Genomic DNA, 144,179 nt, shown 5'->3' on the forward strand with positions numbered 1-144,179 from the left:
ATGGACGCTGGATGCTTTACTTCACCCAATCCTCCTTTCCTAAGTCTGCATTCCTAACTCTAAATTATGGGGTGTCACTGACCCTCAAAGGGTGTAAAGTCAAAGTTTGTTTAGCAGGGAGCGTAGTAGGAGGGGGGGAGGAAAGAAAACAGTTCAGTATTTCACAAAACCGGCACTTCTGTGTTTCTTAAGCAGTTAGAAAGTTGGGCAATATGCAGATTGCTTGGCTGCGTGCAGATGTGGTGGACTGGCAGCTAGCCGCCTTTGGTATAATGCTGAAAATATAACATTTGTGTTTTAAAGGGTTAGTTCACCTTTACCAAAAAATGCAGCTTTGACTAAAGTTAACCACTTCCCGATCGCCGCAGTCGCAGTTATACGTCGGTTGCGTGCCTGCAGCCATACTTACCAACTGTCCCGTTTTTGCCGGGACAGTCCTGACAAATAGGAGCCTGTCCCGGGTAATTTACGCTGTCCCAGCAATGTATTTATTTACACTTTGCACTTTATTTATATTTACATATTACATTTGTTGTATGGTCACACCTGAGCACATTTGACATTTTAGAATTGCAGGAAATTGTGATGAGAATTTTAAACTTTAGGCAGAAGTAGTGCAGCTGAATGGGAGAATTATTCCAACTCAAGTTTAAAATTCCCTTTTCAATTTCCTGTAATTCTCTCTTTGAGTAGACCCTTTATCTGATGATAAGTAGGCGGAGATTAATTATGTGGAGAGGGTGGAGCTTCAGGGAAGTGGGCGTGGTAAGTAATTGATAGCTGTGCTGCAAAGTGTCCCTGCAAATTTTTTTCAAATGTTGGCAACTGTGCTGCAGCTAGGGGTCGAGCGCGTGCCGCCGCCGGCGCGCTCCTGCCCCCAGTCGGCAGTGGGGAAGCCGATGCAAGGGGCAGGCAGCTCCGATTGCCGCCTGACACCCGCGATCGTTCCCCGCTGAGAGAAAAGAACAGTCAGCTGTTGTATAAACAGCCGACCGTTCTTCTCTCTGGGATGATCACAGAGTGCCTGTGATCCTTCTATATAGGAACATATGTCTCTGTGATCATTTCAGAAGCCCAACCCCCATACAGCTAGAATCACTCCCCTAGGCTCACATTTAACCCCTTGATCACTCACAGTGTTAACCCCTTCCCTGCCAGTGTCATTATTGCAGTAACAGTGCAAATTTTTTAGCACTGATTACTGTAGTAATGTCACTGGTCCCCCCAAAAGTGTCAAAAATGTCAGTTAGGGGTCCGATCTGTCCGCCGCAATGTCGCAGTCCTGCTAAAAATTTGCAGATCGCCGCTATTACTAGTAAAAAAATATATATATAAATATATACAAATCCAAATCCCAAAAAGTTGGGACACTGTACAAATTGTGAGTAAAAAGGAATGGACTAATTTACAAATCTCATAAACTTATATTTTATTCACAATATAATATAGATAACATATTAAATGTTGAAAGTGAGACATTTTGACATGCCAAATATTGCCTCATTTTGGATTTCATGAGAGCTACACATTCCAGAAAAGTTGGGACAGGTGGCAAAAAGAGGCCGGAAAAGTTAAATGTACATATAACGAACAGCTGGAGGACCAATTTGCAACTTATTAGGTCAACTGGCAACATGATTGGGTATAGAAAGAGCCTCTCAGAGTGGCAGTGTCTCTCAGAAGTCAAGATGGGCAGAGGATCACCAATTCCCCCAATGCTGCAGTGAAAAATAGTGGAGCAATATCAGAAAGGAGTTTCTCAGAGAAAAATTTGAAAGAGTTTGGAGTTATCGTCATCTACAGTGCATAATATCATCCAAAGATTCAGAGAATCTGGAACAATCTCTGTGCGTAAGGGTCAAGGCCGGAAAACCATACTGGATGCCCCGTGATCTTCGGGCCCTTAGACAGCACTGCATCACATACAGGAATGTTACTGTAATGGAAATCACAACATGGGCTCAGGAATACTTCCAGAAAACATTGTCGGTGAACACAATCCACCGTGCCATTTGCTGTTGCCGGCTAAAACTCGATAGGCCAAAAAGTCATGTCTAAACATGATCCAGAAGCGCAGGCATTTTCTCTGGGCCAAGGCTCATTTAAAATGGACTGTGGCAAAGTGGCAAACTGTTCTGTGGTCAGACGAATCAAAATTTGAAGTTTTTGGACTTTTTGAACTTTTTGGAAAACTGGGACGCCATGTCATCCGGACTAAAGAGGACAAGGACAACCCAAGTTGTTCTCAGTGCTCAGTTCAGAAGCCTGCATCTCTGATGGTATGGGGTTGCATGAGTGCGTGTGACATGGGCAGCTTACACATCTGGAAAGGCACCATCAATGCTGAAAGGTCTATCCAAGTTCTAGAACAACATATGCTCCCATCCAGACGTCGTCTCTTTCAGGGAAGACCTTCCATTTTCCAACATGACAATGCCAGACCACATACTGCATCAATTACAACATTATGGCTGCGTAGAAGAAGGATCCGGGTACTGAAATGGCCAGCCTGCAGTCCAGATCTTTCACCCATAGAAAACATTTGGCGCATCATAAAGAGGAAGATGCGACAAAGAAGACCTAAGTCAGTTGAGCAACTAGAAGCCTGAATTAGAGAAGAATGGGACCCCATTCCTATTCCTAAACTTGAACAACTTGTCTCCTCAGTCCCCAGACGTTTGCAGACTGTTATAAAAAGAAGAGGGGATGCCACACAGTGGTAAACATGGCCTTGTCCCAACTTTTTTGAGATGTGTTAATGCCATGAAATTTAAAATCAACTTATTTTTCCCTTAAAATGATACATTTCCTCAGTTTAAACATTTGATATGTCATCTATGTTGTATTCTGAAAAAAAAATATTGAAATTTGAAACTTCCAGATCATTGCATTCTGTTTTTATTCACAGTTTGTACAGTGTCCCAACTTTTTTGGAATCGGGTTTGTATATAAAAATGACATAAATCTTTCCCCTAGTTTGTAGACGATAACTTTTGCGCAAACCAATAAATATACATTTATTGGGATTTTTACCTAAAATATGTAGCAGAATACAAATTGCCCTAAAATGCTGAAAAAATTAGATTTTTCAATTTTTTTTTTTATTGGGAATGTTATATAGCAGAAAGTAAAATATAGAGTTTTTTTTTTTTTTTCAGAATTGTTGCTCTTTTGTAGTTGTAGCGCAAAAAATGTCAAAGTCCTGCAAAAAATCGCAGATTACTGCCATTACTAGAAAAAACAAAAAAAACCACAATAAAAATGACATAAATCTTTAGTAATCTTAGTTAGTAAACGCGATAACGTTTGCACAAACCAATCAAAATATGCTTATTGCAACTTTTTTAACCAAAAACATGTAGCAGGAAACAAATTGGCCTAAAATGTTAAAAAAAAATTGATTTTTAATTTTTTTTGGGAATGTTATATAGCAGAATGTGAAAAATATTGTTTTTTTTTTTTTTTTAGAATTGTCGCATTTTTTTGTTTATAGCGCAAAAAATAAAAATCGCAGAGGTGATCAAATACCACCGAAAGAAAGCTCTATTTGTTGGGAAAAAAGGACATCCATTTTATTTTGGTACAGCGTTGCACGACCGCGCAATTGTCCGTTAAATTAGCGCAGTGCCGAATCGCAAAATATGGCCTGGTCATTAAGGGGGAAAATCTTCCGGTCCAGAAGTGGTTAAATAATGCCCTTGAAATAGGTGTAGGTCATTTACATACCTCGCGAAGCCTGGCCAAAAAACCCCCAGAGATGGCGTTGTCCCACCCTGCCATGTTGCTAGGACCAGGGCTATTTTTCAGCAGTAACATGGGGGTGGGGGGGCGCACTACACATATATATACATCTTTGCCATTTCCAATAAACCACAGAAAACAGCTTACATTTGAAATGGGACCATTTAGTATGAATGTATCCACAGGTCGAGAGACCTCCCAGCCGTGATCAAAACGCTGCAAAAGAGGTGCTGAAATGCGCTAGATGGTCTATTGATGTTTGCTGCTGGGAGATCCTTTGTTGCTGATGGGGGAATCTATTGTTGCTGGTAAGGGATCTGTTGTAACTGGGGGGGGGGATTTTTGCTAAGAGGGATCTACTGTTGATGGCTACTGGAGGGTCTATTAATGCTAGCAGCTGATCTATTATTGCTGGTGGACAAATCCTCTTGGCGGTGTATTTTTGCTGGGGAGAATTTGTTGCAGGGGGGTTCTATTGTTGCTGGAGGTTTTTTATTGCAGGTGGTTTTATTGTTGTTGGAGTGGATCTATTGCTGCTGGCGGACAATTCTCTCGGGGGGGTATTTTTGCTGGAGTGGATCTATTGTTTCTGGGGGATCTATTGTGCGTGAGGAATCTATTGTTGCTGGAGGTATTTAGTTGCAGGGGGTGGGATGATGTTGCTGGGGGGGGGAGGGGGTGGGGGGCTACTGTTGTTGGCTACAGGGGATCTATTTTACTGCTTTTCTTGTTATCATTAACAAATTCAAAACAAAGCACCCCAAAAGGATACCTGATTCTGTATTCTCCAAAAGGGTTGATACTGGGAGGTGGATAGGAGGAGGGACCAAGGAAGGGTGCTCGGAGGTGGGTAGGGGGTGGAGACAAGGGGTGACTCAGAAGGAGAGGGAACTTTCACCTATTCCCTGAGAAAAAAAGCTCTGGCTAGGACGTTGCTAAGACACTTCCAGTCGTTACTGCTCACCATCACATGCAGGGCTACTGTTAGAGATCACGGGGCCCCATACAGCCTACCTGATAGGGCACCCTCCCCTGCTTTCTGCTCATTCACAAACTGAAGTATAGAAAACACAGTTTACTATGCTTCAGTGATGATTGGACACAGAAGTGATTGGTAGCAATTGCTCACTGTGTTCATTAAGTAAAAGAAGGGGCCAGTAAATTACATGTTTACCGTTCCCTTCCCTTCCCCCGCTCCCCATCCTGAAACATCCTCCTGTGTGCTTGCAGCTGCTGGCGGGAGAAGAGAGGAAGGAAGCCGGCAGTGCAGTGGGGGAAAGGGGTACAAGGTGGTCTGGACATAAAATAGACATGTGCCAGGACCAATCCCCCTGCAGTGCAGCCGGAGGGAGGGAGAGGTAGAGAAGCTGGCAGCACAGCAGGGGAATGCAGAAGAGGATTGGTGTCTTCAATAAGACAGTACAGCCGGCACTCCTGCTCAGCAGGTGCCTAGGCCCCCCTTTTAAATTGATGGTACCCGGGCCTAGTACAGGAGGGCTGGCTGCTGTGGCGGCCCATCCATTAGGGGCGCAGGGGCGCCGCCCCCCATCCATGCATCTGGCCCCCTAATTTACCCCCCAACGCCGGACGCATGGATTCCAATGTTTTTTTTTTTTTGTAAGCACGTGATTAGAGCCAGAGGCTCTAATTGGCTTCAAAAAAGAGTAGGCTCAGGGCGCGGAGCCCACCCAGTTGTGTGACAATAGCGAATGAATATGAATACATTATGTAGATAAGCCTGCATCCAATGAGACCCAGAACAGCCAAAAATAAACACACACCTCTGTTTACAGAGGAGCCAAAGAACTACATTTACCAGAGCCTCTCTAGCAACCTATTCTAAGAGGGTGATACATAGGTATACTGTAGGTAATGTAGTATAGAAACTATATGTAGCACTACTCCCTTGGGAGGTGCTGGTTTCAGGGTTCCCCTGGGTTACCATTAGCAACAACAGGACAGTTCAACATTCCTCAAGTGATTTTGGCTCAGTCAGGAAACAGTCCAGTAGCTTTGGTTTTTGTTTTTATTGAGAACTTGGATGGGAGAAGGGAATGAGTGGGATACTCCAACTTTATACACTATGCACTATTAGCTGGGATGACTAATTAATGCTGATTATCGCTGAGTAGCACTGTATAATAGTCACGGCTAGGCCGCTGCTTCACCTTCTCATAAGCAGTGAAGTAGAATTGAGTGAACTTCCTGAGGTAAACTGTACTGTACTGCAGAACAATATTCAGGGCCCTTCCTGGCACCCCCTTTGTTTCTATTCTTCAGGGCCAACTACACGGCACCCCTTTTACTGTTACACTTCCTGTGTGAGCTGGCTCCTTGATCCCCTGACTTCTCTGGAGTGGTCCCCCATCCTGGGCAGACCCTGTGGCAAATCCCTAAGCACTCACGGCACTGTTTATTCTGAGAGACTCTGCCACCAATTCCACCGTCAGCACTCTGGATCCTCTGAAGCTCAGCTCAACACCCGGTTCACTAGGCCGACTGCCTGAACCACTTTCCTCACACCTGCAGGAGGAGAGACAGCCATCCACCTTCTCCTGGGACTCTGCTTCCCGCCAAAGATGCCCTGTCACATGTCCCCTCCATATATATGGTCAATCCCAGGATGCATTGCAGGAATGCCCTCCCACTGGGACTGTCATAAAACATGATGTGTCACTGGCTGGGTTTCCTCCACTGTCCAACAGGCCCCCTCATTGGATACAGTGTGGACACTCCCTCAGACCCAGTGAATCACACCTGGAAACATGTGACAGGCAAACTAATAGATCAGGCTCCCCTGATAAGCAGCAGGAGCAACGGATTCTTTTACCTAGCACCTACCTAACTAGGAGGGTGCTACATATGCATTAACACAAGGTTTTCAAAATCCAAGTACACACAGTAATAATATACCTTAAAGTGATATTAAAACTTCATCTTTTTTTTTTTTTTCATAAGAAACATGTTATACTTACCTGCTCTGTGCAATGGTCTGCACAGAGCAGCACCAATCCTATTCTTCCCCTGTCCCCCACCAACGCTCCAGGCTTTACCCCCTTGACCAGTGGCCCCAAAAGCATTGTATGGGAAAAGAAGTGGCTGCCCACCGGAATGCCAAAAGTCTATTTATTGCTTGATCCCAAAAAAAGTGCATGACATACACCACAGGACAGTAGCCAATACAGAGGTTGACGCGTTTCACACAATTACATTGTGCTTACTCATCGTTATAGGTTAAGAGTAAGCACAATGTAATTGTGTGAAATGCATCAACCTCTGTATTGGCTACTATTCTGTGGTGTATGTCATGCATTTTATTTGGGATGATTCAATAAATAGACTTTCAGCATTCCGGTGGGCAGCCACTTCTTTTCTCATACATGTTCTACAACTGGCGAGCCGAGATGTGCACCCGTGAGAAGAGTTCCACCCATTTAATGTATTTACCTAGATCCACTCACCTGGAGTGGCGTCTCCCTTGTACTTATTGCCCCATAGCAAGCTGCTTGCCTATTGGGGCACTGGTGCGTGCTTGCTCCCGAGCCCCGCTCTATGCATCTCTAAGATACATAGAGCCGCAGCTAGATCCCGCCCCCTGCTCTCTCATTGCATTGGCTCACTGGCTGTGAGTGCCAATGGCTCCCGCTGCTGTTTCAGCCAATGAGGAGAGAGAGACCAGGGACAACCGAGGCTCCCGTGCACATCGCTAGATCAAGAGGGGTCTCAGGTGAGTATAAGAAGGGCTGTGGGGGGAGCAGCACACAGAAGATTTTTTACCTTTATGCATAGAATGCATGAAGGTAAAAAAAAAAAAAAACCTTCAGCCTTTACAACTGATCTCTTTATGTGTATATCTTGAAAATGAATGAAAAGTTTACACGTTCCCTTTAAACAGCCCTAGCCTGTGTACATTCCCATGTGCACATGTGTTCCCAATACATGATACATTTCTGTGAACAGGTCACAGCATAGCCAAGTCATAATTTATCAAGATCTCTCCCATTTGTGGGCCAAAATATTGCGAAGCCAGAAAAGATAGATTGGAGCAAATTTCTTTCATTTTACAGCTGATGCAGTACTAAAAACATGCTAGGATTATCCATTGATATTCAGACCACACAGGATCTAGGCTCCAAGCCAGATTCTATTAGGCAACTGTAGTGTATTTTCCACCAAGATTGCACATAGCAGCTAAGGCTCATAACCCCCGTCTGAAACAAGTAAAACAGAAAGCATGCAATTATATTGGATAAATAATATTATTTTATGGGGCTCGGGGAAAAGTCTCAGATTTTGCGGTATTCCATTTCTTTAATCCCATGCCACTCTTTTCCTGTTGCCTTAATTTTGGCATGCACAAAAGCTCGCTGTTAGCCAGATAGAGAGTGTTACATTTCTTTGTAACTTTATTAAGCTTTATTGATGCTTTATTAGTAACAATAGCCAGTGGTACTACACCCTATAAATAAGTCGCCCAGCCAGCAAGGGTGTAGTTATAGCTGCAGCAGACCACGTCAGTACTATGGAGCCCAGCAGAACATGGGCCCGGGGTTGTGTGACTGTTCAATGATTTAACCAAGTGTCAGTGATATCTGGGGATGGGGATAAAATGAGTGAGTGAGTGGTACTTGGGAAAGAGGACAAAATCGTATGGCCATATGTATTTGAGCACTCCCTCAACATATTTAATCCAAGTGCTCAAAGCCAAACCCCGGTACAAGCACTTTCCGAAATATCTGCAATATCGGTAACCTCAGGGGCCGATTCCGATATATCGGGAAAAGTGCATATCGGCCCTCGATATATCAGCTTTGCCGATAATCGGTCGATCCCTAGTTATAACCTTCCCTTGTTCTATCCAAAATGAAAACAAAAAGTTTTGCCCATAGTTCTACTTTAGATGACCACATTTGTAGAGCCTGTAGAGCCTCCTCCCATTGTTTCTCCTTCAATGCCCCCACATCATCTTCCGATATTCCACAATTTAAAGCATAAATGCACCCTAATGCATCTCTCCATATAAAGGAAATATATACATTATACAGTAAAACCTTGGTTTGAGAGCGCTTTGCAAGACAAGCAAATTTTTTAAATAAATTTTGACTTGATATACAAGCGATGTCTTGATATACAAGTAGCGTCATGTATAAAAAAGAAGAGAGGAGCCTCTAAAGTGTACGCAATATGGTTACATTTAATGAAGGTTCAATATTTAGCAACTCACATGGTTGATGATTAAAACAGGCACATCTAAGTATGCAGGCATCCGGGGTAAAGCTGTCCACATAGATCATTCTCTGCACAGCCATCTTCATCATCCCTTCCCCGCTGCGCTCCACAAGTGATTCAAAGCCTCACTTTCAGATCACTCTACTGCAGGCTATTCTTCCCGGTCAGGATTGCAGACTGACAGTGGTGAGAGCCGTTGGTTCAGAAGATGTTCTATGTGGACAGCTTTACCCCGGATGCCTGCATACTTAGATGTGCCTATTTTAATCATCAACCATGTGAGTTGCTAAATGTTGAACCTTCATTAACCGCTTGCCGACCGCCGCACGACTATTTACTACGGCGGTCAGCCCCTCACAGGCAGAGAGCGACGTAGGTCTACGTCGCTAGCCTGTGAGGGTCTAGGGAGCGAGCGCGCACCGCCTAAGGCAAGCTCCCGCTCCCGCGCGGTCACGGACCCCCCCGCGCGTGTGACCGGCGGACCCGATGTCCGCCGGTCGCTCGCCTATCGTCGGTACAGTGGGAGAAAGGCAGGCGGCTAATGTAAACAAGCCGCCTGTCATTCTCCCCTGTGTAGAAACAGTGATCATACGGATCTACTATGTAGGATCGTTGATCATTGTTCCTACACATCAAGCCACAGCCAATCACAGTTAGAATCACGCCCCTAGGGACACACATAGCCCCTCCCTCTCAAAAAAGTTAACCGCTTCACTGCCAGTGTAATTTTACAGTAACAGTGCATATGTATAGCACTGATTACTGTAGAAATGTCACTGGTAACCCCAAAAGTGTCAAAAATGTCAGTCAAGGGTCCGATCTGTCCACCGCAATGTCGCAGTACCGCAAAAAAAAAAACGCAGATCGCCGCCATTACGCGTTAAAAAAAAAAACAACAAAAATGACAAAAATCTTTCCCTTTGTTAGTAAATGCAATAACATTTGCGCAAACCAATCAAAATACGCTTTTTGCAATTTTTTTTACCAAACATATGTAGCATAAAACAAATTGGCCAAAAATGTTAAAAAATTTTGATTTTTAAATTTTTTGGGGGAATTTCATATAAAAAATGTGAAAAATATTGTTATTTTTGCAAAATTGACGCTCTTTTTTTGTTTATAGCGCAAAAAGTAAAAATCGCACAGGTGATCAAATACCACCAAAAGAAAGCTCTGTTTGTGGGAAAAAAAGGACGTCAAATTCGTTAAGGTACAGCGTCGCATGACCGTGCAATTGTCCGTTAAAGTCACGCAGTGCCGAATCGCAAAAAAAAACCCTGGTCGGAATGGGGGTAAAATCTTCCAAGGCTTAAGTGGTTAAATGTAACCATATTGCTACACTCTCATCTCTCTTATATTCTGTAGCTCTGCTAGATTTTGCTTCTAATCCCCTTGGGAAGGCTGCATATTGTGGATGGACATTTTATGGTTACACAACCTATCACATTGCTATAATCTTTGTATATAGACTATAAACTGAAGGACTTGTGGAACGAATCATCTGAGTTTCCATTATTTCTTATGGGGAAATTCACTTTGATATAAGAGTGCTTTGGATTACAAGCATGTTTCCAGAACAAATTATGCTCCCAATCCAAGGTTTTACTGTATTTATTATTCATTCATTAACCACTAATGATTGCTAAGCTGCAATAGATGACATTTTTTTTTTGTAACAATATGTACATTACAAAAACACTTTTGTATTGTTGTAAAACAGCATGGTGTATCCTGGACATAAGTCTTCGCTCACACCGAACGTGGCTTTGAAATCATGCGACTTCACTTGAAACCGCACAATTTTTTATGCCGCATGTTAGTGCAACTTCAGCTGCGACTTGGAAGGCATCTGTGCGACTTCATGGACAGATGTCTATGCAAGTCACACCGAAACTTGCAAAGTGAAGTGCAGGAACTACTTTCAAAATCAATTGCGGACAATAGGGTGCGACTTATCATGCGATTTGATTCACACTGGTGCTTATAGAAACATTATAGAGGAACTATAATGTCTGTACAAACATTCTGTAACTTCCCAGCTGTGAAATGTCTTTAGGTCTCAGAGTGCTTCTGCAGGGCATTGCTGACACTTGTAGTTCCTCAACAGCTGGGGGGCACAGGTTAGCCTTGCCTGGCTTCTAGTAAAGTCTGAGCTGACAGCATGTGCCAAACTGACACTTTGAAGGGCTTATGTTTCACATTAATCATCAGAACAGGTGCAGAACAGCCAGCGGTTATAGACGGTTCTCACGGACTGAGATGCCCATGCGAATGGATGGCATTTCCTGTAAAAGTGCTGCACAGCTGTGCATGGATTTCACGACGTCCCCCCTGCTTACGTAAACAATCGGTGAACTTTCTGCATTGATGTGACATCTACTACACTCTACTATGTCTCCTGCTGTGTTGGCCTTCTAGAAATTGTTTTTCTCCACTTTCGTGGGAAAAAATATAGGAAATTAAAAAAATAATAATATCACACTCTGGTTCATGTTTGTACCCTCCTCTTTGTTTTTGGAGTATTCTTATCTGTTTAACCACTTCTGGACTGGAAGGATTTGCCCCCTTAATGACCAAGCCATTTTTTGGGATTCGGCACTGCGTTACTTTAACCACTTAAGCCCCGGAAGATTTTACCCACTTCCTGACCAGGGGGTATTTTGCAATTCGGCACTGCGTGATTTTAATGGACAATTGCGCGGTCGTGCGACGCTGTACCTAAACGAATTTGACGTCCTTTATTTCCCACAAACAGAGATTTCTTTTGGTGGTATTTGATCACCTGTGCGATTTTTTGATCATGCGCTATAAACAAAAAAAGAGCGTTAATTTTGCAAAAATAACAATATTTTTCAAATTTTTTTATATGAAATTCCCCCCCAAAAAAATGTAAAAATCAAAATTTTTTAACATTTTCGGCCAATTTGTTTTTTGCTACATATGTTTGGTAAAAAAAATCACAAAAAGCGTATTTTGATTGGTTTGCGCAAAAGTTATCGTGTTTACTAACAAAGGGAAAGATTTTTGTCATTTTTGTTGTTTTTTTTTTTAACGCGTAATAACGGCGATCTGCATTTTTTTTGCGGTACTGCGACATTGCGGCGGACAGATCGGACCCTTGACTGACATTTTTGACCCTTTTGGGGTTACCAGTGACATTACTACAGTAATCAGTGCTATAAATATGCACTGTTACTGTAAAATTACACTGGCAGTGAAGGGCTATTTTTGAGAGGGAGGGGTTATGTGTGTCCCTAGGGGCGTGATTCTAACTGTGATTGGCTGTGGCTTGAGGTGTAGGAACAGTGATCAACGGTCCTACATAGTAGAACCGTATTATCACTATTCCTACACAGGGGAGAATGACAGGTGGCTTGCTTACATCAGCCGCCTGCCTTTCTCCCTCTCCACCGACGATCGTGAGTGACCGACGGACGATCGGGTCCACCGGTCACACGCGCAGGGGGGTCCGTGACCGCGCGGGAGCACGCCTCCGGCAGCGCACGCTCGCTCCTGAGACCCTCACAGGCTAGCGACGTAGTACTACGTCGCTTCGCCTGTGAGGGGCTGACCGCCGCAGTAAATAGTCGTGCGGCGGTCGGCAAGCGGTTAACGGAAAATTGCACAGTCGCGCGACACTATACTGAAATAAAATGTATGCCCTTTTTTTTCCCATAAATAGAGCTTTCTTTTGGTGGTATTTGATCGCATCTGCGATTTCTATTTTTTGCACTATAAACAAAAATGTGTGACAGTTCTGAAAAAAAGCAATATTTTTCAGATTCTGCTATATAACATTCCCAAAAAAAAATCAAATTTTTTTATCCTTTTAGGCCAATTTGTATTCTGCTACATATTTTTGGTAAAAAAAATTGCAATAAGCATATTTTGATTGGTTTGCGCAAAAGTTATCGCGTCTACAAACTAGTGGAGAGATTTATGTCATTTTTATTCATTTATTTTTTTTTACTAGTAATGGCGACGATCTGCGATTTTTAGCAGGACTGCGACATTGCGGTGGACAGATCGGACCCTTAACTGACCTTTTTGACACTTTTGGGGGTACCAGTGACATTACTACAGTAATCAGGGCTAAAAATATGCACTGTTACTGTAATAATGACACTGGCAAGGAAGGGGTTAATGTAGTGGGTGATCAAAGAGTTAAGTGTAAGCCTAGCGGAGTGTTTACTAACTGTGGGGGGAGGGGCTTGTAAAATGACCATAGAGACCTGTGATCCTATATAGAAGGATCACAGGCACTCTGTGATCATTTCAGAGAGAACGGTCGGCTATGTTTACAACAGCTGACCGTTCTTCTCACTCAGCGGGGAGCGATCGCGGCCACCGGCTCCGTGCATTGACATCCCCGCTACGCCGGAGGTGCACTCTCACCCCCCAGCACCATGCGGGCAACTGATGTAGTACTATGTCGTTTCACGCAGCCGAGCCAGCCTGCCGCAGTAAAACTGCGGTGGGTGGTCGGCAAGTGGTTAAAGCTCTTGTTAAAACCCAATAAAGATCTATGTAAAATAAAAAAATGATAATGTATCATATACAATACATACACACTTGTATAAAGTACTCGAAACCCATACTTAAAGCGGAGTTCCGGGCACAAAAACAATTTTTTTTTTTGTGCCCCTCCGCTAGGTAGAGCTCACCTGAAAAGGAATTGGATAGTTATTTTTATTTTTTTCGTTTACTCACCTTTTTATTGAAGATCGTAAATACTCACCTATGACTGCTTCCTCCTCCAGCGCAGGGGCTCACCCCGTCACTTCCTGCCTCGCAATGATTCCTGGGAGCTAAACGTCATAGCTCCCAGGAATCAATGCGACGGCACCGGCCCCACTCGTCATTTCCGGGCGACGCCGCATTCCCTGCTAAACAGCTTCTGGGCATGCCCAGAAGCTGTTTAGGAATGCGGCGCCGCACCGGAAGTGACGAGAGGGGCTGGTGCAGTGCATTCTGGGACACGAAGACGCGGAAGAAGACAGAGAAGAGGACCGCGCCGGCTTCAGCTGCCCACAACAGAGATGGAAACGCTGTGGAAGAAATTTTCTAAGTAAGTATTTCTTCTAAAAGGTAAGTGCGAACTGGGACAGATCAGAGGCTAGCCATTGTGGAATGTACTAGCCCTGACTGTCCCGGGGGTATGTTCATCAAAAAACCATTTCTGTGCCCGGAACTCCGCTTTAAGTAAAAGTACAAGTGCTCGATCAAAAAGTGACTTGAGTAGAAGTGGAAGTGCTCGATCAAAAAGTGACTTGAGTAGAAGTACTAAAGTATTCAACATTTTTTGTACTTAAGTATTGCAAGTAGTTTTTTTTTTTAAATTTTGCTACTCAAGTACTGAAAGTAAAAGTACAAGTACTGTGTTATGTAGTTATTAAAGAAAGAAGTCAAAAGTTTGAACATCATATTGTTTTTTATTATTTCAAATGATTAACCTAAAGGACAATCACAATTCCTTTGGCTGTAACTTTTTGTAAACAAAAACAGATAAAGTATGTCCCTCCCTCTCCCCTTTAAAGCATCCCTCCTTCTCTTCCCTGCATGTTTTTTTTCTCCACAGCTTATTGGTGCGCAAAATCATATATAAACCAATGTGATATACAACAATATATTCCAATAATGAAATAAAGGAAGAGTGTATGAAATCAAAGTCAATAAAAAGTCCATATATATATAATGCCATAATACCATATATATGTGACAAAACAAGATGAATATATTTTCAAAGGTGCAGGAATCAAACAGGTGCTATTCCAAATAATAGGTGCAGACTCCCACCACCTTGTGGATTTCCCCCTTACCCGGCGGATGAAGGTAAGTGCAAAATAATATCCAAATAGACTCTTCCAGTGAAACAAAACTGCAAAACCTGTGCTCTCAACTTCCAGGGGAAAAAGCAAAATCAGCCTCTTACCAGAAGAAAGGTCTATGTACGCTTGTGACTCTCCTTGGTTGGGGGAGGTTCTCTTTCCCCTGAACAGCAGATATGTAGAACATTTTATTTATACATACAGTAGCATTTATTTTCGTATGCGCTGATTTACACATGACATTATACACATTTTTTTGAACTTCATGAAACCTGCCATCTACTGTTCTGGCAGTGGTAATTTTTATAATTGTAACGAGTAACTATGCAGCACAAAAAAAAATATTGGAGTAGAAGTATTGAAATCATTGAAAAAATGTAGTGAAGTAAAAGTGGAAGTAGGAGAAAAAAATTCTACTCTAGGAAAGTACAGATACCGACTTTCGGTACTTAAGTACAGTAGTGAAGTAGTTCTACTTAGTTACTATACATCTCTGAATACATACACAAGCCATGTTATTAACCACTTGACAACCTGCCGCCGGGACCGCTAGTGGGTCGCGCACGCGCCGCCAGGGGCGGAGGCATGCGTCGATTGACTGCAGGGGGAGCCAATAAGCCAGTCCAGTGGCCGCAATGTCCGCACAGGAATCCTGTATTCCTCTTATTTAAGAACACAGATCTCGGTGTTCATGAAGCAAGCCCATCCACCACACAATTATGAAAGCCCCCCCCAGGGACATATTTAACCCTTTAATCGCCCCTGGTGTTAACCCCTTCCCTGCCAGTGTCATTATTACAGTAACAGTGCATATTTTTACCACTGATTACTGTAGTAATTTCACTGGTCCCCTCAAAAGTGTAAAAAATGTCAGTTAGGGGTCCGATCTGTCCACAGCAATGTTGCAATCCCGCTAAAAACCGCAGATCGCCGCCATTACTAGTAAAACAATAATAAAATAAATAAAGAAAAATGACATAAATCTTTTCCCTAGTTTGTAGACACGGTGACTTTTGCACAAACCAATAAATATACGCTTATTGGGATTTTTTTTTACCAAAAATATGTGGCAGAATACAAATTGGCCTAAAATGATGAAGAAATTTGATTTTTCATTTTTTTTTATAGGGAATGTTATATAGCAGAAAGTAAAATATATTGTTTTTTTTTTTTTTTTTCAGAATTGTCGCTCTTTTTTTGTTATAGCACAAAAAATAAAAATCACAAAGGTGATCAAATAACATTATATTTTTAATTTAACCACTTTACCACCGGAGGATTTTGCTGTCTTACGTCCAGGCCACTTTTTGCGATTCGGCACTGTGCGAATTTAACTGACAATTGCGCGGTCATGCAACGCTGTACCCAAACAAAATTTACGTCCCTTTTTTCCCACAAACAGAGCTTTCTTTTGGTGGTATTTGATCACCTGTGCGATTTTTACTTTTTGCGCTATAAACAAAAAAATAATTTTGAAAAAATAACAATATTTTTCACATTTTTTTATATGAAATTCTCCCCCAAAAAATTGTAAAAATCAAAATTTTTTATCATTTTAGGCCAATTTGTTTTCTGCTACATATTTTTGGTAAAAAAAAATCGCAATAAGCGTATGTTGATTGGTTTGCGCAAAAGTTATTGCGTTTACTAACTAAGGGAAAGATTTCTGTCGTTTTTGGTGTTTTTTTTTAACAAGTAATGGCAGCGATCTGCGATTTTTTTTTGCGGGACTGCGACATTGCGGCAGACAGATCGGACCCTTGACTGACATTTTTGACACTTTTGTTGGTACCAGTGACATTACTACAGTAATCAGCCACCGAGAGAGGGGATTGGCTGGCGACGTAGGTCTACGTCGCCAGACATTATCGAGCCACTTTGCCGCAGTAGAGCTCTAGTGAGCAGCGGTAAAGTGGTTAAAAATGAAAGTGGTTAAAAAGGGCTGATGGTTTTTTACCTTCATACATTCCATGCATGAAGGTAAAAAACCTTCAGTGTACAGCTGCCCCCTCAGCCCCCCCCCCCCAATACTTACCTAGGCCTGATCTCGATCCATCGATGTTCACAAGACCCAAGACACTTCCAGGTCTCTCTCTCCTGATTGGCTGAGATGCAGCCAATGAGGCAGGAGTGGGGGGTGGAGCTGAGCTGCGCTCTCTGTGCCTTATTGATGCAGAGAGCCGTCTCGGGAGCGAACACGCATTAGTGTCCCCACAGCAAGTGGCTTTCTATGGGGGCAATTGTTTAGAAATATGAAGTGACGTTATGCTTCAGAAACGAAAAGAATATTGAAACTATATAAGGAATTGCAAACAGTAATATTACATGTATCTGATCTCTCAATGTAGATACTGAATAATGTGAATAATAATAATATTTTACAAACAACCGCAGGATCCGTGATGAAAGCGCCGCTATAAAAAGATTCTCCCATTGCCCCATGCAATAAGGTTTTATGGATATACAGTATTTCACAAAAGTGAGTACACCCCTCACATTTTTGAAAATATTTTGTTATATCTTGTCATGTGACAACACTAAAGAAATGACACTTTGCTACAATGTAGTGAGTGTACAGCTTGTATAATAATGTAAAATTTTCTGTCCCCTCAAAATAACTCAACACACAGCCATTAATGTCTAAACCGCTGGCAACAAAAGTGAGTGAACATGTCCAAATTGCTCCCAACGTGTCAATATTTTTTGTGGCCACCATTATTTTCCAGCACTGCCTTAACCCTCTTGGGCATGGAGTTCACCAGAGCTTCACAGGTTGCCACTGGAGTCCTCTTCCACTCCTCCATGACGACATCACGGAGCTGGTGGATGTTAGAAACCTTGCACTCCTCCACCTTATGTTTGAGGATGCCCCACAGATGCTAAATAGGGTTTAGATCTGGAGACATGCTTGGTCAGTCCATCAACTTTACCCTCAGCTTCATTAGTAAGGCACTGGTCATCTTGGAGGTATGTTTGGGGTCGTTATCATGTTGGAAAACTGCCCTGCGGCCCAGTCCAATGAAAGGAGGGGATCATGCTCTGCTTCAGTATGTCAAAGTATATGTTGGCATTCATGGTTCCCTCAATGAACTGTAGCTCCCCAGTGCCGGCGGCACTCATGCAGCTCCAGGCCATGACACTTCCACCACCATGCTTGACTGTGGGCAAGACACACTTGTCTTTGCATTCCCCACCTGGATGCCGCCACACACGCTTGACACCATCTGAACCAAATAAGTTTATCTTGGTATCATCAGACCACAGGACATGGTTCCAATAATTCATGTCCTTAGTCTGCTTGTCTTTAGCAAACTGTTTGCAGGGCTTTCTTGTGCATCATCTTTAGAAGAGGTTTTCTTCTGGGATGACAACCATGCAGACAAATTTGATGCAGTGTGCAGCGTATGGTCTGAGCACTGACAGGCTGACCCCCCTACCCCTTCAACCATTGCAGCAATGCTGGCAGCACTCATATGTCTATTTCCCAAAGACAAACTCTGGATATGACTCTGAGCACGGGCACTCAACCTCTTTGGTTGACTATGGCGAGGCCTGTTCTGAGTGGAACCTGTCCTGTTAAACGGCTGTATGGTCTTGGCCACCATGCTGGAGCTCAGTTTCAGGGTCTTGGCAATCTTCTTATAGCCTAGGCCATCTTCATGTAGAACAACAATTCTTTTTTTTCAGATCCTCAGAGAGTTCTTTGCCATGAGGTGCCATGTTGAACTTCCAGTGACCAGTATAAGAGAATGAGAGCGATAACATCAAATTTAACACACCTGCTCCCCATTCACACATGAGACCTTGTAACACTAACGAGTCACATGACACTGGAAAGGGAAAATTGCTAATTGGGCCCGATTTGGGCATTTTCACTTAGGGGTGTACTCACTTTTGTTGCCAGCTGTAAAATTGACACTGTTATACAAGCTGTACACTAACTACTTTACATAGTAGCAAAGTGTCATTTCTTCAGTGTTGTCACATGAAAAGATATAATAAAATATTTACAAAAATGTGAGGGGTGTACTCACTTTTGTGAGATACTGTAAGTCTGTGAGCAGCTGCCATTTTAGCCTAAAAGAAATGACAACGTATCTACAAAAGTGCAGATAACTTATTAAAGTAGATAGTGGTGCTAAAAATAAATAACCCCCCTGAATAGAGTAAATAAAGTCCAAAAAAGTTCAAAACATTTTAAAATGTCCTTTTTAGAATAACTTAAACAGCATAAATGTCAATGACAAAGTAAGCAGACACCCTCTCTAGGGTTAATGATAGTCCACAACTGGTGTTCAATCCCTAGCGATGATCCATTAAAAGCATGTGTCTAAGAGAAAGAAAATACCGATAGTGCAATAATGTGTGTTAAGCTATATTAAAACCAAACAAATCCACATACAATGCACTCACATTATGCATAATGGGATAGCGCATTAAAAAAGACAGCAGGTATACTGGCATATCTTGGTAGCGGTTGATCGAACATCTATAAATCCGTGTCTCACCCAACCACTCTGTCCCTGGACCCTCACTTCCGGTATTGCGTAATATGTCACTTCCAGTTGCCTTAAAGCCACGTTCCGACGCATTTCATCATACCGACTTCGTCCTGGGATTGGCTTTACGGCACAGCAACCTCCTATATATGCAGTTTAATATGCTAATAAATTACCATCAGCCAATGAAAACTCCTGTGTCTCCTCAACCACGATATGCAGTTTACACTCCGCATACCAAGACAACTCAGGCTAAAAGTTCATAATAAAACAAATTCCTATAAACAAATAAACATCATTATGTAAATGTTACATGCGAAAGCTGTTTATACATGTCATCACCCAACCATGATCAGCCACGTGGTGCTCCCCACAAAAAATGTCAGATATTACAGAATTTATCCTCTATAAAAATGCTTATTAAAGCGGAGTTCCACCCATTTTTAATAGGTTGGAATACATAGCTGTATGTAATCCCCTTTAAAACGGCTTTTACCAATGGAAACTTTTTTTTTTTTTTTTGCTAGTAAATACCTTAATTTCGGCATTATTGCTCCTCTCCTCACTTCCTGGTCTGATCGGCGATGACGTCATTCGGCGATCCGCAGTGTCTGCTGGGATGTATTCAATTCCAGAAATCTCGGAGTAGCTGTATCTGTACTGAGCCGTGCCTGCCCCGCCTCCGCCCCGCCTCCGCCCCGCCTCCTCTCATTGAGTTGCATTGTATGAATGTATTAAGGCCGTTCTCTGCCCCGCCTCCGCCCCGCCTCCTCTTACAAATCAATGAGAGGAGGCGGGGCAGAGGCAGGGCAGAGAACAGCCTTAATACATTCATACAATGCAACTCAATGAGAGGAGGCGGGGCGGAGGCGGGGCAGAGAACAGCCTTAATACATTCATACAATGCAACTCAATTAGAGGAGGCGAGGCGGAGGCGGGGCGGAGGCGGGGCAGGCACGGCTCAGTACAGATACAGCTACTGCGAGATTTCTGGAATAGAATACATCCCAGCAGACACTGCGGATCGCCGAATGACGTCATCGCCAATCGGACCAGGAAGTGAGGAGAGGAGCAATAATGCCGAAATTAAGGTATTTACTAGCAAAAAAAAAAAAAAGTTTCCATTGGTAAAAGCCGTTTTAAAGGGGATTACATAGATCTAAAGTTCCAAAAATGGGTGGAACTCCACTTTAAGCTTTCATTAAGGATACATTTTTGCAAAAAGGTTATAATGAGGAATTCCTAGATAAAAACAATTAATGAAATAGCAAATTTACCCAGGGCTCAATGCCTGGTGAATAGGGACCAGAAACGGAAATCAAAACCAGACCAGCATCAGTGGAGCTTCATCTCTAATTACCATTATCAATATAGGGATTTTGAAAATATTTTAAAAACAATAAATAGCTAATATTAAAAAGGTTTTAGGAAGCATAGTGTCTCTCTTCATTTTAGAAAAGTGGATTTTCCTAATAAAAAGTTTAATGCCAAGGAGGTTGAATATTGAATTGGATCTTAATTGTTTCATCAGCAATTATTAGTTTCTAACATTTATATTTAAATAGCTTAATAAGCATTTTTATAGGTGATACATTCTGTAATATCTGACATTTTATGTGGGGAGCACCATGTGGCTGATCATGGTTGGGTGATGACATGTGTAAACAGCTTCCTCATGTAACATTTACATAATGATGTTTATTTGTTTATCCAAATTTCTTTTATTATGAACTTTTAGCCTCAACTGTCTTGGAATGCGGAGTGTAAACTGTGCATATCGTGGTTGTGGAGACACAGAAGTTTTCATTGGCTGATGGTAATATATTAGCATATTGAACTGCATATTCAGGAGGTTTCTGTGCCATACAGCCAATCCCAGGACAACGTTGGTATGACGAAACGCATTGGTCCATGACTGTGCGGCAACCAGAAGTGACATATTATGCAATACCGGAAGTGACGACATCCAGAGTAGTTGGGTGAGACATGGATTTATAGATGTTCAGCCTGCCGCAACCAAGATATGCCAGTATACCAGTTGTCTTTTTTTAATGCGCTATCCCACTATGCATAATGTGAGTGCATTGTATGTGGATTGGTTTGGTTTTAATAAAGCTTATCATACGTTATTGCACTATCGGTATCAGTATCACTGAGACCTCCTCCCTACTTCTTGAACTTGTTGGAAACTTCCAGAAGAAGGGAGGGTAGGTAAGGGGGAGCTGTCTGGAGTATTCTGAGGGCCCTGACCAATCCTCAACTTAAGTTGGCAGGGGGAAGGCCCCCTCAAATCTTCTGGCTCAGCCCAGCTAGAGGCTGCCGGCCTTTGAGGGAGCTCTCTAGTCTGGGGGGGGGGGGGTGACCTTGGGCCTGGGCTCGGGTGCGGGCGGAACCCTCTAAAGACACAAAGAGGTGTCCTGGCCAGGAGGTATGGGAGCAAGGAGAGGACAGCGGAAGAAGACTGCCAGGCAAGCCTTCAGAAGGAAAAAGGAACTGCCAAGAGGGCTGGTGAGTAAAACACAGTCAGGAGGACTGGGAGGCACACCTGAGAAGACTGGGAGGGAGCAGTCTGGGATGGGTGCAGAGCCAGTCAAGAGGACTGTGGTGGCACCAGCAGTGGAAAGGGGAAGCTGTAGCCAGGAGTGCTGGCAGTGCCTGAAGGAGTGGTATTGGGAGCAGTAGCCACAGATAGGACAGCTAGCAAAAAAGACTTCCATTTTTGCTACACCATAGGGGCCCGCAGTCGCCGCCTGCAAAGGGCATTCGGCCAGACTCAGCTGGGATTGTGCTGAGTGTGAAGCCTGTGCTAGCTGGTCCTTGGAGTGATAGTCTGCAAGCAAATGTGTGCTGGAGGTAGAAGATTAGAGAATGTATATACTGGAGTGTATATAGAGTTTCATTGATCAAATGGGCATCCCATATGCACCCTCCCCCATTCAAGTTCAATTCCCCTTAAATAAAATAATAAAAAAAAACAAATCTACAAAGGATGCCTTCTTGTTTCTTATGCCTCGTACACACGCATCGATAGTTGGCTGTGAATTTTTGGCCAACGTCCGATCGGCCGATTTTCGGCTTGTTAGTATGATGCTTCCGACAACCGACTTTTCGGCCGAACAAAATCTGGTGTGCAGGCTATAACATTTTTTGTTGGCCATCAACAGAACGGCCGATTTTCTGTAAGTCAGTACAGATTTCGGCAGACAAAAGTCAGATGAGCAAGAGAAGAAAAAACACACGGAAAATAAACCAGCACATGACATCACTTCTGAAGTTGATTTTTGTTGGCCGAAAAAATTTGTGTGCAGTCTAGGCACATTCCAACCAACAAAACACAACACTGGAGAAAAGTCGGCCAATCGGTCGGCCGATAATCGTTGCGTGTGTACGAGGCATTAGTGACTGGAAATTTGTGTGCCTGGCTGTGCAGGGTGGGAAATGACCAAGGTCACCAGCGGCTCCTAGGGGGGGTAGCACTACACTTCAAAGCAGGGACTTCTAGAACTCATGTTAAAAAAAAAATCGAATTATATTATATAAGATTACTGATGATTTTGGCATGATTAAGGCATCATTTTAAAATGTGTGGTCCTGAAGTGTAACATATAGGAAAAGTTACCGTCATCCAGCTCTTGGTAGCCAGTGATAGATTTCAAGCTAGACTGTCTCCAACTGCTCCTCGCTATATATCACAGAGTTCTAGATCCCGTGACATGTTGCGTTCAATCCAAACATAATAGTCAGAGTTCCTTATCCTTTTCAGGAAACGTTCACACTTCGGTGAGGCTGCCGCCCACTTGATGGTCTATAAGTGGTTATACAAGTTAAAGCTCACTTCCCAGAAAACAGTAACCCTAGATGACATAATGATGGTTTTGACTGTTGACTCGATGTTTTGGCCTTCAGACGCCGTTTCCATGTGATTCTTAGGAACTATGTCAGGAAAGTGCCATAGGGATTCCTCTTAGTCATGGTGCAATCTGAGGAGCCATTAAGGGCCAGCTTAGGCTCCATCTGACAAGTTCTCAGCTTAGTTGTGGTCACTTAGGACATCACCACATGTTCAGAAAACAATGGTGTCTGAGCCTAATGAAGGTTAAATTGCAGCTTTTGGGGATGTAACTGAAAACTCCCGGGCCAGAACACAGCTGTGTATCAGACTCCGGGATCTTTTGTTACTGAAATAAACCTGTATCAGATTCACTTGGAATATACACAAATAATTCCCAAACATCTTGAGCCCTGTTTTCTAAACTGTGCAAATTGACTTAAAGTCTGTCACAGTTAATTGTTAACGTCGCCCGACTAGTCATTTCAAGTTATACAAATGTAGTATGGGCTAACATGTGTTCTTATTTAAAGGGGCAAAAAACATATGTTATATCATTTCCATTAGCTTTTATTGCCTAAAATATTTCTAATAGCATATACATTTTGGGGTTGATTTACTAAAACTGGACACTCAGAATCTGGTACAGCTGTGCATAGTAGCCAATCCACTTCTAACTTCAGCTTGTTCAATTAAAGAGGAATTCCAGTTAGAATTAAAAATGTGCCCTTTATTTCTTTTCTTTCTTTTTTTCTTTTTTCTTTCTTTCTTTCTTTCTTTCTTTCTTTCTTTCTTTCTTTCTTTCTTTCTTTCTTTCTTTCTTTCTTTCTTTCTTTCTTTCTTTCTTTCTTTCTTTCTTTCTTTCATTTATTTCTTCAATCTTAGATTGTAAACTCTTATGAGCAGGGCCCTCTAAGTGCCGGTTCACACTACCGCGGCACGACTTCGGGGGCGACCTGTGAAGTCCCGTGCACCGCGACTTCGGCGTGACTTGCACGAACTTCATATAATGAATGTCAATGCAAGTCGCTCCGATGTCGCCCCGAAGTAGTACAGGAACTATTTTCTAAGTCGGAGCGACTTGAGTCGCTCCTATTAGAACGGTTCCCGTAGCACTGCATGGACCGCGACATGTCAGGCTGACCAGTCGCCTGACAAATCGCGGTAGTGTGAACAGGCACTTAACCCTCTTGGATTTTATTTTGTTGTATTGTAACTGTTCTGTCTCCCTTTATGTTGTAAAGCGCTGTGTAAACTGTTGGCGCTATATAAATCCTGTATAATAATATTAATAATAATAAACTTTTATATTAAAGTGGTTGTAAAGGCAAAAGGTTTTTTACCTCCATGCATTCTTTAACCACCTCCCACCCGGCCACTGTACATATACGGCCGGGTGGGAGTCTCATCCTTCTGATCGGACGTTCCGGAACGTCCTTCAGCGGCGCGATCTCGATGTGCCTGTGTCCCTCGGACACAGAGCAACAAGATGCGGCAGGAGGGCCCTGTGATTGGCCCTCCTGATCACATGACGGCTGTGTCCAATCACAGCCGTCATGCAATGTAAATACAGCCGTTGTAACGGCTTCGATCTCTCCTCCTCCTGACAGATCCTGTCAGTGAGTAGAAGAAGAGGATCGATACTGCAGCCGGGGGGATCAGTGAGTATTTCTAAGTACTCACTGATCACAGGGGGGGTCTGTGCTGGTAATCAGAACATTGATTACCAGTGCAGCCCTGGGGGGGGTGCCACTAGAGCCACCAGGGATGGCAAAAAGGGCTCAGAGAGCCTGCCAGTGGTGCCCTCCTATCAGTGCTGCCCACCAATGCCATATATCAGTGCTGCCCACCAGTGCCCGTTATTGCCATCTATCAGTGCCGCCCACCAGTGCCCATTATTGCCCACCAGTGCTGCCTATCAGTGCACATCAGTGCCCCCCATCAGTGCCGATCAGTGCCGCCCATCAGTGCCGATCAGTGCTGCCCATCAGTGCCACCTATCAGTGCCCATCAGTGCCGCTGATCAGTGCCCATCAGTGCTGCTAATCAGTGCCCATCAGCGCTGCCTATCAGTGCCCACCAATGCTGCATATCAGTGCTATCTATCAGTGCCACATATCAGTGCCCATCAGTGCTGCATATCAGTGCTACCTATCAGTGCTTATCAGCAGGCCCGTCGGAACAAGGCAGGCAAACCAAGCAATTGCTTGGGGCCCCCAAGCTGGCCTGGGGCCCCAAGACAACGACTGGTCAGTCACTTACTTTCAGGGGTCGGCAAGGTGTCCGCTCACGGACACTGGTGTCCGTGAGCGGTCCTTGCTGTGTCCGCCGTACCGCAACTTTTGGAGACTCACGTCAGGAGTCACAAGTCCAATCCTCGACCCGATGCGATGGCTCGGGGGCGGGGCCTCACCGCCTCTGGTCTCCCTCGGCTTGGCTCTATCTCTGTCTGGCGCCGCCCACAAGTGGATTGGTGGTGGCAAGGGACACCTGCTGCCTGAGCGGCTGCGGAGTGATCTCTCTATCTGAGCCCTGGCTGGGGGAGGGAGGGACTGTCTGTGGGAGTCTCTCTGTGCACTGTGTGCAGTGCGGCCGCCCAGCGCGGGAGAACACTGGGTGTTCAGAATATATTCTTCTTAAAGCAGGGAGGAACTGGAGTTTTGACTGAGGAATGGACTGGAGAGGCTGGAGGACTCGGGACAGTGGCAGCCTAAGGTAGGAAAAGTAATAAGAACTGTATTAAAGTCAAGTGACTCATTAAGAGGATTCTATGGGGGAGGGGCCTGCCCTTCTCAGGGGATCTATAATGGGAGTGGGACCCTGGCCTGGCCTGTTCTAAAGGGGGGGTCTATGGGGACCCTGCTCGAAAGGGGGATTTATGCCAAAGATCCCCCCTTAGAGCAGGCCAAGGTCCCCATAGATCCACTTTAGAGAAGGGGCCTCATAGAACCCCCTTTAGAGCAGGGTCGGACACTTCTCTAAAGGGGGTTCTATGGGGCCCCTTCTCTAAAAGGGGGATCTATGGGGACTTTAGCCTGCTCTATAGGGGGATCTATGGGGACCCTGCTTTAAAGGGGGATCTATGGCATAGATCCCCTTTAGAGCAGGTTCCCCATAGATCCCCCTTTAGAGCAGACTAGGCCAGGGTCCCTATAGATCCCCTTTAGAGAAGGGTCCCGATAGATTCTATGGGGACCCTTCTCTAAAGGGGCATCTATGGGGACCCTGCTCTAATGGGGTAGCTATGGGGACTCTGCTCTAAAGGGGTATCTTTAGAGATCCTTCTCTAAAGGGGGATCTGTGGGGACCCTGACCTGCTCTAAAGGCGGATCTATGGGGGAACCCTGCTCTAAAGGGGGATCTATGAGGACCCTGCTCTAAAGGGGGATCTATGGGGGATCCCACTCTAAAGAGGGATTTATGGGGACCCTGGCCTGCTCTAAATGGGATCTATGGGGACTTTAGAGTAGGGTCCCCAAAGATCCCCCTTTAGAGCAGACCAGGGTCCCCATAGATCCCCCTTTAGAGGGCTTTGCGTGTGTGTGGGGGGTCGGGGGGGCCTCCATGTCCATTTTGCTTGGGGCCACCAAATTCCTTCAAACGGCCCTGCCTATCAGTGCTGCATATCAGTGCCACCCCATCAGTGCCACCCCATCAGTGTCTCCTCATCAGTGTCTCCTCATCAGTGCCTGTCAGTGCGGCGTCATCAGTGCTCATCAGTGCAGGAAAAAACATATCTATTTACAAAATTTTATAACCTAAACAAAAAAACTTTTTTTTTTTTTTCAAATATTTTTTATTTGTGCACCAAAAAAGAAAAAAACCTGGCGGTGATCAAATACCACCAAAAGAAAGCTCTATTTGTGGGGAAAAAATGACACAAATTTGGTTTAGGTACAGTGTTGCATGACCGCGCAATTGTCATTTAAAATGCAACAGTGCTAAAAGCTGAAAATTGGTCTGGGAAGGAAGGGGGTTTAAGTGCCCAGTATTGAGGTAGTTAAAGGAATTGTAAAGTCAAATTTTTTATGTTAATGCATTCTATACATTATGATAAAAAACCTTCTGTGTGCAGCAGCCCTCCTCAGCCCCCCAATACTTACCTGAGCCCCATCTCAATCCAGCGATGTTGCAGGAGAGACTCAGCCATCTGGCTCTTTCTTCTGATTGCCTGAGACACAGCAGTAGCGCCATTGGCTCCCGCTGCTGTCAATTAAAGTCAGTTAGCCAAAGAGGAGAGTCAGGGGGCTGGGCCGAACCAGGGCTCAGTGCCCATAGCAAGCTGCTTGGGGCACTTGTCAGGAAGGAGGGGCCAGAATTCCCGGAGGGGGACCCAAGAAGAGGAGGATCGGGGCTGTTCTGTGCAAAAACCAACTGCACAGAACAGGTAAGTATAACATTTTTGTTCATTTTATATAATCCTATATTAAAAATAAAATGAGTCTTTACAATCACTTTAATACCACTTTAAGAACTAACTAGATTGCTAAATGTCTGATTAGAAACAACGGTCTAATCCAGACATTCACCAACCCCCTTATCTCCTACTGACAACGGTTGCCCTGTGTAGCCCAATGTAGCTGCTCACAGGCATTTCCTATTACCGTTATCGGTGTCCTTTCAAAAAGTCCCGCCCAGCCCTGCCCCTCTCAGCTCAGCTCAGCCCAGCCCAGCCCCACCCTACTTAATTCAGCCCAGCCCCACTCCGCTCAGTTCATCCCTGCCCCGCCCTACTTAACTCAGCCCAGCCCCACTCCGCTCAGTTCATCCCTGCCCCGCCCTACTTAACTCAGCCCAGCCCCACTCCGCTCAGTTCATCCCTGCCCCGCCCTACTTAATTCAGCCCAGCCCCACTCCGCTCAGTTCATCCCTGCCCCGCCCTACTTAACTCAGCCCAGCCCCACTCCGCTCAGTTCATCCCTGCCCCGCCCTACTTAACTCAGCCCAGCCCCACTCCGCTCAGTTCAGCCTAGCCCAGCATAGCTTACCACAGCCCAGTTCAGCCCTGCCTCGCCCCACTCCATCTGTGAAGTCACATTCTTTTCATGAATGAGAACGCACATACGTTCTTATTCATGAGAGAGATCCAAGCGGAAACCTATAAGGCAGCTTTGGGATATTATAAGAAAAAAAAAGATGCGCTGGCCTGTAATCAATCAAAACTGCTGCACCTGAGGCTCCCTGCACACCGGGAGAAAAGTGATTCAAGTATAAATGTCTAAGAATAGAATTCACAAAGGGAAAATACATGTATGTATAAAGTGCAAAAACACTCATGACACATATATCCAAACATCAATATGTGACAATATATATATACAACTAAAGTGCAATAGAGTGCAAATAAATGCACAAAATAAAGTTCAAAAAGATCCAACAAAGTCCAAATAATGTGATTTTGAATGTTGAAATCTTGTTCTTTCTGCATCTTTCAAATCTTGATGCATCTGCATGCATCACCACTGTGCTAGAATAATGAATTGGCTGCGCACCAGACCCAACTGGGTCAATGAGTGAGTAAACTGTAAAGGGATCAATCCATGGACCCCAAACAGACAACGTCTCCAAAGTCACAGATGGATAAGTGAAGCAAAGAAGGAGGACTAATAGTACATTATCTCTTTAAAATCATGGTTTAATATAAAAGAAATCACTGACAAATAGACTTGGAGATTGAGCGCTGAACTTGTGGCGGCACGGCCGCCTGCAGTGCGGTTCGTGCATACTGACGTCACGGCTGTCTCCACCCAACGCGTTTCCCCTCAGAAGGTGTCAACTGGGATTTTAGGTCAAGCTGCGCCGTCATCACCACAGTTTTTATAGCAGAAAAATAGGAAACCGGAACTCTGTGTCACCTGCAACGAAGCCCCTAGAGTAGGAAGAGAACTACTTCCTGTTATTACAGATGAATTAAAACAACTCATACTCATACTGAATAGAGTTGGGAATGTGAAAAAATCTAAATTGCGCAAAGGATGCACCAAGAGAATGTAACCCCCAACAGGGTCCACTTTTGCAAATACAAAAGCTATACCAGATAATATTTTACGTAAAATAATACTTCACGCAAAATAAATAAAAAAATAAAAGAATTAAAAAAGTAAAAAAATGATATCTGATTGGAAAAATGCAAAAAAAGTAAATTTCTTGCAAAGTCACACAAAGGAGGTTTTTACAAGAATATTTCATATCCCCAAAAATTTCAAGAAATTATTGCAAAAATATTTATCTGAACTTACTTAAATAATGATCTATAAAAATCTCAGCGAATATAACATGTATTGAAAATGACTTAAAACATTACTTAATACACAAAAAAGGGTATATTTAACCAGTAGTAACAATGGACTCAAGGGGAATAGAGGTCAAATACCTTCCATTGCAACATATCATATTCAATTCAATAAATCCAACGACAAAACACATTTACTTATTGTTAATGAACGAATTGATATCCCACTCTACATTGAGTCAGTTCTGTATCTTGGCCTAGGCCGACAAGGCCCAGGCCTAGGGCGGCACTTTGTAGGGGGGCAACAAAAAAGCTGCAGCCTGCACCAAAAAAAAATAACAGCCTCCTTCTGGCTCCCGCACGAAAAGGGTCCCTGCTGGCTTGTGCTACACTTTTAGTATAGTGCCAGTCTTATGGGGTGAATTGGGCTGGAGGGCAGGGTCCAGGAGGCAATGCAGTCTGGCACCCCCATAAAGCAGTCACACTGCTGCCTGCCGGTATGATGATACCGGCTGGTCAGGACATTCGGACAGACCGTGGGCCGCCGACAACACCTAATACAATTGGCCCGACGGCCGCCAATGCTAATGAGTGTGGCACTGCATCATGTCAATAATATAATTTAATTTCTTTAAACATCCTTGTCCTTGAGCGAGCATATTGAATTGCATCATTTACAATTAACACTTTTAATTGTATATGATGGCAATAATATTTTGGACCTGCTCACCTCAAATGTGCTATCGCAATATGTCACTGGGTTAGTAAGATTACTCCTATCTTATAAGATATTTGACTTGTGTTTGCTGCTACTGATTATTCCACGTATTTGTATAATGACTATGGACTTCCTAGTCATTATACAAATAAGTGACATAATCCTATGATTACAATCAGTGGCAGCAAACACAAGTCCAAATATCCTAAAAGAAAGGAATAATCTTACTACTCCAGTGACATAAGGCTGTACTAATGGGCACTGATGGCCACTGATAAGCTGCACTGATGGGCACTGATATGATTCACTGATAGGCTGCACTAATGAAAAGTGATAGGTTGCACTGGTGGCCACTGATGGGGCTGCACTGATAGGCTGCACTGATGAGGCCGCACTGATGGGCAGTAAATCATTCCAGGCCAGCCTCCTGAGTTCAAACCCAGGCTAAAACCCCCTAGCAGGAGTCCCTCAAGGGCCTCCAACAGACTCCCCTCAGCACTGCTTTTCCATCTTCCACCCTACTCCCCTCCTAGCATGGTTCATGACTCTTTAAAGGCTTCTTAGTTCCCTGCCAGGCCCCCAACCTGGGGATTGTCTGGGGACCCCTAAATATTCTAGGCAACTCCTCCTAGCTTCCGCCCACTATCTTCCAGATCGTGCTTCAACATTATAGAAACAAGGGGAGGCAGCAGAGAGCTGCCTGGATGAGTCATCCAGCCCTGGCCTCTAATAACCTTGACCCAGTTTCAATGACTCAGGTTTATACCTGGGCCAGACTAAAGTTTGCCTACTCTCGTTCTAGCAGCAACACGCTAGAGGGTGCTACACCTGGAAGACAAGACAGGAAGCCTGTGAGTACTGTATATTCCAGGGGTCCTGGACATACTGGAAGACCCGGCAGGGTTTCTGTGAGTACTGTATATCCATCCTAGGAGTCCTGGAAGACCAGACATTAATTCTTCAGTGCTGTGAGTACAGGAGGTCCTGGAAGATCCAGTAGGGATACTGTGAGTACTGTAACATTCATGAAAACTACAGTAAAGTGGAGCTGTTGCCCACAGCAACTAATCAGTTTTCAGCTTTCATAAACATCAAGGAGGCTGATCAGTTCCTCTGGACCATAAATCCACTATAGCTTTAGTTTCCTTCACCCATGCATCATCCACATCATGAACATAGAGTCAACCCTTCTCATCCTGACTGACAGCCTGATCCTCTCTTTAGTACATTAACCCTGCAGTGGTTTCCAAGACCCCCTGTGGCACTTTCATTACTAATCACGTATATGACATGGGTGTCACTAGCTCACATAAATAATAACTCACTAAATCTTTACTTAAGCTTTTCAAGAGGGGAAGTATAGCTGACCCGCTAATATATCACCCTTTTCATGACTAAATTCTGCTTTTTCTGATTAGGAAGTCTAGTTTGACTAATCCCTTGAGACCAAGCGCAAAGTTGCAAAATATAAAATTTCATAAAAAACATGTGACTGTATCGTGATCAAAATTTTCCATTAATGCTTGAATGAGAAAACTGATGAACATAAGCGGTAGCGAAGTTTGTTCCTATGTGGTGTATGGTGACTGAAATGTAAAATGATGTAATGACATACAAGGCCAAAAAATACTCCCACCAAAACTAATTGTCTGTGATGTCACCGGTAATTTTGTCTGTTGGGCGATGAATCAGTGCAATGCTTAATGCTCTGAGATTGGAGTGTAATTACACCAATTAAACTGTACTGGTCATCCATACACAGTGGAGGCAGACATTTTTGAGCTGAGCAGTATTCAGTTCAATGAAGAAAGAAAGCAATTACAAGGTAGTCCACCCAAGGAACAGGTGGAGTATAGAGCACTGTTAAAAAAGTGTAAAAATTCAAGCAGGAGATGGGACAAGCAGGCAGATGTCTTGAATAACAAAAAAATACAAAAAATGGTTACTTCCCCCACCTATAACTGGTCTTAACAGCAAGGAGCACTAGAAGGGCAAACGCATGTCAGAAAAAGCCAAGGAGTTTCCAGTCACAACTTAGCAACCAGCCTGTGCTCAACCGAATGAACCTGTCTAACAGTATGCGTTAAAAACAGGAGTTTAGTTGCACACATTTGCAAATACATGCGTAAGCTGCAGGCCCCGGCAAGGCACCCTGATATCTGCAGACCCTAACTCTACCTTTAAAGAGTCTCCACAGTGGGTGCGCATGTATTCTATGGATAGATAGAGGCCAGGTGACTGGAGGGAGCCCACCCCTCCTGAAAGGCGCAGGGTCACACTGAACACCCAGCACATTGCACAATGGCAGCAAAGGTGTCAGTGCGTTGCCTGACCAATATAAAAACAATACAAAAAGTGGTCACTTCCCCCACCTATAACTGGTCTTAAAAGCAAGAAGCACTAGAATTGCAAACGCATGTAAAAAAAGCCTAGGAAATTCCAGTCACAACTTACCAACCAGCCTGCGACCAACCAAAATAACCTGTCTAACAGTATGCGTTAAAAACAGGGGCTTAGTTGCACACATTTGCAAATACATGCATAAGCTGCAGGCCCCAATAAGGCACCCTGATATTTTTTGACAGATGTCTTGAATAACACCTCAGCAGCACTCCGTTAAAGGGAAGCTAACTCTGATAAAGCCTTGGTCAGCTTGGCATGGCATGGGAGATGCGAGGCACCCGCTGCAAATGTGTAAAGCACAATTGCTGTACTGCATTGCCAAGCAGGGTGCACATGCATATTGCAGCCCACATGTGAGCAACTACGCAGGAGCAGCATTGGGGAAAAAATTGGTCAAAGCAGTGGAAACTAATTCAATATATCTAAATACAAAATGATGCACTTGTGAAAAAAGAAACCTCTGACAGAGTACAGTATTGGCCAGTGTGATGGTGGCGGGTGTCAGACCCCTGGCCTTCTCATCCAACTCGTGACCAAAGACCAAGCAATCTCACACCCTGCCATCACTTGCGTAACAATGCCACTCTCAGCTGCACCCAGCACACAGATTGTCCAGCTTGCGGGACCACAATCTAGATGCCAGTAGACTGAGAGCGATTGTCACCAGGTTAATTAACCTATTAACCCTTTCTCTGCCACCACCTCTACATGAGCCCAGAGGACGCTCGTGATTTTACAAATATCAATTATGACTTTAGAATAACCGTCTGTAACACACACTGTCACCTCAGACAAGAATGTTTCAGATAGGTTAGCCTAAACTGTAGCGCGCTTTCAGGAGGCAGGTTCTTTTGGGTCAGTTTGCGTTTAAGAGCTTAGAGACAAAGTTAACACTTTTCAAAATAAGGTTTAATTATAAGAAATCACCAGAAGTACTTGGCCAATAGGCTCTGGGGCCATAAACTGCTAAGGGACCTCCCGGTTTGACAGATTATTAAAAGCACTCATATCTTGAAATATGTAACGGTTACATGCTTGAAACCGACATTGGATTGTTCGATATTTAATCTATTTTCTACAGACACTAAACACGGGTTATTTCAGAATAACCTCTGACCTGTAAGGCATCTGATCGCTAGCTTGCCTTTCCTAGGCATGAAGGTGTTAATGTTGGATCTTAATTCGATCAGTATTTTAAGGGGCATCCAAATATCTACTTTTTGTCAATGTGTTATGTTCGGCTAAAAGGGTATGATTTGAGAATGGATTGTGAGATGTAAATTAACAATTTGCCTTGGGGAACATCTGCTCAGACCCCATGCTGTCCTCGGAGACCCAACTCCTGCTAGAAGGGCAGATAAGACTTTACAACCTGCCAGCCAGAATGTGTTTGGAGATAAGGCACTCTTTTGAGTGAGAGAGAGGGGGGAAGGAAATATCTCTGCTGAGTACACATCTGCTGCTACAGCTTCAACTGGAATTCTGCCTGTGTCACTGAACAAGATGGCTGCCCCTGGGGACAAGGATTGTTGCTCGCGACAGCTTTAAGGGTACTCCGGGCACGAAATCATTACAGCCAGGACTACAGAGGAAAATGAGTTGGGGGTACTTATTTCAAATGATTGCAAAATAAGCAGAGTTTGGCCTGGCAGTGGGAAACGCGACTAGAATTCGGGGGTGTATCACTACAGGGATCTCCAGAAAGAGGTCCTGATTCTTGATGTAAATCTGTAGTTATTACCAGAGGAATCACCAACAGGTGGAAGGAGGTCCTGAATCTTCCATATAGATATTTAGATATTACTAGAGGGATCACCAGCAGGAAGAAGGAGCTCCTGATTCCTCTATGAAGATCTTTAGTTTCTTTTTTACTTTACTAAAATATTTGAACGAGAAGATCTTTAGTTATTACTAGAGGGAGAACCAGCATGAACCAGCATTGCGGATCCATTGCAGGTAGGCTGGACCACTATTCCAGCATATCCTTGATATAGCTATACAGTATATTCTATGTACATATTCTAGAATTTTTAGGACAAATTCAACATTTTATATCTGTTTAGATTTCAAGACCTTGTCTGCTAGGCCTCAGTGGCTCTGGTTGTTTGGGCTTGGTACAGTATCCTCACCATTATTGCCAAAAAGGATTTGCAGCTATAACAACATTTACTGTCTGCATGGTTGGGCAAAATAGGCAGAGTTTTTTGAGACTGTGTTTTTATTAATACATGGAACCCCCATTTCTTACACTACATTAATACTTGTAAGTTTGATACTAGGCTATGAACATTTATACACATTGTGAATCTTTGTATGTTTTTGATCTACGCATTTATATTGTAGAAAACTGATACCTCCCACACCCCCTGAGGAAGGAGTTGTAAAACCTCTAAAATGCATCAGGTAGAGGACAACAGTTCCAGGTATCTTTGTATATTGGTGCAATCCTATTTGTGTATTCCATGTATATTTTGTTTAAAATGCTTTTTGTTTTTATAAGATACATTTGTGATATATGCTAAGTGCCTAAAAAGTCCCACTACAGAGGAATTTCCGATTCTTTGTCCAAGTAAGGGATGTGGCACATTATGGAGATCAATCACTGATACCCCTAGAACTTACCAGATATTAGGACCTTATTACAGGGTCTAGCCTTGCTCTAGTGAGAACCCCGTTCACTTTGGGTATCGAACATAGCTTGCATCAGAAAGGCTCATGTGGCAATTGGTCCCTTAGTAAGGATCTTCGGATCTCAAATTATTAATCCCACATATTCATCCCAGTTGTATGCCTTGTTGTGTCCATTTCTTTGTACCCAAAACCCTGATTAAAAGGCATGGCTGTCGGGTCCTCTTGCAATCGTCAATGTCTGGAAAGTCCTGTCCACCTGCGCCGCCTCTGGGCAGGTTGGGGTTATATCCACACACTTGTGGCATCCATCCCGGCGCTCTTTATTGGGAATGATTTGCGCAAACACAATGCAGCCATAACCAGAGAGAGATAAGGAGATCCTTACTAAGGGGCCGATTGCCACATGAACCTTTCTGGCGGGAGCTATGTTCCATATCCAAAGATATTCCATACCCAGAGATATTCCATACCCAGAGATTTCTCACTAAAGCAAGACTAGACCCAGTAATAAGGTCTTAATATCTGGTAAGAGGCTAATTTTACACTTACTAGAGGAGCACAATTAGGTGATCAACAGGAAGTGCCCATGTGGAGCACCATTTTTAATACCATCATTGCATTTGGGACTTTGTCATATATACAATTTTCTGGGATATTGTATATCACTTTTGCATAATAGCATGGACTTTATGAATTTGCACTGTTTTTTTTTTTAACACCTACTTTATATTTGTTATGTAATGTCCCTATTCACACAGCGTACATATTTAAACATTGCTGCATACAATTCTACTTGCCTTTTACTTGCTGAAAAATCTTGCTTAGTATGTAATGTCAGGAAGGGGGCTGGAGACTTATTTTTTTTTTATTTTTTTTTTATTTATTTTTTTTCATATACATTTTATTGAAAGCATGGAAAAAGGAATGCATACAACAATAATATCAAAACAGTGCTTGTACAGAATCCGTAAGTTAGGGTTATATAATATTTGTCTAGCATTGGACAGGTCACGTCCTAATAACAACATAAAACAGAAAGAAAAGAGAAAAATCAGTATAATACGGAAAATCCAAGATTCCATCAATCAGAAGACCTCATACTTTTTCTCTCGCTTTAACAATTCCCCCTTCAAACAATATTGAGTCATACTTCGATGTATTCTGGGGGATGATCGTAGTTATCCTGCCGTGCGAGAACAGAATAAAGGATCTATTAGGAACGCTCAAGATGCGGGATCTTGAATTGGGGGAGCTAGAATGCGAGAGCAAAGCCCAATGGCCTCCAATACTGCCCGCATGTAATCCCAGGCCACCCTGTCAAACACCTTCTCACTCAGTATCCAAAGACAGGAAAAAACCCTGAGTCTTTGAGGTTGTAAGCCAAAGGTGGAGGTTCAGTGCCTGAATGGTATTGTCTCTAGCCTCCCTCCCCGGTGTAAAGCCCACCTGGTCCAACGAAATAAGGTTAGGTAGGAGCGGCAGTAACCTATTGGCTAATATCTTAGCATTTTGTTTAATATCTATATTAAGGATATGGGTCTATAGTTGGCAACCTGTGATGAGTCTTTACCGTCCTTCAATATGATTGTTATATGGGCTTCCAGCATGCGACCCACTGGCGTGTGGGGGTTGGCAAGGGTATTAAAGGTTGAAATCAGCCTAGGGGATAGAACTCCTGAGAAGCATTTGTAATATTGAAGTGTGAAACCATCTGGCCCAGGACTTTTGCCAGGTTTCATTTGTTTTATGGCCATTTGCAGTTCTTCTACAGATATTGGGCTTTCCAATTCCTTAGTTTGTTGTTGAGGATTCGCTTTTGGGCTATATTGGGCTAAAAATTCTTTGATAGCTTCTGACCTGACCTCCAGGGGATAGCCTTGAGGTCCCCGCTTTTAAGTCATAAAGTCCTGTATTAAACAGTTTAAAAGATTTAGCTATGTCTTTATTGCTAAAAATGCTTGTACCCTGACTACCCCATATTTCGTGGATTGTAAGTGAAGATTTAGAAGCCTGTACTACGTGCGCTAAAAGCCTTCCACTCTTGTTACCGTGTTCATAGAACACTTTCTGTCGCAACACATAGCATCTTCTTGTACGTTTCCCCAGTTCCTCCAATAGCAGAGAGCGGATATGAAGTAGGTCTTGTAAAACCCGTTGTGATGAAGAGCGTTTATGTCCTGCTTCCAGGTGCTTAATCTTAACAAGAAGCGTTCTGACTCTCTCCTGACGATCCCTTTTAGCTTTCGTGGCTAAAGCTACGAGTTCTCCCCCGATAACGCTCTTGTGGGCCTCCCATAAAGTAAGATGGGGAGATGTCTGGAGAGGAATTTTCTGTAAAGTAAAGTTTAAGGCAGTTCTCTAATTGTGAGATCGTGGCCAGGTCTTTAGGTATTGATGAGTTCAGTCTCCAGATTTTTGTCCTAGGAATATGTTTCGGTAAGCTCAGGGTGACCGAGATGGGGTAGTGATCTGAGAGAAACATCGGTTCTATCGTTGGTTGTTTAAGGTAAGGTACTGTAAGTCTGACTGAGAAAGAAAGAAGTAATCTATACGTGAATATTTTTGGGTTGGCTGGGGTAGAAGATATAGTCCTCAACTGAAAGGTACAATGTGCACCACGTATCATGTAAGGATAAAGCCTGTAGCTGCAATTTGAGCTGACGTAGAGCACGATATGCCATGGTGGAGATGCCTGTGGAAGTGTCAATGTCAGGTATCAGCGGTACATTGAAATCTCCTCCCAGAAGGACCATGCCCTGCAGGAATGAAAGCAGTAGATCACTTATTTTCCTGAAGGAAACCTGATGTTCATTTGGACTGTAGACGTTAGCAAGTGTGATAGGTTGAGAAGCGTAAAGACTTTTAATAAACACACCCTCTGGGTCCACTAAGGAATCCAACATTTGGAATGGGGCATGTTTGAATATTATTATGGACACTCTAAAAGTTTTTGAAGAAGGATTGGTAGAGTGAATTACTGCTTGATATAGATGGTTCGTAAGTCTAGGAATGGAATTAGAGCGGAAGTGGGTATCCTGGAGAAAAAGGAATTGGGCACCATGCTTGGCGATAGCGGACATACCTGCGTTCTTTTTTCCGTCACATTCCGACCTTTGACATTAAGTGAAACTCTTAAGAAATATAGTGCAGCGCTAATAATGTGTGAGTAAATGTGCACAAAGTAAAATGTGAACAATCAAACGAAGATGCAAAAAAATGCAAAAAATCAAAGTCCAGAATGTCCATAGAGTGTAAACTGTGACTTGAAAAAGGTGTTGACTCCAGCATGTGAAGTAACTGCAACAAACGATAAACCCCACACCAAAGGAATAAAGGAATCAAGATGTGCTCACCAGATGGTATGGACCCAAAGTACTATACAGCAAATGGGTCATACACGCTGTATATGTAGATGTCCTCGGTACCCAATAGGCAGGAACCTCAGCAGCGTCTCTGGATCACAGGTGGTAATGAATATCTTCCAAACCGGTCCGCACAGGAATGCCTAAGAGTCCCCACTCATGGGATTGTGGAGAGGGATAAACCAAAAGGACACCATAGCATAATACCGTATGGGCAATTTATTGGAAGATAAAGGAATACACTTACAATTTCACAGGTGGTAAGAAGCATTCAGAAAAGATAGGCACTCATGATACTTCTAAAGCGTTTCCTTAAAAATAACATCCTCAAAGGAATTAGCCTCTTTAAGGAAACTCCTAGGCATTTCCGTGCGGACCTGTTTGGAAGATATTCATCACCACCTGTGATCCAGAGACGCTGCTGAGGTTCCTACCTATTGGGTACCGAGGACATCTACATATACAGCGTGTATGACCTATTTGCTGTACAGTACTTTGGGTCCATACCATCTGGTGAGCACATCTTGATTCCTTTATTCCTTTGGTGTGGGATTTATCGTTTGTTGCAGTTATTTCACATGCTGGAGTCAACACCTTTTTCAAGTCACAGTTTACACTTTATGGACATTCTGGACTTTGATTTTTTGCATTTTTTTGCATTTTGGTTTGATTGTTCACGTTTTACTTGGTGCACATTTACTCACACATTTTTAGCGCTGCACTATTTTTCTTAATATTTTGATCACCATCACTGTCCGTTGAAGTGTTAGCAGCTTTATATTGTGTTTTACTCTACAGATTAGTTTTAAGTTAGTGCAGCTTATTCACATATTTTCCAATTCACATATTTTCCAACTGAAACTCACCTCAATGAGAGGGGTTCTCTACTTTTAGGAGCTTTCCTCATTATGTAATAAAGCCCTGTCTTATAACTTCCCTTCCCTATCTCCCCTCCAGCAGGGTCAAGTTTTTCGTCTCAGTGAGAAGAAGGGTTTGTGAAGGCCGGAGAGGGAGGGGATATGAGGGAGTGGATTTGGGGAAGGGGTCAAGAGGGCCAGGGAAGAAAAGAAGAAGAAAAGGAAAAAAAAAAGGGGGGAGATTAGAAAGTAGAAAAAGATGGACGTCTAAGTTTTGTGGAGTCGTAAAAAAAGAGGTACCAGAGGTGGCGATAGAGATGCTTTTCCACCTAAAGGAACAGAGGCTGGAGGGTCAGTAGGTACTCCAGAGAGCTGCTGTGTGGGGACGGTGGTGTGGACTAGGTACATTTGCTATTGCAAGCTCGAGAATGGTAGGAGTGCTAATAAGTGGGAGATGTCAAGTAGGAAAAGGGGTCTAGGGGAAACCATGTATGCATAGCTTTCCCAAATAAAAGGGATGTTGTCAACTTACAAGTAATATATTAATAAATTGATCACCGGACACACAACCAGAGGGAAATAGCATCCAGACACTCTGCTAGTGCAGAACAGTGTGTGGGTGTTTACTGGGTCTCTTATACTATTCAACGCTATCCAACCCAAGGTTAGGCTCAGTATTGTGTAGCGAGTCTCAGTATCATAACCACTTACAAACTAAAAAAAAAAAAAAACACAATCAGCGATCATACATAGATTAACCATATCAAATAGAAGATGACCATGGATCCACTGGGAGGAGGGAGTGAATGAGCAACAAATGCCTGATCCGCGAGGAACCCCGAGCAGCCACAGTAACCCACCACCACCCCAAGCCCCCCTGCCTTTCTATATAGTGACTACATCCCCTTGCAGATTGCGAATCCACGGTGATCCTCAACAGGCATGTCTCAGTCAGAAGTGCAAGATGGCCCCACAGCCCACCGCCACAGAACATCTAGTAGTCCAGGCTATGAATTTTAAATAGCCAATATTGATAGTAAAATTCTAAATATAATGATTGTGTGTGGCTCTGAGTAGCTATCACTGAATAGTGTTTGGTAATTATTCATATTAGAAACATTCTCGCACCCCCAGTGGGGGTTTGAGAGCTCTCAATGTCTGTGGCAGTGAGCTGCAGGACTTAACCTTAAAGAATCAAATTGAGAAGTAATTTGCATTACTACTGGTTAATGATAAAATAATATATATATATATATATATATATATATATATATAAAAAAAAAGAGAATGAATGCACATCGGTTTACCAGGGTGCTTAGGAAGGGCAATCTCAAAGCGTCTGACTAAGACATTGTGCGTTGCCTTCTTGTAAAACTAAAGGTGCATAGTAAATTATTCTAGCTGCATGTCACAGTTTCCGCATGGGTTCCTGTCTTGCTATGGAAAAAGCAGAGCAGTATTCCAGTGCATGATCACCTGATTATGTGGGGTGGTTGCCAAAGTTTCCATCTGAGCCATGTGGTGAAGGGTAGCTGTCCATATATCAGGCAGTGGCACTTCTTGCATGTTGACGAGCATCTAAACTTGGGGCGAGAGCAAAAGTAACATAAATGAACCTGTGATGGGACTTGACCAGTCTGTTGGGCTTCCTTGAGCGTTAGGTACTGTTCCCTCAGCTCCCGGGCCAGATGATATGGAGGTCCTTCTATGGCAAATTCCTTGAGGCTACAGCCTTTACTCTATTGTAAGCAATTCCATTTAAAACAACATATTTTTAATTGGGTGTCCATACTACCAGATACATTGTGATTTCCATTTATTCTCCCCTTTATAGTTAATTCATTGCACCAGTTCCTAAGGAAGTGTTACAAATACACGAAACGCGTCGAGCATACATGATGCAATTACTATGGAGTATCTACTACTTTGCTACGGAATGTTTTAGAATCCAATTTATACTTTTATGCTATGTAATTGGTTGTGATATGCTATGTTATTGGGATTCAATGTATGTCATTATTGCATTTATTATGTCACCACTGTGCATGCAAAATAAATCAGATTACATGTGTACCCTTCATGTTTTTTGTTTGGACATGTATGCACATATATTTTTCTATATATACAATCTTTTTGGTCATCTTAACCACACGCCTCATTCAAAGTCCCACACAATCCCCCTTTGTTCCAATTGATATTAGGGATGGAGATACAATAATTTGTAACCTCATTTAAAGTCCCGCCCCTTTTTCCCCCTTTCCTCTTGTATAACTAAAGGTGCATAGTAAATTATTCTAGCTGTATGTCACAGTTTCCGCATGGGTTCCTGTCTTGCTATGGAAAAAGCAGAGCAGTATTCCAGTGCATGATCACCTGATTATGTGGGGTGGTTGCCAAAGTTTCCATCTGAGCCATGTGGTGAAGGGTAGCTGTCCATATATCAGGCAGTGGCACTTCTTGCATGTTGACGAGCATCTAAACTTGGGGTGCGAGCAAAAGTAACATAAATGAACCTTTGATGGGACTTGACCAGTCTGTTGGGCTTCCTTGAGCCTTAGGCCTCCATGCGATTTCTCCGTGGAGTGGCTGGGGAGCCAGGGCTGCGTTGTGCCGAATCTCATCGGGAGTGTCGTGAGCCTGGTGAGGCAGGGTCCAGCCTACGTCTCCTGGAATTTTGCCTTTGCCCTTTTGGAGATGGGTTGTGGAATACAGGGTTCCGCTGGGAAGTAAAAGACATACCATTCCAGCAGATCAATTAAAGGCAAGTCAAGTTGCTCACAGAAGGTTTGAAGGTCTTCTGGTGTCTGAAGTATGGCAGTGCGTAGAGAGAATGGGAATTTCCAGTGATACTGAATATTGCGCAATCTCAGTGCTTCCAGCAGGGGTGCAACGCCTGTCTATTCTGCGAGGTAATTTGGGAGAGGTCCTGAAACAGTTTGATCTCAGAGCCATTATAAAAAATGCGGTCCCTTTCATTTGTCTTGCGAAGTATCTCCTCTTTCAGGGGAAAGTTGACAATACAACATATCACATCCCTCGGGGGTTCAGAGTCTCGTGGTGGGGGTCTCAGAGCCCGATGTAATCTCTCCATTTCAATGGGGGAATTTGCAGGGAGGTCAATCAGGTCATTAAAGATGGTACAGAAGAGCTGCAGTGTCTATTCCCTGGGGCACTCCCCGGATCCTAATATTATGTCTACATCCCCGGTTGTCTAAATCCTCTACATGGCTGTGGAGGTCCAACAAATGTGACAGTTGTGTGTCATAGGTGTGCTGTACTTGCCTGATGGCTGCAGCATGTAGTTGTGATGTCTGTTCCACATCTGTGAGGTGATGGGCAACCGCCTGGATATCTGATCTAAGTTCTAAAATTGCCGCCGAGAGGATGTTCTTGATGTCTAAAGCCACTCTCTGCAAGTCTGGCAGGCACAGGGGTTGGTTGAGGTAGGTTCTGGGTGTCTCTCCCCCCTTCTACCTGTCATTTGGGTCTGCTTCCATTTGAGCCCGGCATTGAGGCCTGTGAAGCCTTGTGGGTCTCCAAGCCCTGTGTTCAGAACAGCTCTGGGATGTTTCGGCCGAGCTGTGTTCAGGTCTCCTTAGCTGCGTGGGGTGCAGACGTGCTTCGATTCGGCTTCTCCATGTTTGGTAAGGGATTTAGATTCCCGAGAATGCAGTTTATAATCCTCGGCTCGCAGGAGCTGTCTTACCAAGCGGCCATTGCGGTTCTCGGCCAGACCACGCCCCCCTGGAGACTTATTTTTTTATTGAAATTAACCCTATCTGTTATGTTCTGGAAGATCTCATTATCAGTTGTAAACTTGATGTGCACACTGTTTGTCCCAACAAAGTCTAAGGGTTCATTCACACTAGCGCGACTTGTCAGGCGACTTGGTCGCCTGACAAGTCGCGGTCGGTCGCTCGCCATTGAATAGTACAGGACCCGTTCTAATAGGAGCGACACAAGTCGCTCCGACTTAGAAAAAGGGTCCTGTACTACTTTGGGGCGACCTGGAGGCGACTTGCATTGACTTCAATTATATGAAGTCCGTGCAAGTCGTGCCGAGGTCGCGGTGCACGCTGTGCACCGTGACTTCACAGGTCGCCCCATAAAGTCGTGTCGCGCCAGTCTGAATGCCGCTTAAAGATCTCAAAGCTTGGGTGGTTCATTGAAAAAAAATAAAATAAAAACTTTTAAAAACAAATAAAACCTGCCCTTACGTCTATCCCCTAATTGCACATTACAAATTATTCTGGACAATATAAGCTGCCTATAGAGTCCTATGGATAAAACTGCTCCAAAAGAAGCAACTAGAAAGATAAGGAATTTTTGTAAAGATCATTTTTAGGTATGCTAAGTGAATGGGAACACATAACAAAAATATAGCAGGGACTTCTCAAATTTGACCACAAAAGTGGAAATACATGGTAAGACTGTTACAGTGTTAGTTATGTTTCTCTTCTTTTTTTGCACTTTTATACATATGATTGACTTTTGTATATGTGGTGATTGATCATGACTCTTTTATCCTTATCTCTAACTTTTTAGATACCCAAATACACAGAGATAAGAAAGGGTGATGAAGGGGAGCTGGACAACTATTTGATTGTTTGAACATTAAATGAAAACAGATCTCAGAGACTTTAGAATAAGTGCAGGAAGAATGCCAGTCACACCATTGACACTTCTTAGGCCTCATGCACACTGGACATTATCTTTGTTTTTTTAGTATTTTTTAGCATTTTTCAGCAGTAGTGTTTTTTAGCTACTTTTAGCAAAACTTTACTCCCACAAAAGCTTATGGCTCAAAAAACATGGATAAATGCCACATTGCATCACATACTAGCACATTAGGTTAAACTTACCTTAAAACGAAGCCCTCCCACGCCGAGATCTGAGAGCTGCAGGGGCTCCCATCTTCACCCATCTTGCTTCTGGGTTTGCGGAGTCATGCTGGCTCAGTGACTGGCTAGAGCCACGATGACGTCACTCCCGCGCATTACGGCACAGGGCTCAGAAGGAACGGCACGGGTGGCTGTAATGTAAATATCATGTTTACACTACCTATAGGTAAGCCTTATTATAGGCTTATTTATAGGTAAAAGTAATGTGTGGAACTTTACTTCCATTTTAAGTCCACCATATGGACTTTGCACTGTCTGTCTGTTCTTTAGGACTACAGTGCCTTGCGAAAGTATTCCGCCCCCTTGAACTTTGCAACCTTTTGTCACATTTCAGGCTTCAAACATAAAGATATAAAACTGTAATTTTCTGTGAAGTATCAACAAGTGGGACACAATCATGAAGGAGAGCAAAATTTATTGGATATTTCAAACTTTGTTAACAAATAAAAAACTGAAAAATTGGGCGTGCAAAATTATTCAGCCCCTTTACTTTCAGTGCAGCAAACTCTCTCCAGAAGTTCAGTGAGGATCTCTGAATGATCCAATGTTGACCTAAATGACTAATGATGATAAATAGAATCCACCTGTGTGTAATCAAGTCTCTGTATAAATGCACCTGCACTGTGATAGTCTCAGAGGTCCGTTTAAAGTGCAGAGAGCATCATGAAGAACAAGGAACACACCAGGTACATCCGAGATACTGTTGTGGAGAAGTTTAAAGCCAAATTTGGATACAAAAAGAATTCCCAAGCTTTAAGCATTGCAAGGAGCACTGTGCAAGCGATAATATTGAAATGGAAGGAGTATCAGACCACTGCAAATCTACGAAGACCTGGCCGTCCCTCTAAACTTTCAGCTCATACAAGGAGAAGACTGATCAGAGATGCAGCCAAGAGGCCCATGATCACTCTGGATGAAGTGCAGAGATCTACAGCTGAGGTGGGGGACTCTGTCCATAGGACAACAATCAGTCGTATACTGCACAAATCTGGCCTTTATGGAAGAGTGGCAAGAAGAAAGCCATTTCTTAAAGATATCCATGAAAAGTGTAGTTTAAAGTTTGCCACAAGCCACCTGGGAGACACACCAAACATGTGGAAGAAGGTGCTCTGGTCAGATGAAACCAAAATCAAACTTTTTGGCAACAATGCAAAACGTTATGTTTGACGTAAAAGCAACACAGCTCATCACCCTGAGCACACCATCCCCACTGTCAAACATGGTGGTGGCAGCATCATGGTTTGGGCCTGCTTTTCTTCAGCAGAGACAGGGAAGATGGTTAAAATTGATGGGAAGATGGATGGAGCCAAATACAGGACCATTCTTGAAGAAAACCTGATGGAGTCTGCAAAAGACCGGGACGGAGATTTGTCTTCCAACATGACAATGATCCAAAACATAAAGCAAAATCTACAATGGAATGGTTCACAAATAAACATATCCAGGTGTTAGAATGGCCAAGTCAAAGCCCAGACCTGAATCCAATCGAGAATCTGTGGAAAGAACTGAAAACTGCTGTTCACAAACATTCTCTATCCAACCTCACTGAGCTTGAGCTGTTTTGCAAGGAGGAATGGGCAAAAACTTCAGTCTCTGGATGTGATAAACTGATAGAGACATACCCCAAGTGACTTACAGCTGTAATCGCAGCAAAAGGTGGCGCTACAAACTATTAACTTAAGGGGGCTGAATAATTTTGCACGCCCAATTTTTCCGTTTTTTTATTTGTTAAAAAAGTTTGAAATATCCAATAAATTTCGTTTCACTTCATGATTGTGTCCCACTTGTTGATTCTTCGCAAAAAAATTACAGTTTTATATCTTTATGTTTGAAGCCTGAAATGTGGCAAAAGGTCGAAAAGTTCAAGGGGGCCGAATACTTTTGCAAGGCACTGTATATACAGAATTCCTAACAATAACAACTAACCCAACTTCAAAGAATCAGCCAGCCCTTTGCTCCTCCTTCAGCCAGGAAACATGATAAATATATCCACTCATTGATTGATTAATTGACTGATTCTCCAATCAGAATTCAGGGCCATATGGATTGACTCATTTTCAATTCCAATCAGAAGGCAGGACCGTATTGCACATTTCTAGCAGGATATATGCTAGACCAGTCATTCTCAACCAGGGTTCTTCAGAACCCAAGGGTTACTGTAGCCAGGGTCGACAACCTGTCGATCACATGAAGCCGACAGGTAGATCTCGAACAGGGCTGTGCCAATGCTTTCCCCCAGCCCTTACCGCTCTCCTTTTTATAGCAGAGTGGAATGAGAGGCAAATCAGTGCTGTATGGAGGCGGGAGCACGAGAGCTGCTATAGTTAACTTTGCAAGTTAACCAGCTGGTGATTGGTTGCTAGGTGGTTCTAGCAACCAATCATCAGCTTGTTACCATAAAAAGGTAATTCTGGCAGCTCCCGCCTTCCATCCATCACTGTGCCTCTGATGTTCAGCCAGTGTAAGGTAGGAGAGAGCAACCTACACATGGCTGTGTGTTGTGAAGGGGCAAATGTCACTACTTGTGGGAGACAGCAAACAATTATCTGGAGGGCACAGTACACTATTGTGGGAGGGCAGAGGAAACAGCTATACAGCTATAGAGGGGCTGAGGACACTATTCTGGTGGTGGGGGTTGCAGAGGACAATGCTATGTGGGGGGCGACAGGACACTGCTATGGGGGGGCAGAGGACATTACCATGTGGGGGGTAGGGGCAGAGGACACTACTGTGTGGGGTGGGGCAGAGGACACTACTGTGTGTGTGTGGGGGGGCAGAGGAACAGTGAGGCAGAGTAAATTACAGTGGGGGGGGGGGGGGTGATGTGAAAGGGGACAGAAGACACCACTGTGGGGGGGGGGGGGGGCAGAGGATACTACCATGGGGGATGGTGTTTGTTTGTCGTGCTTGTTCCAGGGCTTTTACCACTTGTCAGAACCAGCAGAATGACACCAATTACCTTTTTTAGCTGTCTGTAAGGGTCGCATTCTGACCACAACTTTACAGGTTTCTTCCTACTGACCACCAATGTAAGAGGCCTTTTTCACATTTACCATTGATTCATTGTGTTTAGTAAGGGTTCCCTACAATCCTAATATTTTTTTAGGGGTTCCTCTGGAGTAAAAAGGTTGAGAATGCCTGTGCTAGACTGTTGACCTTGGCCTTGCAGGAAAGGACATTCTGAAGAACCTAGCAAGAGATCCAAGACACTTTCCCAGCCTCAGCCTAGCTAACTGAATGGATCAGGAGTCAGTTGTGTCTCGGTGATACACCCATGCTGTAAACGATCACAACAATTGTTTTGTTTCTACACGCAAAACAACCCAACTATAATGTTTTTTGCTAACAAAAACATTTTTTAAAGAGCACTGTGGCTCTAACAAAAACACATATGAGCATAAATGTAAATCAAAGCTCCTGTGTGCTGTAAGCCTCTTCAATCGCAGAGGAGAGCAAGGAAAGTGCCAAAAGCAGAACATAGAAAGTCCAGATTTGATTCAAAATTTTGTATTTTAATAAGCCAACGCGTTTCTGAGGTTCAAATGGCCTCCTTCATCAGGGCTTAGTACTGTAATCCAAGTGTAAACCGTATTAGGAAATTTGAGGGATCCTGAGGGGTAAATCATATGATTGCTCTATATCACTGATCTTTATACTGCTGCTTGTGGGTTGGAAACGGCCTTTTGCGTGCTTTTATCAGGCCTTTGGGGCACTGTTCCTGTCATTGATATGAAGCACTATTCCTCCTACTATAAGTGACGATGAGACACCATTACTGACACCAACAGTAGGATACTATTCCTCCCACTGACACCAATGATGGCACTCTATTTCTTTCACTCACACCAAAGATGGGACACAATTCTTCCCACTGACACCAACATCGGGGCACTATTCCTCTCAATAACACCATGGATGGGACATTATTCCATTCACTGACACCATTGATGCGACATTATTTCTTCCACTTACACCAAAGTTGGGGCACAATTCTTCCCACTGACACCAACAAAAGGCTACTATTCCTCCCTCTGACACCATTGATGGAAAACTATTTCTTCCACTTACACCAAGGTTGGGGCACAATTCTTCCCACTAACACCAACAATGGGCTACTATTCCTCCCACTGACACCATTGATGGGACACTATTTCTTCCACTTACACCAACGTTGGGGCACAATTCTTCCCACTGACACTAACAATGGGGCACGTTTTCTCCCAATGACACCAACAATGGAGCACACTTCCTTCTACTGACACTACAAAGAATCACTACAACTTATTTACTTATGTGATTTGGTATCAACATCCCCTGTCTAGAGCTAATTAGTGCTGTCCTACCTAGAACCTCTCTGTTCTATGTTTAATCAGCCAGTGTTGGTTCTTTGCAGGGATAGGGTTTAGGAAGTCATTGGGGTTGATTTACTAAAGGCAAATAGATGGTGCATTCTGCAAATGCAGTTGCACTCATTTTCTCCAGAGCTTAGTATATGCGGTAAAGCTCTGCCGATTTCCATCATCCAATCATGTGCAAGCAAACATGCCTTTTTCTTCTTCTCATTGCACCTGATTGGATATTCTTTACAAAATGAAAGATTACCACACTTACATTTACTAAGAAAAACTGCACTTGCAAAGTGCACAGTCTATTTTCCTTTAGTAAATCAAGCCCATTGTGTCTAGTGTCTGCTACTCCTCTCTGTCAATCCCTCGACTGGTTTCCACTCACCCAAAAAATTCAATTCAAAATACTAACAACAACTTACAAAGCCATCCACAACTCAGCTCCCAGCTACATCACCAGCCTAGTCTCAAAATATCAACCTAAATGTTCTCTTCGTTCCTCTCAAAAAATCCTACTCTCTAGTTCCCTTGTCACCTCCTCCCTCCTCCTCCAGGACTTTTCCAGAGCCTCTCCAATCCTACGGAACTCCTTACCCAAATCTGTCCGACTATTTCCTACTCTATTAGCTTTTAGACGATCCCTGAAAACCCTCTTCTTCAGAGAAGCCTATCCTACCCACACCTAACAACTGTACTTCCATTTTCCCCATCAGCTCATCCCCCACAGTTATTGCCTTTTGTTTCACTTGTAAGCTCTAACGAGCAGGGCCCTCTGATTCCTCTTGTATTGAATTGTATTGTAACTGTTTTGCTTTCCCTCTTATTCTCAGTCTTTGTTATATTGCAGCCATTTGCTAAAACCATTTAAGTTCATTCTTCTTCCTCATGAATGAACACATAGCACCCTATACTGACAGAAAAACACAGAATTGTTGACATTGTTGCAGATTTATTAAAAAAGAAAAACTGAAATATCACATGGTCCTAAGTATTCAGACACTTTGCTCAGCATTTAGTAGAAGCCCCCTTTTGATCGAATACAGCCAGGAGTCTTTTTGGGAAAGATGCAACAAGTCTTTCACACCTGGATTTGGGGATCCTCTGCCATTCCTCCTTGCAGATCCTCTCCAGTTCTGTCAGGTTGGATGGTAAACATTGGTGGACAGCCATTTTTAGGTCTCTCCAGAGATGCTCAATTGGGTTTAAGTCAGGGCTCTGGCTGGGCCATTCAAGAACAGTCACGGAGTTGTTGTGAAGCCACTCCTTCGTTATTTTAGCTGTGTGCTTAGGGTCATTGTCTTGTTGGAAGGTAAACCGTCGGCCCAGTCTGAGGTCCAGAGCACTCTGGAGAAGGTTTTTGTCCAGGATATCCCTGTACTTGGCCGCATTCATCTTTCCCTCGATTGCAACCAGTCGTCCTGTCCCTGCAGCTGAAAAACACCCCCACAGCATGATGCTGCCACCACCATGCTTCACTGTTGGGACTGTATTGGACAGGTGATGAGCAGTGCCTGGTTTTTTCCACACATACCGCTTAGAATTAAGGCCAAAAAGTTCTATTTTGGTCTCATCAGACCAGAGAATCTTATTTCTCACCATCTTGGAGTCCTTCAGGTGTTTTTTAGCAAGCTCCATGCGGGCTTTCATGTGTCTTACACTGAGGAGAGGCTTCCGTCGGGCCACTCTGCCATAAAGCCCCGACTGGTGGAGGGCTGCAGTGATGGTTGACTTTCTACAACTTTCCCATCTCCTGACTGCATCTCTGGAGCTCAGCCACAGTGATCTTTGGGTTCTTCTTTACCTCTCTCACCAAGGCTCTTCTCCCCCGATAGCTCAGTTTGGCCGGACGGCCAGCTCTAGGAAGGGTTCTGGTCGTCCCAAACGTCTTCCATTTGAGGATTATGGAAGCCACTGTGCTCTTAGGAACCTTAAGTGCAGCAGAAATCTTTTTGTAACCTTGGCCAGATCTGTGCCTTGCAGCAATTCTGTCTCTGAGCTCTTCAGGCAGTTCCTTTGACCTCATGATTCTCATTTGCTCTGACATGCATTGTGATCTGGAAGGTCTTATATAGACAGGTGTGTGGCTTTCCTAATCAAGTCCAATCAGTATAATCAAACACAGCTGGACTCAAATGAAGGTGTAGAACCATCTCAAGGATGCTCAGAAGAAATGGAAAGCACCTGAGTTAAATATATGAGTGTCACAGCAAAGGGTCTGAATACTTAGGACCATGTGATATTTCAGTTTTTCTTTTTTAATAAATCTGCAACAATGTCAACAATTCTGTGTTTTTCTGTCAGTATGGGGTGCTATGTGTACATTCATGAGGAAGAAGAATGAACTTAAATGATTTTAGCAAATGGCTGCAATATAACAAAGAGTGAAAAATTTAAGGGGGTCTGAATACTTTCCGTACCCACTGTATATATATATATATTACAGCCCTCAAAATGTATACTAGCCTGCTCACATTTGGCGAGTGGAAATATGAGGACTGCGAGTATGGACAGGGCTGCGCTGTCTTGGGAATGTATATCCAGTGCCCCCCTAGCCGTGCACAGGCTCGGAGCACAGGCATTTCAATAGGAACTGTACAGTCGCCCTTCTCCACCTCCCTCCTGCTGCACATCCCTGACCCCCCCACACAGACTCGCAGCACGGGCATTTCATTAGGAACCCTACAGCCGTCTGGGACCGCCCTTCTCTACCTCCCTCCTACTGCTCATCCCTGCCCATCCCACACAAGTTCGCAGCGCGGGCATTTCAATAGGCACCGTCAGCTGCCTGGGACCGCCCCGCTTCACCTCCCCCATGCCACATATCCCCCCCCCCCCCCCGAGCACAGGCTCGCAGCATGGGAATTTCAATAGGAACAGCCAGCCGCCTGGGATCGCCCCTCTCCACCTCCCTCCTGTTACACATCTAAGAAATAGGGTGGTGTATGTCTTAAGGCAGTCCCAAGTGACGGGGCTCAAACCCTCTTGGTCCACCATCAGTGTGCATCAATGCCTGACCTCTGTGGCTGCAGGAGAATGGTAACTATGATGACAGTGTGCTGTGACTGGAAGCAGTGTATGTGCTTGAGGGGGGTTGGAGGCATTGAATGGGGGGATTATACAATATGTGTCCTGGGAGGAAAAGGGAGGGGACTAGAGCATAGATGTGCTGGATTGGGGTATGGGGGGGGGGGGTTATTTGAAGGAATAGGTATAATGGAATGGGGGGAGGGTAGAATTGGAAGTATAGGTCTGAATCATACTCATTCCAACCCCCCCCCCCCCCCCCAATCTATTATACTTAAGCCGTCAATTACACTGCATTGCATTGGGTCTGCATTGTTGGGCACTGATGGGGCTGCATTAGTGGGCACTGGGGAAGCTGCATTGTTAGGCACTGGGGAAGCTGCATTGATGGACACTGGTGAGGCTGCATTGATAGGCACTGATCAGGCTGCACTGATGGGCACTGATCAGGCTGCATTGATGGGCAGTGATGAGGCTGCATTGATGAGCACTGATCAGCCTGCATTGGTGGGCACTGGTGATGCTGCATTGGTGGGCACTGGTGAGGCTGCATTGATGGGCACTGGTGAGGCTGTATTGATGGGCAATGGTGAGGCTGAATTGATGGGCACTGATCAGGCTGCATTGATGGGCACTGATCAGGCTGCATTGATGGGCACTGATCAGGCTGCATTGATGAGCACTGATGGGGTGGCACTAATGGGCACTGATAAGCTGCACTCAGATGCCCTGATGGGCACTGATGATGCTGCACTGATGGGCACTGATAAAGTTGTTGTTAATATTTATTTTTTTTAACTTAATTCTGCATAAAACATTTAAAAGTGTAATTTCATGAGATCATTTATGAGGGCGTGTTCAGGGGCAGCAGAGGATAGGGGTTGGGGTGGAGTTAGGGGTGGGACGGGGTAGGGGTTGGGTGGGGCAAGTGGTGGCGATTAACTCTTAAGCCTGGCTAGTAGCTCAGCACTTGAAATTTTGAGCCCTGATATATTATATATATTTGGGGGTTCTAAGTAATTTTCTAGCCCAAAAAAATATGATTATTACATGTAGGAGAGAAGTGTCAGAATTGGTTTAAATGGTAATAAATCCTGAGGGAAAAAAAGAATAATTCTGGGCCCCCTGCAAGGTAATGGCATAGTGTGATAGTATGCATGGGGAGCCATGATCATGGCACAGCACTCAGAATGGCATACTCCCCATGCCCTTATGCCCCTATGCCCCACACATTTTCTTCTATTCCTCTTCTGTAGCATGTAGTAACCCAGTAGGGGTCACCCAAATAAAGATCTTCCCTACCAATGCAATGCTATGGGACTGTAACTGTTCCAGCCAAGTACCAATAGAGCCAAGAGGCCATTGACACATTTGCTAGTATTGGACTGCAGTTTGGCTGTTGTCCTGTTGCAAAGGTAATAGAGTTACGTTGTATAATTTAATGATTTCAGCAACTCATCATTTTTAAATTAAATTTCACCTTCTGAGCGTATAATGCGTTTTATGGCGCAGACTGACCCAATGAACCAAGAACTGGCAGTGTCATCATTGGCCGTACTCTCCACACTACAATTTACATAATCTGTCTTACATCTTCATGCTCTGATTTTTTTTTTGTCTCTTAGTTATAATTGTTCCATTTCTATTTTCGGTGCAGCCTAGTACTGGCAGTTCTGAAAATTCCCCAAAGCACAAATGTTTATTTATAATGGAGTGGAAAGCAGAGCGTTATGGTGCTGCGACTCCGCACTGCACAGCAATATAAATATTACAGCTGAAGTCAATGAACGGCTTACTTCTTACTGACATGTGAATCAGTTCTTTAACCTCTTCTGGACCGCCCCACGCACATATACTGCGGCAGAGCGGCCCTCCTGCTCCAAATCACATACCTGTACGGGATTTCATCCACTGGGTTTGGGGCGCCACTGGCTCCCGCTGTGATTGAACACAACAGGAGCCAATCAGCCGATCTCCCGGCACCCAGCGATCATTCTCAGGAGAGGCAGAACAGCGGCCTGCCTGTGTAAACAATGCAGACCGCCATTCTGTCAGATGGAAATCTTGTGTTTCTGCTAAGCAGGAACATGGATCTCTGTCTTCCCCCAGTTAAAGCACCTCCCCCACAGTTAGCAAGCACTCCCTAGGAACCCAGTTAACCCTTTGATCGCCCCTGATGTTAACCCCTTTCCTGCCAGTGTCATTAGTACAGTTACTGCATTTTTTTTTAGCACTGATCACTGTATTAGTGTCACTGGTCCCCAAAAAAGTGTCAAAAGTGTCAATTAGTATTCTGATTTGTCCTGCTAAAAATCGCTGATTGCCGACATTACTAGTAATAGATAAATAAATAAATAAATAAATAAATAGAAATTCCATAAAAATAAAAATATCCCATAGTTTGTAGACACTATAACGTTTGCATAAACCAATCAATATACACATTTTGATTTTTTTTACCAAAACTATACATTGTAGCACAATACATATTGGTCTAAATTGATGAAGAAATTTGATTTTTTACATTTTTTTTTTGGGTATGTGTTATAAGTAAAAAATATTGTTTTTGTTTTCAAAATTGTCTGTCTTTTTTTGTTTATAGCATAAAAAATAATAACTACAGAGGTGATTTAATACCAACCAAAGAAAGCTCTTTTTGTGGGAAAAAAGGACATCCATTTTATTTGTGTACAGCATCGCACTGCCGCACAATTGTCCGTTAAAGTAATGCAGTGCCAAATCGCAGAAAATAGCCTGGTCATTAAGGGGGAAAATCTTCCGGTCCAGAAGTGGTTAAAGGATATGTAAACTCAAGAACAAAAAATATAAAATATTGTAGCTCACCAGTCCTTGATGCGATAGATCTTCCACTCGCCCTCCATTCATGGATCGCTTTCCATTCATAGAAGCAGTAGTATTGCTTCTATGAATGGAGGAGCTGTACAGAAAGGGCAAGGACCAGGCATAGTAGGAATCTCCTGATAAGAGCCCGTGACAGATCCTAAAGCCTAGTACACACGATGAGATTATCCGACAAACGATCGTCCATTTTTTATTTTTATTTTGCATGCTAGTCTCCATATTGAAAATGAAGAGGTTACTAAAGTATGAAAATTGTCGTATGTAGAAGTTCTGAAGTGATGTAATATATTTGTATTATATTTTCGGATGAAAACTGTACTGAGTAAACGAAAATCGTTCGATCTGGTATCGTACTGAAAAAATGTTTGCGTTTGTCCTTTCAGAAAGTTTCAAACAAAAGCTGTATACTAACGATCAGATTATCATACTATTGCTGGGAAAGTGGTATTTATTGTACAATTTTCTGATTGTGTGTGTGAGCCTTTAGTTGTATTAATCCCCGCTGCACCTGAAGATTGCGGTGTTAGCGTTTGGTTGGTTAATGCATGGAGGAATATTTCTGCTAAAAGAAGGAGAATCAGCACAAGGGACACATCCTACTGACTGTAAGTTATGTCCCTTGTGCTGATTTTTGTGTTTTTTTTGACGCAGAGAGCATCATGAAGAACAAGGAACACACCAGGCAGGTCCGAGATACTGTTGTGGAGAAGTTTAAAGCCGGATTTGGATACAAAAAGATTTCCCAAGCTTTAAACATCCCAAGGAGCACTGTGCAAGTGATAATATTGAAATGGAAGTAGTATCAGACCACTGCAAATCTATGAAGCCGTCCCTCTAAACTTTCAGCTCATACAAGGAGAAGACTGATCAGAGATGCAGCCAAGAGGCCCATGATCACTCTGGATGAACTGCAGAGATCTACAGCTGAGGTGGGAGACTCTGTCAATAGGACAACAATCAGTCGTATACTGCACAAATCTGGCCTTTATGGAAGAGTGGCAAGAAGAAAGCCATTTCTTAAAGATATCCATAAAAAGTGTTGTTTAAAGTTTGCCACAAGCCACCTGGGAGACACACCAAACATGTGGAAGAAGGTGCTCTGGTCAGATGAAACCAAAATCAAACTTTTTGGCAACAATGCAAAACGTTATGTTTGGCGTAAAAGCAACACAGCTCATCACCCTGAACACACCATCCCCACTGTCAAACATGGTGGTGGCAGCATCATGGTTTGGGCCTGCTTTTCTTCAGCAGGGACAGGGAAGATGGTTAAAATTGATGGGAAGATGGATGGAGCCAAATACAGGACCATTCTGGAAGAAAACCTGATGGAGTCTGCAAAAGACCTGAGACTGGGCGGAGATTTGTCTTCCAACAAGACAATGATCCAAAACATAAAGCAAAATCTACAATGGAATGGTTCACAAATAAACATATCCAGGTGTTAGAATGGCCAAGTCAAAGTCCAGAACCTGAATCCAATCGAGAATCTGTGGAAAGAACTGAAAACTGGTGTTCACAAACGCTCTCCATCCAAACTCACTAAGCTCGAGCTGTTTTGCAAGGAGGAATGGGCAAAAATTTCAGTCTCTCGATGTGCAAAACTAATAGAGACATACCCCAAGCGACTTACACGCCCAATTTTTCAGTTTTGTATTTGTTAAAAAAGTTTGAAATATCCAATAAATTTCGTTCCCACTTGTTGATTCTTCACAAAAACTTACAATTTTATATCTTTATGTTTGAAGTCTGAAATGTGGCAAAAGGTCGAAAAGTTCAAGGGGGCCGAATACTTTCGCAATGCACTGTATATAGCAGAAAGTGAAAAATATTGTTTTTTTTTTTCAAAATTGTTGCTCTTTTTTTGTTTATAGTGCAAAAAATAAAAATCGCACAGGTGATCAAATACCACCAAAAGAAAGCTCTATTTGTGGGGAAAAAAGGACGCAAATTCCGTTTGAGTACAGCGTCGCACGACCGCGCAATTGTCCGTTAAAACAACGCAGTCCAGAATCGCAAAATATGGCCTGGTCAGGAAGGGGGTAAAACCTTCCGGTCTGGTTAAAAATACACTCATTGAGAATTTTTTTGTCAAAGACATGTAGCTAAATACATGTTGACCTAAATATATGACAAAAATTTCATACTTTGGATATTTTTTAACTGTCAAAGTAGAAAATGTCAATTTTTCGCAAAGTTTTCGCTATTGTTTTATTTATACCGCAAAAAATAAGAAGCGCAGAGGTGATCAAATACCACCAAAAGAAAGCTTTGTTTGTGGGGAAAAAAGGAAGTAAATTTCGTTTGGGTACAGCATTGCATGACCGCACAATTGTCAGTTAAAGTTACGCAGTGCCAAGTTGAAAAAAGTGGCCTGGTCATTAAGCAGGAAAATCCTCCGGTCTTTAAGTGGTTAATGTTGCAGAGTGCGATCACTAGGTGCAGCGGAGTCCATTCAGATCAGACATTGTGGAGTAAACAGGAACTGGCTTCTTTATTGAAACATAACACAGATTACCTTCTCATGGTGAGAAAAACACAGACAGGAAGAGAGAACCAACAAGTACAGTGCAGTGTACAGGAAATACACATCATAGAAAATGCATAGCATATCACTTAGCATTAGCGACATCTACTGTCCTATTTGTGAACTGCAGTTTATCTGTAATAAGCTAAAAGCTGTTGTATCTCCAACACCCCTTCTCAACAGCTAAGGCTTAGTCTATTAAACCCATCTTCTTTGTAAGCCTTGAGTGTCTTTCAGCGGTCAGAGGCTTTGTAAGGATATCTGCTGTCATATCCTCGGTTGGGCAATAAAGTAACTCAAGAAGACCTTGCTCTTGAAGATCCCTAAGAAAGTGGAACTTCACGTCAATGTGCTTGGTTCTTGAATTAACTCCTTCCATGCGCGCAAGTGCAAGGCATCCTTGATTGTCCTCATAGATTTCTGTTGGTCCCAACTGTGGTTGACCCAAGTCTGTTAATAGCTGTCTCCGCCATATCACTTCTTGACTTGCCTGTGCTGCAGCAACGTATTCTGCTTCAGTAGACGACAGTGAAACAGAGAGTTGCTTTTTACTAGTCCAACTGATGGCACCTCCTGACAGAAAAAATAAGTATCCACTGGTAGATTTCCTGTCGCTGGTGTCTCCTGCCCAGTCAACATCCACATATCCTGTTAAGGTGCTTTCATCACTTGCTGGTAACTTTAACTTGTAGTGCAAAGTCACTTTAAGATAGCGAATGATTCGCTTTACAGCATTCCAGTCCTTTTGACTTGGCTTCAAAACCTTTCTGCATAGGATTCCAACAGTTGCTGCAATGTCCGGCCTTGTAGCAGTGGTAAGATACAGCAATTTCCCTATTGCCTTCCTGTATTGAGTATTAGTAGGTAATGGGTTATCTTGGCAATTCATCTCCTTTAGGTAGTTGGTTTCCATAGGAGATTTACTGGTTTGGCGTCTTCCATTCCAAATGTTTCAATTATTTCTTGTATTTTGTGTCTTTGGTTCAGAAGAAAGCTGCCATCTTCCTCTCTCTCGATCTGGATGCCGAGGGCCAAGATCTTTGGTGTTGAAGTTCTGATTTAATTTTTCTAGGATTTCTTCTTCATCCCCTTCTTGCTCAAAGCAAATCAGGATATCATCCACATAAATAAGCATATAGACGCATCTGTCTCCCAATTTCTTTGTGTATAAGCAGGGGTCTGCTTTACTCCTCAGAAAGTTTTGATGTGTAAGCACTTCATTTATTTTTATATTCCACGCCCTGGCTGCTTGCTTTAGACCATATATACTCCTGCGAAGTTTGCATACTAGGTCTGGCCTTTGATCATCTTTGAACCCTGGTGGCTGTTCCATGTAAATCTCTTCTGTTAGCTCGCCATGTAGAAACGCGGTTTTCACATCAAAATGTTTCACTTTCATTTTCCTTGTGACGGCTACTGTCAGTAAAGTCCTTATTGTAGTTTGCTTGACTACTGGTGCGAATGTCTCGTCATAGTCCTCTCCGTATTTTTGAGAATAGCCCTTGGCTACTAGCCTTGCTTTGTATCGTTCAATTGTGCCATCTGCATTGTATTTCACTTTAAAAGTCCATTTACAGCCTATGGCTTTCCTTCCGGATGGTAGTTCTGTAAGTGTCCATGTTTTAGTGTCATGCATGGATTTTATCTCTTCAACAGCAGCCTTTATCCATTTACTTGCTTCTTGTTCTGAAAGCTGAGATATTTCTTCCCAGGTTGCAGGTTCGTTGATACTGGCAGTACTTGCTTTGTATGAGAGACGTACAGGTTGTTTACCTTTGTTTTCTCTTGTTGAACGTCTCGGTTTTGTGTCTGAGCCTTCTTGTGTCTGCTCTTCAGTACTGGTAGAGTCTGCACTCACTTCAACTGTTTGTTCAGAAGTCACAGAGATGGGCTGGTCAATGTCATTTTTCCCTTCTATTTTTGCTTCTACTGTTGTCATTACATTGTCTCTGAAATCTTCAACAAAAGTTATGCTGTTGCTAATGGTAACCTTGTCTGTTTTGGGATTTAGGATTCTGTAACCTTTGACATTGTCACTGTATCCAACGAAGATACCTTCAAATGCTCTGTTTTGGAGTTTGGTGTGTTTTTCTTCAGGTATGTAGATGAATGCTTTGTATCCAAAAACTCTTAGGTGTTTTACATTTGGCTTCTCATTGTGCCAAAGTTCATATGGAGTTTTCTCTACTGTTCTGGAAAGAAGTCTGTTCTGCAAATATGTAGCTGTCATAGCTGTTTCACCCCAGTATTTTTGTGGTAGTCCAGAGTCTGTCAGCATACATCTGATCATTTCAGTCAGAGTTCTGTTCTTTCTTTCAGCTACTCCATTTTGTTCTGGTGTATATGGGACTGTCTTTTGATGTTCTATTCCATTCTGTTTTAAGTACTCTTGTATCTTATATCCTGTGAATTCACCTCCATTGTCGCTCCGAAGTATGAGAGGCTTCCTCTGAAACTTGTTACTGGTCTTTATTATATAGTCTTGTAATTTGTCAAAAACCTCACTCTTGTGTTGCATTAGGTAGGTGACTGTGTATCTTGAATAGTCGTCTATGAAAGTCACTATGTACCTTTTACCTCCAGGTGTAGGTGGGTTTAGGGGACCACACACGTCACTGTGAACTAAGTCAAGTGGTCTTGAAGCTCTCTTCTGACTGACTTTGGGAAGTGTTGCTCTTGTAGCTTTGGATTTAATGCAACATTCACACTTCACAGTAACTGGACAAGGGGATATTGTTAGATCCCTTGTCAGATTCCTCCTCTGTAGTTCCTGTATGCATTCTGGGTGTCTGTGACCTAGACGTCTGTGCCAAATATGTATACAGTCATTGTGCTTGTGTGTACATAGTCTCACCTTTTCCTTCACTGTGTCGAGGTGATATAGATGATCATCCAGCTTGGCACTTGCTACTGTCTGGTTGCCGTTTAGGATTGAACACTTGTCACCTTGGAATGTTACAGTGAGTCCCCTGGCTGTCAGACGCTTCACAGATAAGAGTCCTCCTTCTAGATTGGGAACATAAAGCACATCTTTCACTGGTAGGGCTAGGTTGTGTCCCGCATCATCAGGGCATACAAGGGTTCCATGCCCATATCCTTCTGCATGTATTTTGCTTCCATCTGCAAGATAAATAGTTTCTTTGTTGTTCAGATCAAGTTCTGTGAAAAAACTTCTATCACTTGTCATGTGACTGGTTGCCCCCGAATCGATGCACCAGCCTTGACATTTATTGTTGCCTGTCGCTTTAAATGTGGCATTCCAGTTTCCTTCCCATGGATCATTGATTATGGCTTTGACCTTTTGTTTAGCATAAGAGGGACGCTGTCTTCTTTGCTCTGCTTTCCATATTGTACAGTCTTTCTTTATGTGTCCCTGTTTGTGACTTCTGAAACACACTCTGGTCTCTTTCCTGTGTAACCTTGCATCTGTAGCTTTAAGAGCGGTTCTGGTGTTGGTTTCTGTGGAGTCATGCACTAATTCCTTTCTTCTCTAAAACTCATCTATGAGCCTGGTTTTTACAAATATAGATAAAGTGTCAGATCTGTCAGATATAGATAAAGATAGTGTCAGATCTGTCTCAGGTCGTGTCTCCAGTGCATTGATCAGTGCAGTATATGTATCGGGCAAACTGCATAACAACATGGCTGCAGCGTGGCTGTCTGTTATATTCTCCCCGATTGATCTGAGTTGCGCAATCACTTCCAGCATTGCGTTTATGTGCGCCTGCATGTCCTGTTCTCTGCTAAGTCTCATTCTGTAAAGTTTCCACAGTAGAAACAGCTTGCTGTTTAAACTGGATATTTAATGCAGTCTTCTTAGTATGTCCCACATGCCTTTCGCTGTGTCCTCATGGAGTATATGTATGAGCTGATCATCCTCCACTAGTAAGCTTATGGTGCCCCGTGCCTGTCTGTTTTTCTTGTCCCAGTCCTGATTATTGTCCTGTGGCCTCTCTGTAGTGGTAACCTCCCACAAGTCATCTCTAGATAATAGCATTTCCACTTTAAACTTCCATAGCTGATAATTGTCATTGTTCAGCTTGGCCACTGAGAGTTTAAGTTCTGAGTTTCCAGACATTTTTCCCTCCTTTATATATGAACAATCTTACTTGTCTTTGGAGATGTCACTGGAAAGCTTCCTTATGTCGATCTCCGCATCAGTCACACTGTCTCCCATTCAAGGCTTTGTTCTGCCTGGGCCGCACCTGGTCATAAGACTTTATCCGGATCCTGGGCCCATAACCTATTGCAGAGTGCGATCACTAGGTGCAGCGGAGTCCATTCAGATCAGACATTGTGGAGTAAACAGGAACTGGCTTCTTTATTGGAACATAACACAGATTACCTTCTCATGGTGAGAAAAACACAGACAGGAAGAAATAACCAACAAGTACAGTGCAGTGTACAGGAAATACACATCATAGATAATGCATAGCATATCACTTAGCATTAGCGACATCTACTGTCCTATTTGTGAACTGCAGTTTATCTGTAATAAGCTAAAAGCTGTTGTATCTCCAACAGTTAAGATCCTTGCTTTTTGGGTGTTTTTTGTAATTTGATGACAGGGTCTCTTTAACAAACAACAATAACCCAATGAGGTTCCTTCAGCAAATACAACTGCATGAAATATAGAAAGTCGACACGGCTTCTGCGGGCGACACAGCGAGACTCCCACCGCATAAAACCCAGATCTCAGATGAGAGAATGAGAGGCAAGTCATCAGAAAATACATTCCATGGAAACAAAACTTTGCAAAAACCGAACTGTAAATAATGTCAAGTCGTTTTCAGCCACTTTCTCCCACTCTCAGCCTTGTACTTGTCTGTGGGTGAAAGTGATAAAACGATGTTTCCGCTCTTAAAAAATCCCCTGAATTGAAGATATGTAAAACATCTGAGCAGAAAAAAAGTTTATATAAATCCAATGTTCTTGTCGTGGTTTGTAAAGACAGTGTAGGGCAACTGGGTCACATATGTATACATCTACATAAAAAAGACATAGTATTTTATATCTATATATATACAGCAGGTAAAATAAGACTATATCCTCCCAGTATTTTACAGGCTTGTCTAAATGCTGTGCAGCAAACCTTTCTTCAGCAATGAAGTCTTGCGTGATTGAGCGTGCATACAGGCCATGGCGGTAGAGTGTATTACTTATTGTTTTCTTTGAAACAATTGTACCTGCTAATTCCAGGTCTTTCTGAAGCTATCCACAAGTGGTCCTTGGCTCTTGGACAACTCTTCTGATAATTCTTTTCAATCCTCTGTCAGAAATCTTGCGAGGAGCACCTGGTCATGACCGGTTCATGGTGAAATTACGTTCTTTCCACTTCCGGATTATAGCCCCAACAGTGCTCACTGGAGCATTCAGAAGTTTAGAAATCCTTCTGTAACCAATGCCATCAGTATGTTTTGCAACAATAAGGTTGCGCAGTCATGTTGGAACAAGAAGGGGCCATCCCAAAACTGTTCCCACAAAGTTGAGAGCATAAAATTGTCCAAATTGTCTTGGTATGCTAACATCTTAAGAGTCAACTGGAATTAAGGGGCCAAGCCCAAGCCCTGAAAAACAACCCCACATCATAATCCCCCCTCCACCAAATGATTTGAACCAGTGCACAAATCAAAGTCCATAAAGACATGGATGAGCAAGTTTGGGGTGGAGGAACTTGACTGGCCTGCACAGACCTGATCTCAACCCGATAGAACACTTTTGGGATGAATTAGAGTGGAGACTGCGAGCCAGGCCTTCTCATCCAACATCAGTGCTTGACCTCACAAATGCGCTTCTGGAAGAATGGTCAAACATTCCCATAGACACACTCCTCAACCTTGTGGACAGCCTTCCCAGAAGAGTTGAAGCTGTTATAGCTGCAAAGGGTGGGACAACTTAATATTTAACCCTACAGACTAAGACTGGGGTGCCATTAATGTTCATGTGCGTGTAAAGGCAGGCGTCCCAATACTTTTGGTAATATAATGTAGATAGGAAGGTATATTATATTCACGTGTTTTAAACTTTTTTTTACATTTCTTTAGTTGGTTTCTGATCTAGGCCAAAATAGTTTCATACATCCCAGGAGTCCTCAGGAAGGGGGGGGGGGGGGGGTGCTCTCAACTCAGCACACCCTTTTGCCAGCATGCTTGAGCTAAGGGCAGATGGATTTCAGGAAGTAAATGCTACCTGCTTCATCTGCCCTTACTCAAGATGGCCGTGGCCAGAAATGTTAGGGGGTTGTTTTTCATAGTGATTTCTAAACAAAATAAAGCATGGAGACATGGATGGATGGGGGAGTTTGCTTTGAATATTAGAAATGAATTAAATAGCATTTTTGCTTTGTGGTGCTCAGACGCAGTGTAGTTGCACTTTAACGTTAACCTTGGTGAGTCATTTGAACATAGATTTGGATGTCTCCTTCCAGGCTTCCGTTTCATTGGCAGTTGTCTGTCCAGGTTGGGACATTGGAGACGTTCCTATTTGTTGACTTGCACCTGAAAGACCTCTGGCATGGCGCGGCCCGTTCCTCGTCCTCCACGTAGTGATCTATAAGAATAAAACAGTTCTGGATCATTTCCAATAGTGTGAATGGAAAACCTTTGCAGGAGCTATGGGGAGGAGATCCGGGCAAGTTGGCCTTCCATTAGGCTCTCGGGATCAAGGTCTGTTTGTCAACAGATTTTCAATAACCTCAGCTTCCAGTGAAACCCGAGAGGGCTGGAAGAAAACATGTCAGGGCTTGGGAGGAAAACATCTGACCAGAAATAACAGGGGAGAGTGCACAGCATTCATAGCTACTCAAGTCGCACGGATAAATTCAGCCATAGGACTCACCCTTGTAAACTGATCTCTTTCCACTGGCATTCCAGAGTCAGGATGAGTTAAAGCTGAACTCCACACACAAAAAAATGTATTTACGTATTTTCCCCAATAGCCACAAAATATATAAATCCACTTGGCACCAAATCCCTTTGCAAACCCAGTTTTTATTTTGTAAAAATAGCAATGACGTCATCAATGTGCTGTACATAGCCTGTGCAGAGATCAGAGCTGTGGGAGGGGGCCAGCAGGCTCCACCCACCATAGGCAGCCTACAGAAAAGTCCAGGAGGGGGCGGAGACCAGACCAGTCAACCTGCACAAGGAGAGAGCGGCAGTGAGCAGTCTTTATTACAGGAAGCTCCTGCACAGAGGATGGAATACTGCACAGATCTGGAAGAAATACACAAAGCACACTAAAGCCCCGTACACACGCACAGATTGTTTAAAAAAAACGTCCGATCTGCCGATTGTAGGCTTGTTAGTATGATGCTTCTGACAACCAACTGCGAATTTTCGGCCGAAAAAAATCTGGTGTGCATGCTATAAAATTTTTGTTGGCCAACAAAAAACGGCCGATTGTTCCTCAGTCAGTACAGATTTTGGCAGACAAAAATCAGATGAGCAAGACAGGGTGCAAGGTTCAGGAATGCGTTGTACAGAGCGCAAGGTTCAGCAGTGCGTTGTACGGAGTGCAAGTTTCAGGAGTGCGTTGTGCATAGTGCAAGGTTCAGGAGTGTGTTGTGCAGAGTGCAATGTTCAGAAAAGTGTTGTACAGAGTGCAAAGTTCAGGTGTGCGTTGCTTGGGGTGCAAGGTTCAGGAGTGCGTTGTATGGGGTGCAAGGTTCAGGAGGGTGTTGTACAGAGTGCAAGGTTCAGGAATGCGTTGTACAGAGAGCAAGGTTCAGGAATGCGTTGTACAGAGAGCAAGGTTCAGGAGTGTATTGTACAGGGTGCAAGGTTCAGGAATGCGTTGTACAGAGTGCAAGATTCAGGAATTAGTTGCACAGAGTGCAAGGTTCAGGAGTGCGTTGTACAGAGTGAAAGGTCCAGGAGTGCGTTGTGCAGAGTGCAAGGTTCAGGAGTGCGTAGTACGGAGTGCAAGTTTCAGGAGTGTGTTGTGCAGAGTGCAAGGTTCAGGAGTGCGTTGTGCAGAGTGTAACGTTCAGAAAAGTGTTGTACAGAGTGCAAGGTTCAGGAGTGCGTTGCATGGGGTGCAAGGTTGAGGAGTGTATTGTACAGGGTGCAAGGTTCAGGAATGCGTTGTACAGAGAGCAAGGTTCAGTAATTTGTTGCACAGAGTGCAAGGTTCAGGAGTGCATTACCTACAGAGTGCAAAGTTCAGGAATGCGTTTTACAAGGTGCAAGGTTCAGGAATGCGCTGTACAGGGTGCAAGGTTTAGGAGTGCGTTGTACAGATTGCAAGGTTCAGGAGTGTGTTTTACAGAGACGAACAAACAATGATTTCTTCAGAATAACAGAAGAGAGGCATCTGCAACAAAGTTTGTTATAATCCTTGTAATGTACAGAGATCACCCAGAGGGGAATGTTTTTTTTCTCAACAAAAGTGAAGTTACGCTTTAACACGGCTGTTTTGGCTTTTCTGAGTCTCCCTGTAACCCCCTGTTGATCCTGCCCTTAAATCTGTTATTTTTCCACTTCCTATAATAGCCAAGCTAACCGACACAGGTGACAGCTACAGTTACAGGAAGGCTCAGCTGCTCTATGGGCAGAGCTGCTGTCATTCAACCAGCAGGGGGCACTGATTACTGCAGATTGGATAATACACCAATGCTTGTAGTTAACACAGTAGGATGACCATTTTCTTGCTGAATTGGGAGCTGGTGGTCACCTTTTAAAGAAAGCAAAATCTTGGGGTATTTATTAAACATTTACTCACACTAACATAAAAAAAACAAAACCTCACACAACTACATTCCAAGGACAAATGCAATGAGGATTTATTTGCACATTACTAGTATATGGGTTTATATCAAGACTGCTCCAGAAGCAATGAGAGTTGATTGATTGCTACAGGACAACTTAAACAACCGTGTTCAATCAAAGCTCGCCATCCAGCCATGCACATATGTGATGGGGCCCTGACTTGTTAATTTTTCATACTTGTGTAAAATATGCGTTGGCACATAATACAACGCACATCAACATGTGTTACAGCCGTGAATTGGTACATGTGGTATTAATGTGCGTTACTTCCTGCTCACAGATGTCAAATAACCCCCATTGTTTCCTCTGACTTTGTCTACAAAATAGGTCCTGTGTGATAATCACTAAAAAGTATAAAAAACTGAAAATAAAATATAAACCAGGGGTCTTCAAACTATGGTCCAAGGGCCGTACCTGGCCTGCTACAAGATTTTATCCATACCCAAGCTAGGGACAGTGACATGTCCTCAAAGTAAACAGATGGAGGATTAGGGTGGCAGAGGCTGCCTATGGCCTCCACTGGTCAACCACCATTCTCAAACCTTCCAGCAGTCTTCAGCACAGGTTCTGCCCTTCTCTGCTGCCATCCTCCCTGTAGTTGGTTGCTAGGACCACCAGTATCCAAGCAATTCACAGAATGGCAGAACTTCCTTCGTCCAGATCTGATCCACCCCCCCCCCCCCCAAGCTCCTGTCCTGGTGCTGTACCCAAGCCTAGAGCTAACAGTTGTAGGGGGGACTGTAATGAGGACACTGATGTAAGGGAGAACTCTGATTGGAACACTGATATACAGGGGACTCTGGTAGGGACACTGATGTAAGAGGGTACTCTCATGGGGACACTGATGTAAGGGGGTACTCTGATGGGAACACATATAAAGGGGACTCTGATGGGGACACTGATATACAGGAGACTCTGATGGGGACACTGATATAAGGGAGAACTCTGATGGGAACACGGATATACAGGGAACACTGATGTAAGGGGGACTCTGATGGGGACACTGAGGTAAGGGGTACTCTGAAGGGGACACTGATGTAAAGGGGTACTCTGATGGGGACACTGATGTAAGAGGGACTCTGAAGGGGACACTGATGTAAGGGGATACTCTGATGAGGACACTGATGTAAAGAGAACTCTGATGGGGACACTGATGTAAGGGGGACGATGATGGGGACACTGATGTAAGAGGGACGATGATGGGGACACTGATGTAAGAGGGACGATGATGGGGACACTGATGTAAGGAAGTACTCTGATTGTGACACTGATGTAAGGGGGTACTCTGATGGAGACACGGATGTAAGAGGTACGCTGATGGGGACACTGATGTAAGAGGGACTCTGATGGGGACACTGATGTAAGGGGGACTCTGACAGGGACACTGATTTAGGAGGGTACTCTATTTGGGACACTGATGTAAGGGGTTACTCTGATGGGGACACTGATGTAAGGGGTACTCTGATGGAGACACTGAAGTAAGAGGGACTCTGATGGGGACACTGATGTAAAGGGGATGCTCATGGGGACACTGATGTAAGAGGGACTCTGATGGGGACACTGATGTAAGGGGAACTCTAATGGGGACACCGATTTAGGAGGGTACTCTATTTGGGACACTGATGTACGGTTTACTCTGATGGGGGCACTGAAGGAGGAGAGACTCTGATGGGGACACTGATGTAAGGGGGATGCTCATGGGGACACTGATGTAAGAGGGACTCTGATGGGGACACTGATGTAAGGGGAACTCTAATGAGGACACCGATTTAGGAGGGTACTCTATTTGGGACACTGATGTACGGTTTACTCTGATGGGGGCACTGAAGGAGGAAGGACTCTGATGGGGACACTGATGTAAGGGGGATGCTCATGGGGACACTGATGTAAGAGGGACTCTGATGGGGACACTGATGTAAGGGGAACTCTAATGAGGACACCGATTTAGGAGGGTACTCTATTTGGGACACTGATGTACGGTTTACTCTGATGGGGGCACTGAAGGAGGAAGGACTCTGATGGGGACATGGATTCAAGGTGGGTACTTTGATGGGTACACTGATATAAGGGGGACTCTGCTGGGTACACTGATGTAAGGGGGTACTCTGATGGTTACACTGATGTAAGATGGACTTGATGGGTAAACTGATGTAAGACATAACTCTAATGTAAAGGGGACTCTGATAGGGACCCTGAGGTGAGGGGATGTTCCGATGAGGATAAAAAGAAAGGAGCAATTATTTATTTATTTTTGTTTATTTACCTTTTTGCTTTCTTTGCCTCCCGGTCTCCATTCTCCCCCAGGCTAGAAGGTGGCTGAAGGAGGCTGAAAATGCATTATCAAACTAAAAATTGATTTAGGGTAGGGTTTTCAAACATGTTAGTAAAAGGGCCAGATCAAACATTTTACAACTGGATATAAGGGGGGAGGGACTCTGATAGAGATTTTCTTTAGCCCATAAAAAGTTGTAAAATGTTTGATCTGGCCCTTTTACTAACATGTTTGAAGACCCTGCCCTTAATAAAATACATTTTTAGTTTGATAATGCATTTTCAGCCTCTTTCAGCCACCTTCTAGCCTGGGGGAGAATGGAGACCAAGAGGCAAAGAAAGCAAAAAGGTAAATAAACAAAAATAAATAAATAATTGCTTCTTTCTTTTTCTGACAAAAGGAGGGAGGTTGGATGGTTGGGTGGGCTGAGAAGGGAAAAATGGGACAAAGCTGTTTCTGGTAGTAAAGTTCCACTTTCGGGTTACAGTTCACAAGTTAACAGCCTATAACATTCATGGAAATGCACTGTGTGCAATGGCTAGTTTGTTATCCAGCATTGGCTGAGATATTATGTTGTCTGAGACAGCTTTTAGCTCCTGCCCTATATCTAAAGATTTACTGCTTCCAGAAAAAAAAAAAAAGTTCACTAGCTTTTCTGTTTGCATATTTATTTCTACATTTTGGGGTGTAGTTATAGAAAATATGCCTGGTGATTCATCCTGCAAAACTGTATACACATTTGTTCTTTGCAAAATCCAATATTACTAGGCTATTTTCTCTTCGGGTCACATGTTGTTCATTCAGAAAAATAGTGTGAATCAGGAAAACACAGCGATGTTTTCTAGATGGAGCTGATGATCATAGCCAATTAATATTATTTACTATGATCATCAGCTCCATCTAGTGGCCATAATGTGGTATTTTCCTGATTCACACTATTCTTATGAAGAATATCCAACCTGGAGAGAAAATAGCCTGGCAACATTTGATTTTACCAGCATTTGAAGAGAATAAATGTACATGCATTTTTTTTTTTTCCAGGGCAAACTGTGTAGTTTTTTTATATATATATATATATATATATATATATATATATATATAAACACAATGTTTTATGTTTTAGCCTTCCACCCAAAGAGCACCTAAGATTAAAGGAGGCAACTGATACTTCACTAATCTCCAACCTCAAGGAGATGATATTGAGCCAGTAGAACAGAATGTAGTACCAGGTTTATCGTCCTTCTAGTACAGCTTAGATAATTTGCCACATTTAAGAGGATTATCTAAAATAGCAACATTAATTTAGTGTTTATATTATCAATTATCCCGCTGCGTAGAATAAGACTTCTCACGTCCCTTGTACAAAGTACAAATCCGAGATTCATCAAAGACTTGATTAAGCGGCTCTCCTAATTTCTGAACAAGTGTTCCGGGTGCTGAGTGACACCAATTTGCCAAACGATTTGCCTCTCTGCAACATGTGCGCTGCTTCCCACGACCTGGCCTTGTTTACCTACCATGGCCGCAGCAGCTGTCGCCGCCGTGAAAACATCTGCAATCCTGGACAATGTCTTTCAGTGTCTGGATCACCCTGCAGAAGATACGCTAAATGATCTCTGCATCATTACCTGCACTGTCTCTGCTCCCGTCTTTGTTGTCCTTGTCAAGCTGAAAGAAATGGAACATGCGTTGAATATGGATTGTATGGGACGAGGAATGAAATCTCTACTCTAGGAACTCTGGGAAATCATTTTTTTTTAAATAATATAGATAAAGAGAAATTAATCTAGAGCAGTATTTCTCATCCTTTTTAAGACAAGGCACCCTATAAAAGTATGCAAAATCTTAAGGCACACCAGTCTAATATAAAAAAATACATAAATGTTACTGATCAATGGGATATCTGAGCCTGGGACAATGCACACATATACCTTGATGAAGTTAACATCACATTGGAGGTCCTCCATCACATAAGAAGCCCCCTTTCACATTAGAGGTCCCCCATTACAGCAGAAACCTCCTTTCACATCAGAGGTCCCCCATCACATCAGAAGCCCCCTTTCACATAAGAGATCCCCCATTACATCAATGTACAAATACTGTACTGGCGACCCTAGCATAAGGAGCAAACTTTTCAGAGAAAGGCAATACAATAAGACACGTGGCCACTCACTAAAACTAGAGGAAAACCGGTTTAACCTTAAAATATGTAGGGGGTTCTCCACTGTCAGAGCAGTAAGGATGTGGCATTCTCTTCCACAAGCAGTGGTATCAGCAGGGAGCATTGATAGTTTCAAAAAACTATTAGATGGGCACCTTAAAGACCACAACATACAGGGGTATACAATTTACGGTTAACAGCAAACACAAACACATCATAGGTTGAACTGGATGGACTGGTGTCTTTTTTCAACCTCACAAACTATGTAACTATATGTAACATCAGAAGCCCCCTTTCATATCAAAGGTCCCCCCATCACATCAGAGACAACCTTCACATCAGAGGTTTCTCATCATATCATAGGTTCTACATCACATCAGAAACCCCCTTCACATCAGAGGTCCCCCATCACATCAGGAGCCCTTTTCATATCAAAGGTCCCCCCATCACATCAGAAACCCTCTTCACATCAGAGGTCCCTCATCATATCAGAGAACCCCCTTCACATCAGAGGTCCCCCTTCGCAAAAGAAACCACCTTCATTACAGAGGTCCCCTTCACATCAGAGGTCCCTCTTCGCTTTAGAGGTCCCCCATAACATCAGAATCCCCTTTTTACATCAGAGATCCTCCATCACATCAGAGGTCCCCCTTTTACTACATTACTACAGAGCTCCCCCTAGCAGTCCTCACATCCATCTCTGATCCAGGGCCACCTGGGTCTCATGTTCATCCTGGTTGAGAAACACTGATCTAGACATTCACATTGGTTATACAATAAGTTGCGTTGTCTTAGCATAGAAATCCAGGCATTTTTCCCTGCTTCTCTCCCACCCATATACTCCCCTCCTTCACTTATCCCCCATAGACAGAGCACCCCTCTCCTGGCCATGCCCCCCCCCCCAATCAGAACACTCCTCTACTGGCTATGTGCCCTGCATTCAGAGTACTTCTCCCCTGGCCATGTCCTCCACAGTCAGAAAAAGTCAGAGAACTCCTCTTCTGACCATGTCCCCCACAGTCAGAGCACTCCTCTACTGGCCATGCCCCCCACAGTCAGAGCACTCCTCTACTGGCCATGTCCCCCACAGTCAGAGCACCCCTCTTCTGGCCATGTCCCCAGTAGTCAGAGCAGTCCTCCCCTGACCATGTCCCCCTATAGTCAGAACACTCCTCTCTTGGCCATTTCCTCCACAGTCAAAATACTGGCCATGCCCCCTGAAATCAGACCACTTCTCTCCTGGCCTTGTCCCCCATAGTCAGAACACTTCTCTCTTCTGGCCATGTTCCCCAAAGTAAGAGCACTCCTCTCCAGGCCATGTCCCCACAGTCAGAGCACTCCTCTCCTGGCCATGTCCCCCGCAGTCACAGCACTCCTCTTCTGACCATGTCCCTACAGTCAGAGCACTCCTCTCCAGGCCATGTCACCCGCAGTCCCAGAACTTCTATCCTGGACATATCCCCCACAGTCAGAAAATTCCTCTTCTGCCCACATCCCCTGCAGTCAGAGCACTCCTCTTCTAGCCATGTCCTCACAGTTAGAGCACTCCACTCCTGGCTATGTCCCCCCTGCAGATAGAGCACTCCTCTTCTGGCCATGTCCTCACAGTTAGAGCACTCCACTCAAGGCCATGTCCCCTGCAGCTAGAGCACTTGACTCCTGGCCATGTCCCCTGCAGTCAGAGCACTCCACTCCTGGCCATGTCCCCCACAGTCAGAGCACTCCTCTTCTGGCCATCTCCCCTGCAGTCAGAGCACTCCTCCCCTGACCATGTCCCCCTATAGTCAGAACCTCTATAGTCAGTCCCCCTATAGTCAGAACCTCTCTTGGCCATTTCCTCCACAGTCAAAATACTGGCAATGCCCCCTGAAATCAGACCACTTCTCTCCTGGCCTTGTCCCCCACAGTCAGAACACTTCTTTCTTCTGGCCATGTCCCCTGTAGTCAGAGCACTCCTCACCAGGCCATGTCCCCACAGTCAGAGCACTCCTCTCCTGGCCATGTCCCCCCTGCAGTCACAGCACTCCTCTTCTGACCATGTCCCCACAGTCAGAACACTTCTCTCCAGGCCATGTCCCCACAGTCAGCGCACTCCTGTCCTGGCCATGTCCCCCGCAGTCCCAGCACTTCTATCCTGGCCATATCCCCCACAGTCAGAAAATTCCTCTTCTGACCACATCCCCGAAGTCAGAGCACTCCTCTTCTGGCCATGTCCTCACAGTTAGAGCACTCCACTCCTAGCCATGTCCCCCGCAGCTAGAGCACTCTACTCCTGGCCATGTCCCCTGCAGTCAGAACACTCCTCTCCTGGCCATGTCCCCCACAGACAAGACCCCCCTCTCCTGGCCATGTCCCCTGCAGTTAGAACCCTCCTCTCCTGGCCATGTCCCCCACAGTCAGAAAACTTCTCTCCTGGCCATTTCCTCCACAGTCAAAACACTGGCCATGCCCCCTAATGTCAGACCACTCTTCTCCCAGCCTTGTCCCCCACAGTCAGAACACTCCTCTCCTGGCCATGTCCCCCGCAGTCAGAACACTCCTCTCCTGGTCATGCCCCCCTCATTCAGAACTCTCCTCTCCTGGCCATGTCCCCCACAGTCAGAACACTCCATCTGTATAATGGCACGGTGCTATCTACTGGAGGGAGGAAAACCTGCACCTGCCTACACATTCCCTTCACGCTTAGTACATTCCGCACCCGATTGTGTCCACATATTCAGAAGACTCCTCTCCCAGGTGTTTCCCCACATGGTCAGAATGCTGCCAGCCATGTCCCCCACAGTCAGAACGTTCTTCTCTCTAAGCTGGTCAGAATGCTTCTCCCCTAGCTGTGTCTCCCGTGGTCAGAATGTTCCTCTCCTAGCCATCCCAAAGAATGCTCCTTAGTAGAATTTCAGCAGAACTTTTATATACCATTCAATGATATACAGACTCAAAGAATCTGACCTCCACTCCGCTGGAATGGCACAGTCACATCAATCACTACAACTTTACATGATATGTGGGACTTTTGGGGCACCTTTCCTCTATGACAGAACCTGATAAAGAATCACCACTGAAATTGTAAATTATGCCTCGTACACACGCAACGATTGTTGGCCGTGAATTTTCGGCTTGTTAGTATGATGCTTTCGACAACCGACTGCGACTTTTCGGCCGAATAAAATCTGGTGTGCAGGCTATAAAATTTTTGTTGGCCGTCAACAGAACGGCCGATTTTCCATCAGTCAATACAGATTTCGGCAGACAAAAATTTGATGAGCAAGATTGGGCATGCTCAGAGATGAAAAAACACACGGAAAGTAAACCAGCACATGACATCACTTCTGAAGTTGGTTGTTGTTGGCCGACAAAATTTGTGTGCAGTCTAGAGCACATTTCAACCAACACAACAACACTGGACAAAAGACGGCCGATCGGTCGGCCAATAATCGTTGCGTGTGTACGAGGCATTAGTCACACTTTACAACTGAATATTGCATTGTTTCTGTTTACTGAACTCAAGGGATGTGAGCAGAATGATATGATGGGGTGAAAAAAGAAAGAAAATAGATGAAGGCATGTCATTATTATGGTATATATGAATGTGAACACATCAACCTGTCTAGTAGGTTAAAGTAGAACTATAGGTAAAACTTTTTTTTTTTTTTTTCATTTTGGATAGAGTAAAGATGGGTTATAACCCAAGTAAGGCTTATTTTTGCTGTCTTCGCCTCATTGGGGAGATTTCCCCTAAATTTCTGTCCCATAGCCAAACAGGAAGTGATAGGAAATCCCTACAAAATAAGAAAATTTCTTGAGGGCCCCCATGTCACCGGAACTAGTGTCCCTACTGGAATATATTTCCTCTATTACTTTTCTGGGAACAACCCAAAATCTGGGATTTTCTTTTACTTTCACTTTCAATAATAATGATAAACAGGACAAATAGAGAGAATGAATCTCCCTAATGGGGACACAGACAGCAATAAAAAACTAATAGGTGTTCAAATCCCTCTCCACTCTATCCAAAACTAAAAACAAAAGTTTTGCCTTTAGTTATACTTTAAGAAAGAAGTGTTTCAAGTGGTTCAAGGATTGTGAATGTCAGTTTCAAGCTTCATGAGACTAATTGTAGGTTCCTATTTGTCTTATTTAAGGATGCTATGGCATACCATTGTGTGTAAAAGAATGTTTGCATTAATGGATGAATTTTTTGTTTATCACAAAAATGTTTGAAAAGGGTGCGTTCACACCAGCAGCATTGGGTTGCATTAGGCAAAACTGCGACAATAATGCAAATTGCCTTATGTCCAATGTTTTCAGTTCATACAGTATTGAAAAAGTAGGATTTTGCATCACAATGGGTTGCACTGCATAGGAAGCACATAGAAAAAGTATGCAATGCATTAAATAATACATTGCAGCACATACCGGTAGCAGCATGCATTCACAGTGTATGCGCAATAGGTGCACAATAATGTACTCTGGGTGATGTGAATAAGCCTTACAAAGATTTTCATCTCTTAAGAAGAGGCTAGTTTGTGTATTTGTGTAGTTTTGCATCTAGTTCTTCCTGATAAAATTGCTGCTTCAGCTCTTTTTTTCCCTGTGATAGATTTGGTGGCTGTGGATGATAGCCAGCTCCTCATTATCACCATTAGGATGTATATGTCAGCCAGATCATTTTTAAAGCCTTTTGTTACTGTTAGCATTTAACTGACAACAAGATTGCACATTCTCTACAATTTTATTCTTTTTTTAAAGAGCAAAACCAGACAGTAGCAAATGTCATCCAGTTACCTGCTAATCACAGCTATACTAAAGACAGCCTGTTAAAAGTGCATGTAAACCCTGACAATGAATTTCCCAGTTCTGGTTCTTTTTGGTCTGTTAAAGCTGGACTCCAGGTATAATCTGTATTTTATACTTACATTGGTCCAGCTTGACTCAATGTATGTATGCATAGTTCATACCACTGTGGATGCTGACAATGACTAGTAGTCGCTTGTAGGCGAATGTAGGTTGACTTCCCTACACAGCTGGCAATGTTGCAAGAGTGGAGGACAAGGGGAATGCACATTCCTCTTAGGCCTCCATACATGTCATCTGATGGGCTGCAGTCCAAATGGACCTCTGTGGTCATCTTTGGTAAGGGCAGTGCTTATAAAAAGCACTGGCTCGCTGCTGTTGGCATGTATTTTGCGTGTGGGTAGGTGAGGGACAGGAATCCGCTGGATATGGAGAATGTGCCTAACGGTAGGGAGAGGTTCCAGATCAAGAGGAGGAGGGACAGCATAGGGACTGTCGTCAGAGCTGCTTTGGGAAACCTTTCTGCTATCAATTCCTTGCTGCCTACTGCTTCTTAGCCATCCCCTGGGCAAGGTGCTGTTGGTCTCCATGTATCGCTCTCTTTGCAAGTACTGTACAACTTTTTGTGTGTGTTGCTGCCAGTTCTGAGCCACTGCATAGACTCTTGTGTGATGGAGATCTTGACAATATATTTCCTGCATTTCAACCACAGTGTTTGCTGTTTATTTCCCCTGGGGTGCTTGCTATCTGCTATCTGCCCCTTCCCCCCTTCTCCCACAGCCTATGTTCTGCTACTACAGTCATAGCCACAAACCTCCAGGTCATGAGTGAGCTGCTTCCCCTACAACAAGGGATCGCTACCACATGTCATAGAACTCAAATGTATGACCTCCTTTCTAGAATATGCTCTGCCTGGCTCAATGACATACGTGGCAGGCTCTACCACCCCCCTGAAAAGCGATCTGTGGAAGTTGCCTTTTTTTTTTTTTTTACAATCTTGGTGGGGATTTTACTTTGATTTACCACCTAAGCTGTATTTGGCACATGGTTGTGGTACAGTTCAATTGACTTGGTGTTGCCTGTCAAACTCAACAGTTAAAATTGCCATATTCCAATGTAAACAGACCCAAGTGGCCGCCACGTCCATTTGTAGGTGGGAAGTAAAAGCATGGATCAACTACCTGTCTTTAGCCTTCTACCACCCAGTTTGCCAAATTGAACTAAGCCTTACACTTAAATCCACTCTTATATTGCTCAGGGGCTCCATTGGTTAGATCTTTGTGCTGCACTTCTGAGGCTGCACATCCCCTGTGCCCATTACCAAAGGACTTTCTCATTCCCTTTTATTTATTCATTGAATTATTCATTTATTTTTTTATTATTATAGAAACTATAACATATTGGACTAGGTGGGACTTTAAATGAGACCCAAGCTGGTGTTGCCCGGCGTCTCCATCCCTATAACAAGAAAAAAAATGAGGTTGAAGGATTGTAAGAGGTGCATGAAAGTCAGCCAGCCCCCAGTCTGATGTACTCACCCTCCAGTCTGTCACCAACCAAACAAAACCTGTCTCTTGGTACAAAGAACAGGGGTTTAGTTGACACACATTTGCAAACGCATGTGAAAGCTGCAGAGCCACTTCACGGCACCCTGTTATATCTGCAGTCCTACACTCTTAATTTAGTGTCCTCACACTGGAGGCACATGGCCGCTAATGGGTGGATGGGGGAACAGGTGAGAGGGAGACAGCCCAACCTCCCCCAACCCACCCTCATCCACGACTGGCTGTTGTTTCAAAGACTCAAATATTTAGGTTATAACCATGGTGCAAACTGGAAAAGACCAGCTGAAAAGCATTACACCTCCATCCCCTTGGTGGATGCAGTATATAGATAGGAAGGGATTTTATGTATGGGGCATGGCCTGTAAAGCACACTGCCTTTGAAATCCCTAATTTCCTCCTTGGGACTTTATGTGAGACAAGCAGGTCATGCTATTGGTCTCCATCCCTGTATACGGAAAACACTAAGGTCAAATCAAAACTGCATCCACCAAAAACGCACAAAAATCGCACGGTGGGACTTTATATGAGGCACCAAGCTGTAAGCAAGGCGTCTCCATCCCTGGTTGCTTAAACATATTGGACTAGGTGGGACTTTAAATGAGACCCAAGCTGGTGTTGCCCGGCGTCTCCATCCCTATAACAAGAAAAAAAATGAGGTTGATTTATTTGGTTGGTGACAGACTGGAGGGTGAGTACATCAGACTGGGGGCTGGCTGACTTTCATGCACCTCTTACAATCCTTCAACCTCATTTTTTTTTTATTATAGAAACTATAACAGGGGATACCAGAACATGCAAAGGGCAAGGGGAACACCCAAAACACCTAAGTGGACGGAACAAAGCTGTGAAACAAGGCAAGGGGGTCTGGCTAGAGTATCCAAGACATAAACGCAGCCAAGAATGACTCAAGGGATAGTTTTAGCCCATCAGGGTCCACCCAAAGAGTTAAGTCATCACTTTTAAGTGGACTAGAAGGGTTTATAATTTGTGTGTGTGTATATATATATATATATATATATATATATATATGCACACACACACACACACTATATAATCAAAAATATTGGGACGCCTGCCTTTACACACACATGAACTTTAATGCCATTCCAGTCTCAGTCCGTAGGGTTCAGTATGGAGTTGGCTCACCCTTTGCAGCTTCAACTCTTCTGGGAAGGCTGTCCACATAGTTTAGGAGTGTGTCTATGGGAATGTTTAACCATTCTTCCAGAAGCGCATTTGTGAGGTCCGGCACTGATGTTAACGAGAAGGCCTGGCTCGCAGTCTCCGCTCTAATTCATCCCAAAGGTGTTCTATCGGGTTGAGGTCAGGAGGACTCTGTGCAGCCAGTCAAGTTCTTCCACCCCAAACTAACTCATCCATGTCTTTATGGACCTTGCTTTGTGTACTGGTGCACAGTCATGTTGGAACAGGAAGGGGCCATCCCCAAACTGTTCCCACAAAGTTAGGAACATGAAGTTGTCCAAAATGTCTTTGGACTGGTCTGTTATGCTGAGGCCTTATAAGTTCCCTTCACTGGAACTAAGGGGCCAAGCCTAACCCCTGAAAAACAACCCCACACCATAATCCCCCCTCCACTATATGATTTGTACCAATGCACAAGCAAGGTCCATAAAGAGATGGATGAGAGAGTTTATGGTGGGGGAACTTGACTGGCCTGACCTCAACTCGATAGAACACCATTGGGATGAATTAGAGTGGAAACTGTGAGCTAGTCCTTTTCGTCCACATCAGTGCCTGACCTCACAAATGCGCTTCTGGAAGAATGGTCAAAAATTGCCATAGACACACTCCTAAATCTTGTGGAAAGCCTTCCCAGAAGAGTTAAAGCTGTTATAGCTGCAAAGGACAGGCCAACTCAATATTAAACCCTACCGACTAAGACTGGGATTCTATGAAACTCCATGTGCTTGTAAAGGCAAGCATCCCAATACTTTTGGTAATAGACTGTATATACAGTATACATATATTTTTTTAATAATTTTTATTTATTTTTTTGGAAAGCGAAACTTTTTAAATTAAAATAAAACCAAATTCTCCTCTGATCTTAATGGATCAGACTTGTTTCATTGCGATTATTGCAGCCCATCTGTTTGACCTAGTGTCAGTCACCTGTGTTGTACTGACGATATAGATTCGTCTGTTTTTTTCTTCTGGGATTTTGGTTTCAAATCCCAAGCTTTTTCCAAAGAGTTGAAAACCCCTTTAAGTAGTCTGTTGGCTTTGGCTGAGAATAGAGATAACTTAGTTATACTGTTTAGACAAGAACTTTAAACATGATAAAGTGCTCGGTTGCTTGGACCACGCTCAAGGTACATGATTATGTATGATGTGAACTTTTCACCTTTCAAAAAAAAAAGTTTGGTTTGCCGGTAGAAGCAAAATCATGATGCGCTAATCAACAGAAGCTCAGCTATGCCATTAATCTTTTTAGCTTTGTTCACTATTGGCCTCCCCCTGTTTATTATGTCTCTGAACAATCACTGAACACAGCTGGTGGTCACTTAATAGTCAATCCATGACAAACACATTTACCATTTTGGGATTGAGATTGTAGAATTAAATGTTGGCCATGGACACTAGAGGGTGATAGTACATTAAAGCACTATGCAAGTACCAGCTGAGCCAGCCAGCGCTTCCCTATATATGAACGGTCATGCTGGGCAAGCTGTTCATATTGGGGATCTATAGAGGAAGGTAGGGTAGAGGCACTGCTGACCCCAATGTGGCTAAATTATCTCAGAGGAAAAAATAGCAAGCAGACACGCTTTGCAATCAAGTGCCCCAGTAGATTAAGAAAACACTCTGCAGCTTCTTAGGCTCCATGTACACGGGACGTTGTAAATGGCCGTTTAGGAGCAGTTGGGCGTTTTTTTCAGAAGCCCCTGAACCCATCTACATTTTATCTTATCTGTCCATGAACACCAGGTCGTTTACAGTCATTTGCAGGCAGTTGCGTTCAGGGACTGTTTTTAGAACGCAATTATTTGCGTTCGAACGTGTGTTTCCCGGCGTTTCAAACGCACAAACGCGTCTGAACGCGTCTGAACGCGTCCGAACGCGTCCGAACACAATGACCCGCGTTTAGCGTTCGCGTTTTTCCATTTTAAAGGGGAATAATTTTTTTGACCTCTAGGAACGCTTCTAAACGCAAACGCCCGCAAACGCCGCTAAACGCCCGCTAAACGCGGGTACAAACGCGACCGAACGGACGTTTCAAACGTCCTAAAAATTCCAGCATTCAAAGGGACTTTTAACAACGTCCCGTGTACATGGAGCCTAAATCTGCACACTGCGCATGTGCCAGTATTGAACGAGGAAGAGCGTTTGTTCCTGTGGGTGCTGTTGGTGGGTGCCCAATGTGTACTGTGTACTAGTATCTGGCAGGACTGTGGATTGCTCACAAGTGGGAGTTTATTAGACAGGTAGATGGGTTGCCAGCATAGACTACAGGCATAGCATGGATACTAAGCCACAGACTTAGAAGTTGCAGAGTGTTTTTAAACCTACTGGGGTACTTGATTGCATAGTGAGGTTTTCTTAAAAGGCAAGCTTAGCCTTCAATAATCTATGCGATAGCTATTCCCCTGATAAGCCCTGTTTGAAGGACTCCGCAAGTGATTTATAGGTACAGTTTTTGCAGTGGTCTCCAAACTTTGGGCCAGGGGCCAGATGCAGCTCTTTGCTTGCTATTATCTGGCCTTTGGGACACTATTCCTTCAACTAACACGTACGATGGGGTATTCATTCTCTCACTAACCCCAACACTGATCCCCCCCCTAATACCAAGGATTGGGCACTGTTTACTCCCAGTGATCCCTTGACATTTTCTACTCCAACTGCCCACAGCTTCCCCCCCCCCCCCCCATCTCTAAAAGGACAGTAAACTGACCATTTGTTGGGAAAGTTTAGAAACCCCTGCTTTATGACTTTATCATGATGATTAGGAAATCTATCTCAGATCTGGATTATCTGCAAGGCAACCTAGGCATGTGTCTAGGGCTCAGAACTAGTGATGGACGAACATCGGCCGGGGCGGTTGGCAAAAGCCAGCCGCAAATTTTCTCAAAAGTCTGCAAACCGCGTGTTCCCTAAAACGACATTGGAGCATTTTAAATGACTTTTGTGGACATTGACAAAGCGATTTCTGTGTGACTGCAGCCGATCTCTAACTGCCCCTACAGCAACCACAGGATACCTCTCCCTAAGCTCAAAAGATACTAGACCTATACCGAAATACCAGCCCTGAGAAGGAATTTTGTGGATCTTCACAGCGCTACATGTGTCTAGCAAACTCTCCCTGATGAGCACAGCAGACCTCTCCCAACATTGGCAGAAAGTGAAATGTGAAATGGCCGCCAGATCGGGTCTATTTATAGGGTAGGGGGACTGTCCATGTGCTGGAATCTTTCAATTGGCTGTCCCGTTCCACCTGACGGCTGTGTCACGAGTCAAAGTTCGTTTGAATGAGAAAGAAAATGGCGGCGCGGACATATTTGCGAACATGGGCAAAAGTCCGACAATTTGCGAACAAGCAAAATTTGCCGCAAACTGACCGCCGGGCGAACCGCAAGGCCATCTCTACTTAGAACATGTCTGAGGGCCCCAGCTAATTTCATGCTTGTACAGTATACAAGAAGAATAGTGTAATTGGTCAAAGATGTGCAGCTGCCTGTCAATTCGCAAGGGAGGATGTATTTGTGGAAGTTAGTGTCTAATGGATTGGGGCTAAAATTTGGCGAACTGGGGGTGTTCACAGGAGCCACCAAAAATGTACCTTTTCCACCAATTCATAGAAACAAATGAAATCCATGCTGTGTATGACCAGCTTTAATAAATGCTTTCTATTTTGCATGTATCCTTTTGCTTACATGATTTATTTAAGTAACACAGCTGCTTTAAAAATATCTTTTAGACGGTTTCAGAAGGCTTTTAGTGGCCCTCAGCAGATATTTGGCTAAGCTATTGGGCTAAGACTCTTGCAGACAGCTAAATATACAATTGAAATACATAAATGTGACCCATTCTACCTGCCAAAGGATTAGTAATTCCTGTGATATACATATCCCGGCCAAACTGCCTAAAAAGGAGGATGACTGCAGTTTCTTATGTCATTCTTGAGCTGGCCATATACGTGGCAATTACACAGAGTACTTGAACTTTCAATTCCATTCTTTTGCTGAAAATTGCAGAGCAGTTAAAGACAGACAATGGTGGCTCCAACCATCAAATTTCCCCAATGGAAGATTGTAAAATAAACCAATTACACACAGCAAAACTGCCTTCATTTGTTTTCCCTTTGCATTCTATTTTCAGTTTGCTAAACAGACTATTGATGCTGTCAATAGTCAACTTTAACTTAACAATCGACTGAATTCTAGTGGTCGATTGTAGAAATTATTCATGATTCCTGAGGTTCAAAATGAGTTTTTACTATAAAGACGACAATTTATGTAGTGCTTCAAATCAGTCCCTGTCCCCAAGGAGTTTACAGATGAATCCTACATAGACTGGGAGGTAAATTTAGTATGGGTTCTTCTGCTGTAGCCAAAGGAGCTAGAATTGTTTAGTTTGGTCTGCTGAAGACTCCACAGACTAGTTTGATTACCCCCCCCCCCCCCAACTCTTGGAGAAGCTTCTGGAGATTAGGGTGGGAGGAAGCAAATACCTGACCTGAATATTTAGTAGTACTTATCCAATCCCTGGGGAGGTTTGCTTAGGTAGTGCATGAGTTCCTATTACAAAATAGAGTCCAGAGTAGAGGTCTCTTTTCTCCTGTGAGAGATGGATCTGTGAGCACCAGGGACATCTTGCCCTGGAGCACTCCTAGGCTGGATGCTGGACTTCTCCTTTTGGGGTTATGCCTATGGACTGTATAAGCTTTGGGACCCTATGAGTAAAGCCTCCTCTCTTGAGCTGGAGTTGTCAGGAGCAGAGAAGACCACACCGGGTGCCACTCCTCTCAGCTAAGAACAGGAAACTAAGGCTACAATTCGCACAGACTCACAAAAATTAGACAATTGGAATTAGAAGATTGGAAGATTAGAAGATTGGAAAAACATTGCCTGGTCTGATGACTCTCAATTTTAGCTGCAACATTCAGATAGTGGGGTCAGAATTTGGCATAAAGAACATGAAAGCATGGATCCATCCTGCCTTGTATCAATGGTTCAGGATGGTGGTGTAACGGTGTGGGGGATATTTTCTTGGCACACTTTGGGCCCCTTAGTACCAATTGAGCATCTTTTAATTGCCACAGCCTACCTGAGTATCCATTTATGACTGCAGTGTACCCATATTCTGATGGTTACTGTCAGCAGGATAATGCACCATGTCACAAAGCTCAAATCATCTTACCACTGGTTTCTTGAACATGACAATGAGTTCACTGTACTCTAATGGCCTCCACAGTCACCAGATCTCAATCCAATAGAGCACCTTTGGGATGTGGTGAAATGCAAGATTCGCATCATGGATGTGCAGCCGACAAATCTACAGCAACTGCATTAAGCTATCATGTCAATATGAACCAAAATCTCAGAGGAATGTTTCCAACACCTTGTTGAATCTAAGCCATGAAGAATTAAGGCGTTTCTAAAGAGAAGAGGGAGTCCAAGACAGTACTAGCAAGGTGTATCTAATAAAGTGGTCAGTGAGTGTATATTAGAGCCAGTTAAGTGTTGAATGTGAGAGGAAACTTACACAAGCACAAGAAGAACATGTAATTTCCATGCATGAATACAAGGCCTCTTCTGGTTGGCTGAGGTGGAGAGGCATGGAGCTGGGGGTGATGTCATGATCTCCACCTCAGCCAATTAGAGGAATCCTTGTATCCATTGCAAAGCTTTCTGTAAATGGCTGAGCAGTGCTCAGCCCTACTTGATTTTGTCCTGGGAACCCTACATGAAGTCCCCATACCATCTCCGTAACACAGGGCTGTATACTGTATGTCAAACAAATACAAAGGGATTTCCAAGCTCAAACTTACCAACCAGCCATCGACCAACCGAATTTACCTGTCTAACAATATGTGTTAAAAACGGGTTAGTCTGCACGCATTTGCAAATTCATGCGTAAGCTACAGGCCCCGTCAAGGCACCCTGTTTTCTGTAGTCCTAACTCTAACTTCTGAGAGTCTCCACAGTGGGAGCACATGCATTTTTATGGATAGGCAGAGGGCACGTGAGCCTGTAAGGAGCCCACCCATCCTTAAAGGTACAGGACCACTCTGAACACCCTGTATACTGTATGTAGCTGATGCTACATATAGTACTTAAGCACTGACAGCATCTGCATTTCTTAACCTTCCTAGCGGTATTACCGAGTGTGACTCGGGGTTAGATTTTAGAGCCAAAAGCGGTAACCCCCGAGCCACACTCGGGGTAGCGCTAGGAAGATCGCTGGATCCTGGAAGAGGTTTTACTTACCTTTTCTCCGGGATCCAGCGAAGACTGCGAGCAGTATGCGGCGGCGGAGCTCTCTCCCGATCGTCTGCGAGCCCCGGCTTCCGTCTCCGGCGACGTGACGTCCGCCGGGGGGTGGAACCAGCGGCAAATTCAAATGTAAAAACACACCAAACACACTGATACCGTTCAAAATAAAATAAAATCACATTACATTGCCCCCCAGTGCCCTTTCCTGCAGTTTTACTGTACTTTTTATGTATATATATATGTATATATATATATATATATATATATATATATATATATATATATACAGTATATATATATATATATATATATATATATATATATATATACGTAATTCTTGTGAATGAGCAGCCCAAACCAACTGTATACATTATATATATATATATATATATATATATATATATATATATATATATATACGTATATATATGTATACATAATATATGTATATATACATTTATATATATATATATATATATATATATATATATATATATATATATAATAAATGTATACAGTTGGTTTGGGCTGCTCATTCACAAGAATTACATGCAAAATAATGGTACCGCTTTCAGCACCTAAAATCCAAAAGAATCATACCGCCAGGGAGGTTAATGAGGATTATAGTTTGTTTGGGGCAGCTTGGCCCAAACAAACTATCTAAAGTGATAGTTCAGCTTTCAGATTATCTGTGTAATTTTACCCCGGCACTATCTTCAAAGCTTACAAACGTCCTCAGTCGTTAATTGACATTTTTACTGTGTCTGCAGTTTTTGGATTTTACAAGTGAAGTGAACCTTTGTTACCCTCCGGTGAATCAGAAGCACTAATGTAATAAACATCAAATGTATCAAAATTAAACGTCATTTTGCAAATTAATGCAAATGATTGCTTTGCCCTTAAGTAAATAAAGCGGTCATGCATAAGCGAATTTGTGTATATTTCACATTAAAAAACGAGCCTGGATTGTTAATAAACTCTTGAAATGCATGTTCTGCTTTTGGGCATGCTGTATTTATGCACATAAATCATCTTGTTAGTGAAACCACAAACGATCTCAACAGAAATGCTTGTCATTTTATCAACAGCTTGTTAAAATAACTGCTGAAAAACAAGTACTACTTGCACAATTTCCTTGTTTATCAACACCGAATGGAACAAGCTCACACAAGTGTGGCCTGATATAAAGTATTCCATGCACGTGAAGGATTATTTAAAGGGGTTTTCCACTAACCAAGGAAGAGGACCTGTTCTGCTTTTATGAAATGGAGCATATAGTCAGGTTGAACCGTGTATGGTTTAACAAGCCAGAAGCAGGCCCAGGCTGAGGAAAGGGTTAAGTATTTCTAGCTCAGTTCCTGGACTTTTGGTCCTAGCCAGCCCACCTGTGCTATAAACAGGGGGTGGCTGAGGTGCAAAAGAGGCTGGTTTCAGAGGGTCTAGTGAGTTCCAGTAGCACCTGTGAGCACAGTTGTTGGCGCTATGGAAGAAACTGGGTTTTCAGAGGACATCCAAGTCATGGACAGTGCCATTATGGACTCTCACCTCATGGAGGTATGCTAACTGGGCCACTACGGAATCTTCCTTTCTATAACTGGGCCACTACGTTATTCTAGTTAGGATTAAGGAAAAGGAGGTTGTTCATATTGAACTGTTATGCTGCATCTCTTCAGTAAAGTTATTATAAAGTTTTAGGCCTGGTCTGAAGTTATTCAAGGGGTGCATGTGGGTTCTGGCATAGCAAAAGAACTAGGGCCTGTAAAAGCACTACGGGGTATAACGTAACACCACTAAAAAAGAGGTTAACCCAGCAAAACAAGAGGAGCAGTGTACTTGCTATGGTTAATGTAGTAGAAGAACAAGCTACAAGCAACCAGTCATTTGGCATGGTATCTGGTAAGGTGACAGGTCCTCCAGTAGTGAGGGGGTTGTTATTAGGCTCCCTCCTTGGGAGCTCAGTAGCAACCGGATCCCAATCTGCATTATGAAGATCTATGACTTGGTCAAAAGGTACAGAAAAGAGAGATTTAAAGACCACACATGAGGTCCATGTTAGGTGCTTGGCAGGACTCCATTCTGTTATTGGGAGTGAGGTAACAGAGGTACGCTGGACTGGTGGAGTGGGGCCAGACTAAGTACATTACTTCTAATACAACCTACAAGTTACAGTGTGTAGTGACATGGGACAAGTAGCTTTTTGGAGGAAGCCAGGGAAATGCCTTAACCACTTTACCGCTGCTCACTAGAGCTCTACTGCGGCAAAGTGGCTCCATAACGTCTGGCGACGTAGACCTACGTCGCCAGACATTCCCCTCTCTCGGCGGCGCGCGCGTGCCACCGGAGGCTCGCTCCCGCTGTATTCAGTCACAGCGGGAGTCGGGCCAGGGGAGGAGCGGCGACGATCGCTGCTGCTCTTCCCCGATCGTCGGGGAATCAAGTCTGGAGATCCGCCCGCTTGTGTAAAGAAAGCGGGCGGATCTCCTAAGTGACAGGCAGGGTCAGATTGCAGGGTTCAGCATAGCTGAACCTGCGATCTGTGTCTGTGTCACTCAGTCACCTCCCCCCACATATGTCAGTAAGCACCAGGCATACATTAACCCCTCCCTCTCCAATAAAATTAACCCCTTCCCTGCCAGTGTCATTTTTACAGTAACAGTGCATATTTATAGCACTGATTACTGCAATAATGTCACTGGTACCCCCAAAAGTGTCAAAAATGTCAGTCAAGGGTCCGATCTGTCTGCCACAATGTCACAGTCCCGCAAAAAAAAATCGCAGATCGCCGCCATTACTTGTTAAAAAAAAACACCAAAAACTACAGAAATCTTAGTTAGTAAACGCAATAACTTTTGCGCAAACCAATCAAAATACGCTTATTGCGATTTTTTTTACCAAAAATATGTAGCAGAAAACAAATTGGCCTAAAATGATAAAAAATTTTGATTTTTACATTTTTTGGGGGGAATATAAAAAAATTTGAAAAATATTGTTATTTTTTCAAAATTGTCGCTTTTTTTTCTGTTTATAGCGCAAAAAGTAAAAATCTCACAGGTGATCAAATACCACCAAAAGAAAGCTCTATTTGTGGGACAAAAAGGACGTAAATTTTGTTTGGGTACGGCGTTGCATGTCCGCGCAATTGTCAGTTAAATTCGCACAGTGCCGAATCACAAAAAGTGGCCCAGACGTAAGACAGCAAAATCCTCCGGTGGTAAAGTGGTTAATGTAAGATTCTTCACATGACTGCAGTCTCTTCCTGGTCCCAGGCATTGATGAGTGGGCTCGGTGAGAGAGGTACCACCATGTGCACAGACGCATTTGACCCCGCCCACAAGCATTCGGTGGACCTTTGGTTTTCTTATACATGTAAAGTAACAGGTTGGGTGACCCTTAACTCCCACATGCATGCTCATGTGTGTCTACATACTGTCGCTAAAAGCAGAAGGAGTTGGCAAGTGATAAAAAAATTATTAAAAAAACTTTCACTGCAGTTCTTACCTTTACACCAGTGCCACTCCATGATCCAGCCTGGGTCCTCTTCTCGGTAAAATAACAGCCAAAATCATTCAACCCACTTTCTATGATTCCAAGGCATCAAGAACACACTCCTGGGGGGGGTCACCAAACCACCATGGGAACAGAGAATGGTGCCATATTGTTATGCAAGCACTATTTTCTGCAGCATTCAGGGCCACCCAATGCAAGGAAAAAGAAGAACAAGAAGATTTATCTATCACATGACCAAGCCAAAGACACCCTGCTGGGGGGCTCCAGGTAGGCCAGTTCTGTACCCTGCAGGCTACCCTTTCCATGATCCAGCACAGGTCCTGTTCTGAGTTGAAAGACAACCAGCATCATTCAAGCCATATTCTGTCAGTCCAAAACATCCAGGACACACCCTCTGAGGATGCATCATCAAGCCATTGTGGGATCACAGGATAATGCTACAGAAAATGGTGCTATTTCCTTAGAAAATATGGGGTAACATAAGCTTGAATTGGGCTTTAAAGCTCAACTCCAGGCAAGAGCCCAGTATACCAACAAAATACATACGTGCCTTTACTCCAGCATTGTACCTGGCAGAATCCCCGCTCCATGATCCAGCACAGGTCTTCTTCTGAGTTGAATGATGACCAGCATTGTTCAATTCACTTTGTATGTGCACAGAGCATCAAGCACACACTTTCTGGGGGCGTATCATCAAGCCGCTAAGGGATCTCAGAATAATGTTAAAGAGAATGGTGCCATGTCCTTAGAAGACACCCTGTTAGAGTGAAATGCTCAAGGTAGGGGTGACATAAACTCCAATTAAGGTTTAAAGCTCAACTCCAGGCAAGAGATCAGTATGCCTTTGAAATACATACTTGTCTTTATGCCATCACTGTACCTGGCAGACTCACCACTCCATGGTCCAGCACAGGTCTTCCTCTGAGTTGGACGATGACCAGCATTATACAATCATCCTTCTGTGGGTCCAGAGTGTCAAGGAAAAAACTCCCTTGGGGTGCATCATCAAGGTGCTATGGGATCACAGCATAATGCTGCAGAGAATGGTGCCATGTCATGTGAGCATTATTCTCTGCAATATGCAGGACCACCCAGTGCTGGTTTACCATGTTAAAGATTATATGAGATTTTAGTAATTGGCTTTACATATGTTTTTTTTTTTTTAAATATTTTTTATTTATTTATTTTTTTTGTATTTTAACAAGTCAGAAAATACAGGTATACACAAGAATTGTACAAAGCTATAGCCAACGGTGACTGGAGAGTCCATGAAGGAGGGGGGGGTGGCCAGAACTCAATGGCCAAACTTTACGTGGGTCCCATGTCGGCATAGGTGACGTGAATTGTGGGGTCACGTACAGTAAATGCAAAATCATCAAGGGGGGGGGGGGTCGTCTAAGGTTTTGGACAAGTGCTTAAGGAAGACGTTCCACTTGGTTCAGAAAAGTTCATTGGCAGAGGGAGACGTAGTGTCCATGTTGATGCGGTCAATGGAGAGAAGTGTGGTTAGCTCTGGCTGTAACATTGAGATGAGGGGAGGGGTAGTTGTAATCCAATGTTTCAAGATCAGTCGTCTAGCAACTAGTAGAGTGGTAAGAATCCATAGACGAGGAGGGTCGGCTGATGTGCTCGACCATTTCTGCAGACGTTTATCCCAGTAGCCGAATAGCAAGAGAAGAGGGTCTTTTGGTGTAGTCAATTTGGTGACGGCTTCAATGTAGGAGATGACTTTGTCCCAAAATGATGAGATAGATGGACTTGTGATAAAGGGACGGGCGTTCAGTAAGGCAATGAGGACATTTGTGGGCCTCCGGGATCGTCTTGTCCGAAAGGAACGGAATATGCGCCCTATGAAAGATTTTGAGTTGTGTTTCCCTCCAGATAGAGTTGGGGGTGAGTCCAAGAGTGGTCCGAAGGCCGCTGACGATCTTGGGTAGGGTGTCCTCTCCAGGAAGGTCCTTGAGCCAGTTCTTAGCGGATGATGTAAAGATAGCCGGTGGGCACGATTGCAAGAGGGGTTTGTATATGTCTGAGATGGTATACTTGCCCGAAGCTAGAAGAGAGTCTATGAGTGTATGCCGGAACCGCTGATCAGGTTTGGTTGAGGCAGTGCGGATGTAATGGCGACATTGCGCCAAGTAGAAATGGTCCGAGGCAGGCAAATCATACATATTGGAAGTGTCCAAAATGGGGAGTAAGAGACCTGTTTGGGTGTTGCAGAGTTGGGCAAAGGTGACCAGTCCTTTTAGATTCCAACGATTGTAAACTACGTGATCAAGACCAGGGGGAAAGGCCGGGTTGCCCCGGATCGGCACATATTTGGAAAAGTGTAGTGGTAGTTTTAGCAGCTTACGTACCTTCCTCCATGCTATAACCGTGTCCCTTAGGAGCAGGCTATAACGCAGGTCAGGAGGGAGTTGAGCCCATCTGACATGGAGAAGGGCCGACAGACTGAACGGCTCGGACATCTGGGACTCCAACTCATAATTCGAGAATTGAGACGTCCGAGATATCCAGTCCAAAGCCACCCTCAACAAGCATGACAAATTATACAGTCGTATGTCAGGAAAGTTGATACCTGCGTCTCGCCTGGGGAGGCTCAACTTTTTGGAGGATATGCGAGGTCTCTTCCCTCTCCACAGAAAACGAGAGAAGGCTCTGGAGAGCTCCTGTACATCTTTGTGTTTGATCAGTAGCGGCAAGGTTTGTAAGAAGTACAATATGCATGCAAAACTGACCATCTTTATCAAATGGCATCTCCCCAAGAGAGACAGCGGTAGATCCCTCCAGTTTTCCAGTTCCCCATTAATTTTGGCGAATAGCGGGGGGCAATTAAGGGTGTAAATAGAGGCGGGCGATCTTCCGATTTTTATACCGAGATAGGTGATAGAATGTGGTGTAATCGTAAAGGGGGAATGTTGTTCCCATGCGCGTTGTGTGGCAGACCCCAAGGGAAGGATTTCACTCTTGGAGTAATTTATTTTAAGGCCCGAGCATTTCCGAAAGGCGTCGAAGGTAGATACTATCGCGGGTTGAGAGGTGAAGAGGAGGACGTCGTCCGCAAACAGGGAGATCCGGAGTTCTTGGTCTCCTACACTTACACCATGTAGGGGTGCCTTAGTGGAAAAGTAACGCGACAAGGGTTCCATCGCCAGATTAAAGAGTAGCGGGGATAAGGGGCACCCTTGGCGCGTTCCTTTGTACAATCTAAAGTCGTCCGTCATGGATCCACCTACACACAGTCTAGCAGTCGGGGAAGCGTACATGGAGGTAATCAGGTGTACGAACGGGCCCCTGAACCCCATAGTGTCCAGGACCCTCCGCAACCAGTTGAAATTCACGTTGTCGAATGCCTTTTCGGCATCCAACGTTACTATAGCCAGGTCCTTATCGGGATGAGTGCGGGCTTGTGCTAGCACCAGTAACACCTTCCGGATGTTTGCCGTAGCCGAACGTCCTTTGGTGAAACCGGATTGGGCTGGGTGTATTAGAGATGGCATAATAAGCGCCAGGCGTGAGGCAACAATTTTCGATAGAATTTTAACGTCAAGGTTAAGTAATGATATAGGACGGTACGAGCCTGGTTCTAGAGGGTCTTTCCCTTTCTTTGCTAGCAGTTTGATGATGGCCTGGTTACCCGTCGGCAGGTAAGGCCCACCGTCCCAGATATGGGAGTAGACCGCTACCAGTGTAGGAACCAAACATGCTGTGGCAGATTTGTAAAATTCCCCTGTGAGACCATCAGGTCCAGGTGATTTGTTGGCCGCTAAGTGTCGTATTGTTTGTGTGACTTCTTCCGCCGATATTGGTGCGTTTAGCATGCGCAATTGTGCAGGATCAATAAGAGGAAGTCCCGTATCTGATAAAAATATATTACCCGCCGCTTCCTCAACGTCTTCCTGCCCATACAACGTAGAATAAAAATCCCTCATGATGCGCTGCACGCCTTGGGGAGAGGAGTCTACTACGCCCGAGGGATCTCGAAGAGAGCCTATGTGCGTGGGAGATGGCCGGCCCTTGCACATTTTCGCCAACAATTTGCCCGCTTTGTTGCCGAATCTGTGCAAGGACACTGCTAGATGAGCAGTGTGAATACGTTCCACTTTGTCTGCCCATTCATCAAAAGTTTTCTTAGCCAGAAGCCAGGCTTCCGTGGTCTTGGGGGTATTCGTGAGAAGTAGGTGCCTTTGCGCCGCGCATAAACGTTCGCTCGCTGCTTTATAACCGCTTTTGGCGTGTCTTTTGTACGCTGCAGCATACGAAATTATGCGGCCTCTTAAGAAGGCTTTGCCCGCTTCCCAGAATAGATGAGGGGAGGATGAGTGTATCGCATTGGATTCTGAGTAATTCCGCCATTCGCGCTCAAGATATGTCTGGAAGTCAGCATTTTTAGCTAAGAAGGAGGGGAACCGCCAAATAATTGGGACCGTCGGGGAGCCGTGAGGTCAATGGACAGGGCTAGAGGAGAGTGGTCAGAGATTGCCATGTCCTGAATGCTTGCGTCTTGTATCAACGGGAGGAGAGAGTCCGAGCAGAAAAAATAGTCAATCCTCGTGAAGGTCTTGTGAGGGTGAGAATAAAAGGTAAATTCACGGTCAGTTGGGTGGAAATGTCACCACGCGTCAGTCAGTGAGAGAGAGTCCATAAGTGTGGCTAGGGGAGTAGGAGTACCCGTCGTACGAGAGCAGGGCGGTAGAGGGTGCAGGGATTTATCCATAACTATGTCCATGACCGCATTAAAGTCGCCCCCTAGCAGACGCGGAACCTGTGGCAGGGTTAGGACTCGTGTCGACAACGACGAGTGAAAGAACTGGTCGAAAACGTTAGGGGCATATACATTGGATATGACTAATTCCCTGCTGTTAATGCGAATATGTGCAGAGACATAACGGTCTTCCTCGTCCGTATCCACCGACAGGATCTCCACTGGGAGACGTTTGTGGAAAAGAATGAGGACACCGGCCTTGCGGCCTACTGCTGCCGAACCTATCACCTTACCCACCCAAAGCTTTTCCATACGTGCCATATCTTCCGCTGGAAGGTGCGATTCCTGGAGAAGAGCTATGTCACCCCGAAGGCGTTTGAGGTGCCGCAGGACTTTCATCCTCTTCGCCGGGGATCTGAGACCTTTAACATTCCAGGATATCAGCGTCATTTCTCATACAAAAGTGATCGAGATGTATGACAATGATGGTGTACCCTTCCCATAAACGTGAAACAATCTCGCCAGAGCATGTTAGTAAAAACTAAAGGGTAAGTAGAAGGAAGCTCCACATGTGCACCACAACCCGAGGGACGATGACCTTTGAGGGGGGCAGGCCAAGGGAACAGGTAATAGGAAGACTGGAAGGAGCGAAAGCTATAAAACAAATAAACATAGCAAACAGTAGCATCAACTTCACTTTTTTCCGCATGCGTATGCGATGGAGCACAGCTCCCCAAGTGTGACTCCAGAGACGGCTCGGGGCAGATGACGCCCTGAAAACGATCGTGTCTGTAGTGAGACCTGGGTCGCGATAAACGACTGAGCGGAGTGCATAAGGAGGTGCTGAGGAGGCAGGAGGGGAATCAGCGAGGGGGTGCAGAGCGGCCAGAGCTAACCACATCCGCGTATCGCTGCCTTTTTGGGGATTCCTTCCGTGGGCTGTGTTGTAGATCCGGTCTGGGGAAGGAGGACGATTTAGATGCAGAAGACTGACCCGAGTCGCCATGATGTAGGGAGCGAACAAATTTCTCTGCTTCCGAGGGGTCCTGGAAGGACAGTTGATTGCCGTTCGGGGCACGAAGGCGTAGCGTCGCCGGATAGGCCAAGGTAAATTTTAAACGCTCGTTGTGCAGTTGCGAACAGACGGTCTGGAAAGCTTTGCGTCTTTTTTCGACGTCGACTGAATAGTCTGCAAAAATAAGCACTTTCATACCTTCTATTTGGAAGTGTGGAGTTTGGCGGAACTTGCAAGATGGCGGATTTGTCCGCGTAGTTAAGATATTTCGCAATGATGGGGCGGGGGGTTTTTCGTTCTTCAGAATAGAGCCCCATCCTGTGAGCAAGTTCCACCACGCAAATCCCTTGCAGGCCCAGGGCAGCTGGTATTTTGCGTGCACACAATTCAGGGATAGCCGAAGGAGCAACGGATTCCGGGATCCCTATGAACCGAAGGTTGCTCCGTCTGGATCTGTTCTCCAAATCCTCAAGTTTGTCCATAATTACCCTGTTGAGCTTGTCCTGGGACTGTTCAGTGCCCTGCATCTGGTAGATTTCATCCTCTACACTGGAAATTCTGCCTTCTGCTTCACTTAGGCGGTGGGAGTGAGACTCTAGTTCTTTCCTGATACAGGCCATGCCTGCAGCTACCGCTTGTTCCACCGAGGCTGTGATGGTGGGGGTGAGCAGAGCGACCACTGCTTTAGCAATCCGGTCTGTAGAAGGGTCTGCAGCCGTGGGGTGTGTGGCAGAAGGTGGCTGGGCGTCCTCCTCAGGCTGCTTAGAGGTGTCCATGGCTGTAGTTACGGGCGCCTTTCCGGAGTAGGCCGCGACCGCGGCCTCGATTTGGGCAGTACCCGGTGGAGGCCGCGCCGCCAGTTTTTCTAAGAATCGCTCCATGGCGGAGCAAAAGGGATCTCTGAGCCGGGTCCGGGGGGGTTCTAGAGGCAGATGAGGTGCCGATGGAGCAGGCTGGAGGTGCCGGGTGGGCTTTATATGCGGATTTAGGGTGTCACACCGTGGGAGCTGAGTAGTGCTCAACTACTCCATGTGGCGCCGGAACCGGAAGTATATTTTACATATGTTTTAATGCAACTTCACATTGTTTGCTAAAATAAGTGAACCACAACTTTGTGAACTTTTTTAAAACTTTACGCTTATTATCCCCAATGTGTTTAAAATCAGTGATTGAGAGTTTATAGTTATTAACAGTTGGTTACAGGTACCGTAAAGGGAAAAATGAAACGGCTCATCACAATATTCTTAATAAATATGTTAATTCTAATTGAACGATCATTGATATTTACTTTGTTAAGGCACAGTCGGGGGAATTTACTAAGACTGAAAAATGGAAAATCTGGTGCAGTTCTGCATAGAAACCAATCAGTAACAAATGGCTACTGCCTTCACCTATAACTAGTCTTTGCAGCAAGGAGCACGCGGAAGGGTGATAAGCAAGGGTTACAAACTCCAGGATTAAAAAAAAATGGCATCAGAGCGGCTTGTGGAGTAAGCAGTGTTCCTGTGGGCTTCTCTCGTGTCTCCGGCTATGGACGAATCCAGCCAGTCGGATAATGCAAAACGTGATGACGTCACCACCTCGGAACTCTTACGCATTTCGTCACAGAGGTCACCACCTCGGAACACTTACGCATTTCGTCACAGATAACATCTACTGGGGTTGGTCCGAGCCTATGAGATATGTACTGCTGGCGGTCGGCAAGTGGTTATTTTACCAAAACAGTAGTTGATGCTTGGAACAGATTTCCAGCAGAGGTGGTGAGACAGTCAACAGTAAGTGGATTCAAACATGCTTGGGACAAACATAAATCTATACTAAAAAAGTAAAAAAAAAAAAAAAATACTCAGTCTTTTTTAAGTGTGTTTATGGATTTTTTTTGTTGCAAGATCTTCTCTATATGTTTTCTTTGTATATCATGTTGTTGGGAGGTATGTTTATGATTGATGTAGAGACTTAAAAAAAAAAAAGAAAAACTAATAAAAATAGTATTCATAATTTATGAACTTCATTTTCTCGCCTATAAATCACCGGCCCTCCACCAACACCATTCACATTTCTAAGAAGCTGTTAGGGTTTATCATTGAGAGTATCTGTCACCTGGTAGGAGTTATGCAGACAATTGATTTACTGTATGAAGGGTTATATAAAACCTGTCTATCGCTCAAGGAAGTCTGGCAAAAAAAAAAAATGAGTCAAGTTTGTGTTATGTCATCTGTTTCCTGGAGGACAAAACTTCCTTCCCACGCTTAGTGCCAAGACGGGCAGCAAGAACAAGAAGAATGTCAACCATTTCTATGTCATATCACACCAATTATAATGTAAGAAGGCTGAATCTTTCTGAGCTGACAAGATAAATAATGTGTATAGAGATGTTGGCTCATGAAGGTACATTAAATCTCGCCATACTGTAAGGGATTAGCTCGGTGGCGGGTGTGGATGACCCCTTGGGGGGTGCGTTTTCCCAGAGAGGTAGCCGACAAGTGCTTGCAAACAAACAGTGTGGTTTATTAAATGGTGTTTTCTTCACCAGGCTGTATGCAGCAAAACATCCAAAATAAAATAAAACAGAAAATAAATCCTTGCCTCTGTGGGCGGCTACCTTCTCACAACTGGAACCTGCCTAAGTGTCTGTCTCCAACCTACCGTCGGGCAGACTTCCTTGTCCTACATCGGACACTCAATAGTCCTTTTATAATAGCTTCACAGGGCAACACAGTCCTTTGTTTCTTTCACATCAACAGTTCGTCTTCTCACCTTTGAGACGTATTCACCCTTGGTTACCGTCCCGGGCACACATCACTCCGGGGGGTCTTCTCCCAGGCCCACACATCCTGTCGGGAGGCACACGCTGACTGTCCTCCTGCTCCCAGCCCACATGGCTTCAGGACACAGCTTCTGGAGGCAGCAAACAATAGGAATTTCTCTGAACAAATTATAGAGCCTTAACTCCCTCATTCTGAACAGGTGAAGGCCTTTCAACTTCCTGCTGGCTAGCTCTGTAGCCAACACCCTAAATTAATTAATGGACTTTCTAAATCAGGTGGAAATGTATCTCCTTCCTGTGACTACATTCCCAGATTTAGCTGACTTCCTGTTACATACCCCCCCCTCTTGTTTCAACCCTAGGGTTGGGACACAGATTTCCAGGCACGCATGTGTCAAGCACTGCTGACTCACTGATAAGCCTCCTATTATCCTCAAGCTTCCGGATGAAACTGTTTTGTCATCTTCATTGACGGATTTCTCATAAATGCCACACAGTTTGTCTCTCATCTCATATACACATTCTTCAACTGCATTTTTGGCATCATTTCGCTCCTTCTCGTTTCTGTCATCTTCATTGACAGCTTTCTCATAAATGTCAGACAGCTTGTCCCTCATAACCGTCTGTCCAATCCACCACGGAGGACCGTGATCCATAGGCAACTCAATTGGGCTAGTCTTAATGTCTTCAACATTCTTAAGACGCCTCTCTCTGCAATCCATAAATGTTTTCCACAAAACTTTGAGAACCTTTTCTTCACTAAGCTTTGTTCCAAGTAGGGACTCTTGACATCCCTCTGTGACTTGAGTTGCCTCTCCATACAGCTGTACACAATCATTGACTTTTTGTTGTAAAAGGGAATGATCTTCCTTCTTGAGCTTTGCTTGCTCTAAGATGCTGTGCAGAGGATTTTCCAATTGAGACAACAGGCTGTCACACATTTCTTCAAAGTGACCCCTGTTCCTTTTCCCAGAGATATCAATATCATTCAAACATTTCATATTCATAGGCAGATCTGAAGCATTTGCACTCATCAACTTCTTAAACTTTTCGCCCTCCTGAGCGAGTCGCAGTAAAGGCCTACTATTTGATTTGATATTCAGTTTATATTTCTTGCCAAACTCTTCACAGAAGTAGCCAACCAGAACATCATCAACTTTCCTTCCACCAACATAGGGGTCAAAGGCAACAACACAGTTGAACCCAGCGATCTGGGTGGTATCCATTATAGACCTCCTCTCTGCATCAGTGAAGAAGCATGGAACTGCAACACATTCTTTTACAGGTTTCTTCAATGCACTTTCTGCTGAACTATTTGACCGCTCAAGGTCACCTAGTTCTTTTTCTCTATCTGAATTCCACATGGAATGCATCTCAAGATCACGATCAAACTTCTGCCACCCGTCTTTCACCAGTTCCATTTTGGAAACACTCCCTGAAAGGCACTTATTCATTTTCTTCACGTTTTCACCAACAGCCTTAATTTTCCCCACTAGGTTTTCAGCCTGAACTGAGAAATCATCACATTTCTTACTCAGCTCCTTTGTTTGCTGAAGTTCTAATGATACATTTTCCAATGCTTGAAGTTTTTGAAGGAACGGTTTATTCCAAAGGGGTGATTCAAGCCACATGTCATCACATTTCTGAGGCTCACTCAGGACAGACCCCAAAACACTGATCCTTTTAAAAACTGCATCAGGCACACTATCCCCTCTTTGGGACAGATCCTCTGTTGCCTGGAATTCCTCTTCCAGTTCCTGCAACGGAATCTTCATCTCTTCTACTTGCTGTTCTAAGGCTCGCTTAGACTTTTCTAGCTCCTGAACGCTTTTCACAACATCATCCTTGGAGCTGACCAATTCTTCCATTTCTGTACGCAGCTGTTTAACACTTTCTAGTTCAGCCTTACACTCTAGAGCTTCCTCCAAAGAGCGAGCCAAGAACAGGGCTTTGCTCTCGTTATCACGCACCTCCGTTTCTGCACGTGCGCGTTCTTCTGCATATTTTGCAGACACAGTCTTCTCTTCACCAAGCATCTGATCAAACTTCTTTTTCACATCTTCAACACACTGTAATGAACCAACGCTTTCTTCCATGCGTTTTTTCATATCCGCTATCTGAGCTTGCAATGTTGCGACTTGCTCTGATAGGTTTTTCTTTGCTTCCGCCTCCTCTTTTAATTGTTCCAGGAAGCCATTTTTCTCATCTTCCATTTGTTTGAGCTTTGTGCTAAAACTCAGCCTTTGACACCTCTCTTCCTGTAAGAGTTCCTGCGTGTCTTGCAGCTGCGATTCCAAGATAGAAAAATCTTCCGCAATTTCTCTAGATTTGCTGTCTGCTTGAGAAAGCTGATTTGTAACATTGTCCAACTCAACCTGCAGTCGGTTTGCCTTCTCTGACAGCTTAGCACACAATCGGTCACCTTCTGACACCTTGACTTGCGATTCCAGAAGCTGTGCCTCTACTTTTTCCCTCTTATGTTCACAATCTCCTTTTCCCTGCATAAGAGCCTTCACCTCATTGGCTAGTTTCTGGGAAACATAGAAACATAGAAACATAGAATGTGTCGGCAGATAAGAACCATTTGGCCCATCTAGTCTGCCCAATATATCTGAATCCTATGAATAGTCCCTGGCCCTATCTTGTATGAAGGATAGCCTTATGCCTATCCCATGCATGCTTAAACTCCTTCACTGTATTTGCAGCTACCACTTCTGCAGGAAGGTTATTCCATGCATCCACTACTCTCTCAGTAAAGTAATACTTCCTCATATTACTTTTAAACCTTTGCCCCTCTAATTTAAAACTGTGTCCTCTTGTGGTAGTTTTTCTTCTTTTAAATATGCTCTCCTCCTTTACCGAGTTGATTCCCTTTATGTATTTAAATGTTTCTATCATATCCCCTCTGTCTCTTCTTTCTTCCAAGCTATACATGTTAAGGTCCTTTATCCTTTCCTGGTAAGTTTTTTCCTGCAATCCATGTACTAGTTTAGTAGCTCTTCTTTGAACTCTCTCTAGAGTATCTATATCCTTCTGGAGATATGGCCTCCAGTACTGCGCACAATACTCCAAGTGAGGTCTCACCAGTGTTCTGTACAGCGGCATAAGCACTTCTCTCTTTCTACTGCTTATACCTCTCCCTATACATCCAAGCATTCTGCTGGCATTTCGTGCTGCTCTATTACATTGTCTTCCCACCTTTAAGTCTTCTGAAATAATTACTCCTAAATCCCTTTCCTCAGATACTGAGGTCAGGACTGTGTCAAATATTCTATATTCTGCCCTTGGGTTTTTACGCCCCAGGTGCATTATCTTGCACTTATCCACATTAAATTTCAGTTGCCAGAGTTCTGACCATTCTTCTAGTTTTCCTAAATCCTTTTCCATTTGGCGTTTCCCTCCAGGAACATCAACCCTGTTACATATCTTTGTGTCATCAGCAAAAAGACAAACCTTACCATCGAGGCCTTTTGCAATATCACTTATGAAGATATTAAACAAAATTGGTCCCAGTACAGATCCCTGAGGTACCCCACTGGTAACATGACCTTGTTCTGAATGTTCTCCATTGACTACAACCCTCTGTTGTCTGTCACTCAGCCACTGCCTAATCCACTCAACAATATGGGAGTCCATGCTCAATGACTGCAGTTTATTGATAAGTCTTCTATGTGGGACAGTGTCAAAAGCCTTACTAAAATCTAGATATGCAATGTCTACTGCACCTCCACCGTCTATTATTTTAGTCACCCAGTCAAAAAAATCTATAAGATTTGTTTGACATGATCTCCCTGAAGTAAACCCATGTTGTTTTTCATCTTGCAATCCATGGGATTTAAGATGTTCCACAATCCTATCCTTTAATAGGGTTTCCATTAATTTGCCTACTATTGATGTCAGACTCACTGGTCTATAGTTGCTCGATTCCTCCCTACTACCTTTCTTGTGAATGGGCACGACATTTGCCAATTTCCAGTCTTCCGGGACGACTCCTGTTACTAATGATTGGTTAAATAGATCTGTTAATGGTTTTGCCAGCTCACCACTAAGCTCTTTTAATAATCTTGGGTGTATCCCATCAGGACCCTGTGACTTATTTGTCTTCACTTTAGACAGCAATCTTAGAATGTCTTCCTCTGTAAAGACACATGCATCAAATGATTCATTAGTCATCCTTTCAAGTGGAGGTCCTTCTCCTTCTTTTTCTTCTGTAAAAACTGAACAGAAGTATTCATTAAGGCAGTCAGCTAGCCCTTTATTTTCTTCTACATACCTTCCGTCCTTTGTTTTTAATTTAGTTATTCCTTGTTTTAATTTCCTTTTTTCATTTATATATCTGAAGAATGTCTTATCCCCCTTTTTCATAGACTGAGCTAGTTTTTCTTCTGCTTGCGCTTTAGAAGTTCTTATAACTTGCTTGGCCTCTTTCTGCCTAATCTTGTAGATTTCCTTATCTTCATTGCTCTGGGTTTTTTTATAATTACAAAATGCTAGCTTTTTATTTTTAATGATTTGGGCCACTTCTGCTGAGTACCACAGTGGTCTCTTCCTTTTTTTGCTTTTACTGACAAGTCTAATGCAATTTTCTGTTGCCTTCAATAATGCACCTTTTAAGTAGTCCCATTTCTCCTGGACTCCATGTAATCCGTTCCAGTCTGATAAGGACTCATTTATGACTAATTTCATTTTTGAAAAGTCTGTTTTTCTAAAATCTAAAACTTTTGTTTTTGTGTGGTGTGACTCTTTCACAGTTCTTATATTAAACCACACTGACTGGTGATCACTAGATCCCAAGGTTTCGCCTACAATGACATCATATACCGAATCCCCATTTGTGAATACCAGATCCAAAATGGCCTCCCTCCGGGTTGGCTCCTCAACCACTTGTTGCAGAGACAACCCCAGTAGGGAATTTAGAATATCTGTACTCCTGGTAGAACTTGCTATTTTGGTTTTCCAGTTTATATCTGGAAGATTGAAATCTCCCATAATGATAACTTCTCCTTTCATTGTCATTTTAGCTATTTCTTCAACTAGTAGATCATCTAGTTCTTTAACTTGACCAGGTGGCCTATATATCACACCTACACGAGTTACTGCATGATTAGCAAACTGCAACGTAACCCAAACTGACTCTATGTTGGCCTCACCAACTTGTATTAGGTTAGATTTAATGCTATCTTTCACATACAGGGCCACTCCTCCTCCTTTCTTGCCTACTCTGTCTCTTCTGTATGAATGAGACTGTAATTCTGCCACACAGGCTTCTTTCTCCTTTAACTGCTGCTGGAAACGTTGGGCTTCACCTTTCCAACTTTCACAGTCTGCACGTAATTCATCTACCACATTGCTCAAAGTGGTGAGCTCATACACAGTACTCAGTAATTTAGCCTCTCTTTCACTTTTCTCGTTGTCGCTGAGAGACAATGTCGTTTTCAGAGCGACATTCTGTTCCTGCGACTCCTGCAGGTCTATTTTTGTAACTTCCAAACACTGAAGACTTTTTTCCAGCTGATTACGCAACTCCAACATTTCACACATACTTTGCTCCTGCAAAGTCTTAACTTCAATTTCCTTCTCCATAAGGATGGTATCTTTCTCCTTTATAGTGTCTTGACGTTTTTGCAACTCGACCAAAAGAAGAGCAGTGGTTTCTTCCCACTGTGACACATGAGACTTGAGTAGTTCATTCGTTTCCTGCAAGTTTCTATGCTCCATCTTAAGCAATTCCACGGCTTGTTCCTTTTCTTCCATTTTCCGTTGCAAGGCATCCAACTCAGCCCTGCACACATACTCGGTTTCCTCCAAACCGATGGCCTCCATTGGCTGCTGGCGTCTCTGTTTCCAGCCTGCCATGCTCTCTTGATGAGCCTTTTGTTGAGCTGCAAAGCTCTGCTGAAAATCCGCATTTGCCTGCTGTTGAGCTGCATTTGCCTGTTGTTGAGCTGTATTTGATATAATCAGTTGTTTCAACATCTCCTCCATTTTGAGCTTACTTTTCATCTGAGCACACTGCGTCTCCATAGCAGTTTCATCAGTGTTGCTAGGGACAACAACCTTCCTCTTTAGTAGACTCTCTTTAGGCATGGATGGGGCTGGTTCAGACGGTAACATCCCCTCCATCCATAGAATCCGGTCTCTCATTTCATCTATCTTTGCATTTTTCAGGCGTTTGGAACGCCCCATCTTCAATAACTCCACAAACAAATTTTTCACAGTCCAGCAAAAAATTTTCAGACCACTGTCTCTTCAACACATGTAGTTTTTCTCTCTCTTGCGGGATCTCTTTTCCTGCGCACACAGTTTGTGCAGTCCCTTGCACCAGACACAACAAAGTTCATCAAAAATGTTGAGACCGCTGTCTCTTTAAAACACGTTTTTTTTTTTTTTTTTTTTTCTTTCAGGATCTTCTCTCCTGCACACATAGATTGTGCAATCTCATGCACCAGACAAAGTTCATCAAACATTTGCACTTCCTTGCAGGGATCTTCGCTTCTGCCCACTGCATACCTCCACCATATGTAAGGGATTAGCTCGGTGGCGGGTGTGGATGACCCCTTGGGGGGTGCGTTTTCCCAGAGAGGTAGCCGACAAGTGCTTGCAAACAAACAGTGTGGTTTATTAAATGGTGTTTTCTTCACCAGGCTGTATGCAGCAAAACATCCAAAATAAAATAAAACAGAAAATAAATCCTTGCCTCTGTGGGCGGCTACCTTCTCACAACTGGAACCTGCCTAAGTGTCTGTCTCCAACCTACCGTCGGGCAGACTTCCTTGTCCTACATCGGACACTCAATAGTCCTTTTATAATAGCTTCACAGGGCAACACAGTCCTTTGTTTCTTTCACATCAACAGTTCGTCTTCTCACCTTTGAGACGTATTCACCCTTGGTTACCGTCCCGGGCACACATCACTCCGGGGGGTCTTCTCCCAGGCCCACACATCCTGTCGGGAGGCACACGCTGACTGTCCTCCTGCTCCCAGCCCACATGGCTTCAGGACACAGCTTCTGGAGGCAGCAAACAATAGGAATTTCTCTGAACAAATTATAGAGCCTTAACTCCCTCATTCTGAACAGGTGAAGGCCTTTCAACTTCCTGCTGGCTAGCTCTGTAGCCAACACCCTAAATTAATTAATGGACTTTCTAAATCAGGTGGAAATGTATCTCCTTCCTGTGACTACATTCCCAGATTTAGCTGACTTCCTGTTACAATACACAAACGTTTTCAACTCAGCCTGCAGGCTGAATGGATAAAAAAATGAACAGATTCCTGTGTGTAGCGTGGATGGATGAATCTACTACTGACGTTTCTGTATTTTAAAAGGTCAGCTGTCAAAATGTGTGAACAGTGCCTGCATCTGATTGGATGAAGGCGATGTTCATCTGGATCCTTCCATGTTTAAATCAAGGCACAGGACTGCTGTCGGAAATCACGGGACCCCATACAGCCTACCTGGCAGGGCCCCCACAAATTTATCAAGACAATATTTTCACTAAAAATACACTAAAATCATTATTAGCGGACACAAACATAACAGAGAATTTAAAGAAATAAAATGTATAATTTTTTTTGAATGTTAACAATTTTTACAATTATGTTATTTTACAATTTTTTTAAATTATTTATTACGTTTAATTATTTTTTTTACATTTTTTTTCAGGACAGTGAAGCTTGGAGCGCTGCGGCGGGGGGGTTGGGGGGTCAGTCGGGTGGGGGGTCAGTCGGGGCATCACAGTGAATGGGGGATGGGGGGCACACGGGGGGGGGGTTCAGAAGCAGGCAGAACAAGGAGGGGGATTGGTGTGGGAGAAGCAATGACAGGAATGATGCCCTGTCTCTGTGTCTCTCCCTGCAGCAGCTGAAAGCTGGCAGGAGGGGGAGAAACTGGCTTTCAGCTGCTGCAGAGAGCCACACAGGGTTTTTTTCTGTAATTGCCCCTCCGCCGGATCGCACCGATTCCCTGTGCAGTTGGGACCCCCCCCCCCGTGTGCTTGGGCCCCCTACAGGAGGACTGGTGGTCCCCCCTATCAGCGGCCCTGTCAAGGCATGTTGGGTGGGAAGGGGCCGACAGGGCCAGTCAAAGAGCAAATGTTGCTCCATATCCAGCTTTAAGTGAAAGGCATTGCAGGTGTAAATTAACCATTTGCTGACCAGTCGCTGTAGTTTTACGGCGGCAGGTCGGCTCTGTTACGCGCAATGACGTACCCATACGTCGCTTCGTGTAACAGATAGTGGGGGCACATGTGCACGAGCCACTGGAGGCGTGCACAAGCACCGATTGGCCAGATGGGGGAGCCAATCAGCGGGTCCGGCAGACACGATATCCGCCAGGCACTCAAGATTGCTCCCTATGGAGACAGAACGGCGGTCTGTCGATGTAAACAAGGTAGGCGGTTGTTCTGTCAGTGATGAACACAAGGATCCTGTGTTCCTCCTATTTAGGAAAACAGGTCTTTGTGTTCATCTATTGAGTACATCCCCCCCCCCCCCACAGTTCCCCTCAAAAGTGTAAAAAATGTCAGTTAGGGGTCTGATTTGTTCGCCACAATGTCGCAGTCCCGCTAAAAATCGGTGATTGCCGCCATTACTAGCAAAAAAATAAATAAATCAATAAAAATTACATAAATGTATCCCATAGTTTGTAGATGCGATAGCTTTTGCGAAAACCAATCAATATACACTTATTGGGATCTTTGTTACCAAAAATATGTAGCAGAATACATACTGGCCTAAAATGATGAACAAAATTGATTTTTTTTTAAATGTATTGGGAATGTTTTATAGTAGACATTTTTTTTTCAGAATTGTCGCTCTTTTTTATAGCGCAAAAAAAAAATGCAGAGGTGATCAAATTCCACCAAAAGAAATTTGTGGGAAAAAAAAGACATAAATTTTGTTTGGGCACAGCGTCATAGAGCCGCACAATTGTCAGTTAAAGTAACAAGGTGCCTTTATCACATAGAAATCCTCTGGTCATGAAGGGGGGAAAATCTTCCAGAGGGAATATATTAAAGGAGTTGTAAAGGCAGAAGTTTTTTTTTTTATCTTAATGCATTCTATGCATTAAGATAAAAAGCCTTCTGTGTGCAGCAGCCATCCCAGCGCCCCCCCCAAAACTTACCTGAGTCCCCTCTCTATCCAGCAATGTCCACGAGTCCCTCGGCCATCCGGGATGCTCCCTCCTGATTGGCTGAAACACAGCAGCAGAATCATTGGTTCCTGCGGCTGTCAATCAAAGTCAGTTAACCAATCAGGAGAGGGAGGGGGCAGGGTCTAAATAGACACATGGAGCTGCAGCTCTGCTTGGGTGCCCCCCTAGCAAGCTGCTTGCTTTGGGGGCACACGACAGGAGGGAGGGGCTAACGAGACTTTACAATCACTTTAAGGCTCTTTTTTGCTTATAGCGCAAAAACAAACAAAAAAAAAACGCAGAGGTGATCAAATACCACCAAAAGAAAGCTCTATTTGTTGGGAAAAAAAAAGGATATCAATTTTGTTTGGGTACAGCTTTGCACGACCATACAATTGTCAGTTAAAGTAACACAGTGCCGTATTGCAAAAAATGGGCTGGTCATTAAGGGGTGAAACCATGCAGAAAAAGAATAGAATTAAAAAAACAATTGAACAGAATAGAACCATTTAACAAAATTTAAATAGAATCAATTCAAATTTGATTAGAATATGAAGATGGCTATATTATTCCTATTCTATTCTGTTGTTTTTTCTATACTATTCTATTTAAATTTTGGGAAATGGTTATATTCTTTCTATTCTATTCTATTATATTGTTGTTTTTTTTTATTCTATTCTTTTTTATTCAAATTTCAGAAGATGGTTATATTCTGTCTATTTTATTGTATTATTTTTCTTTTCTATTCTATTCTATGCTATTCTATTCTGTTCTTTTATTTTCTATTCTATTTTGTTCTGTTTTACTCTATTATATTCTACTTTTTTATTTTCTGTTATATTCTTTTCTATTCGTTTATATATTTTTTTCTATTCTATTCCTTTATCTTCTTTTATAATTTATTAACTATACAGTAAACCCCCGCTCCATTGTGGTTCAGTTTTTGCGGTTGCAGTATATTGCGTTTTTTTCTGTAATGTTATTTTATTATATAAATCATTAAAAATGAAATATTTTTGTGTTTTCCATAGCTTTTGCTCTGTATTTCAGTATCTTTTATGTGTTTAAATGAGTTTCTATTGTTTTAAAAGTGTTTAAAGACCTTAAAATACTTTTAAAAGTACAGTGACAATAAAAAAAAAAACATGCCTACAGTGTATTTTAATAGGGTTTTTCTATTTTGCGGATTTTTTGAGTTTCTCAACCTTTTTTTAGTTGCGGCACCATTTTAAATTTTGCAAAATCTTGAGGCACCCCATTCGAAAATATAAAAAAAAAAAACTAAACTAATAGTTTTAAATATAGCAACAACATTCATACACATGGGCCATCCAACGTTAGAAGTGGTTTATTCCTCCGCTATTGCAAACTGGTACTAATTAGTATTCTAGCATTTCTTTTCTCCCTTAGTTTCTTTTCTTCTTCTTGCTAATGTGACCCCAGTGCTGATGGAGAGGGGAAGAGGAGGAATAAGCAAGGATTCTATGCAATCACCTGTCATTCTCTTTTTCAACCTGTGATGTCATTGGTTGTTGGGATGCCAGTGGCTTGACCCGCATGGTGCCCAGGATTGTAATGCTGAAATATAAAAACCTGTTTCAATTTATTGCAATTTTTAGGCATTTTTGCATTTTGCCAAGGCACCTCCTGAAGAACCCAGGAGGCACACCAGGGTGCCGCGGCACCCTGGTTGAAAAAGGCTGGAATAGGCAATATATGGAATCATAAAATATTAATGTTAATGTTTGCATGTAAATATAGAACCTGGAGCACCTGATCAAACCACAGGGGAAGTAGGATGTATAGTGGAATGGGGATTGACGCAGGAGACAAGCCACCAAGAAAACAAAAAGTGAAAAGATGTGAAAAAGAAAGATGGGGGGGGGAACAAGATAAATTGATCCAAAAAAACAAATGCACAAGTCTAACCCCCTTATCAACACAGACAGTGCTGACAGGGGAATCCCTCCTACTGAGCAATTGTCGCTAGCGGCTATAGCAGCTGCTTGCAATAATTGCAAGGGAATCTGGCAGGCTGGTTGTACCCAAGTTGATCGATCAATCAACTTGGTACATTCAGCCTGCCCATTAAAAAATGAAACAAAAAGCTGTGCTTGGGTCTATTAGATATAAAACAGCTGCTGCACATATGTTGGATAAAACATAAAAACAGTATAAAATTGAAAAGCAGCGCTATATAAAAAGTCCAGGTATAGGTAGGGTCCAGCTGATTGGTCTCCTTGAAGTGCCACCACCACCAAAGAGAGAGAATGACCCCAATCACACTGCCGCTTACCGTCCCACTAATAAAAGAAGGCTCAAAGGATCCACCAAACTGCTCCTCCAGAAATCCTCAGCAATTCCAGGCTTAAGCCAATTAGGTCTGACTCCAAACAGATGGTACAAGGCAGACTGATCACTCATATAGACAACAAAAAGAAAAGGGGTGCACCGACCTAGTGCATTACCACTAAAAACATTTATTAAAATATTAAAAGGTATACATCATACTCACAAAGCAGGTGTGAATGTACACACATCAACATAATGTACATGAAATCTCCAAGGTAGCCAAGATCCCACACGATGCTGAATTGCTGACGCGTTTCAGGGGCGAGCCCCCTTCCTCAGAGCCAAAAAAGTTGCTTGGTCGGTGCGCCCCTTTTCTTTTTGTTGTCTTTTTCCCAGTTGGTTCTGGATACCCTTGATCCTGAGGGGGCAGCAAGACCATAGGCTTCATCCACCCAAGTCTCAAGTATCTCCCTTCCCTCCGTCATATTTCACTCGAGCACAGGAGAATTGTTCTATCACTGATCACTCATATAAACCAGAAAAAGCAAAAAAGAAAACCATAGTGCAACACCTAATGAACCACCATTTATTTTCTTATGCCAAATAAATGCTTACAGGTAATAAGAGTAAAAAGAGCTTATCTGCCGCAAATGTTTGACCGCCAACGAGATGACCGCTGCTTCACTCAGTAGTGACGTCCCGCGTCACAGGCCCCTCCCGACGCGGCGTTTCGTCCAATGTTAGACTTCTAGCTTGCTCATTACTGGTTTGAATCCTTCCTTCTGAACCGGCCGAGATTCGAACTGTCTATGGCTTAACAAGCCAGCCAATAGAAAAGGGCCAGTAACTAAACAGACACTTAACTATTCAATCACACAAGTGTTAACAAAAAACGCATTCATTATCATATAAAGAGTCTTGTAGAATTAATGATTATTAGTCACAATTGATTACTGCTGTAATGATGACACTTTCTCATTATTCGAGTCCCTAGGGGGACTATTGTGTCTAATGACATATTGAGTTTTTATTGGTATAACAAAGAGATAAACAGAATGTAATGGCTTATCATGGGATAGACTCCTAGCATTGTCCCATCAACTAAACTCCTCTGTCCCTGTGAATGGTATTACCAGAGATAGAAATCAATCACAAGCCGTCAGTGTTTATCTACTTCTGAGCCTCAGAATACCGCCATCGCCATTTGTTCAGGGATTTTGTGAAAACAAAATGGTACTGCCTTTTTTACTGTTAGCAAATGCCTTACAAAAGGCCTATCTGATAGGAGCCATTGTTATAGAAAGGGATTCATTCACTTTTTTTAGGGTCTGAACAGCAGACTGCAATGTGAACTGTCCCATTTGTTGCAGTTAATTGTTATATAACTTAGGAAAACAAAGGCAATAAATACAAGTCAACAGGCGCTGAGTGATGGCTTTTACATCGCCTTTGTTCGACCTGTAAACAGATCTATAGTCTTAGGTGCCTAATGTAGAATTGGCCATGGATGCTGAAAATGAGACTCCTTTGTTGAGCGTCCAAAATATAAAGAGCCCCGGGGGATGTTATGTAGACACCATTAACAAGTTTTCCTGTGTTAATATTGCAAAAGTTAATAAGGTGAATATTTATTTATTTATTTATTTCAGGCACTTATATAGCGCTGTCAATTTACGCAGCGCTTTACATATACATTGCACATTCACATCAGTCCCTGCCCTCAAGGAGCTTACAATCTAAGGTCTCTAACTCACATACATACACAGTAGGGCCAATTTTTTATACAGGATCCAATTAACCTACCAGCATGTCTTTGGAGTGTGGGAGGAAACCGGAGTACCCGGAGGAAACCCACGCATGCACAGGGAAAACATACAAACTCCAGGCAGGTAGTGTCATTGTTGGGATGTGAACCAATGACCCTCTTGTAAAACACACTCGCCCCACCAATGCAGGTATTTGCAGCTGCTGTTCCAAACAAATAAAGTTTAAGTCCCGGTTCACACTTCTGCGATGCGGGAAGGCTGCAAATATGCAGCGTGTTCCTGCATCGCATCCGCACCCCTGGCAGTTCATATGCGATACGCAGGGGGTATCAATTAAAAGTTAACGACACCCCCAGTTGAGATTGCATATCGCAGTGCGATCTGCAAGTTTGCACAGAATCGGATCACACTAGTGTGAATCACCATGCAATACGATTCTGCTGCGGATTAAAAAAAAGGGTCCTGTCCGTGTTTTTAGTGCGATTGCTGTGCAAATTCAGCCATACAAACTGTATGGCTGAAATTTGCACCGCACAGAGATTGCATGTAATTTAGGAGCAGTGCGCTCCGAATTACATGCGATCTCTGTGATCGCACTAATGTGAACCGGCACTAAAGCAGAACTCCATCCAAAAGGGAAAGTTCGCCCTCTTTTTTTTTTTTTTTTTATTTCTGTTTATTGATTTTAAACAAGAAAAAGACACAATAAAACATAGGCGCCACGCAGGGCGAACACAAAAACACAAGAACAGCCGGCAATAAGCCAGTGAAACCCCCACCCCAGACCTCCCCCGGAAAGTTCTGCTTTAACCACTTCAGCCCCGGAAGGTTTTACCCCAGGCCATTTTTTGCGATTCGGCACTTTTTTTCCCACAAATAAAGCTTTCTTTTGGTGGTATTTGATCGCCTCTGTGGTTTTTAGATTTTGCGCTATAAACAAAAAAAGAGTGACAATTCTGAAAAAAACGCCATATTTTTTACTTTCTGCTATAAAACATTCCCAATAAAAAAAAAATTTCAAATCAGATTTTTTTTGTCCGTTTAGGCCAATTTGTATTCTGCTACATATTTTTGGTAAAAAAAAAATCCCAAAAAGCGTATTTTAATTGGTTTGCGCAAAAGTTATAGCGTTTACAAACCACAGGATCAATTTTTAGAATTTTTATTTATGTCTTTGTTTTTATTAGTAATGGCAGCAATCAGCATTTTTTAGCATATCGGACCCCTAACTGACATTTTTTACACTTTTTGGGGACCAGTGACATTAATACAGTAATCAGTGCTAAATAATATGCACTGTTACTGTATACATAACACTGGCAGGGAAGGGGTTAACACTGGGGGTGATCAAAGGGGTTAATGTGTACCTAAATATGTTTACTGACTGTGGGGGTTGGGGGGTTCTGTGACAGGCACAGAGAGATCGGGGTTTTAGCTTAGCTGAAACTCCTGATCTCTCCCTGCCTGTCTGACAGAAGACTCGTCTGCTTTGTTTACATAAGCAGGCAGGTCTTCTGTCAGTTTCTCTGACAATCGCGGGAGGCTGGCGGCAATCGCCACCGCTCCTCCTGCAGCCCGCCTCCCGCCGAGACCTCGTGCATGAAATCATGTAGTTCTGCGTGATTTTGCACAGCCGAGCCGCCCTGCCGCAGTAATACTACGGTGGGCGGTCGGCAAAAGGTTAAGGACTTTGTTCCCCGCTCCTCAAAAGTGACAATTGTGCAAGAGGAGCGGGGAACAAGTCCTTAACCTCTTGCCGACCGCCTATCGTAGTATGACTGCGGCAGGGCGGCTCGGCTGCGCAAAATCACGATTTTGACTGTTACCTGCTCCCACTTCCGTTCTTCTTCCTCCCTCCCCCTGCAGGCTTCTGGGACATTGACAGGTCCCAGAAGACTGTATCCACCAATACAGAATGCGCCACACGACTCGCGCACGTGCAGTGGGTGCCCAGCTGCAAAGTCTTAAGCTGTCATAACCGTAAAACGCTTGCCTCTGAAGTCTCAAGACAGCCAACAAGCAAAATCCCATTCATTTCAATGGCCCCTGTTTGCATATGACCATTTTGTCGCCTGAAGCAAAACGCCTGAAGCTCAAAAAAGTACATGTCTTTTTTGGCAGATTACAAGCGTTTTTGCTCAGATGTCAATGCCTGGCTCTGAACACCTGCAAAAAAACGCCTAAAAAAAAGGATACGCTCAGGTGTGAATGGAGCCTTAGAGCCCTTTCACACTGAGGCACTTGAAAACTGCCCATAAAATACTGAGCACTTTTGCAGCACTTTTCAGGTGCTTTTGAGGCGCTTAGGGGTGCTCTTTTTTTAAGGGCATGTGACTCAAGAACCATTTTGAGGTACTTTTGAAGCGCTTTTCAGGTGCTTTTGAGGCGTTAGGGGTGCTCTTTTTTCAGGGCATGTGACTCAAGAACCATTTTGAGGTACTTTTGAAGCGCTTTTGAGGTGCTTCCCATTCATTTAAATAGAGAGGGATATTTTTGAGGTGCTTTTTTTATGCACTCCAAACATGCTCCAAAGATGCTGCTTGCAGAATTTTTTTCACAGCCCTGCCCCTACGCAACACCCCAGTGTGAAAGCATTCATTGATTTTAATGGGAATGTAAAGGAAAAAGGGGGGAAAGTCAGTTTCAATGCCCCCCTTTTCCTCATGGGATTGTGGAGGCAGAGGTTTCAAGCTCCCCAGGGAGTTATGTGAGGTACTAGGCATCTGATTGGCCAGCGGAGTCAGGTGATCCCAGGAATATTCCAGAGTCTGGGAAAGGTGCGCAGGGATTGGTCCTTTGGGTCACCTGACCCTTGTAAGTTTCTGGAATTTCTGGGGTTCCTTATAAAAAGGGATTTTGGGATCAGCTTTTTGCCAGTCAAGAGAAGGATTTAACCAGGACATGTCTCCGCTGACATCCGATGCCCCATAGGGATGCATGGGGGACCGTTCAGATCCGCTAAAAAAACATACAGGCGGATCTGAACGGTCCGCCTGTGTGAAAGAGCCCTTAGTGAGCACTTCTCCTTTGCCCATAATCCATCCACCTCAAAGGTGTGGCAGATCAAGATGCTGATTAGACAGCATGATTATTGCACAGGTGTGTCTTAGGCTGGCCACAATAAAAGACCACCCTAAAATGTGTGCAGTTTTATCACACAGCACAATGCCCCAGATGCCGCAGGTTTTGAGGGAGCGTGCAATTGGCATGCTGACTGCAGGAATGTCCACCAGAGCTGTTGCCCGTGAATTGAATGTTAATTTCTCTACCATAAGCCGTCTCCAAAGGCGTTTCAGAGAATTTGGCAGTACATCCAAACCGGCCTCACAACCGCAGACCACGTGTAACCACACCAGCCCAGGACCTCCACATCCACCATCTGCCCCTCCAAGGTCGTCTGAGACCAACCATCCGGATAGCTGCTGCAACAATCAGGTTGCATAACCAAAGAATTTCTTCACAAACTGTAAGAACTCATCTCAGGGAAGGTCATCTGCATGCTCGTCCTCATCGGGGTCTCCACCTGACTGCAGTTCGTCGTCATAACCGACTTGAGTGGGCAAATCCTCACATTCAATGGCGTCTGGCACTTTGGAGAGATGTTCTCTTCACCGATGAATCCCGGTTTTCTTAGATTTTTGAGTTCAGCTCATGAAAAATGGGGGTAAAAACAAGTGTTGCGTTTAAAATTTTGTTTAGTATATTTTGCACATATTCGATTTGCAATTTGAAAGTCTTATTCACACCCACGGAGCTAACACTCCTGTGGGTCATTTGGAGAATATTATCACATGTTTACCTGCAAACATATGTATACTAGATGTCTAACTTTTTGTAAAATAACATTGCTGTAAACTAAGCAAAAACAGGGATAATAGGGGTTCCATATTTGCTATGTAGGTTTAAAAAAAAGTGTAAGTATAAAAAAACTGGACATTTTCACGTCCAATTTCACTTTTCAATTCCAGCAAAATGTTGGCATTTGAAATCTTGAGGTGTACAGCTTGGAACCTTAGAGGAAGGAGGTACACCCCAAAAACTTGTTCTGAAAATTTGAAAGTTAGCACAAATAAAAAATGAAATGCATTGGATTTTATTGGAAGTTAAAGATCAATGGTCCTGTTTCCCACCCAACACACCTAGCTAATATTTTTTTTTCAAGTGTTTCTATACTTTCCTTTATTATACTTATTTGCTTACCAAAATCTGCAGTCAGATGACCCTTTGCAACATCTTTTTTTATTGTATCTTTATTTATTTTTCTTACAATGTATATATATTGTTATAACATGTATCACACATCTCTCCCCAATACCCTCCCAAACAAGAAAACCCCCAAAACCATATTCCCTCTACCCATAACACACACAACCAATGTCAAACACCTCATCAAAGATCTTCCCAGCAGCCTTGTGTATATTTCAGTTTTTTTTTTTTTTTTAATCAAACCATCAATCCCATGTATTTAGGAATTTTTCCATCCTATCCTCACTCAATTGATATAATTCCTCTATAGTACAGATATATTCCACCCTCCTTAGCCAGTGTTTCATTGCCAGGGTCTCCTGCAAGCCCCAGATCTTTGGAATGAGTCCCTTGATGGCATTCGATAGATGGGAAATAAGTAATTTATTATAAAGTAGGGCCCCGAGTAAAGAAAAGAAACCCAGATGGAGGGCCGGCTTGACATTCCTCTATAGTAGAGATGTAGTTCACCCTCCTTAGCCAGTCTCCTATTGCTGGGGTCTCCTGCAAGCCCCAGAACTTTGGAACGAGTCCCTTGATGGCGTTCAATAAATATGAAATAAGAGATTTATTATAAAGTAAGGCCCTGAGTAAGGAAAATAAACCCAGATGGAAGGTCGGCTTGACAGGGTTAAAAGAGGGTTTGGATCGATAGGAGTTTTAAGGTAGGTTTTTAAAGTAAATGATAAGGGGAGACCTACTGGATTGGTGGAGTGGATAAAATGGGAGGGGCTGCATGGTCCCACTGTCTTATGGGACCTGTCTGTCTACCAGAAGGTATCGGGGGGGGGGGGGGAGAGGGGCCAGAAATTTTTTAAAATCACTGCACAACGATTGCGGCGATCTTACCCGGAAGTAGGAGCAGATGCCTGGTTTTGACCGGGATCTGCTGCCCCCTACCCCCCGAAAAATACCAAATATGGCAGCGGAGGCAAAGCAAACAAGCAGAGCTGCCCCTTTTCGGTGGTTTCCTTCTGGACATGCTGAAACCAGGAAAATGCTACATATCAAAAATAAAATTAAACTTTTGTGCATGCAAATTAGATTAATGGTCACACTATGAAAATTCTTGTCCCAGAAAGACATACCGATTGGCTAAAATAATTATTAGTTCATTTTATATGAGAATTGTATGAACAAACAGGACTTAAGTTCTTTTAAACTACAAATGCAGTACATATAAAAAGAAAGTACATTTGTGGCCACGTAAGCACTTGGCATTGCAGGTCCTGCCAGCGATTCTGACCATAGTAAGGATTTTCAGTTGAAGCACCTGGGATTCTTGAGAAAGAGACTGAAATTATATCACATTCAGAACAAACAGCTTACCCGTAACCTGATCATAATCCATTATATGAAGACCCAGATCCTCTGCCATCAAATAGCATTTTTTAATTACATGGCACATGACAAAATTCCTCCTTTTGCTAATCATTTACTTTAGGGCAATATTATACATCAAAAAAAGGAAGCGGTCTGCTTTGGCATAAAAAAGCATTGAAATTGATCCATTTCTTAGACAATAAGGCCATGGGGTCTATCTCAGTCAGCATTGTACTGTAGGGTGGCTTTTCCAAAACTAAAAATAGTTGTGTGACATATCCTACCCCACATATAGAGAATTTAAAGAAACAATAGCTCTTTTTTATTTGTTAAAAATCAATAAATAAACAAATAAATACTATGTTTTACATTTTATATATGGATTTCCTAAATACCCCAAAAGGTCCAGTATGTGAAATATTGACAAAACATTGCAAATACTCATGAGGTTGGTGCTGGATTTTTTCCCATCCATCTTGATTCTACATACAACTTCTTCAATATCATTAACAATGTATTGAATGTATTATTTATTTACATAAGTTTAATATTTACCTATTAGATTGTACAGTAAGATACTATGCCAGTACACTTGAGATTAGATGAGCGCCCCCATTTTTCAAGACTTTAACCCAACTGTTCTGCTGGGTATACAATTGATCAGACAGGTTTAAAAAGCTTGTCCAGTCTAGCCGTTAAGGGATTTATAAGTTATTATTCCCCATAATTTTGTGAAAAACTGGATATTTTTGCTAAATTTAGCCATTTTTGCAAAAAACATCGGAGCCAATAGGGCAGATGGAAAAAATGTGTTTTTATTGAGATGTAGGTGTGAAATGGGCTCTTAAGTAACCCACAAATGTTATGGAAGTTATGTAAATAACATTTTAGGTGACAGCACACAAATTGTGATCAAATACACACCAAAAGGGGAAAAAACCCAAATACACAAAATACTATGTGAAATAAAGTAAACTATTTTAAATACACAAACACACACCTCATCCTCTAAATAAATAAAAAAAATATGAGTAATTTTTCAGTTTCATCAAAATTACTTCTCTCATGTCCAATCCAGTCTTTATTGTTTCACCACACATTTGTTGGCAATAGGGGAATCATCCAACACATCTCTCTTAAACTGGCCATAGACGGATTGAAATTCAGCTGGTTCAGTAAGGAGCGGCTGAATTCTGCTCTGTGTGTGTGGCCATCCCTGTTCCCTGTTCAATCATTAGGGCCGGTTCACACATATGCGATGCCGAAACCCTGCAAATCCACTGTGGGTTCCCGCATCACACTCGACTCACAGGCAGTTCACACTGCCATATGCAAATCGCTGGGGTTGTCAATACAGAGTTAACCCCCAGATCAGTTTGCATATCGCTGTGCAACTTGTCAATTCGGACATGAATTGGATCGCATAGGTGTGCAGACCAAAAAAAGGGTTCTGTGCGACTTCGGTCCAAATGCGATGAAAGTTCAGCCATGCAAACTGTATGGCTGAATTCGCAACACACAGACATCGCATGTGATTTGCATAGCAGTGTGGTGCGATTCACATGCAATGTCTGACATCGTATATGTGTGAATCAGCACTTATATTGACTTTTGGTCAACAGGCAAACTAGGAAACTTTTGCCAGTCAGCAGCTGCAGCCACTGATTAATGTAATCTGAAAGCACTGTTGGAATTCAATGTTCCAACAGGAGGGAATTCCCAATCCACCTCGCTTGTGTGGAAGGAGAAATCTCCATCCTTCCTGAGCCGTCTATGGCCAGCTTTACCCTTTTCCATCATCCATGCCCAGCATACAAGTTGTTATGAGCTCTGCTGACACTTTTGCTTGAATAAATAATGCAACAGCCATTTTGTGTTTTTCCCAATCAAGGCAAAGCAACAGGTTTGCTTCAATCCCCCCTTCTTTCCCAGCATATGCTTACTTATCACTACTTCTGGGTATATAGAATTTGACCCCCACTTTGTGACAGTGCTGAGCTGTTCACTGCTCTTACATTAGAAGTTCACCACCCTGTGTAAGCCATAACTTCAGCCACTACTACTTTACATGGGATTTTCCTTCATTACCAGTGGCTGGTCAGGAGTTGGTCAATGGCTCAATGGTCAGTCATGGCCTGGTGTATTTGGGCTCAGCACAGTTGCCTTGCAAAACTGAGCTCCTCAGTTTTATTGTATACAGCATTTCTTTCCTCATCATCCCCAACTCTCCCACAGTGGGCAATTCTCAAATTTTTGTAGGCACCTGTTATTGCAGAGACAGATGGAGAGATTTTCCAACCTGTTGGATAATCTTACTGTGAGCAAACTCGATCCTTCTCTCCGATTATTAGAATGGATCAGGTCGTTTGGCAAATTCCTGACTCAAAATTGCAGTAAGAGCATAAAGTAAACTGAGGTGTGTCATGGGCAACTGCTGGGGGGAGGCAGTAAAAGCAGGTGGTTAGCTGCAATTTTATTGCCCCTAACTGCCTATCAAAAGTAGGACATTGCGCTGTACACATGCCACTCCATGATGCTGTGTAGCAAAAATTTAAATCAGTATTTTTTGCTAGAAAATTACTTATAAATCCCAAACATTATACATTTTTTTAGCAGAGACTCTAGGGAATAAAATGGTGATTGTTGCAATTTTTTTATGACACGCGGTATTGGTGCAACAGTTTTGCAAATGCAATTTTTTGGGAAAAAATACACTTTAATGAATTAAAAAAAAAAAACACAATATATACCCCAATTTTTGTGTAAAATGTGAAAGATGATGTAACGCTGAGCACATAGATATCTAACATTTCATTCTCTAAAATTGTGCACACTCACGGAATGGCGACAAACTATGGTACCTAAAAATCTCCATAAGCGACGCTTTAAAATTTTTTGCAGGTTATTGGTTTAGAGTTACAAAGGGGGTCTAGCTCTAGAATTATTGCTCTTGCTGTAATGTTCGCGGTGATACCTCACATGTGTGGTACGAATACCGTTTAGATATGTGTGCGCAACTTAGGTATGTGTTCGCTTCTGCGCGTGAGCACGGGGGGATGGGGGCACTTTTTTCTTATTTATTTTACTTTTTATTTTTTACATTGTCCCTTTTCATTTTTTTTTTAATCACTTTTATTCCTATTACAAGGAATGTAAGCATCCCTTGTAATAGAAATAAGGATGACAGGTCTTTTTTATGGAGAGATCTGGGGTCAAAAAGACCCCAAATCTCTCCTTTACCTTTAAAAGTAAAAGATCAAAAAGAAAAAAAAAAGTATCTTTGTCTTAAAAAAAAAAATGTTTACTTCCAGCCTGGATCGGAAGTGGAATCATGATGTAGTTCAGGTCCTCCAAGGCCATTGAGGTGATCAAAGATGATCTACTCTTTGATTGCCTGTGGAACCAGCTGGCCATACCATTGAATTGTAAGCCCGAGAAACACTGGGGAGCGGCTGAAGGGGGGTATGTCCCTTCCCATCATTTCTGAAAGCGTTCCAACGGCTCATGAGCTGCTCGGAACACTTTCATGAGAAAGCCAGCCACCAGATGAAGAAAAAGATACCGGGGTTATTTCTAATATCTTTAGCCATAATCCAGGTAAGCCACTTGAAAGCAGCAACGCATATTATTTTTATTATACAGGATTTATATAGCGCCAACAGTTTGAGCAGTGCTTTACAATATGGTATATATACGTATTGGAGTCTTGAAGTGGTTAAGCAGCGTGTTGCTTTTGGCAGGTGGTACCACCACCGAACACAGCCCATTGCTGCGTGGTGGGTCGGCATTTTGAGGGTTACAGCATTTCCATGCTAAAGCTTATATGAGATTTTAGTGATTGGGCTTACATATACTTTAAACTGTTTGGATGGCGTTACCTGTTAATGCTGAGCTGCCAGTTGCAAGTTAGTTTCCTTCCAAGTAGCAACAAGCCTAGAATGGCTGATACATTCCTAAAGATCACTGGATCATGGAAGGAAGAGGGGTCAGTCAGTTCATGATTCATTCACCCAATGAGATTAAATCAGACCATACTAATATATTAGTAATTCTAGAGATGTCATGCACGGATGCAGTACAATCTTTGCAGAGTACATCTAATCTATCACTGCAGGATTACTGGTGGTGAACACAAACTTTTAGCCTAAAAGTCTTCTAGGCACAATGTCAAGATAAATCAACTTTTGTATGTCTGGAAGATTTTTCTGTCCCTGTAGCTTTTGCTGACAAAAGAAGAAAAACATAATTTTCTGATAACTTTTTCTGATGGTTCTGTTCAAGGTCACGTTTTATGTTCCAGAGTTGCCAGTTGCAGCTGTCCCTGATTTCCATGATGAGTCCCATGTTCTGATCGATCTCCCTGAAAAGATTTATTTAGGGAATGTCTGTGTGTTTCTACCATTTTTATCTTTCTTTTTATACATAAAACCTGAGTGTTCTCACCACAACCATCATGGGTTATAAATTTTCGTTGGGTCCCTAGAAGTCATCAGAAAGCCCTAGTCTGGAGAGGTCATCAGAAACTGCACTGATCATGGCTAAACAGCCGTAGTTGATTTATTACAAATCTTTATATAGCACTGACAATTTATATACAGTATATTATTCATTCACATCAGTTCCTGCCGCCAGGAAGCTTGTTTGCCGCAATGTCGCAGTCCTGCTAAAAATCGCTGTGCTATATCCCAGTGGTTCTGGATATACAGTTGGCTTTTAGTTAAAAAGCAATGATTTGTGTGATGCTCATAAAAGGAATATTCATCTAATTTTGGGGATATGTTATGGAATGACACATGTGAATACTTTCTGTTATAATCAAGCACAACTCTGCTGCACATTTTTTTTTAGATACCAAATGTAGGTACTCTCAGATATTAAAAAGGAACTGCAGTTTGCTCACATAATTTATAATAAAAACATCTTTCCCATTCAAAGCTTCCCTTCAACCCCTTTGCATATTATTTTATATATGCTTTGATTCTGTACTTGCCAATTATACTGCAAAAAATCTCCCTCCACTAAGTTTGGCCGTAGCCATTTTAACTGTGGGCAGCTGAAGCTGCTGACTGTTTACTTCCTGGATTTACACAGACACACAGAGGCACAAAGACACACACACATACACATGTATTACAGACAGACAGATAGACACACTCACTTACAGCAGTACTCTTGATTAATACTAATGGATCTATGCAGTCTCCTTTTAGCTCCGCCCTCATACAGCCCCCTCCAGCTCTGCAGCTCTCAATAGCTCTCCTATGACTCATCCCTCCCTCCCTTGGTGGCAAATTCTCACAAGAGTGAGAGAGAGCTGTGCATGATGTCATTAGCCTAGGCTGACTTCCAGACAAGAAAGAGGAAGTGGGCTGTATAAAGTATTTACTGGCAGAAAAAAACAATGTTTTACCATTCAAACATTTAACCGGTTGTCGACCGCCGCACGACTATATACTGCGGCGGTCAGCCCCGGCCAGGCAGAGTGACGTAGGGGTACGTCACTCGCCTGTCACTGACTTGTGAGCCAATTGCGGGCGGGCGTACGCCCGCCCCGGCTCGTCTGCCGGTCACTCACGATCGCTCTGGTGAAGGGAGAAAGGCGGAGCGGCTTATGTAAACAAGCCGCCTGTCATTCTCCCTGGTGTAAAAATGAAGATCAGACGGTTCTACTATGTAGAACCGTTGATCTCTGTTTTTACACCAATAGCCATGTCCCTTTACAGTTAGAAACACGCCCCTAGGACACACTTAACCCCTCCCTCTCCAATACAGTTAACCCCTTCCCTGCCAGTGTCATTTTTGCAGTAACAGTGCATTTGTATAGCACTGATTACTGCAGTAATGTCACTGGTAACCCCAAAAGTGTCAAAAATGTCAGTCAAGGGTCCGATCTGTCCGCCCCAATGTCGCAGTACCGCAAAAAAAATCGCAGATCGCCGCCATTACGCGTTAAAAAAAACACCAAAAATGACATAAATCTTTCCCTTTGTTAGTAAACGCGATAACTTTTGCGCAAACCAATCAAAATACGCTTTTTGCGATTTTTTTTTACCAAACATATGTAGCATAAAACAAATTGGCCGAAAATGTCAAAAAATGTTGATTTTTACATTTTTTGGGGGGGGAATTTCATATAAGAAAATGTGAAAAATATTGTTATTTTTGCAAAATTGATGCTCTTTTTTTGTTTATAGCGCATGATCAAAAAATTGCACAGGGGATCAAATACCACCAAAAGAAAGCTCTGTTTGTGGGAAAAAAAGGACGTTTAGGTACAGCGTCGCACGATCGCGCAATTGTCCGTTAAAGTCACGCAGTAAAAAATCGCAAAAAAACCCCTGGTCTTTTAGCAGCCAAATCCTCCGGGGCTTAAGTGGTTAATAGATGGAAAGATGAAGAGCCACTTTAAAGTGCTTATACCTGGAACAGAGTGAAGATTTTGTTAGACATATGCAGTAATGGTAATATAATACATGCATTTTAAAGAGACACTGTCATTAGGATACAGGGTGTAACAGAAGGTAAGTCCTCTTTTTCATGAGTTACAAGTGGGTTCTTTATGTCCATCATCCTAGTTGAGTAAGAGATTTATAACCAGGGTGTAGAAGTAACTGGGCAGAGTAGGAGTAGACATAGTCCAGAGGTGGTTGAGTTGGGACCCGTTTTAACTGAAGGATGGATATTTCATTTATGATGTAGTGGCATAGTGTAATGGAGTTCCCCCTTGGAGAAAAGAATGGGACAATCAAATGATAAGCAGGGGAAGAAGAGTCATTCTTTTATACAGATCCTGGAGCTACCTGGATCAGAGAGGCATCTCAAGATAATGTGTTCCTTTGACAGTGTACTATTGAGGAAAGAAGCTGAAGCAGCAGGTTCTAGGTGTCTGACCCCTCCTATGCTGGTGCTGCAGGCCAGAGGTGTGCTACAAGTGTCTATTAAGTACTAAATATTGTATTAAAATGCAAGCTCACTTGTCTATTTCAATATGTTTAAAACTGGAAATAACGTTGACAAGTTTGGTGTTTAATGAGTTGATTTAGTGTGTTAGTCATCTCAAATACCCCAGCAAAGCAGCACTGTCCTCAAAAGTAGAACATCCAAGTAAGCTTTATAATAAGATGTGTGATTGAGTTGTTACCCTTTTATGGTGACAGCTAAATAAATTGATAGGCAGCTAGAGGGAAGTTCCAAGTCACCAGGCAAAAGCATAGTCAATAAATTGGCAGATGTTGAAGTACAGAACAGAAAAGAAATGCAGGTGGCATTCAAGTTATTTTGTATTCTAAGCAGAAGGCAAGTCAGGGAACATGGAGCAGAACAACAAAAACAAGTCAAGCTCATACCCGGAGAACTAGTAAGGATGGACATGCCATGTACTACTTTTTCCACTCAACTGCTCCGGCGCTGAAGAGGGATAGACAGTCAAGGAAACCTGGTTCCTCTATGATATCCTGGGTCACAGAGGGCATCTCTCTGATTGGTTGCTCGCACCTGATGTGAATCTGGTGGCCATCTTGGGTCAGGCAGAGTCTTTTTAAGACCCTGGCTCCTGGAATTGGTGAGCATTTCGTGTGTGGATAGCGACAGGTTACCCATCTCTCAGGAACAGTGCTAAGCGTCAGGTCAGATTCCAGACTCCAGACTAGTAGGGAAAGTGCAGAGACACAATATTTTTCCTCAGAGCCTCCCTACTTCAGCAAGGACTGGCCAAGGCACATTCCGTTTCTCGAGACAGACGCTGTCAGCACACCTGAGACCTACTGCTGCTAATACTCATAGTTGTTGTAGCCTGTGAGTACTCCCTGCCAGGTTACCTTCCTGCCAGGTTTGTTGTGTGTTGCTGAACTTCAACCTCAATACAGCGCTGTTTTCTACTTCTGGTCTCTGAGTGTTTAATGCCAGTGCACCTCCCTGCACCTCCCCCACCGTGCTCTGGCACTGATTCAGTCTCCATGCACACTAGCTTTTTTTTACGCTTCTAGAAGCTGTTATTAGCATTTTTTCTGCTCCTAGAAGTTAAATAGTGTTATCCTATGTGTCCATGCACACTACTATAGGTTATTAGCTTTTTTCGAGCTTCAAGGTCTATGTTTTTGTAGAGTTTCTTGGAGCGTTTTTCCAGCAGAAACGCTCCTAAACGCTAATACTGTATATACTCGATTATAAGCCGAGTTTTTCAGCACATTTTTTGTGCTGAAAACGTCCCCCTCGGCTTATACTCGAGTCAACAAAAAAAAAAACAGTTCCCGGCCGCTCCGACGTGTTTAAGATTTAAAAACGGCGCCGCCCGGCGTATACATGTAACCGCGCATGCGCCGCCACCGCTCAGGACAGGCCGGGAATAGTCGAACGTATACCAGCTTTCTCGAGCAGCAGCAGCGCGTGCGCAATGACGTGTCGGCGCCGTTTTTAAAATGAAGGCGCCTCTGGAACAGGTAAGTGAAACACAGCCACACTAGTATGCCCGCAACCCCGCATTCTCTTGTACCATGCTTGCCACCCTGAATTCTCCTGTACCATGCCAGCCACACTGCATTCTCCTGTACCATGCCAGCCACACTGCATTCTCCTGTACCATGCCAGCCACCCTGCATTCTCCTGTACCATGCCAGCCACACTGCATTCTCCTGTACCATGCCAGCCACCCTGCATTCTCCTGTACCATGCCAGCCACCCTGCATTCTCCTGTACCATGCCCACCACCCTGCATTTTCACCCTAGGCTTATACTCGAGTCAATCATTTTTCCCATCTTTTTGTGGTAAAAGTAGGGGCCTCGGCTTATACTCGGGTCGGCTTATACTCGAGTATATACGGTAATAGCATTTTTTAAGCTGGAATATGCTTCCGTCTGTGCTGTAGTTCCATGTTTCAGCAAGTAGGCAGTAAGGATTTACCCCTGTACTAGCAAAGTGGTGTGTGATGTTGACAATGGAGCCACCAGTTCTCTAAAGAGTTTGCTATATCCTGTTAAAACATCCTAAAAAGGTAAAAATCATTGCCTTAGATGGCCACCAGCATGGTGCTAAGTACAAAATATCAGCACACATTTTATCTTCAACAACGAATACACTTGTACACAGAATGCACAATGAGTTCCAGATCCTTGGATGGGACTCCAATATGTGATAAAGAGACGGCGTCCAAACTGAAACTCTGCCTGGGATGTGACTTTCTCAGATCACCAGCTGGTGAGAGGACACTGCCAAGTAAGTCAAGGGGGAGATAACGTAGAAGCTAAAAGTCCAGCTCTCTCATCTCTGGGCTTTATTGTGTTGGACTGTGAAGTTCAGGGTAAACATCCCTGTATAGATGACCATTGTTCTCAGTCTGTTGCATGAAGACACAGTTGGATCTTTGCTAAAGAGGCAAAAGGATCAAATGAAACCTTCTGACATCAGTACAATTTTTTTTTTTTTTATCTCTTTGGAGAGTTGAGACAAAGAGTACATGGATGTTATGGCAGGAGTCTGCTTATTGCTGATGATTTTACTGACTTTTTATTTTAGGCTTAGTGCTAAAATAATAAATGTCTTTTATGAGATACTGTATTTTTTTATTTTTTTTTAAGTCCACTGTAGTGCAAAACCTGGAACGAAAAAACCGGTAAGTGAACAAAAACGTGCATTTGACCACACACAAAAAAGTGCACTTAACGGTGTGCTTTTAGTCCAACCCCCCGAAGGAGTAGGACCTCTACCCTGATCCCACGGGGTGCAAGGCTCCTGACAGGGACAAAGGGTTTACAATGTTCTGACTAGCCAGAAGGCCTTGCAGACCCCATTCTTCTAGATTAGCTGAAGCCGACCATCGAATACTTGGTCAAGGGGCTCTCCTGAAGAGAGACCCCCCCCCCCCCCCCAGGGGCAGGAGAGGAAGGAACCTGAGGGCCACACATCCTCCCCCTAGATGTCAGGGTAAGTCGGAGGACTCACATCCTTCATCCCGTGAGAAAAACACACACAAAAGTGAAAGTGACAAATGTGGGAGAAATAATAAATAGAAAATAAAAAAGTGGCCCTGCGATTGTGCTCTGACCTGACCCTGAGGCCTCGTGGACAAAAATTGCCCCCGGACTTAGCAAAAAAGGCCCAGCCCTAAAAGGCACAATGCAAAAGGAAATCAGTTTGGTGACTGTGACCATGTGCCTTTTCACAGAGTGGGGTCCCACACCTAAGTGTTACTACGAGCACCCCTAGGGCCAACACTCCCAGGGGGCACAGACACCGTGAACCTTCTGCCCTCCCAGCCCATGGCCAGGCAAGGTAAAACATTCTGAAAATTGGCATGGTTAAACTGTGCTCAATGTTGGGCATGGCTTAAAGTGTAACTCCACTTTTGTTGAGAAAAAAACATTTGAATATGGGTGATCTATGTACATTACAAGTATTATAACCAGCTTTTCTGCAGGCGTCTACCTTTTGTTATTCTGAAGAAATTACTATTTGATCCTCTGTGCCTGTGTGCTGAGTGGGTCTAATGGGAGTGGTTTCATAATTATCAAACAGCTGAGGCAGCTGCAGAGCTCTAATGAGGAAATCTGCTTGGCCTGCATCCCTTCCTATTTGTAGTATCTCACCAAAATGACATTTTTGTTGCAGGGGATGCCAGAAATCTGACTTGTATCTTAGGCAGACTTCTGGGAAAATTGGTGAGCCAATCACACAAGCAGGAAATAATGTTTTTGGAGTGTGGTCAGTATACTTTCTGTGTACTGAACACCCCCAGGTAACCATATTGCATTGCATTTTCAGAAAATTACAGCGGCTGCAGATTGAAAAGGAAAAGTCACATTTAATAACATTCAATAACAATATGACTTGTGTCGCAATTGTATACGCTATATTATTTCTTTATTTGCTATTTTTTTCTTCACGAAAGTGGAGTTACCCTTTAAAGGAGCATGATTAAATAGAATCTGAGTTTACAGAGTGTATTCACTCTACACAAGCTGCAGTCATTGTTCCTGGAAAATACTTCATAATCACTGTAATATGAGTGAGAGTTTCACTTACATGAACCTAAAGAATCAACAAAAAAACAACAAATATACACAGAGAGTTTAGACTTTGGGGTCTTTAAGAAAAAAAAATAAAAAAGAAAAAGGACATCTCAGGTATTCACACACACAACTGTCAAAAATAATTCCCATAAGGGCTCTTTCACACAGGCGGACCGTTCAGATCCGCCTGTCCGTTTTTTTGGCGGATCTGAATGGTCCCCCCATGCATCTTTATGGGGCATCGGATATCAGCGGAGACATGTCCGCTGACATCCAATCCGATCTGTCAAATCTGGACTCATGGAAACCCTATTTTCCATCCGTCCAGCGGATGGGATCGGATGGGATCGGATGAGAACCGACCGACGGTCCGTTCCCATCCGATTTCCCCATAGAGATGTATGGGGAACTGACAGCTGTGTCTCCGCACACACCACGGAGAACAGCTGTCATCCTCCTGCTCAGCGGTGAATCGGCAGATCGATCCCCCGCTGAGATAAACGGAGTCCATTTGACGGACACATAGTGTGAAAGAGCCCTAATATGTTTATTTCCTATGATGATCATCAGCTGCATCTAGTGGCCAAAATGTAGTTTTTTCTTGAAATACCTAATTTAAGAAAATATTATTAAACAAAGAAAAAAATCTGCGCTAAGTTTTGTGATCTAAAATCAGTAATTAATCAAATAAACAGCTGCATTTACTGTATTGCACATCCCAATACTAAAATATAACAATTTTAAAAAAAAGTGTTGCGCTGAGATTATAATCAAACAAACATGTATGTAAATAATCAAAATCACATAGTGCTCAAACACTGATGAGAATAAAGTGCTATAAGTATAAAAAAGAAAATTCATCTATATTTAGGTGTAAAGCTGTAAACATGTGCATTCATTCTCCATTGGCCTTATGACGAAGTCTATTGAGACTAAACGGGATGGAGGATATAGCGGTGATGTCAGCACGCCCCCTGGGGCGCAGAACTATATTTTCCGAATGCCTGATGTATTCGTTTTACTGTTACTACTGTTAATACTGTTCTTTTAATACATTATTTTAATACATTTCCTATGCTGGGAAATTGTGCAGCGAACGATTGTGTTCCTTTTTTATACACATGCCTGGTTAATGAATGATGACAACTATATATTGGGTGATTTTTTTGATGACACATCTAACATACTGGTCCTGTGAAGGGCGTGTTACCTGCATACGCATAGTGGGGGGGTGTTGCCCACTAATGCCTGGCTAGACCTCATTTGGGGTCTCCTCATCTGGTAAGCGTCCATTCATTATTATATATAGCAGAGCAGGGACAAAGGGACCATTTTTTGACTGTAATTAAGCACGTGTGGAGCACCTGTGTCACCACCAGTATTTGGAATTGGGATTCCTCTGTCTATATCATTTACCAATTTTATGCCACATTTGAAGATTTGGCATTTTCAATAAATAATTTGATGTTTAGTATGCTTTGCACAGAATAATTGGCACTTTAATTATAAAATTATCCAATAAACCTCCAATCTGTATACCTTATTTGACACTTTATTGAATAATATAATTTACGAAAGCACATGTTTACAGCTTTACATTGTATATATATATAGCTGAATTTTCTTTTTGCACTTATACCACTTTATTCTCATAAGTATATGAGCACTACATGATTTTGATTATTTGAATACATGTTCGTTTGAGTATATTCACAGCGCAACACATTTCTTTAATTGTTAGGAAAATATTATTCTTTCCACCAAAGTAGTAACCGCCCTTCGGGGCATAGGCCCAGAAAGACGTCCTCTGTGACGAAACACATAGGGCAAAGTCTGTTGTGACTTTTGCTGGAAGTGAACCGAAGTGCGGAGCTTTGTATGTAACCTGGGGTTGTACACAACACTGTTTACTTTTCTTTGTCTATAAGTGCAATTTTAGTAGTTTTAATATATATCAATCAGTTTTAACACTATGTGGAGCCTTTGGTTCTCTCTTTATTGGTACACTCCTGCATGAAGGAAAGTGAGCCCTGTGGCAGTATCCCTGTGTATCAGAAGGAGGACCACTCATGCAGAGGGAGAGGCTTGAAGGCTGGGTGTCAGGAAGAATATTCCAATAGACAAAATGGCTCTTCTAGACAGCTTCCTGTGCATAGGCTAACACCCATTGCTCACGTACGCGCATCTGTTGCTCGTATTGACATCAAGGGGGCTATTTAAACTGAGCCTGTGCTGTGCTTCAGTGCTGTCTTGTCTACAGCATTCCCGTGTATACATGCTACCTGTACACCTGCCTCTGACTACTGTTACCGACCCGGCTTGCCTTGACTTCTCCTGAACTCTACCTGCATTGACACCAGCTTGCCTTGACCACACTTCTGCCTGCACATCTCCACCTGATCCGTCTGCCAGTGCATGATCCGGTTTGTCTGACCCTGTACCTGCCTACTACCCTGCTGGACTGCCTGCTGCTAGTCTCTGTCTCCCTGCTCAGTGGTGTCAATCCGGCATTCCTGCTCTGATGCAACCTACTGACAAACTCAGCCTGTTCCTGTCTCCTCCTCAGTGGTGTCCATCCGGCATTCCTGCTCCATTGCAACCTACTGACGGACTCTGCCTGCTCCTGTCTCCTGCTCAGTGGTGTCCATACGCACTCCTGCTCCGCTGCGGTCCACTGACGGTCTTCCCCTGCTTGATCCTTACAGTTCATGTGGCTAAGCTACTTTTAAGACCAATAGGCACTCGTGCCACTCTGCACTCCTGTGCTACCTGTCTGCTCTATCAGGGGCCCCAAGTCAGAGGTGTAAGAGAGGCCTTCCTCATCGTTTCAGGCTCTTTTCCTCCAAGTATGTGACACTGGGATTGTGGATCTGTATGCATATTTAAATCGCTTCATGACTCTTGAAACTAGAGTCATATCCATTTGGTAAGCATATTTGAGTCTCCTTTGTTGGTGGTGGATTTTGTTTTTGTAATACTTTTACATAAGGACACTTTATTCTAGCTGTGCAAAAGCTTTAAACATTCTAAATTGCTATTTATTTATAACTAGGCCCCTTTGTCTCAGTCTAGTTTAAAGGAGAAGTACAGCCAAAGCTCATTTTTAGTTTGTTCTGCATTTTAGTGACCTATTTTCAGCAGGCAGCAGGCTGAAGCCACACTTCGGCTGACATCAGAGATCCGGTCCAGGCTTGGGAAAGATCGTTACCATATGGTTAGGATCCACCCACATACCTGGACCCGCAGTCAGCTCAACCTCTCAGCGAAACATTCAGAGCCTAAGCTGACCAATCCCCCCCCCCTCCCCCACAGCCCACTGCTCCAGTGAGTGAGGGAGGCAGAGCAGAGAGCCGGTGACTGACAGTCACCATCTGTCTGCTCACAGAGCTCTAAGGACTGAGCGATCGGCAGTGTTTACAGTCTTATGGCACTTTTCCACTGCAAGTACCGGCTAGTACCGGCTCGGCTCTACTCGGCCCTGCTTGGCCCGGTTTGCTTTTCCACTGCGGTACCGCATGGTATAGTATCGGAATGGTTCGGTACGGTACAGTATAGGTTTGCTTTTCCACTAAAGTAGTACTAAAGTTAAGTGGGTGGGATAACAACGGGGTGGGTGTGATTCTCTGACCAATCAGTGGCTAGTAGTGACTGCATGCAAAGGATTGTGGGATATGGTACCAGTTTGGTACCTGTTGGAATCACAATCGAGTAGGTACTGTTTTATCAGAGCCGTACCGTACCGTACCATTCGGTTCCATGCAGTGGAAAAGCAAACCTATACCGTACCGTTCCGACCCTATACCATGCAGTACCGCAGTGGAAAAGCACAAAAGCGTGCCGAGCCGGTACGGTTCCATGCAGTGGAAGAGCGCCATTAGAGCCGCCGGGGCACAGATGCTGCATCCACCTAGGTAAGTATCATTACAAAAAAAACACCATTCCTATACTTCTCTTTTAACCCCTTTTGGACCGGAAGGATTTGCACCCTTAATGACCGGGCCATTTTTTGCGATTCGGCACTGCGTTACTTTAACGGACAATTGCGCGGTCGTGCAACGCTGTACCTAAAAAAAATTGATGTTCTTTTTTTTTTCCCACAAATAGAGCTTTTCTTTGGTGGTATTGATCCCCTCTGCGTTTTTTTTTTTTTTTTGCGCTATAAACAAAAAAAGAGCGACAATTCTGAAAAAAAAAAAGTGTATTTTTCACATTCTGCTATATAACATTCCCAAAAAAAAAATTAAAATCAAATGTTTTTACATTTTAGGCCAATTTGTTTTTTGCTACATATTTATGGTAAAAAAAATCGCAATAAGCGTATTTTGATTGGTTTGCACAAATGTTATCGCGTCTTCAAACTACGCGATTTCCCTAGCTTTCCCCTACTTTACTAAGGAAAACATTCTTATGTCTTTCAATGCTGCTGTTGGAGAGTTTCATTCACTTCCTGTCCAGTAAAATGTCAGCAGGACAGCAACTGGCAGCAAATCTCTTTAATTGAGCCCTGGTAAACAGTAAAAACCTGACAGGATTTCTAACCCTTCACCTCTGTATCCATACTTTAGAAAAAACATTTTGTCCAGTCTGCACAGTCACTTGTATTCTCCAACAGGGGGCATATGTGACCAGGTGACAACACAGGAGCACAATTAGGAGAAAGTTGTCATCCCATAACAGGAAGTACCTGCACAAGGAACTCTATTGTAGGATCACCAGGTGTTCTTTTAATGAGCATTGCAGATTTGAAAGGACTGAAATTACCTTAAAGTAGAATTCTGGGTTAACATTTAAAAACTGGTCAATACCCCTACTAATGCCTATATTAACTACCCTGTAGAAGAAGGATGTCTATACTTACCTATTTTTAGGGCGTCTGGTCCAGTCAGGTAATCGACTCTTCTCTTTCATCCAGCAGCGTCTTCGAGGGGAAGGAGGGAGCGAAAAAAGCGATGGCCCATGGTAAGCTTATGGGTGATTTCACCATTTAGATCAGCCCTTCTCAACCAGTGTTCCTCCAAGGGTAGCTATGGGTTCCTTAAGCTGTGACTCACTGACTTTCCAGTGCGTGAACAGTTCCAGGTCCAATGCTACTTGGCAGAGTCGGTGTTAAGACTACAAGGGAGTAAGGCCCCGTTCACACTGGGGCGATCCAACTTCCAGGGGCGACCTCCGAGGTCGCGGTGCGAGCAGCGCACCGTGACCTTGGAGCAGCCGGCACGGACTTCATAACATTGAAGTCTATGACGGTCGCTCCGGGTCGCCCCAAAGAAGCTCCGGACCCTTTTTCTAAGTCGGAGCGACTTGTGTCGCTCCTATTAGAACGGGTCCGCAGCTTCCCTATGGAAGGAGACCTACGGCGACCTGTGAGGCGACCAGGTCGCCTCACAGGTCGCCCCAGTGTGAACGGGGACTTATTCTGGCTACCACTGTAACAGGAGCATTCTTTCCACTTACTGCCACCAATGTTAGTGGCATTTTCCCAATGACCCTTGGTAGACTAACCTTACCAGGGATTCCCTGAGACCCGAACATTATTTCAAGGGGTAAAAAGGTTGAGAAAGGCTGATTTAGGTATTCCAGTGTTCCCTCCACTTCTCTGTAGCTAGCACTGACTGACTGACACAGAGGAGATCATATGACTGGACCAAGAATAGGTAAATATATACATCTTCTACAGGGTAGTTAGTATAGGTGTTAGGAAGGGGGTGGGAGAATTTTTAGATAGATAGTGTTAGCCTGGAATTTTACTTTAACAGCTTTTTGGCTCGTCTAACAGTTTGATACCATCCTGTTGCAGACATTTCCCATACAGCACATACGTATACATATAAACGATGGTGAATGGCAAAGAGAATCTAGATGTATTTTTTGCAGAGATGTCCCTTTTCAATACATTTTCTCCCACTGGCCACTGGGCAGACTAGTCTGGCACAAACTTCTGATCAGCAATTGGTTTCTAACTCGTATAACATGTGTGACAACTGGTTATTATATGCCTGTCTATCAGACCAGTGTTAGCAAACAGTGTTCCAAGTTGATAACTTGCTATTATCTAAAAGGAATTCAGTAATCACTATGCAACAGCTGTTTTCCTGTCTTCAGTGACTTTGGCCAATTTTCGGCCTGATTACAAATTAAAGACAAAACAAAGTCTTTAAACAGTCAGATTTCATGTGTGATCTCCTACGCTGCAGTTATAGATTCCATTGGCGTGACATATCAACCACTTAGGAATACAACTGTTGAAGTTTCCATCACATTTATATGATCCTTTAAAAACACTTATTAAAATAGTAGAACATGAACTCACTATTACATACAAGTCCAACAATTTGTAATGGAGTAACCAAGGGAGGAGAGGCGGAGGAGAAGGAGAGAGAATGAGCTGATGTGGATTTTCTAGACATGAGGAACACGCTGAATGATCTGGAATAGTAGACTGTCTTCTGCCATGTTACTTCCATTCTCTATAACACCTTTCCAACATGGCAGAAAGGGGCTTTTTGTGCAGCTTCTTTGGTCCCAGGTCCTGGGTCTCATCCCAACCACAGAATCCTTGTCTAAAGTATGGAGCTGTACGCTGGAACCCATCTTGCAATGAGTTTTGATTTGTTTCACTCCAAAGTCAAAGCGGTATTGAACCAAAAAACAAAAGCGTATGAAGTTGCAGCTTACCAATTATTAGATTTCATGTCTGCATTAGTTTTCTGTTTTTATGTGTTTTTTTTTTTTTTTTCTTTATTTTGGTGATCCAACCAGTAATAAACTTACTGTCTTATGGTGTCTTCACTTTGGATAGATGAGCAACAGAGACACCATTGGACAGCAGCATTGTCAGCCTGGGGAAAAGGTGATGCACTAGCAGATTTAGATGCACTTGAGCAGTGGTCTCCAAACTGCGGCCCTTTGCTTGCCTTTATCCGTCCCTTGGGGCACTATTCTCCCCACTGATATGAGACACTATTCCTCCCACTAACACCAACAATGAGGGATAATTACTACCATTGATACCAAAAACGGGGCACTATTCCTCCCCCTAATATTAAAGATGGGGCACTGTTTACTCCCACTGATGCCAGGACAATTTCTACCCCATTGACCACAGTTCGGCCCCCCTAATGTCTGAACACAGTAAACTGGCCCTTTATTTAGAGAATTTAGAGACCCCTGAACTTGATGAACAAATTAAAACTGAACTCCAGCTAACAGTTTTTAAGCAGTAACAGAAATGTTTTATTTAAATGAATAAAAGTTGAATGTTGCAGCCCCAGGTCCCTAAATATAGTTTGAATAAGCCCTAATTGTTTAAAAGACAAGTATGGCTTTTCTTTTTTTTTTCAGAATCATACTAACCTACTGTAGGTCGATGTAGCATTGATCTGATGCTGCATCTATACCCCGCGGGCTCTAAGACTGAGAACCGAGCAATCAAACACCGCCGATCACTCAGTTCTCCCAGACACCCTGATCAGAGAGCTGGAGACTGTCAGTCATTGGCTCTCTGCTCTGTCCCCTCCTCGCTCACTGGAGCGCTGGGCTGTGGAGGGTGTGGGAGTGGCTGGCTCAGGCTCTTAGCGGCTTACTGAGAGGCTAAGCCGGTTGGCAGTCCATTCATGTGGTTGGATCGCAACTTCATTTTCGTGATCTCACCCGAGCTTCAGCCCGCTGTCTGCTGAAAACAGGTCACAGGAGTGTAGAATGAACTGCACTCCTGTGATCCATAGGAGAAGCACAGCTAAACAAGCTTTGGCTGTACTTCTCCTTTAATGTAGAAATATACAGTATTCAGCTTTTTTTGGAGAACTTTCATTTGTACATTTTTTTTTTTAATAGGCCCCACTAATTGTGGGAGAAAACTAGAACACCTGAAAGAAACTCACTAACTACTTGCAGAACATACAAGATCCATGCTGATAGCATCCCTAGAGGGAACCCAAGCAGCTTTACCTTCAGATTTAAAAAGTTTAAAATTTGCTTTTTTGAACATGACTATGGTTATAATCATTGCACAGGAAAAAAACATCCAAAAGTGTAAAACCAAATTTAGGAGAGGTCAGGTTTGTGGTGAACACTTTAGAAGGCTTTCAGAAGCATCAGCTGAAGTCAGAAAGTCACACTTTTCAACACAGGAAGACAGTCAAGCTTTTCTAATTTAGTTTACTAACACATAACTTCAAGTCAATAAACTTCATCTCCAGCCAAATGTCTTTTTTTTTTTATTAGTTTTGGATAGAGTGAGCATAGTGCATGAGTGCATAGTGATGAGTAGAATGAGCAGATAATTGGATGGGATTTAAAAAGAGAAAGAATAGAGGGTAGTGACACCATCACAAGTGCCAGATTAACCGCAAAACAAACAAGGCAGGAGCCCAATACCTAGCTGATATACCCCAGTTACAACCTTCATGCTCCTGCGGTAAATCGGTAAAAAGATATGATGCACTTGCAGGCAGTTGATGAGTTGATGTCTGATAGGATGGGACATGCCATTATAGACAATGCAAATAGGGAGTTTCCATCTCACTATTGCAGTCCCAGTCCATTTAATTTGAAGGATGTAGGAACCAAAGCTTGTCTAGATCCTCACTCTGCCATAAAAAACAATCACTGACCTTTCTGATAACATCTACTTGTACAGGCAGGAGTGAAATTGCCATGTCTGTCTCTTTATACAATGCAACCATATAGCTAAGAAAGTATGTCTTTACCTAGGCCGGCCATACACTTGGGTGGTTCTTGGGCTGTTAATAGGCAGGCTGAATGTACCAATTTGGTCGATCAACCCAGCAGAGATGACCACCAAGAGCAACGTGGGGGGCGGATGCCCGTCAGCAGCTCTGTCAGCTTTAGCATTCTGGACGGCTTAGTCAGCTGTTCGGACAGCTTGGCCATAGAACTTCAGTTTTCTCTGCCTAGTCAGGAGTAAGGACCTAGTTCCTAGCTTGGATCTCTGGTCCTAGCATTTTTTTCCTTTTTAAATGGATATTTTTGCTTCTTTTATTATTTTCTGTTCCTGTGAGAACTACAATCAATTCTGTTCCTGTGAGAACTACAATCAACTGCTGGACTGGACGATGGACTGAATATTCTAGATTCTTACGGTCTCCCTAGTCTGGCCAACAAGTGCAACCCGGCCTCAGCTCTGCACTAGGTCGGTCGGGACATAGCCCCACTGGACAGGGGCTGTCCGTCAAGTAAAAGCCTCATGAGGACACATAGCCCTGGTCACGACCTAAGTCGTTGCAGCCTCCCTCTGGTCCTCAGCACCACCATTAAAAAAAGATGGTGCTGTGGTCTGCCTGGAGTGATGCCCACCCAGTTCCAAGGTGTGGTAAGTAGTGTCCCTCCTCTCCCTTGGTTGTCTTTCAGGGGGGGATGTGGGCCCCTCCCTTGGGTGGTCAGACCCCCATCCACATGCTCCAGAAGGGGGAGGGTTGGATGTCGAGCTGCTGACCAAGCTGGGAAGTGGATGTTTTTATCATCCATGGGTATGTGCCTCACGCGGCCAGATTGGGCAAAAAATGAAGGCCGCAACTTTGCAGTCTCCTCGTGGCTGAGGACCAAACTGTTCAAGCTACTGACCAAGCTGTCTGAGCTGCTGGCCAAGCTGTCCGAGCTGCTGAAGCTGACAGAGCTGCTGACGGGCATCCACCTTCCCCCCCCCCCCCGCTGCCCTGGGTGGTCGACTCCGCTGGGGCTCATATCCTGGCGGCTGGGCGCCCTTAAAATTTAGGCCGGGGCTTGTGGCCTACTGGTCACGTGGCCACTTGGGCCCTGCTGTTAGGAGGTGTAACGCTCCTGCGTTTTTAGTATAGGCTGGATTTGCAGCTGCAAAATCTCCACTCAGTAGTCATGTAGAGATGTGTTGAATACCAGATCCAACTCTCCAGGACTCATCACCGTGGGCCTGTCAGCTTCAACATACAGATATATACACACTCAATGAGATGTTCCTGGAGTGATAGGATGTATATGATAGTATGAAGCTGATGTGCTGAAGGGACAGGTGTGAACAGTGACAAGGATGGTAATCACTTGATAGGTTTGTATAGGAGAGTTCAAGATGGTATTTAGGAATGCAGATAGGTTAGTATCGAGTATGCTAACAGGTGGTGAGGACAGCAGATGACAAATACAGGATAGACTAACCCAGTGCAAGGATAGATAGTAGTAGACAGGAGAGCTAGCAATCTATGCAGCAGTGCAGATGATAGATGGTAGTAGGCTCAAGAGCTAGCAATCTATGTAACAGTGCAGATGATAGGATAGTATGGATAGGTAGTAACTGTCCTTAATGTGCATAGGTAGATAGTGCAATAAGGTTATGGAGGGTTCCCCTGCGGGGTACTTATCACTTGTAATGTTAGTAGTTTAGAGAGGTCCAGTAGATAAGGAATGATCCGGTAGCGAGATACAGGGATCAGTAGCGAGGTTCCGGTCTGCTCCAGGTAAAGGGAATAGCTGGAGGTTCCGATCGAGAGACAGGCTTGAAAGCATGTGGATAACAAGGCAGGTTGAATGAACAATGTGAGTGAGACCGCCGGCGGTTGAAATAGCCGCTCTGCGGCGCTCAGCAGTGACATCATCGTTCTTAAAGGTATATGCGTACCACCTGAAGAGAAAGGTGGGACGCATTACAGAGAAAGTGGTGATTAAGGGTACCGGAGGTACCGGAATCTTACAGTACCCCCCCCCCCTTAAGGCCGGCTCCGGAAGGCCTATAGGACAGGTTTCTCTGGGTGTTTCGAGTGAAAGTTACGTATAAGTCTAGGCGCATGAATATCAGAGGTATCTAGCCAGGTGTCGTCTTGGGGTCCATAGTTCTTCCATCTTATGAGATACTGGAGTCTTCCTCTATGGATGCGAGAATCCAAAATTTCCTTGATCTCATACTCTTCTCCGCTTTCAACTTGTATTGGAGGTGGAGGCAAGATGGTAGGCCTTATTCCTTGGTTAGGAACATGGGGCTTCAGTAGCGACACATGGAAGATGGGATGGATCTTGAGATCTGCTGGTAGGGTGAGCTGTACTGCAGCTTTTCCGATAAGTTTTTTAATTGGGAAGGGTCCCAAAAATAAAGGTCCAAGCTTCTTGCTAGGGATTTTTAATCTTAAGTTCTTTGTCGATAGCCAAACAAGGTCCCCAATAGCATACTGAGGAGAAGGTCTTCTACGAAGGTCGTAGTACTTTTTTTGTTGACTGTGAGCGTGTGATATAGTGGTATTGAGTAAACTCAAAGAGTCTTTTATTTGGGTAAGGTAATCCGAGGCTACTGGGTTACTCGATGGCAGGATGCGTGGTGGAAGAAGAGTGGGATGAAACCCATAGTTCAAGTAGAACGGACTTTGCTTCGTAGTACTGTGGGTTGCGTTGTTGTAAGCAAATTCTGCTAGAGGAAGGAGATCCACCCAATCATCCTGCAAGTATGATGTGTAGCAACGTAGATATTGCTCAATGCACTGGTTGACTCTTTCAGTCTGTCCGTTGGTCTGAGGATGGTAGGGAGAAGTGAGCTTTCGCTCAATGCGTAAAATTTGACAAAGTGCTTGCCAAAATTTAGAGATGAATTGTGAACCACGGTCGGACAAAAGAGTTTTTGGAATTCCATGCAACTTAAACACATGTTTCATCAGTAGTTCCGCTGTTTGTTTAGATGAAGGTAGTCTACGGATAGCAATGAAATGTGCCATCTTTGTCAAGTGGTCCACTGACACTAGGATGGTATTAAATCCTTTAGAGGGTGGTAGTTCTACTATGAAATCTAAGGACACAACTTCCCATGGAACCTGGGGTATTGGTAGACTACAAAGTAGTCCAGATGGTTTTGTAGTGTCAATTTTGGACCTTGCACACATGTCACATGAAGAAACAAATTTTTGTACAGACGTCTTCATATCAGGCCACCAAAACTGCCTGGTGAGCAAATTAAAGGTTTTCGTTATACCCATATGTCCTGCCATGGGCACATCATGCGATAACTCCAAGATCTTGGTGCGCATAGTAGGGGGTATGTAGAGTTTGTCATTGTAATAGAGGAAGCCTTCTGCATCAGTACTTAGTTGTGGTGGAGGTGAATCCATTCTTATACTGTGCAAAATCTCTTCCTTCAAGGAACGGACAACACCAATAATGCGTTCATAGGGTATTATGGGAATGGAAGGGATTTCGGCGCAGTTATCTTCGGTTAATCGTGATAGCGCATCCGCTTTTTTATTTTTGTCTGCAGGCGTGTAGGTCACTAGGAAATTAAATCTTAAAAAGAATAATGACCATCGTACCTGCCGGTGGGAGAGAGTCTTGTTAGTCTGGAGGTATTGAAGGTTTTTATGATCTGTATATATGAGTATTGGTAACTGGGTACCTTCGAGCAGATGTCGCCAATTCTCCAGTGCCAGTTTTATGGCAAGCAACTCCTTTTCACCCACTGGGTAATTAACCTCTGGGCTGCTTAGTGATTTTGAAAAGAAAGCAACTGGGTGGAGTGATGAAGTGTTTGTTGGTTGTTGGGAGAGAACTGCTCCTACTGCCATATTTAACGCATCTACCTCTAGAATATATTGGAGGGATGGGTCTGGATGGCGTAGTATGGGAGCAGAAGTAAAGCTTGATTTTAACAAGCAGAAAGTTTGATTTGCTTCTTCTGACCATTTGAATGTTTTTTTTATACTTGTCAGTTGTATGAGAGGTCTCACAATAGCGGAAAAGTTCTTGATGAACTTCCTATAGAAGTTCGAGAATCCAAGGAATCGCTGTAGGGCCTTACGAGTTGTTGGTATAGGCCAGTCTAGAATACAGGATATCTTACTCATATCCATCTTAATTCCAGTTCTGGATATGAAGTATCCTAGAAATAATATTTCTTCTTTATGAAATAGACATTTTTTTAATTTCACATATAGTCTGTGTGAGAGCAGTCTGGACAACACAAGTCTTACATGTTTTATGTGTTCAGGCATAGATCGAGAATAAATAAGTATATCGTCTAGGTATACTACAACACAGACATCAAGTAAGTCTCTAAAGATGTCGTTTATGAATCTTTGGAAAGCTGCGGGAGCATTACATAGCCCGAATGGCATCACAAGGTATTCGAATAGTCCGTATCTGGTTCTGAATGCTGTTTTCCACTCATCCCCGTCACGGATTCGGATTAGGTTGTATGCCCCTTTCAGGTCTAATTTGGTGAAATAAGTAGCCCCACGCACCTGTTCAATAAGTTCAGGGATGAGCGGCAAAGGATAGCGATCCTTTATCGTAATCGTGTTTAATTGCCTATAATCGATAATAGGCCTGAGACTGGAATCCTTATTGCGGACAAAGAAAAGTCCTGCAGCAGTGGAAGAAGTAGAGGGTCTAATGAACCCTTTTGTCAAATTCTCATCCAAGTATTCCTTGAGATGAGAAAGTTCATCCTGTGAAAGGGGATAAACATGACCGAAAGGCAATTTGCTGTTAGGGAGTAGATCGATAGTGCAATCGTAATCCCTATGGGGAGGCAACACTTGAGCATTTTTCTCAAGGAACACTTCGGACAGATCCTGATAGCATAGTGGTGCAATTTCATCTGACACCACAGACAGAATCTTCCCATAAGATGGGAGGTTACACGTATTCTCACAATAGTGAGAAGGGAAAACCAAAGTCCGTTTTTTCCAATCTATGATTGGTTGGTGTGTGTGTAACCAGGGAAGTCCCAAAATAATAGGAAAATGGGGTGAGGATAGTATGTCAAAGGTGATGGTCTCCACATGTGATTCGTTGGTAGTGGCAAGGAGTGCCTGTGTCTGGTTGGTGATTGGACCAGAAGACAGTGGAATACCATTAATGAAACTAACAGAAACAGGCTTAGATTTTGAAATAATAGGTATTTTATTTAAGGTAACAAAGCGTGTATCAATATAGTTTCCACAAGATCCAGTGTCGACCATAGCCTTGGTGGTGATCCTAGTTTGGTCCCACTGTAATATTAAATGAACAAAAAGATAGGGGTTAGAAAAGGAAGTCGTTAATCCTCCCAGCAAGACATGTGAACACTCACCCTCTTTTTTGCGGACAAGGGGACAGGTGCTTATCAAATGATCTGAGGATGCGCAGTACATGCAGAGATTTCTGGATGTTCTTCTAGCTCGTTCAGTAGTCGTTAAAGGTGGGCGTATGGTTCCTACATCCATGGGAGTAGGGTCAACGGCCGAAATCTGAGAAGGACTAGACAATGGCATTCCCATCTTTTCAGTCCTTCTTTCTCGCAGTCGTCTGTCGATGTTGATACTAAGTTGTATCAAGGCCTCCAAGGTGCCAGGTAAATCCGCTCGGGCGAGCTCGTCTTTAACAGCTTCTGATAACCCGAGTCTGAATTGAGTTCGCAAAGATGTGTCATTCCACCCTGAATCAAGGGTCCATCTTTTGAACTCAGATACAAAGTCTTCTACATGTCTCCTTCCTTGTTTTAAGGCCCTCAACTGAATATCAGCAGTACTCTGCCTATTGGGGTCATCGTATAAACTAGCGAGTTCCGCTAGGAATAAGGAATAGGTGTTGAGAATCTGATCATTATTCTCAAAGAGAGAGTCTGCCCAGGCCCGTGGATCACCCGTCAAGTATGAAATAACGGTACAGACTTTTATTTGATCAGTGGGGTATGTACGAGGTTTTATCAAAAAAAGCAATTGACATGCGTTTTTGAATTCACAAAATTTTTTCCGATCACCTGTAAACACTAGAGGAGGGTTTATTTTAGGTTCAGGAGGCTGAACAGCAGTAAGCCGTGAGAGCTGGGTTACCTGCTGTGTCAGAGTCTGATTCTTTTCTTGTACGTCAGTCAGAGCAAGTATTAACGCTTTTACTTGTTGTGTTAATTGTGTCACTTGAGTGGGTAATTCTGCTGAATCCATTTTTAAGGTTCGTTCAATCTGTAACGCTCCTGCGTTTTTAGTATAGGCTGGATTTGCAGCTGCAAAATCTCCACTCAGTAGTCATGTAGAGATGTGTTGAATACCAGATCCAACTCTCCAGGACTCATCACCGTGGGCCTGTCAGCTTCAACATACAGATATATACACACTCAATGAGATGTTCCTGGAGTGATAGGATGTATATGATAGTATGAAGCTGATGTGCTGAAGGGACAGGTGTGAACAGTGACAAGGATGGTAATCACTTGATAGGTTTGTATAGGAGAGTTCAAGATGGTATTTAGGAATGCAGATAGGTTAGTATCGAGTATGCTAACAGGTGGTGAGGACAGCAGATGACAAATACAGGATAGACTAAACCAGTGCAAGGATAGATAGTAGTAGACAGGAGAGCTAGCAATCTATGCAGCAGTGCAGATGATAGATGGTAGTAGGCTCAAGAGCTAGCAATCTATGTAACAGTGCAGATGATAGGATAGTATGGATAGGTACTAACTGTCCTTAATGTGCATAGGTAGATAGTGCAATAAGGTTATGGAGGGTTCCCCTGCGGGGTACTTATCACTTGTAATGTTAGTAGTTTAGAGAGGTCCAGTAGATAAGGAATGATCCGGTAGCGAGATACAGGGATCAGTAGCGAGGTTCCGGTCTGCTCCAGGTAAAGGGAATAGCTGGAGGTTCCGATCGAGAGACAGGCTTGAAAGCATGTGGATAACAAGGCAGGTTGAACGAACAATGTGAGTGAGACCGCCGGCGGTTGAAATAGCCGCTCTGCGGCGCTCAGCAGTGACATCATCGTTCTTAAAGGTATATGCGTACCACCTGAAGAGAAAGGTGGGACGCATTACAGAGAAAGTGGTGATTTCTTACAGGAGGCGGCGTCAGTGCATTTAGCTGAAGCCCCCAACTCTCTCCCTGGACATCTGCCAGACAGTGAATCCGGGCAAATGCGGCAGTGACAGTGTAGCAGCCATTATTGTGTGGGTGAGGGTACTCTGCCTGCGCGTCTGCGTCATGGCGAGTGGCCCCCCCTCAAGGGGGCTATGTCCTATTATGTCTGCCATGGAGAATTTGCTTTTTTGCGGGGTCTAATAAGTGTTTTTTTTGTGGACCTTTGGCCGGCGTCTCCTTGCGGGACTGAGGTTGACGGTCTCCCGTGTTTGTTATGTCTTCAGGGTGAGCTTAGTATATAGCAACCCTACTGGGTCTGCGTCCACGCACTTTGAGTACTCTGATAGTGAGGATGATTCCCTTTATATGCGCATGAAAGGCGCTGGTTGATGCACTGATTTTATCGGTGCAGGAAATTTTAAACATGGGGGATGCAGCTGCTGCTGGGCCAGAGGCACGGTCCCCTTGGTGCCTGCAGATCCTCTAAAGCGGCAAAGGTTTTCCCGCCTACTGTCACAAAATTGTCGCAAGTCAGTGGAGTTGTCCTAAATGTTATATGGCGGTGCCTAAGCATTTCGATACATGGTATCCCTTGAGGAGTCTCTGTTGAATATTTAGGCAGTTCCACCTGTGGTGGACGCTCAGGCCTCCAGGCTAAATAAATGTACCCTATTTTCGGTGGAGGAGTCTCCAGTTTTTAAAAGATCCTTTTGACAGGGGAGCTGAGACTTTAGTCCGCCACATGTTTACTGTGGCCAAATCGGTCCTTAGGGCGGTGTTCACTATAGCATAGGTGTCCCAGAGTTTAACGGTGTGGGCAAAGCTTTTGCGCCAGGATCTGTAGGGGGAACAGCTTCTCCTTGCCTTTGTAGAGTTGGCGGACCAGTTTGTCCAGGGGTTGCAGTTCGTCTGTGATTCTCTCTGGATGCGGCTCCCTTAGTGTTTAGGCTATCCATGACAGCAGTGGTCCTTCGGCGCAGGTTATGGCTGAAAAAGCTGGTTTGTGGACCGGACTTCCAAGAAGGCCTTATCAGATCTTCCCTTTGTGGGGGATCACCTGTTCGGATCCTCCCTGGATTATATCATTAAGCAGGATTTCAAGACAAGGGATCTAAATCGGTAAGGACCTCCTCCGCAGGTTCCAATAGAACCTGGTCTGGGTCCTTTTGAACCCGTGGACCTCCCTGATTCAAGATGAATGGGTCCTTGAGCTGCTTCAGTCCGGATACAAGATCGAGTTTCAATCTTATCCTCCAGAGAGGTTCTTTCCTTCCTAACTGCATTTATCCCCAGACCGCCTGCAAGGTCTTTCAGGGAGATGGAAGATTTATTACTACAAGGGGTGATTGTTCTCAGAATCAGAACATTTTTTTCATGGGTTTTATTCAAACCTGTTTACAGGTCCCAGGAATGAAAGCGAAGTACATCCAATATTGGACCTCAAAGCTCTGAACCGCTTGTGCGGGTACAGATGTTTCGAATGCAGTCTATTCATATGGTAGTGGCATCCCTACATCAGAAGGATCTTCTGGGCTCTACATATATCAAGGACGTTTACCTTCATATTCCTTTATATGTTGGTCATCCGCGCCTCCTCCGCTTGCCGTGAGTGAGAAGCATTATAAAGAGGTCTTGCCTCACCACCTCGGGTCTTCACAAAGTGTTGGCACCGGTGTTGGCATTGTTGTGCCAGAGGGGGATACCGATACTGGAGTACCTGGATGAACGTCTTCTGCAAGCAGAGGCTCCGACTGCTCTAAAGGAAAACCTGGAGATTACTGTGCGGACTCTGCAGGAGTTTGGTTGGAAATTAAATTTCCAGGTATTGGCTCTAGTTCCATTGACCTAGTTGTACTATCTGGGTCTGCTCTGGACTCGGCCTTAGCCAGGGTGTTCCTCCCATGGGACAAGCTCCAAAATCTTCAGGATGAATTCAGCTTCTGTTGTCCAGATGTCAGTTGTCTTTTAGGACTGGCATGCGGGTTCTGGGTCTGATGGTGTCTACCTTTGAGGCGGTTCCCTTTGCACAGTTCCTCACGAGACCTCTGCAAATTTTTGCCATGTGGGGCAAAAATCCCCAATCTCTAGATTATCTGATCCTGTTGAGCTGGGGTACGAGAGGGTCTCTGATTCAATGGTTTGGCTCCCCTGTACTGGACAGTGGTCACCATGGAAGCTAGCCTGTCTGAGTGGGGTGACGTTTTTTGGCAAGGTTTGTGCTCAGGGAGTCTGGAATCTGGAAGAATCCAGACTACCGATCAACATATTGGACATTTCCTCTGGAGGTGTTTTATCAGTTGTGTCTTCGGTAGGGAACTCCTGAGGTGGTCTTTTTGGTCTCTCATCTCAACAGGAAGGTGCCTAGGTTTGTGGCACGGCCTCAGGATCCTCTGGCCGAAGTCACAGATGCACTGGTGGCTCTTTTGGGGCCAGTATCTTCTGCTATATGTCTTTTCTCTTCTAGAACTTCTGCCAAGATTCCTGTGTAGGTTCGAAGCAGAAGAGATTACGGCCATCCTAGTGGCTCCAGACTGGCTTTGCTGGTCTTGGTACACATATCTGATATGGTTGGTCGCTGATGCTCTTTTGAGACTTTCTCTTAGAGGAGATCTGTTGTGTCTA

Source organism: Pelophylax lessonae (assembly GCF_965119305.1).
Source record: "Pelophylax lessonae genome assembly, chromosome: 3".
In the NCBI taxonomy this organism is placed as follows: Eukaryota; Metazoa; Chordata; class Amphibia; order Anura; family Ranidae; genus Pelophylax; species Pelophylax lessonae.